This window comes from Pleurodeles waltl, chromosome 10 (genome assembly GCF_031143425.1).
Source record: "Pleurodeles waltl isolate 20211129_DDA chromosome 10, aPleWal1.hap1.20221129, whole genome shotgun sequence".
Classification (NCBI taxonomy): domain Eukaryota; kingdom Metazoa; phylum Chordata; class Amphibia; order Caudata; family Salamandridae; genus Pleurodeles; species Pleurodeles waltl.
In genome coordinates, this window is record NC_090449.1 from 321,878,724 (window position 1) to 322,022,902 (window position 144,179).

Consider the following 144,179-nt stretch of genomic DNA (forward strand, 5'->3'; position numbering starts at 1 on the left):
TGCTAGAGTCTGTACCGTCACTTGCACATTATCTTGCAGTCATGAGGCCTGCAGGTCTGCTTGCACTTTTCTGTTTCCAGGCACACCTGCTGACACACCCTGTGTCACTTACCGGCACTGAAAAAGGGAGTACAAGCAACAAATCTTCATTCTGTGTTTCTTCAGTCTCCTACTCTTTTGGTGTTTTTTTAAATCTGCGGGTACTTATATGGAGGAGTCAGAGCAGTAGAAGTGCAAGCCTTAACCATGTCCGTCAAGTGATTCATCTGATAGTCTAATCTTTGCTCAGTCACCCATCTGCAGCGAGTTTGAGATTAATGATTCCTCTCATCTGCTTCATCAAACCAGTGTCAAGAGGCTGGCCATTCTTCGGCTTCGATTCTGCTTTAAGGATTCTTCACTTTTTCCTTAAATTGGTTAAACATTCAAGATCATAGGTACCATTTGTTGGAAAATGCATAACATTATCACTAGTGAGTTCAACCCTTTTTTTTCCAAGAAATTGTAAGTGCTTTCGCCATACCGTTGATACATAGTGTAGGCAGGAGTCCCTTTGGACGGGGCCCTTGAGATTTAGACTTCTCTGACCCCATGATATCTGTGGTTCACTCACATACGAGACCACAGGGTAAAGGGGTCTGATGACATCATGTTGCAGCTCATGCCCGTAGAGGGAGGAAAGGAAGCAGAACACAGGGAAGGATTCTTCAGTTACTGTTCTAATTGGTAACCATGAAGGGAGTTTAGAGGGTATCTTACGCTCACACTCTAAGACCCCATTGCTTTCGACCATCATGGCGTACCCAGAGGCGATCAGTGCAGCTGAGTCAAAAAGCTTTATTCTTGCACTCACTTTCATCTTTCAATAGTATGTGCTCAGGGTCCTAATATTCTTGCCTGTCTTCTCCTTCCTGTATTGTTTCTAGAGTCTGAACTGCTCCAAACCATTGAGAACATAAACTAAACCTCCTGACCTACCCAACCAGTACTGATCTTGCTATCTCCTTCCCAGACAACGATCTTTGTGCACTACGTTAGGACATCACATGTACTTTTGTTAATAGCATATCAACAATGAGCTTGAGCATACTGCAATGATTGTTCAAGCCACTAGCAAAGTGCTAAGACAGAGCTTAAAAATTACACAGACTTCACAATTTAGGCCTCAGCCCTAAAATCAACCTTGCCTCCTTTTACCTATACCCACTAAAATTAAAATCACCCTTAGCTCTCCTCCCCTCTACCGATCCAAGAACCCTAAAATTATGCTTACCTCCATTTACTTTTACCCACCCCTGAAATCACCTTTGCCTCCCTTTACCTCAACCCTCCTCAAACCCTAAGATTACTTTTACATCCCTTTACATCTACTCACCTTCAACTCTAAAATCACATTACCTCCCTTTACTTCTACTCATGCCCAAACCCTAACATAACTCAAACCTCCCTTTATCTCCACTCAGTACTTTCACACAAGTTTTATAGGTTTTTATTACATTGAAGTCAATGAAAGGAAAACATGTGATCAAATCAATGCAGTTATGCGTATCTTTGATACGGAGCAGCTCTCTCGTGAGAACTTAGCTGTGAGTTTTTGAGATGTTTCAAAACATGGGGCAGTAAGTGCTAGTTTCATAAATATAATGAGGTACCGCTCAAGTCAGTCAAGTTTGAAAACAAAGGGCCTCATTATGACTTTGGCAGTCCTTTTCCAGGACCACCGAAGCCACTGCAACCAACAGACCGCCAGGGCCGGCGTTCTGTTGGCCGCCATATTAGGAGTCCTTGGAGGACCTCTGCCCATTTATGGGCAGAAGTCCGACTCCGAAGTGGCGGTTGCATCGCCAGCATCGCAATGGCAGCAGGACTCTGCCCACTGTAATACAAGTCATAATACGGCATGACAGAGTCCTGCTGGCCTGGTGGTGCTAGTGGTGCAAGAATGCCAGGACCCATCCCCCTCCCAGATGTCCTCCTCAATGGAGAAGGTAAGTGGACATCCGAAAGGGGGGTGTGGAGAGGGAGTCTATGTGTGTGGGTACATGTCTATGGAGGGGGTGGTGAATGCATGCGTGTATGAAAGTGAATGTGAATGTGTGTGTGCATGTATGTGCGTGTGCATGGGAGTGTCTGAGTGCATGTTTGTGAGTGAGTGGAGGTGTCTATGTGCATGTTTGCGAGTGAGTGGTGGTGTCTGTGTGGATGTATGCATATGCTGAGGAGTGTGTATGTGAATGCATGCGTGCATGAAGGGGTGGGGGTTTTTGTGGGTGTGTGGACCGGTGGGTGTGTTTGTGCATGTGTGGAGACATGTGTGCATGTGTGTGCCGATGACAGGAATAGAGATTCCTGTCACCGGTTGCGTGACCTCCCGGGTTTTCGTGGTGGGGTGACCACCACAGAAGGCCTGGTGGTTTGTAGTTTTGAAATCCAGCCGGCAGGCTGAAGCCTGCTGTCGGGTTGGAGGTGCTAACCACCGGCCACAGTGGTGTGAACGCACCAGCGGGCCAGGCAGCGTTGTGGAGGCTTGGCATCTGCCAAGCCCCACAACTCGTCATGTGGCAGTCCTTACCGCCAGGGCCGCGGTGGAAGGACTGCCATGGCGAGGCTGGCGGTCTCATGACAGCCATTCTCGTAATGAGGCCCAAAGTCTTGCTTCTGAACCATGAGACCTAAAGTGCAATACAAAGAAATGGAAGACGAATCAGCATGCACAATTTAAATCTGTGTGAGTTGCAAGTTAGAATGTGCTTTTACGGGAGTTTAAGTTAAAAATAATGATATTTTACTTGTCCTTATTCAGACTCTGACTGGCTTGAGATAGGCTGACAATGAGCAGAAATGTGAACATTCTTACTGCCATTTCCCGGTCTGGTTGGAAACAAAGGATTAGGAAGTCTAGATAAGTCAATGAATTACTTCACATTCAAATCTGCAGTGATTTATAAAATAGAACCCTCACTTTCAAGCCTATAGATCAATTTATTCAACTTGAATTACACTTTTTCTGTTGACATGGAAAAATTGGTTTGCAGTTCACTTGCACTTTTCAAAAAGCACATTTTTGTATTTTATTCCTTCTTTGTGATTTTGGTACACGCCGACCTCTCTACCTTTTCCAATAGTATCTAGTGAATGCCACTTAATCAATAGCACCAATATATACTGGCTATATTAGAGTATCTAATTCATGTTAAATAATGCTGATCATTTGTTTGATACTAAGTTGCTGATTTAAGAAAAATGGTGCAGCACCGCTTTCCTTGCACCCCTTAGTGCACTCCTACCGCCACCATGCGTGCGCCGTATTTAAAATACGGCGCATCATGGCGTAGGGTAGGGGGCAATACCGTCAGAATTACTGACGCTATTGATGTATTCCGCAAGATATTGGTGCTACTCCTGCAGAGTACATAGGTGCCCATTGTATTCAATTGCATGCCCCCTTTTAATGCTTGCTCTGAGCAGGTGTTAAAAGTGCTGAAAAAAATGGTGCAAGGAAATCTTTTAGATTTACTTGCGCCATTTTTTTGTTACTCCTTACAGGTGAATGAACCGCATGCATACATTATGCCTGGCACAGGCACGCATTGTGCCACTTTGTAAATATGGCACGTCTAAAAGGCCACTTTAGCGCAAAAAAAATGATGCTATGGTCGCGCTTATGTGGCACTAGGGCCTCTTAAATCAGGCCCTAAGTAGTGCAGGCACCTGCAGTAACTTATTATATCCAGCAAATATGAGAGCCCTAACGAACGACCACAAGTCTATTTTTCAGTTCAAAGAGAACTGCATTCAGTCTCTTAGTTCCCATGCACGCTTTTAAAAATAAGGATACACTTAGGGAGGTTTTCAAATCCAAATAAATGTCTGTTTCAATTTTAAATAAGTAGCCTGTCTTCAATGTCTTATAAGAAGGTGACTGAGTTACTGTTACAGACTTGGACAATCTGTTCAGCAAATACCCTTGATCTTTGGTGAACTTTTACTGGACTGATACCCAGGAGCTGCGCTTGGTTGGCTCCCCTGATCCTGCTGCAGCGGTCTTCAGGGTCAGTGGCCCAAGAGCAATAGCCTATCTTTAGTGTACTGGGCCCTTACTCAACATCAACACCACCTTTTGGTAGAAAGTGGAGACTCTAACGGGAACTGAAATGCCTTCTCTGGTTGCATAACTACTGCCCTTATTTCCTGTGCAACTCAGCTGCTAGGGAAATACCACAAAAATAATGGTTAGAGTATGGGTCTACCTGGCAAGCGATGACTCAGTCGGGAAGAATGTGCACCTGAGCAACTCAGTGGGGAGCCACCACCATCACAAGTGAATTAATGGGCCATTTATGCAACATAGGACTCATTTGGGAAAGGCCTAGTTCACAATTAGTCATCAATGAGCTGCTTCAGCCACAACTGAATATGTATAGAAGTACCAGTGAACAGCCTCCCAGGATTCGGCAGTAGAATGTGCTAAAGTGCATGAAGATTCTCAGAATGTCCTCACCTAAGTATCAGATAATGTGATGGTGGCGGCAGTGGAGATATTTAAATCTGACTCTTGACTTTCACCTCTATCTCAAACACCCTATGTACAAGCCTCCTTGTCTATTTGAGACTTTAAGGTGTATGCTGTTCCTTTGCTTACAGAACTATCTTCTGTGGCATATCATCTTCCATGTCATTTTCTAGTGAATCGTCCTGTGTGTCCACTACAGTAAATGAGGTCTTGCTTTATGGCAGTGGATGAGCTGTGTATTTGCTGATGGCAACATGGCATCCTTATACACCTCCATGACACTTACTCTACATTCTTACTGCCGGGCTTCTCTGGTGATGAGGATGATTTGATAACAAGACCTCAGGGTGCTAAGAAAGGACAAGCAGTATTATTACCTAAAGGTCATAAGAACAGTGAGTCCCCTCCAGGACACCTTATTGTTTCAGGGTGTGGCTTTATACTTGAACCTTCAGGCCGTTATGTAGAGTTTGTTTATCAAAGAATTTGTTCAAATTACACAGTATTACGTCAGAGACTCTATTAACATGATTAATCAGATGGAACGTCTGCCTTTGACACTAGTATTCTTTGTACCATGGATGTGGAATCTTTATATAATAATATTCCACAGGAAGAGGGGATTAAGATCATCATGGATTTCCTTGAACACATAACACACCCACATCCTGTCCCCACATGGTTTCTAATTCATGGTTATAAATTCAACTTCTGGAAGTGTTCCTCACTCGTAACTTTTTCTTCTTTGACAGCACATTTAGCAACAAATTAAAGGAACATCGAAGGTGGCAGTTTTTGGCCCCAATTTTGCGATTCTGTTCATGGAGAATCTGGAGACACGTCAAATTCTCACTCACAATAACCCATATCAGGAAGATATTGGTGTTTTGAAACTGTATTTTGATGGTGTCTTTCTGATTTGGCATGATTCAGGAGAAACTCTTTTGGAATTTTACCAGTGGATTAATGACAATTATAAAGGGCTAAGATTTACACTGACACACAGCAGATTGGAAATTGTCTTCTTAGATTTGAAAATAAAATGTGTGGAGGGTGGGCTGGTTACACCTTTACATCACCAATCTGCTGAAAGGAATACCCTACTGGCATATGAAAGCAATCACCCCAGGGCTCTGAGAGATTCCTTACCATACTCACAATTCCTTCATATTTGTAGGAAATGTTTTTCAAGCATGATTTCTTTTCAGAGGCTATATTCCTGGCAAATAGATTGCATGCTAGGGGATATCCCTGTAAATTAGTAAAACAGGCCCTGAAGAGGACATGGTGTTGCCAAAGCGATGAACTTTTGATCCCTAAGAATAGGGCAAGAAATGACCGCCTAACATGTGCCACTAGCTTCTCTACAGTCTCCACTCAAATTAGGAAAAATAGCCTGAAATATTGGCCAGTGCTCAATGCGGGTGAATTGAATTTGGAATCTCCTTTGTTTGCATTCTGCAGGATTCAAAAATAATAAAGATCATTAGAACCAGTAGGCCATCTAAAACCACTAACTCTAGTCTCACTGACCTTTGGGGTCTACCTCCCTTGGTGGGACACTTTAAGTGTGGGAATTGTGTTGTATGTCATTTCACTATAGAGTCTATAGAATCTGCATATGGTAATATTAAAATTGAGATGAAGCAGTCTCTAATTGTAACTCTAAAAATTTTGATTATGCTAATTCTTGTCCATGCAACAAAAGCTACATTGGCCAAACAACGCAAAAGGTGCGCATTCGTATTTGTCAGCACCGCAGCGGTCTACGATGTCAGGTTGCTAATGCATCACTAGTGAACCACTTTATGGAGAAAGGGCATACTGAAAATGACATTCGCTGGCAGCTAATCGCCGCTGTCAGACCACCACAGAGGGGTGCGGATATAAGTGCGCTAATCAACAAGGAGGAACTGAAGTGAATACTACACACCAATAGCCTACTCTGGTTTGAATAAAATAGAGGACTAGACTGCACTCATTTGAGGCCTTTGAACTTGCCAGATAAAGAGATTCTGTGTCTTTCTGTTTCAGCAGCTCCTTGGTTTCGACTTACTTTGTTATAATGTACCACTCCAAGGGAGGGTATCTTCTAAATTGAACACTATGGATATGATATGGGTCTGTGTGTTTACATATCCTTGGGACTTGTTAGTTGGCTGCCCGCAGTGGCTACAGGACTATAAACAGTTTAAAAAATATATTTTTTCACATTTCATGAACAATGATCAGTATGAAATGTGATATGCTTTAGGGTCATTATACAAGTTTAACGGAACTCACAGTGATTATATTTTTGTGACAGTCATATGCACTAGTTTTAGATATAGAAGGAACTACTTTTACTACCCCTCTAAGATGGTCACCACGATTTTTACCTTCTTCTTTTCTAACCAGATATGCTGTTTCACTTTTCGCCACGCTTTTTCAGATGTACTCCCTGTTTTATATGCATCGAGTGCGATTTGAAAGCGAGACTATGAAATTGTGCTGTAATATTATGAAACATGTTATGGATTGAGCCATCTTATATGGTTATTTTCTAATTCAGGTTTTGTTATTTCGACACTCATCTATACATATGTAGCTTTTGATAGGGAGTTCCCTTTACTTCTTCGCCAAAATGTCCGCCACAGTTTCTTAAAACTTCCTACCTTATCCTCTTCAACATGGCCACCATACTATTCCATGAGCACTTTCTGTTTATAAATAACAGACACATAACACACCGCTGTTTGGGTGCCAGGCATTCTTTGCACAATTACTCTCTTGAATGCTGGGATATACAAACACCTTTATGTTGTTGCGGTGAGTGACAGAATTGATTTTACTTTGTTACAAAAAGCCATTTTTATCGTAATTATTAACTGGCATGCCCTGCCAATTTCTAGACTCCGTTGCTCTTGGTTGGGGACTACCGATACTCCATTACATCCTGTATCATGTTCTGCTTAAGGTCAGTTAGGATTTCACATGTTGCACAATTGACTCCATTTCTGGTATTGGCAATAATTGGATATTTGATTTTCAGCTATTATGGATATGTGCCTAGTGTGGGCCATGTTTGAGGATCAAGATGACCTCTTGAGGAAATCCGGTTGGATAGATGTCCAGATAAAGATTATTTCTGTTGGGCTGTACCACTAAACAACTCTTGTATGAGTAATGTTGTAATGCTTTGTCACCCAGTGAGTGGTTAGTTTGTTGAAGCATGGAATTAATTCACTGCTGTATGGCACATACTTTTGTATTGCTTGCCCACGGAACAAAAGCAATTAGTTTGTGCAGTCATGGAATGGGTTGACTTATTTGTGACACTGGGCAGCATGTGTATTGTTCCTGCTTTTTATTGCACCAGGACACACCTACGGAATGACTAGCTTCAATTATCATCCGGACCTATTTGATGGTAATAGCATGATGCCTTGCATGTCAAATTACTCTCACATGTGGTGCATGGTGTGGCAGGATATTATAATTGATATTTTTGACAGATAACGGTACCTAATTAGTTCTTTACATACTTCCTCTATTCTTCTTTTGCCCTCTCTCGTTCTTCCTGCCTCGCTTTTAACAGGTCTTGGTTACATAGCCGGTAACTACTTACGTGCATCTCAGGCTTAATTTTTATGTCCTAATGATGATCCCACTATTTAAATTAGGGATTGAAACATTGGCGACATTTAGTAGTTGGACTTTGAATGATAATATATAATAATTCGATATGAGCAAGAGTACTGTAAAATTTGTACTTTATCTGTATATATACTTTTTGTCACATGGGATATGCCTGAGCAGATCGAATTTGTTCTTGTTTATGAAGACATCTTTGCTTCCCCACTACATTGTTCTCTTAGTTTCACTTGGAATAAACATATTAATTTATTGAATATTTTCCCACAGATTTCATTGCAATTTCATGGTGTACTTAATCTACAGTCTCTTTATCTAGGGGACCCTTGTTCCTTTATAAAATCTTTTTCTTTTACTGCATAAACACAGCAGCCAGTAACACCAGTAAAAAACAAACACTACATTTCCATTGAGTCCAGTCCACCCTTTCTATGGCCCTCCAATCAGGTCCTAGCCACCTGTATATAGTCCTGCTAATACAAAGTCCTTCCTCTTTGCAAATATAAGAGACATCAATCAGGAAATAGTTGAAAACAAACTGAACTAATATCATCCACTTCAACTTGCAACTATGGATGATCCTGTATTTGCTCACATCCAATGAAGAACTGTGTGACTGGCACCACTCTGATCGACTTCCGAATCGAACGCCTTTCTGCTTACTCAAGGGTTTCAGCCAAAGGATCTCCAACATCTAAGAAGGTTTTGCATCTGAAAAAAGAAAGAATCATCAAAATATCTCAGTCCTTTTTGACTGACGTTCAACGGCATAATGAGTGGGAAACAAAGTAGTGACATATGTTAAATAAACAAGACAATATACATATATACTTATCAAGTATCTTTGGGTGGAATAATCCTATCCTCCGTGTCTTTAACAGAACTGAGAATTCTTGATGCGAATGCTAGAAAGTGTTTTATTCTATGTCAGGAACGGAGGCTTCAGATTAAGCTTGCTTAAAGCTGTGCTACCACTCCAGATGCCACATCAACAATGGGTTTAGATTGAACAACTTGAATGTAGAGTCTGATGGCCAATCAGCCACCTCCATAATGTCCTCCAATCTGGAGTCTGTAGTAAAGGCTTTAGAAGCTATGGCTTTCCTCACTGAATGAGCTCAAAACATAGAAACATCAATCCCAGCTTCTCCTAAAAGCCATCTGACCCAGTGAGTTAAAGGTCGCCAAAGACACTGGGACAAACATCTTCTGGTGAGACACTAATAATTGGCCAGCCTTGTCTCTACGCAATTCATGTGAAACATCCTCATACACTTTAATACATTAGACAACACAGAATTTTGAATTGTTTGGAAAACTTGGATAACTTATGCATTTCAAATGAGTCTTAGTACATTTGGAAATATGGAAGAAAACTCCAGTGGGACTGAATACTCTACTGGTTATATCCAGTGCCTTGACATCTGATACTCTCTGACAAGAAACTAACCAAACTAAGAGCGTCAACTTGGCAGACAATTGTTTTCTGGAGAGATCTTCATTAGAAGTCTGGGCCTGTACAAATTTTAATACCACATCAAAATCCCAAAGAACTGAGTATTTGGGAGTTGGAGGATGAACCATGCATACACCACGTAATAATTAACAAATCATGGGATGTTCACCGAATGGTTAACCATCTATCTGAGGATGGGCCGCAGAAATGGCTGATTGAAAATTGTTGACTGTTCTATAGGAGAAACCCTAGTTGGCTAAGTGGGACAAAAAATTTACAATCATTTGAATGGTGGTCCCCAAGGGATCCACACTCCATTGATGGCACTAACCAGCCCATCTTTTCCAGGCAGATGCCTCATGAGGCAAAGATATCTGTTCCACATAGGAAAGACCCTTGTGTAGATGAAGAATTTTTAGGCGCTAAAGGGCACGATAATGGAGTGGACCAGGAAAGATAGCTTGAATAGGTGAAGCTAAGAGTCGGGCAAGAACCCTCAAGGAAATCGAAGAAGCAGACAATGCCTTCTACAACTCTTTCTTGATGGCCAACCTCTTTGCAAAGAGAAGCTTGAGCTAAGCCGACACTGAGCCTATCTAAAAACCCAAGAAATCCATGTTTTGGGTTGGATTTAGATTGGACCTTTCATTGTTTATTACAAAACCCAAATCCTGAAGGAGGTGGACTGTCCAAGAGAGGTGCAGAAGAACCATTTGACGTAGTTGAGCCATGATGAGAATATTGTCTAAATAGATGATCAGATGAACAACTTTCTCCTTGTAGCACAAGAAACCCCTTCAAGGGCCCGACCAGATTTAATACCACCACTTGGCAGGACAGGGCTCTTTAGCAGAGGAGCCCAGGTTCTGGCAGATGAAGTCTTTGATGTCCCTGAGACTTCTTAACAGGAGGCAAGCTCAACTCAAGCCCTTGAAGAACCTTGGAAAGCAGGATGTAGAAAGCAAAGTCTAGTCCTTTCAGTCCCAGGGCAGAAGAAGCAGCAGCAGCAGGTCACCACGAAAAAGCAACAGGCAGAGTGGCAGTCCCTCCTACAGCATCTAGCTCTTCTTCCTGTGAGAATGTCCTCAGTCCAGACGTGTTCTAACTTTGTGGGGTCAGAGGTCCAGTACGTATACCCATTTCTGTCTTTGAAGTAGGGAAACGTCAAAGAAAAGTCTTTGTAGTGCACAAGACCCTGCCTTTAATGCCCTGGCTCTAGACATTTTCCAGGGGGTTGGAGACTGTTTTGTGTAAGGACAGACACAGTCCTATTGAGGTGCAAGTGTCAGCTCATCCCACCACACTACCTCAGGAAGACCCATCAGGATATGCAGGGCACACTTCAGCTCCCTTTGTGTGACTGTCTAGAGTGAATTCACAAACAGCCCAACTGTCATCCTGACCCAGACGTGTAATCCACAGATAGGCAGAGACACAGAATGAGTAAGCAAGAAACTGCCCACTTTCTAAAAGTGGCATTTTCAAACTTACGATGTAAAAAACAACTTCACCAAAAGATGTATTTTGAAATTGTGAGTTTGGAGACCCTAAACTCCTCATCTCTATCTGCTCCCAATAGGAAATTACACTTAAAATATATTTAAAGGCAATCCCCATGATACCCTTTGGGAGAGGTAGGTCTTAAAATAGTGAAAACAGTATTTAGCAGTATTTCACTATCAGGACATGCAAAACTCACAAGTGCATGTCTTAACTTTTAAATACACTGCCCATGGGGCTGCCTTGGACTTACCTTAGGGGTGATCTTGCCAGGTCAAAATGGCAGTTTAAAACTGCCCACAAAGACACTGCAGTGGCAGGTCTGAGACATGTTTACAGGGCTACTCATGTGGGTGGCACAATCATTTCATATAAAAGCCTGGGCACACATGATGCACTATGCTAGGGACTTACTAGCAAAGTAAATATGGCAATCATGGATAAACCAACCACCAATACCATTTAGACAGACAGCACTTGTACTTTAGCACTGGTCAGCAGTGGTAAAGGGCCAAGAGTCCTAGGGCCACATGTACAAAGCATGTTTCTAGTCGAAAATGGGCCGATTCACAGAATCGGCCTATTTGCGACTAGAAAAATGCTTTTTGGGATGTACCAAGCCCAAACTGCGATTCGGTACCTTGTTACCAAATCGCAATTTTGGTTTGGCGATACGGTATTAGGAAGGGGCGTGTCCAGGGCGACCTTTCCTAATACTGGATCTAAATGGTATATGATTTTTTTGTGAACGTGAATTCGGTCGCAAAACAATCGCAGTGAGCACCAATTTCAACTTGGTGATCACCCACTTGCAAAGGGGAAGGGGTCCGCAAGGGACCGGTTCCCCTTTGTGAATGTTTGCAAAAACATTTTTGAAGAGCAGGCAGTGGTTTCACGGACCACTGCCTATTCTTCAAAAATGAAACTGAAACGTTTAATTTTCTTTCTTTTTAAACACAGCCTGTTTTCCTTTTAGGAAAATGGGCTGCGTTTTTAAAAAAAACAGTGCTCTATTTAAAAGCAGTCACAGACATGGTGGTCTGCTGACACTAGCTGGCCACCATCCCTCTGATTTTTGAGAATTCCCAGTGGGTCGCAAATTGTGACCTACCTCATTAATATTAATAAGGCAGGTCTGTTTGCGACCCACCAGGAATGGCAAAATAAACTCAATGGAGTTTGTTACATTTGGAATAGCGGTTACCTAATTGTGATTCGCATGGAATTGCAATTAGGAAATCGCAAATCTAAATATTTGTACATGTGGCCCCTAAAGTCAGCAAAAACGTAATTCTCCACAGGATCAAAAATAGGTCAGAAGCAAAAAGGCAGGGGAATCCTCACCAAGAGCTGAAGAGGTCTAACAGACTCCAAGTTAACAATGAATGGCCAAGTAGACAAATTAGCAAGATCATGCTTTATCACCATGAAATAGGTGATAGGGAGTCTTTTTGAAAATATTTCTAAATATGTAGATTTTTTCTTACGTCCTTTTGTAGAAACACTACCTTCATACATTAAGGATACAAGAGATTTTTTGAGGATAATTGATGGAATCATGTGGGAAGAAGATTATCTTCTAATGAGTTTAGATGTTACCAGTTTATACACATGTATACCCCATGATAATGGCATAAAAGCATTAAGGTATTTTTTTAGAGCAAGGTCTCTATCGTATCTCTTACACACAGAGATGTTGTTGGAAATGGTGTATATGTGTCTAACAAATAATTTTTTTATTTTTGAGAATACACAGTGCCAAGGGACTGCGATGGGCACCTGTTTTGCCCCCAGCTATGCAGGTTTGTACCTGGGTTGGTGGAAGGAATGGGTGGTCAGAGTTATCAAAGGTTTTGAAGATCAGGCAGTTCTCTGGGTGAGATACATAGATGACATTTTCTGTATCTGGAAAGTGAGTAAAGAATCTGCCACGAAATTTGTGACAACACTGAATGATAATTCTCTAAATTTGAAATTCAGTATGAAATACATCATTTGGAGTAGATATTTCTGGATGTGAAAGTAAGTGTGATAAATAAAAAATTGGAATGTGAATTATTTAGAAAGGATACAGCTGGTAATAGTTTACTTCACGCCACTAGTAATCACCCAAAGAATTTAATCCAGAGTATTCCGTATTGTGAACTACTTAGGGCTAGAAGAAATTGTAGTGTGGATACTACTTTTGACAAAGAAGCTAGTCTTATGATTAAAAGATTTAGGGACAGAGGATATTCGGGTAGCAGTATAGAAAAGGCATTGAAGAAAGTTAAACAAGTGAAAAGGGAAGACTTATTAGTAACTACATCAAAGACTGATAAGCAAGATGAAAAACAAATGAGATTTATTATAACATATCATAATAAAACAGGAGAAATAAGAAGGATGTTTAATAAATATTGGCCAGCATTAAAAACGGATGAGAACTTAGAAAAGGTGATCAAAGACTACCTCACATTCACATTTAGAAGAAGTAGATCTTTAAAAGATACCTTAAGTCAATGTCTAATACCAGCAATGGAAAAGACAAAGCCTATTCACGGCTTCTTTATTTGCGGAAAATGTAAAGCCTTGAAACATAGTGCAAATTGTAAAGAATTCAAGTTTTCAGGGAATACAAGACTGTTTAAAATTAGGAAACATGTAACATGTCTTTCAGATTATTGTATATATGCTCTGAAATGCCCCATTAATAAATGTTATATAGGGAGCACTATACATATGGCAAAAAAAAGAGTATTAGAACATATGAGAGCAATAAGAAATGAGGATAAGTCATTTCCAGTAGCCAGACATTTTAAAGAATATCATAGTATTAATGTGAATGAACTAAAATTTGTGGTGCTGGATAGAATTATGATGAACATACGAGGAGGAAATAGAATATTGGAGTTGAGAAAATTGGAATTCCGTTTAATTATTGACTGTAACACCATGGAACTCGAAGGATTAAATAAGGATGAAGAATTACCTGTACATTTGATATATTGATTGACATTAAGTGAAAATTAAGTAATGCTGTTGGAAAAGTTTGCACAATGCAATGGAAAAGAGTTGGACTAATGTTCATAGTAGATAATGAAATAGATTTTAAGTTGTTTTTTTCACAGTTGGGTTTTTAACATAAAGTGTTTATTTTTATTTTTACTTTATAGATAAGAAGAAATAAATGTAAGTGGTCAAAGGAAAGCAAAGGAGCTAATCTATCGAATAGAGATCATGTGGTGATGTAAAGGTTGAACATTGTATCCCATTTTCTGCATGAATTAAGTTGGATTAATATGAATATGAATATAGTTAAAGAGATGAAGCAAGGATGAAAGAATAACAATAATAAAGTTAAAGATTTATGCCCACTTGGATAAAGCCAACGAGTACTAAATAGTAGGTTTGTAAAATAGACGGTAATGCTATATGAATGTGAAAATTGATAAATGAATTTAAAATTCATGTGTAGATATAAAAGGATTTAATATAACTTGAAATGGTGACAGAGAGCCATCGAGAAAATAGAGAGAATATTGGATAATATTTTGGAACTGTTTGATAACAGTTGAAATTCGTCTTTGCTAAAATTGAAATGATTGATAAATATCAATATTAGATGATTATAAGTGTTTTGAGATAGTGATAAAGTAGACTGACTGAAAGAGCGGATTATATGAGATATATATTTTTTTTTAAATCATAGAATAAAGGTATTATAGAATGAATGGTTTAAAGGTAATAGAAAACATGTTTAAAGATGGCCGCTGTATTGGATATGAGTTTTTAGACTGTTATTTTTGTTTGTGAAATGGTGAAGGGAACATATAGCAGTGGAAGTATGGACTAAAATTTCTCGTGATCAAGGGAGCTTTGACTCCCGAAACGCGTTGGGCGATATGTGGATTTGCCAAAATAAATTGATTATGTAAGACGACATTCAGTGACAGAGACGTTTTTTCCACAGGAAGAAACACGAGGACTTATATATATATATATATATATATATATATATATGTTTATGTATGTATGTATAAAAGCTGATGCCTAATATGTTCATAGGTCATTGAATACTTTCTATATAAGTTATAAGTTGCTCTTTTTAAATGCTTAAGAGTCTATTTTAGTTATCTATCACAATAGGTAAACATTATCTTAACTATTTATCTACAAGCATTTCACTATTGAAATATTGCGGAGAAGAAAAAAAATATTGTTATAAAAGTACACAAATAAATTACTGCAACACTTGAAAGACTGTGTTTATACAACTTTAAATCTCAATATGTTATCTTCCTTATACATATATTCCCATTCTATGTAATCATGAATCTATATATTTATTACTTCAACCCTACTGTACAAGAGAACAAAATGATTCTGCAGTGTTCAACTCTATCTCACCCTAAACATCTATCTCCACTCTCTGACTCACCACAAACCTCGTTCTACTACTATGATCTTCAACAATACCCTTCCTAGACTCTTCCCTCCTCTATCCCTCCTGGCTCACCCCAAACTTTAGTTTACTGCTGTGATCTCCCAAACAACCATACTAAATTTTTCCTCATCTACCTCTCCTTTGACTCACACCAAACCACATTTTACTACTATGATCTCCCTAAACCCTTTCTAAAGACTCTTCCCTCCTCCATCTCTCCTTTACTCATCCCAAACCTAAGCTTACTACTATGATCTCCCAATTAACACTTTCGGAATTCTTTCTTCTTCTATCCCTCTGTTATTCTATTCAATCCAACTAACAGACTCACATGTCCACCGCTCGAATTAAGTCATAGTTCTGTATGCTCAAACTAATACTATACTTATATTTCCCTATACTAATCCACCACTAAGTCTTTTGGGCTCAGGAGTAGCGTGCCACTCACGAAAAGCAGTTCAATGCCTGATCAGGGGTAGTAAGCGCCATATAAATACAATTGCAATTTTGACTGCCACCATATTTTTAAGGTATAACCGGATGTGGAATTAAGCATTGTAAATCTATACTTCCTGGTGTACGCAGTGGTGGCTGCCACTTAATGGGGGTGGTGAGGCGGGACGGGGTGGTGGGTGAAAAAAAAAAAAAAGTTTAAAGAACGCTTACCTTCGGGGGAGACGCGTTCATCTCCCCTCTGTCCTCATCCTCTTCCCCTTCTCAGCTGCATACAGGCTCCCAGCCAATCACAATGCTGCTGTCACCAGCATGACAGCAGCATTGTGACTGATCTGGTCTGAGCAGCCTGCTTCACCACTCAGACTGGGAATGGGAACCTAGCCATGTTCTCCACTTGGTTGTGCAACACAGCCGGTAGAGAACATAAAAAATGTGCATGTCTGTTTGGCCGGTCCAACACGGCCGGACAAGCAGACGTGCACACTTTGTGCTGTAAAATCCCTTGTACAGTCCTCCTCTGTACCCCTCCCTCAAGCCCTGCCCCGCCCCACCCCTTACTCTCAGGAAAATTAAAATGACAATAACATTGCATTATTATCATTTTATTTTTCCTTTCCCCACAAGCCAGTGGGGTGACACTCCTCTGCCTTAGCAGAGGAGCCGCTCCTGGGTGTACGCTTATCTTTACAACTTGTCAGTAGTTGTAAGTGAAGTTGATACATGTGCAGCAGTGTTGGATTGGGATGCAAAATAGGAAAGGGCACCATAAAAAAGTGGCCCACATTTGTGGATTGTGCCTTTATACAAAACACGGCTTCAGTGTTTCAAGTATTATGAAAAGATTGGAGGTGGGTTGTCTAAAAGAGGCATATCTTCTTAACTTCATTGAGCTAAAATAAAATGCAAATGCTGCCAGAACTGGGTGCACGGATAAGTTCACACTGGTGAACGACACCTGAATATAAGTAAGACTACTTCTGCTCAGGCCCTTTGCCCCTGCTTGTTCAATCTGTATACATTGATGAGCTGGCCCAGCAAGAGACTGGGAATGATACTTCTGCCCCCTTGGTAAAAGGGAGGCAATAGAGGCCAATCTGACTCCAACAAGTCAGCTCAGGCCCCCACTGGGCCGCTTGTGGCATCTAAAAAGCACAAGCACAGCCCAAATCGGCCTCCACGCTGCCCAGAAAGAGGCCCAAAGCTGCAATTTAGATACCAGCCCATTGCCCACTTTACCAATCGGACCCTGACGTGAAGGTCGATATATCTGACCGTGGTGTGAGGATATCCACCTACAATGTCTCATCCAAAGCTTAATGTAATGACTCTGACCCACATGAAATCACTGACCTACACTAAATCTCTCTAATGGTTTTAATTCTTATCTCATAACATTGTTGGGGTGTTGTTCACAAAGGTTAACAGTTGAATAAATGTCTTCGGGACATAATAGTCGACACTCACTTATTAGTGTAAAAGGCCATTTATTAGGACAGGATTGCAAACATAACATAACATTGATATCCACTGTAACTTCAACTTATCGACCTTTCAACCTCCCCCTTTGAACTCTCCCCATTCTTCCTTTTTACTTCATTCCTCCAATCTTGCCTCCGTTCCAGCATCCACATGCATTCCCCCACAAATCCCTCTTTTCCTTCCGTCCCCTGCCTGTCTCGGGCATCCCCCACTCTGTCATCCTTCACCTGTTTCTTCTTCTCCCCGTGGAAGGGTGGCCAGGCCCGCATCTGGCTCTCCACCCTCCCCCATCTACTGCTACCACTGTGCAAACCTGCCCCAACTCTGGCATGCTCCCCCCTTTGCTCTTGCCCCATCACCCTAGCCCCCATTCACTTTACCTTATTCCCTATGTAGGGCGGGTGGGTGGCCAACTTCATGACAGCGCGGCAGGCTGTCGCGGAAGAGGCCGTCCCCCTAATCCCATTCCTCCTATATACTCCCACCATTAGACCCTCCCCCCACCTAGCCCCAGCCAATCCCTGTCCTGGTGTGTCACTTCCTCTGTCCCGAATGCCCCCGTGGAGAGACTAGACTGCGTCTGCTCTCCACGGGTCCCTACATAATCTTCACAGCTCCCAGAACACCAGGCTGAAGCCATATCAAAATATCTCTCCTTCTCTGCAGCCAGTACTCCATGCTTCTCCATGCCTTTGCCACATTTCACCATGGTACTTATTGCTAAATATTCCTCTGCCTGCAGTCAGCACAGTATATTGACAGCTCGAATTTCGCCTACATCAAGCTGCTTCACCGTTCACTCCTGACTCCAGTGGCAAGCCTTGCAAGATTATTCTACAGTAATTTACAAAAGTGTACCTAATGCGGTTAGAACTGGTTGCCTTAGACCTCTTCTAGACGGCCATGACTTTCGGTTTGCTTCAAAGGCTGACAACTCCTGGATTTCTTCCTGTATTCATAGCTTTCAGATGTTTGCTGAGTGCAAAAACCAGGACTATACGGGGAATTCGATTTATATGGAAAAGCTCCAATTTTGCATGTTTCTCCACTGAATTGCAAAAACTCTGCCGACCTCTGCTGATGAGTGTGCGTGACGTTGATGTCAATAATAAGAAAAATATGACTTGCCTTTAGTCGAGAAGGAGGCATGCACGGGCTGCGGAGGCCTGGTTCCGTTTGACTCTTCATAGGGCATACTCGGGGGATGAAGCTGCTCTGCAGATGTGGTTAAAAATGGAGGCGGAGAGGAGGGGGGCAACAGGGATGGGCTGGTGGGTGTCATAGGCGAAGACGTTGTATTACGTTTTGCATCATGGCAAAACAATTCTATTTTCCGGACAGCTTGGCGGAATCTCCTTCAATTAGGAGGCATTAAAATGGATCAAACACAGAGGCATGTTGCGCGTTCCATAGGGAAGCTAGTGGGGGGTGACACGCTAAGCTAGTACAGAGTCTTTTGTGTGGGGCAGATGGAGGAGATGAAATGTGTTCACGAGTGAATCATTTTTTGCCAGACAAAACAAGGCCAACGAAACATGCTCGTTTGTTTTCCATTAATTTCTCCTTCTTTTTCTGGTTCGGGTTCAGCGCTCCGTGATCCTGCGAAGCACGATGGGAACTTTCTTTAACCACAAAACATGGTGTGCATAGACCTCCGGATTCGCGTGCGCATTTCATTGATTCAATTTGTTGAACTATGCAGTCGCCTGTTAACCAGCATGCTTTGCTTCTTGCTCCTCCGCATTGCCTTTGCCGCTCTTGAGGAACGACCGCCTCTTTCCTTCTGCAACATTTTTGGATTAGGGACCGCGCTCACCGCCCCTGTTTCAGGTTTTCATGAAAGTTCTGACCTTTCTTATTCATTCACTTGCGTTAGTTCCATATGAAGATTTTTTGATGCACTAAACGTGTAAACAGTCATTTTTTCTACGAAGCATCTGCAGCGCTTCAATGGACAATGTCACCTTGAGGCATTAAATCAATATCGTATTATTCAAATCCATGTTGTTGCTATTAATTTCCCAAGGTTCTTAAATTACATCAGATACTCATTGTCCAAAGAAATGCTATTCTTTATTTACTGAATAGGATTCATACACTGATGTCAATATTTTCGAGACAGTGAAAAATCACAGATTATTCAAACACCAAAATATGAAATTTGATTATTTTTTCCCTTGAAATGCGGATATTTTTTGCAACAATATGCGTATTCCACAAAAATAATACAGGATACTCACAGGATACTGGTTTAACTGTCTCCGCGATGAGAAAATGTAACTGGCGAAGACAAGTTCTACTTGAACCAGTTTCCAGGTGGAAAAAAACACACACAATGTTGCGTTATGCGAAATGGCGCACATTTTACATATTTTAGAGGACACAAAACGGGATGATTTAATAAAAGTGATGCTGCATCCAATACAGCTCCACTTTTCTTGTGCCCCTTAGCACCCCACTAACGCCACCATGTGTGCACTGTATTTAAGATACGGTGCACCATGGCGGTAGTTAGGGAAATAGCGTCAAAATATTTAACACTAGTTTGGCGCGTTGCAGGATTAGCGTAAAAAAATTTTGATGCTAATCCTGTAAAGCACATGGAGGCCCATTATAAATAATGGTGTGCCTCCTTTCAATGCCTGCTCTGTGCAGGCATTAAAAATGCAGTTAAAAATGGCGCAAAGAAATCTTTCAGATTTCTTTGTGCTATTTTTTTCCCTCCTCCCCCCCCCCCCATGGGGGAATGCCCCGTTTGCATACATTATGCCTGGCTCAAGCATAAAGTGGTGCAAGGGGTTACAAAGTGGCACAATGCATGCGTTGCACCATTTTGTAAATCTGGCGCGGCAATTGTGGCCTCGTTGGGCCACACTAGCATAAAAAAATTACACTAATGTGGAGCAAGGAGGCACTAGGCCCTCTTAAATCTGGGCTATAATGTTGGAATAACATGAGACTAGGTCTTTGTAAGAAAAAAATTGACTGCCCTATATCCTGTCTTGGTATATTTGTAATTATATTTCCCCTTTAAAGCAAACTAAAGTTGTACATTTTCATACTTTTTACATTGTTCCACTTGTTCAAACCATATACTCCCCACTTCTGGCCTTTAACGTCTTCATAATCTTAATAGCCATAAGCTTTAGAATGTGTATTTAGTGTAAGCAGAGGCCACCCTTTTGACTTCAACTCTATAATGGGTTAGGCTTTCCTTTGGCACCCAGCACCCACAATCATCCAGGGCAAAATAATAACTAAGAGGACTGTGATGCCAACTATAAAACTGACGCTAATAGAGAAGCAACTAAGAGCACACCTTCTGTAGCATTGGGGAGTATCTCTTAGGCAACATAAACTGTACTGCTTCTGGAAAAGGTTGCATGGATGGGAATAGCTCAATAGTTTTTTTTACTGAGATAATTTCACTACATTTCATAACTGTTTACACAATTTCAATATTTTTCTCTTTGAAGTCAAAACTTATTAGGGCATATGTACAAACACATTTTCCCATAGACACAGAATGAGTAAAACACTTCGATACATCTTGCCCATTGTTTTTTGTTTTACAGTTCCACTTCATATTGTTTCCCTTATGTTCCTGATGAGCAAAGAGGCATCCAAACTAAACAGTTTTTAGTCATCCCTGATCTGTCCTAGTAACCTCTCTTGTCCTTTCTCAGAGCGCTACAGAACACATCTTTTTTGTTCCATTCTGACTATTGCATACAGGGCTTCCATATTTGATTGTTCATTAGATTCTCCAAAATGCATCTGTCTGCTATACTTCTAGAGAACTCTGCTTCAGTGCCATTGATAACAGCCTTAGAGAATTTCTTCTCAAATGTGCCAATCAAAAATAGGAAAAGTCCTGGAAAAAAGGAGGTGAACTGAAATTAGACCTTGACAATGGGGAATGGTGTGAAACAGAGGTGCGGTGTTGATACATGGATGGGCTTATGATTAATGATTACTCTTAGGGTACATGTGTCTACAGCAGACTCTTATCCATGAGCACTGAAACTTCCCATCAATATGCAGTTTAGAATAAAGCCCTCCCATTGCTTGCCATTGGTTAGCTTTACCATCACTATCAGTAGGTTGCTTCTTATTCAATGTTGTGTCTTGTACTCTGTCTTTGCACTGGAGCAATGCTGCTTTACAATCCTTTTGTCTGCCTGACTGGTAGTCATCCACCCATCTTTTAGGTAAATTCTTTTTTTTTCTTTCAGCACTTGTAGGAGGCTGGCCTGGCTTATAGTAGGCACCTGTGGGTACTTACACCTTGTGCCAGGTCCAGTTATCCCTTATTAGTAGATTAGTAGTGTTCTAGCAGTTTAGGCTGATAGAGGTAGCTATAGCAGAGCAGCTTAGGCTGAACTAGGAGACCTGCAAAGCTCCTACTATACCATTTATATCATATAGAACTATATCATAAGAATCACAATACTCAGAGTTACTAAAAATAAAGGTACTTTATTTTAGTGACAATGTGCCAAAAATATCTCAGAGGATATTCTCCCTTAGGAAGTAAGTAAAATACACAAAATATACACACAAACTAAAATCAGGTAAGTAAACAGTTAGAAAAGTAGAGGAACACTGTAGATTACAATAGGATGCAATAGGCCTAGGGGCAACACAAACCATATACTAAGAACGTTGAATGCGAACCACTTAGGGACCCCTGGCCTAGTGTAGTGTGTAGAGGGTCACTGGGAGTGTAAGAAAACACTAAGGGTGTCCAAGATACCCCAACCCAAGACCCTGAAATGTAAGAGTAAAGTGACCCTACTTCCCAACAAACACACTAAAGTCGTGATAGGAGATTCTGCAAAGACCACAACATACTGCAAAGCACTGAAGACGGATTCCTGGACCTGAGGACCTGTAAAGGAAGAGGACCACATCCAAGAGTCACAAAAGTGTCCGGCGGGGGCAGGAGCCCATTAAACCCCAGATGAAGGTGCAAAATGGCTGCCTCTGGGTGGAAGAAGCTGAAGATTCTGCAACAACAAAAGGTGCCAGGGACTTCTCCTCTGCACAGAGGATGTCCTACGGAGTGCTGGAGGATGCAGAGTTGTTTTTTTGGAGAAAAACTGCAAACAAGCCTTGCTAGCTGCAAAGGTCACGGTTGAAGAAAAAGGGTGCTGCTTGGGCCCAGGAAGGACCAGGAGGTCGCCACTCGGGAGAGGAGACAGAAGGGGCCCTCAGCAATACAGAGAGGCCACGCACAAGAAGGCAGCATCCCCAGAAGCACTTGAACATGGGTTCAAGAAAACTGAGCACGGTGGTCATCTCAACACTACAAAAGAGGGTGCCACGAAGCCGGTGGTCAACTCAGCGAATTGAGCAATGCAGGACAGAGTGGTGGGGACCTGGGCTATGCTGTGCACAAAGGATTCCTTGCAAAAGTGCACAGAAGCCCTAGCAGCTGCAGTTCACACAGGACACAGGATTACTGTCTAGCAAGGGAAGGCAAGGACTTACCTTCTCCAAATTTGGACAGTTGGACCACTGGACAGTCTGGGTCACTTGGGTCCACCACCTGTGTTCCAGGGGCCAAACTCGTCAGGATGAGAGAGGTCCCAGAGTACCGGTGAGGTTGAATTTTGGTGCCTGCTGGAGCACGGGGAAGATTCCATCGACCAAAGGGAGATTTCCTCTTGGCTTCCAGTGCAGGGTGAAGGCAGATAGCCCTCAGAGCATGCACCACCAGGAAACAGTCGAGAAAGCTGGCAGGATTAGGCGCTACAATGTCACTGGTAGTCTTCTTGCTACTTTGTTGCAGTTTTGCAGGCGTCCTGGAGCAGTCAGCGGTTGATCCTTGGCAGAAGTCGAAGAGGGAGATGCAGAGGAACTCTGGTGAATTCTTGCAAATCATTATCTGAGGAAAAGCCCACAGGAGAGACCCTAAATAGCCCTTCGACGAGGATTGGCCACCTAGTGAGTTAAGCACCTATCAGGAGGGGTCTCTGACGTCACCTGCTGTCACTGGCCACTCAGAGGCCTCCATTGTGCCCTCACACCTCTGGATTCAAGATGGCAGAGGTCTGGGACACACTGGAGGAGCTCTGGGCACAACCCCTGGGGTGGTGATGGACAGGGGAGTCGTCACTCCCCTTTCCTTTGTCCAGTTTTGCTCCAGAGCAGGGCTGGGGGTTCCCTGAACCGGTGTAGACTGGTTTATGAAAGGAGAGCACCATCTGTGCCCTTCAAAGCATTTCCAGAGGCCTGGAGAGGCTACTCCTCTCAGGCCCTTAACACCTATTTCCAAAGGGAGAGGGAATAACACCCTCTCTCAGAGGAAATCCTTTGTTCTGCCTTCCTGGGTCTAGGCTGCCCAGACCCCAGGAGGGCAGAAGCCTGTCTGTGGGTTGGCAGCAACGGAAGCTGCAGTGAAAACCCCAGAGAGCTGGTTTGGCAGTACCCGGGGTCCATGCTGGAGCCCTGGGGATGCATGGGATTGGCACCCCAATGCCAGATATGGCATGGGGGACAATTCCATGATCTTAGACATGTTACATGGCCATATTCGGAGTTACCATTGTGAAGCTACATATAGGTATTGACCTATTTGTAGTGCATTCGTGTAATTGTATCCCCACACTCACAAAGTCCGGGGAAGGTGCCCTGAACTATGTGGGGGCACCTTGGCTAGTGCCATGGTGCCCTCACACTTAGTAATTTTGTACCTAACATTCACCAAGTGAGGGTTAGACATATAGGTGACTTATAAGTTACTTAAGTGCAGTGTAAAATGGCTGTGAAATAATGTGGACGTTATTTCACTCAGGCTGCAGTGGCAGTCCTGTGTAAGAATTGTCTGAGCTCCCTATGGGTGGCAAAAGAAATGCTGCAGCCCATAGGGATTTCCTGGAACCCCAATACTGGGTACCTAGGTACCATATACTAGGGAATTATAAGAGTGTTCCAGTGTCCCAATTAGAATTGGTGAAAACGGTCACTTGCCTATAGTGACAATTTTAAAGACAGAGAGAACATAGGCACTGAGGTTCTGATTAGCAGAGCCTCAGTGACACAGTTAGTCACTGCACAGGGACACACATTCAGGCCATAAACTATGAGCACTGTGGTCCTGGCTAGCAGGATCCCAGTGAGACAGGCAAAAACAAACTGACAAACATGTAAAAATGGGGGTAACATGCCAGCCAAGATGGTACTTTCCTACAGCACTCCATGAGAGTGCCTCTTATTTGTAGCTCTCTTTGAGCATTGTGTTGCTCCCCCAAACACCTGACCACCCTGCGCGCTCTGTATTCTCTACTTCCTTTGTGCTTCTTCCTCTGTGTGCTCTGTGTTGCTCTTCCATTGTGTGCTGCTTTTTCCTTCCTCCCCCACTGACTTTTATTTTTATTTTCTGTGCCCTCCCCATTGGTTCCCCCCACCCGTTCTTCCATTGCTCCCCTGCTGTTGGCGGATAGTTGTGTCTCTTTTCCATTTTTTTGAGAACGCAGCTGCAGCCATTTACTGGCAGGCATATTGCTATAAAAAGTCCTTTTTGCGTACTTTACATTTATTTAAATTTAGCATTCTATGTGTCTGTCATCTTAGAATGGTCAATTGAAATAAAACAGGTAGGCACTTTACAAAAAACAGCTGTTTTCTGTGATGTGTCCACGTTGTGTTTTGGGGCATATCCTGTCGCGGGCGCTAGGTCTACCCACACAAGTGAGGTACCATTTTTATCGGGAGACTTGGCGGAACGCTGAGTGGAAGGAAATTTGTGGCTCTTCTCAGATTCCAGAACTTTCTGTCACCGAAATGTGAGGAAAATGTGTTTTTTTAGCCAAATTTTGAGGTTTGCAAAGGATTCTAGGTAACAGAACCTGGTCAGAGCCCCACAAGTCACCCCATCTTGGATTCCCCTAGGTCTCTAGTTTTCAAAAATGCACAGGTTTGGTAGGTTTCCCTAGGTGCCGGCTGAGCTAGAGGACAAAATCTACAGGTAGGCACTTTGCAAAAAACAGCTCTGTTTTCTGTGATGTGCCCACGTTGTGTTTTGGGGCATATCCTGTTGCGGGCGCTAGGCCTACTCACACAAGTGAGGTACCATTTTTATCGGGATACTTTGGGGAACGCTGGGTGGAAGGAAATTTGTGGCTCCTCTCAGATTCCAGAACTTGCTGTCACTGAAATGTGAGGAAAATTTGTTTTTTTAGCCAAATATTTAGGTTTGCAAAGGGTTCTGGATAACAGAACCTGGTCAGAGCCCCACAAGTCACCCCATCTTGGATTCCCCTAGGTCTCTAGTTTTCAAAAATGCACAGGTTTGGTAGGTTTCCCTAGGTGCTGGCTGAGGTAGAGGCCAAAATCTACAGGTAGGCACTTTGCAAAAAACAGCTCTGTTTTCTGTGATGTGTCCACGTTGTGTTTTGGGGCATATTCTGTCGCGGGCGCTAGGTCTACCCACACAAGTGAGGTACCATTTTTATCGGGAGACTTGGGGGAACGCTGAGTGGAAGGAAATTTGTGGCTCCTCTCAGATTCCAGAGCTTTCTGTCACCGAAATGTGAGGAAAATGTGTTTTTTTAGCCAAATTGTGAGGTTTGCAAAGGATTCTGGGTAACAGAACCTGGTCAGAGCCCCACAAGTCACCCCATCTTGGATTTCCCTAGGTCTCTAGTTTTCAAAAATGCACAGGTTTGGTAGGTTTCCCTAGGTGCCGGCTGAGCTAGAGGCCAAAATCTACAGGTAGGCACTGTGCAAAAAAGAGCTCTGTTTTCTGTCAAAAAATGGGATGTGTCCACTTTGTGTTTTGGGACATTTCCTGTCGCGGGCGCTAGGACTACCCACACAAGTGAGGTATCATTTTTATCAGGAGACTTGGGGGAACGCTGGGTGGAAGGAAATTTGTGGCTCCTCTGAGATTCCAGAACTTTTTTTCACCGAAATGTGAGGAAAATGTGTTTTTTTAGCCAAATTTTGAGGTTTGCAAAGGATTCTAGGTAACAGAACCTGGTCAGAGCCCCACAAGTCACCCCATCTTGGATTCCCCTAGGTCTCTAGTTTTCAAAAATGCACAGGTTTGGTAGGTTTCCCTAGGTGCCGGCTGAGCTAGAGAACAAAATCTACAGGTAGGCACTTTGCAAAAAACAGCTCTGTTTTCTGTGATGTGCCCACGTTGTGTTTTGGGGCATATCCTGTCGCGTGCGCTAGGCCTACTCACACAAGTGAGGTACCATTTTTATCGGGAGACTTGGGGGAACGCTGGGTGGAAGGAAATTTGTGGCTCCTCTCAGATTCCAGAACTTGCTGTCACCGAAATGTGAGGAAAATTAGTTTTTTTAGCCAAATTTTACGTTTGCAAAGGATTCTGGGTAACAGAACCTGGTCAGAGCCCCACAAGTCACCTCAAATGGGATGTGTCCACTTTGTGTTTTGGGACATTTCCTGTCGCGGGCTCTAGGACTACCCACACAAGTGAGGTATCATTTTTATCGGGAGACTTGGGGGAACGCTGGTTGTAAGGAAATTTGTGCCTCCTCTCAGATTTCAGAACTTGCTGGGTGGAAGCGCAAGGAGGTCACTGGAGGCGTGTCGAGGGCAGGAGCCCTTTAAATTTCTAATCGCGCTCCCGCCGTCGCGGGAAGCGCAAGGAGGTCACTGGAGGCGTGTCGAGGGCAGGAGCCCTTTAAATTTCTAATCGCGCTCCCGCCGTCGCGGGAAGCGCAAGGAGGTCACTGGAGGCGTGTCGAGGGCAGGAGCCCTTTAAATTTCTAATCGCGCTCCCGCCGTCGCGTGACGCGCGCGTGACGCGCCCGGGCGAAGCCCGGGCCAAGGGCGGGCCCGTCCTTGCCCGTCCGTGCCAGGAAGAGGCAGGGCAGGGCCACCCCCCTGACATTCATCCAAAGTTGCATGGACATGCCAATCTACACGTATGGCTGCCTGAAGGTACTGTGTTGATACTTACTCCTAAATAGGTCCTTTTATAGAGGGCCTTTGGACCGTATTCTCCACCTATTGTTGCGACGCTTTTTCCATTACCCGATAAATACTGGAGTGGGGACAGGCTGGGCCTCTGCCTTTTTTTTTTCTTTTTCTCTAACTGGCAATAGGTCTGCTTAGTTCTATAGTGGCAGCTCAATCCATGGGAAAACGCAAGGCATCAGAACCCCCAAGGGGAAAGATGAATTCTGTAAAAAAACTTAGGAATGCGGGTGAGAACTGCATGATAGCTGAAATAGACGATCTTATTGAGGAGGTAGAGTCACTACTATGCAGTAGGACCACTATTCGGGAGGGCCCCGACAAAAAGATTACCTCCTATTACGTGAAGAAAATCAAACCAGTGGAAGATAAAGCGATAGAGATCGTTTCCCAGCAAGAGGGGGAGGCACCATCTGATGTCAGGACTGTTAGCCCTAGGGTTGCTGCAACTAGACTCTTGCACCTATGCACCATTGATAATGGTAGGAAGAAGAGCCATATCCAGGAGTGCGAAGTTAGGTGCTCCAATAAATATACAGTCTTGGCAGAACTTGATAGTAGTAACATACAGAATGCACAAGAGGGGGAACCCGTGGATGGATTACACCCATATATCCCAACTGTACAGCTAGATAGTGAAAGGATCACTCCTTTCAATTCAGAACCAGGGAACCCTCTAAAAAATAAAACAAGATCTATAGCAGATCTTTATGATCTAATCACCGGATTAATCCAGGAAGTTAGGGATTTGAAACTTGAAGTCAGAACCTTAACAGATATTGTGGAAAAGGAGGGGGGTAGGGGCACCAATAGAGGCCAATGCGAAAGGGAGTCCCCCCCCATATCACCCCATCTACAAGGTAGATCCACATATCCTCAAAATTCGATTACTAACCCTAACCTTACCCCAGCTACAGCCAAGATTGTACAACAACCACAGGGATGCACAATAGGGGTCAATGTGGAACATATTGGTTCACGCAATTCCCAGAGAAGAAATTATAGTAACTTATGCCAAGGAACAGGGAAACCACAAAGAGATCCCCGCTTGGTAAAAGGACCCCAAAAAGGAATTTTGGAACTTACTTTGAACTCCTATCCCCAAGCATCTAATGATTATAACAAAAACACCATATGGAACCCATACTCTGAGGAGGATAGGTCTCCTACTAGGATCAATGTTGTTCATCTGTTAAATGTTCCAAAATTACCCTTAAATAGCAGAGAAGATGAGGACTCCTTAAAAAATAAGCTTATACATTGGATCAGGGCTAAAAGACACTGTTTATCCATAATTCGATCAGATATTAGGGGGGCAGAAAGAATCCCTGGAGAGAGGGGGCAACCTGACGTTATTGCATTAACACTCAAGGATGGAAGATTAATCAGAGGTTTGATTGACATGGAACAGAGAACCCCCGCCCCTAATTCCAATGCCATGAGGTTTAGCTTGGATCCATTAACTACCAAACTTCGAGCACAAAGGCATAAACTTAACCACAATGAGGGACTGCAAAAGAGAAACTATGATCCAAACCTTGAGAGAGTAGATTGACTAATCCAGATAGATCAGGCACAAGTGGAACCCAATGGGGACCAAATAGTAGGGGAGCCCCATGAAGGGATTGATCTCCATGCTATAGGGGCAGGGAGCGCAGTGGAGCCTTTGTATGGTAGGAAAAATTTAACAACTCACCTGAGCCATACTCTCAATGCCACAAGCCTAAACGGAAGGGGTCCTATCACCATGATTTCATGGAATGTAGCTGGCTTAAAAAACAAGCTTATAGACCCCGAATGGCAGGACTATATTGATCGACACCATGTCTGTCTCTTCCAGGAGACGTGGCTTAAAGATCCACCGTATAAAGTAGGATATAAAACCTACTTTATCAGTGCAACTTCAGCTGCCAGAGGGAGACCGTCTGGGGGGTTGGTTGTATGGGCGAAGATCTCATTAAATGTTGAGATACGCATGCAAGCCACTGAGTCGGAGGACATTCTATGGTTGACAATGGGAAAAAAAAATAAGATAATAACCCACTTGTTTAATGTATATATAAGACCTAGAAAGTCAAACGTGGAGTCTCCTGAAATAACTCTACTAGACGAGCTGCTCAAAAAAATTCCAATAGGTGAGACAATTATGATAGGGGGTGACCTTAATTGTAACTATGAACCTATAATTGGATTCGAACATTTAGCAGAAGAGGAAGACCGAATGAGAACAATTCCTTACCTAACAATAGAAAAAACTGTCCCAGGCACAGCGGCCGCACTGCAAATCATGAGCCTTACATTAAACCATGGACTGAGGGCATGCAATGGCAGAGTGGGTGAAGTCGGCCTTAATCTGGTTACTTTCCAGAGAGGCAACTCAACTTCAAAAATAGATTACATTCTGCATAGTATAAGCACATGGGAAAGACTAGCGACCTTTAAAATTGATAAAAGAAGGGATAGCGATCACTTCCCGCTAATAATTGAATTCAAGGCACACTTCTTAGATTTGGACTCGAAATATATAGAACATGATAAAGTGAAGTTACAACCCACCCTCAGTAACAACAGAAGGGTTGTAAAATGGCCAGTAATACTTGGCAATCAGGTCACTTTGATAAACATTTACAACATATTTTCTGATCTCTTGGAGCCTTATGCAGAAAATAAACCTAGTGACATTCCTATTACGGCCATCCACCAGTCATTGAGCACTATGTTAAGACCTGTCCTGACTAAACAGTTACAGAATAAGCACATAAAGGAGAAGGCCCAAACCACCCCTAACAGTCCATGGTATACTATCAAATGTAGAGAGAGGAAAAGAGTACTGGTAGAGGCACTAAAGCAAAAAAATCAATTAGCCATACAGCAGGCAAGGGCCAGTTATAAGAAAACGCTGGCTATTGCCCAACGCAACTGGGAGGACCAAAAATGGCAAGACCTGCTGGTAGCAGCGAAAAGCAATGATGCAAGAACCTTTTGGAAAATAGTTACCCATGGTAGCAAAGAGGGGATATTTACTACAGACCATCACATAGACCCCGAAACATGGGTTAACTATTTTACATATCTTTACTCTGACCCTCCCACCTTCGATCTCTATCCCTCAAGACACAAAACCCCAGTGGCTTGGGGTATTTTACCCGAGTTACAGTTTAGTCTGGAGGAGACGGTGATTGCCATTGAAGCAATCAAGCCAGGAAAAGCCCCCGGTTTGGATAAGATCCCGGGGGATCTATTCAAACATAGCATAGAAATCTGGGCACCTTATCTAAACCTTTTAAGTAATGCTATAGCAAGGGGAGGCCCAATGCCCGAGACATGGACAGGGGCAGAAATAATCCCAATCCACAAAAAAGGATCCAGGGAAGACCCAGGGAACTATAGACCAATTAGCCTCATAGACGTCACACAAAAAATTTATGCTAGACAGATCCTGAATAGAATCAATATCTGGATAGAAGAGAACAGCATAATGTCTATATACCAAGCAGGCTTTAGACAACAGACCAGTACAGTTGACCAGGCCTTTAGGCTATTGACAATAATGTGGAAATACACTAGACTAAAGAAAGGCCACCTGTATATCGCGTTTGTGGACCTGCGCGCAGCCTTTGATCTGGTGCCGAGAGACTCCTTATGGGCAGCATTAGGAAAACAGGGCATGCCGGGGAACCTCCTGGGCCAGCTGGAGAGGCTACATGAAAATACATTTGCAAAGGTCCGGTGGGGGCCAAAAGGAGAGTTGACAGACCCAATACCTATCAAGAGGGGGGTGAGACAGGGCTGTGTGCTTGCCCCAACTCTTTTCTCTTTATACATCAATGATCTGGTTCATCATCTGAAACAAAGTAACCACGACTCACCAAGATTGAATGATGATCCAGTCCCCGCCCTCCTTTTTGCAGATGACACCATCCTATTGTCTCAAACTCCAATGGGCCTGCAAACTCTACTAGATAAATTCAGTGAGTATTGCAGCTTGAAGGGGTTAGAAATAAATGCAAACAAGACTAAATACTTAACTGTTAACCCTCACAAAGCACTCAAGAGAAACATTTGTATTAGAGGGCAGGCACTGGAACGAGTTAAAAATTTCAACTACCTAGGGATACTGCTTGATGCCAAATTGTCATGGGCGCCGCACATCAACAAAGCTGCTATCTCCTTAACTCATAGCTCTATGGCAATCAGTAAAAATTACAAATGTTCAAGGTCGAGTACTGTGTCACCAGTATTCAAGATCTACAGGTGCAAAGCACAGGCCGCTGCTCTGTATGGCGCAGAACTCTGGGGATTCACAAAACTAACTCCATTGGCCACTCAGGAAAATAATTTCATGAGGGGGATATTGGACCTCCCTCCATCGACTCCGCTGATTCCCTTAGCCCATGACACTAATATGAAACAAATAGGCAAATTGGCAGCCCTGAGGCCCCTGCTCTACTGGTGTAGACTTTGGACAACCCCTGAACTGATCCAATACAGGCAAGCCTTAATTGAGATCATGGGCTTGGACAAGACTATTTCCCTCCCGTGGCTTTATTATATCAGGCAAAGCTTTTACAATTTAGGGCTGAAAATCTACTGGGATGAACCGCATATACTCACAACCCAATCAAAGATCCGACTAAAGCAAGTATTTTGGGACTTCATCTTTAATAGCCCTCTTCATAGCAAGGATTCAGGTAGACTAACCTTAAGTTTTCTGGATTTTAAACCACTACCGAGCGCTGAGGAATGGATTGATACCATTCAACCTAGACGAGCAAAAGCTTTATTTATGAAGTATCGATATGGGATTCTCCAGGTCAAGGCTTTTACCTTCAAATGGGGTCTCCTGAATGGGAGTAATCATGAGGCGACCTGCGAGCTATGTAATATGGAGACTCCAGAAACGACGGATCATGTCCTTTTAAATTGCATTGCCTACGATAAACTAAGGAAGAAATGGATCCGACCCATCTGCAGGAACGTTGGAATCAGGAACTACAATGAAGCTGCCAGATTTTTTAGATCCAGCTCGATACCATATGTTGTTTTTGGTCTAAGCCGGTTCTTAATAGCAATTTCATTCATCAGAGACAAGGCGGGCCTGAGGTTGTAGGCGCTCTAATTCAGGCAAAACTCCCAAAGTCAACCTATGGGTCCTGAAATCGATAACTGGGAGTCACCCTCTGCAATTCAATGGCCTTGGGACCTATAATCGGCCAAGGATATATCTAGCTCAGGGGACACTGTCTATGCCCGGGAGGACCGTAGCTACTGGGAGGTTGATTAAGTTACCTAGAATGGTCATTGTCACCTATGAAACTTGTTCCTGGATTCTGATATTTATTTATCTTTTATCCCAAAAAATCTCCTCCTAGTTAGGCAAACAAGTGCCTGATGGCACGGGAGGTAAATTTTATGGGTTTTACAAATGAAATACTGTAATCGATTTTTACCTACTGTTTTTAAGATCAATATCAGATAACTTGTTTCTAGTAGATAAGTGAATATTTGCTGCTGCTAGAACAATGTGCCTTTTTGCATCACTCAATCGTATATGACCTCTAAGCAATATAGGCACGTAAGAAAGAAAGGAATCGTTGGGCCCTAGGGATTGTTAATCACTTTCTAAAAATTAGTCAAATAACCCCTCACGTGATGATGGTATCTATATTGCTAAGATTGTAGAGGCAACTTGAACCTACTGGAGGCAAATAGTCATTCAAAAGCATATATCCTACTTTCATAATGGTTACTTTTTGAGCTAGTCTATAGTTAATGATACTACTAGCAAGATAGCAATTTTAACTGTTTTTGTATTAAGGCTTATACTTTAGGGGTATTTTATAAAATTTTATAATATTTATATGGCGATCTGCATGATGATGTGTACTGTATATTTTATAGTGTTTTAGTGATTAATTGTTGATTTTTTAATAACATTTATACCCATAACTCGCCTATTTGTATTGTATGGCCCTGAGGGAGCTTTGGTCTCGATCAGTTTTTAGTGTTTCTTTGTCTTTTTTCTTTTAAAAAAGTGTCTTTGTTTCTTCTAGAAATGTAAGAATTTTGTCAGTATGCTTTTATGGTATTGTTTTACCGAAATAAAGCTGTAAAAAAAAAAGAAAGTGCCTGCCCCATTCACTAGGCATGCATAAGGGTAGAGATGCATGAAAGCACCTACCGAATGATGCAACCACCAACACAGCCATGTCATCACTCCTTTGTCTTTTTTGCTGATGCTGCACAACATTGGCCAGCAATCTTGTCAAAGCCAATCGTCCCAAAAGGCAAAACCTACTGTCTTTGTCACATCTTGTTTATTTACATCTATAAGCACACCGAATAAAATACAAATATGTTCTATTCAGTTTAAGCAGGTTATTTCGAGCAAGCGTTGTTTAGTCTATTATGTACGGATCATCTTCATATTTACTGACTTCCTCTGAAGACTGACCCACTATCTTGACCTGTCACAAACATCATTAACCTTTTCCACTGCTGTGCCTTCAGATCATCACGATTTCGAGGGATACGGTGCCTATCAGTTTGATGAATGTGAGTTTATTCACATTTTGCGGAGGCAGACTGGGCCTTTTGACCATGATGTATACCCCTGCTGCACTGAAAATTTACTTGCTGTATAAACTAGCTCAGTGATAGATATGTTATTGCCAGCCAGACACGTTCTGGCCACTGTTTCATTTTCCTATGGCAAAAGGTCAATGGTTCTTGATCTACTAGGAATTTGGTTTGGCTATCCAGGAACTCCTGTAACATCATATAGATGGTTATAGTTGACAATTTCTGCTCCTGTGTTTCCAGTAATTGTGCATGATGTAAATCGTGGGATTTCTGAAAACCACCTAAGTGCAGAGGGTGTTTCTAATAATTCCACTGGTGTTTATTTGGTTCTTTGACAGAATATTTAGAACAATATTGTGACACCATATTAGTGTGCCAGAAATATGTTCCACAAAAATACTGAATTTACTTCCTTTCCAGTAAACTACCAAAATATTGAGTCAAAAATATTGCGAAATAAAACTTTGTAAAAAAAAAAGTTAACATAAATATTCATATACATACCATTGTATGTAATGTATATAAAATATAAAAACACAAAATAGTAATATCTTTTAAAATAAATACTTTTAATTTGTATATAAAGTTTATAAATGTGTATATATATGTATATACATATATATACATATATATATATATATATATATATATATATCAATCAATCAATCAAGGATTTATAGAGCGCACTAATCACCCGTTAGGGTCTCAAGGCGCTGGAGGTGGAGCTATTGGTCGTAGAGCCATGTCTTGAATGTCAAGAGGTCTTGGGTCTGGCGAAGGTGGAGCGGTAGGGAGTTCCAGGTCATGGCGGCTAGGTGAGAAAAGGATCTTCCTCCGGCGGTGGTGCGGCGGATGCGGGGGATGGGGGCGAGGGCGAGGCTGGCGGAGCGAAGATTGCGGGTGGGGGTGTGGAAGGTGAGTCTGTCGTTGAGGTAGGCTGGGCATGTGTCGTGGAAGGCCTTGTGTGCATGGATGAGGAGTTTGAAGGTGATCCTCTTTGATACTGGTAGCCAGTGAAGGTCTCTGAGGTGGGGGGAAATGTGGTCGCGGTGTGGGATGTCCAGAATGAGGCGGGCAGATGCGTTCTGGATTCTTTACAGCTTTGTTAGGAGTTTGGTTGTTATTCCTGCATATAGGGCGTTTCCGTAGTCCAATCAGCTGCTGACCAGCGCGTGGGTGACAGTTTTCCTGGTTTCGACGGGAATCCACTTGAAGATTTTGCGGAGCATGCGGAGAGTGTTGTAGCAGGAAGAGGAGATGGCATTGACCTGCTGAGTCATGCTGAGTGTGGAGTCCAAGATGAAGCCTAGGTTGCGTGCATGGGTGGTGGGTGAGAGCGCGGTTCCTAGGGAGGTGGGCCACCAGGAGTCATTCCAAGCTGAGGGGTTGGTGCCAAAGATGAGGATTTCTGCCTTGTCTGTGTTTAACTTGAGGTGGCTTGATTCCATCCAGCTGGCGATGGCGTGAAGTGCGTTGTGGAGGTTGTTCTTTGCAGTTGTAGGGTCTTTTGTGAGAGAGAGGATGAGCAGGGTGTCGTCTGCGTAGGAAACTATGTTGATGTGGTGGGTTCGTGCGATGTTGGCGAGTGGAGCCATGTAAACATTGAAGTGCGTGGGGCTGAGCGAAGATCCTTGGGGGACGCCACAGATGATTATTAAGGCTTCTGACAGGAACGGTGGGAGGCGGACTCTCTGGGTTCTCCCTGAGAGAAATGACGAGATCCAGTCGAGTGGCCTGTCGTGGATTCCAGCTTCGTGGAGGCGTGTGTGGAGAGTGTGATGACATACCGTGTCGAAAGCTGCGGAGAGGTCCAGGAGGATGAGTGCTGCTATTTCTCCTATGTCGAGCATGGTCCTAATGTCGTCTGTGGCAGCAATGAGTGCAGTCTCGGTGCTATGGTTTCTGCGGAAACCGGATTGGGAGGTGTCGAGTACCTTGCTGTCTTCCAGGAACTGGGATATTTGGCTCTTTAGATTTTTTTGATGACCTTGGCTGGGAAGGGGAGGAGGGAGATTGGCCGGTAGTTCTTGGGGTCGTCTAGGTCTGCCTTTGGTTTCTTCAGCAGGGTGTTGATTTCTGCGTGCTTCCATCTTTCTGGGAAGGTGGCTGACTCGAAGGAGCTGTTGATGGTTTTGCAGAGGTGGGGGGCGATGATGATGTTTGCCTTATTGAAGATATGGTGTGGGCAGGGGTCGATGGTGATCCGGAGTGGATGGAGGCCATGGTGGTGTTGGTGTCCTCTATGTTGACGGGGGTCCAGGTGTGGAGGAGGTGGGTGTTGCTTGGAGCGTTGGGTTCTTCTGTGTTTGTAGTCAGCTGGTGGGTCTGGGGTTTGAAGCTATTGTAGATTTCTTCTATCTTTCGACGGAAGTGGGTTGCCAGTGAGTTGCAGAACTCCTGTGATGGCGGGGTTCGTTGGAGCAGGTCCTGGGGGTGGAGAGCTCATTGATGATGCCGAAGAGCTCTTTACTGCTGTGAGCATTGGCGTTGATGCGGTTTTTGAAGTGGGTCCTTTTTGTGGTGCGGATCAGTTGGTGATGTTTGCGTAGGGCATCCTTGAAAGTGATGTGGTTGGAGTTGGTAGGGTCAAGGTGCCAGTTTTTTTCCATTCTGCAACATAGCCGTTTGGATTCCTGTAGTTCTGGGGTGAACCAGCTGGCCTTGATTCTGTGGGAGGTGTTTTTTTTTTTTTTGAGCGGTGCAAGGGTGTTGGCGCAATCTTCTATCCAGCGATGCAGGTTGGTGGTGGCTGTGTTGGGGTCCAGGGTCCCAGGGGGTGGGGCCCGGGTGAGAGTGGAGATCAGTTGATCCGTTGATATTTTGCTCCAGTTGCGTCGGGGGGGTTGTGTGCAGTGGTGGTGAGTGACTGGTTTCTGGAAGGAGAAGTGGATGCAGCAGTGGTCTGTCCAGCTGACTTTGGCGGTGTGGCTGAAAGAGATGTGGTTACTGACTGAGAAGATGGGGTCGAGTGTGTGACCTGCGGAGTGGGTGGGTGAAGTGACGAGTTGCTTGAGGCTGAAGTTGGCGAGGTTGTCAATTAGGTTGGTGGTGTTGATATTGTTGTTATTTTCTAGGTTTAAGTCACCGAGGAGGATGTAGTCTGTTGAGGCGAGGGCTTGGGAGCTGATGGCGTCGGCGATGTCGTCGCAGAACTGCGGTCTGGGTCCAGGGGGTCTGTAGACTAGTGTTCCTCTGAGTGTGCTGTTGGTGTTGATGTGGATTTTGAAGTGGAGGTGCTCGGCGGAGTTGATGGTGTCGTGGGAGTTGGTGGAGACTCATATGATGTTTTTGTTGACTATAGCGATTCCTCATCCTGGTCTGTTGATTTGGTCTCTTCTGGTGATCTTGTAGTTTTACATATTTTATATATCTTACACACTTCTCTCCCGTAGATAAGGGAAAAAGGCAGCACTCCACGGACATAACGAGTTTAAATCATGTTTATTCGCCTACAGGGACGCGTTTCGGTGTTGCCGCCTTCCTCAACCTGTGAACCGCCATTTTGGCTCAGTTTATATACACTAATCACAATGTGCTCAATTACCATATTTCATGTAAGAACTGTTTTAGTTACAAATATTTGCTACATAAATCATATACATAATAGTTAAATACTTCATCTTAATAATAATGATATACATTTATTTTTCAAGTGTCAATTCTTAAATATTTGTGATTTAAGATCTTTAACCCAACGCAATGTGTTATACTATCCCTCACCAATAGTCCATAATGGCACCTCACACTATTTAATTAATCCAATAATATTGTAGCACGCGTAAACCAAACGAGATAAATTTAGAATAAATACTCACCCCCAACTACCCATAAAAACAAAAAAAACTTTAAACTATCATGCAAGTAAAACAATAAGAACATTACATGATAATCAAATTAAATCAAATTTGATTAAAACAAATAATAAATATATTATTAATTTAAAATGATTATTATTAAATTAACTTATCAACAAATAACAAATAGATGTGATCTTGGTTTCCCTCTTGGCCAATTTGAACCAATTAAAATTTTAATATGCCCACGTGATGAACCTCCCCACCAGAGCCTGCTTTATTTTACCTTTTTGTCAATTTTATTCTGTCTTCTCTAAAAGGTTCAATTACAATCATTAGGGAACAGGGAATTAGAAGATGCAGTGCAGCCCTGGTCTATTTGTAACAACTTAAACTCAGATTTACAAGAATCTGGTACCCCCCCTCTCAGCCACCACCTAACGACACCATGGGTGTGCTGTATTTAAAATATGGCGCACTATGGCGCATGTTAGGCCAATAGCGTCAACATTTTTGACACTATTGTGGCACTTTGCTCCACTAACGTCAAATATTTTGACGCTATTGGAGCAAAGAGCAAGGAGGCCCATTGATTTCAATGGGTGCGTTCTTTTAATGCTTGCTTTGAGCAGGCATTAAATATGACGCCAAAAATGGTGCAATAAAATCTTGTAGTTTTAATTGCACCATTTTTGCAGGCCTCCTAACACCAGAGCGCCCCCCGTTGAATACATCATGCCTGGTGCAGGCATAGTGTAACGCAAGGGGTTGCAAAGTGGCACCATGCATACATTTTGTAAATATGGCACAGTGACTTTTTCCTTGTTGAGATAACATTACCGTAAATAAAAATGATGCTAATGTGGCAGAAGGAGGCGCTAGGGCCTTGTAAATTTGGCCCTTAATTCCCTATCTAACTGTGTTAATATTTGTTCCTTTATAAAATGTGCTATTAACAAAAGACAATCCTGTTCTCATTAGTGGGACTTTTCTGCCGGGTGGGCACCCGTACTTTTGACATTCTGTGGAAGGATTTCTGTCTATGAAATGATTTTATGTAGGTTTTATGAATTTTTATGTCCTTGTTTTGTGTATACTCACAATTGCTCTTGGGGTCTTGTGTAATTTTGTGCTACCCACACTTTACTTGTTTCTATTTTAGTTGAACGTAGGAAGAAGTTAGGACTTGATAAGGTCTGGCTTGGCCTAAGCCAGATATGTTGTTGTTATTACAAGGTCTTCCATAATTACTTTGCTACTGAGCCCAAGTTTTGCATTATCTCAGTATTTTTAAATGCTGTATTTTGTACAATGGAATGTTATAAGTATATTATTGATGTGATTTTGATGTACTTTTATGGTTACTGGTGTAACCAAAATAACATTTATTGACTGACTGACATAACAAATAATCAAATACATATTTTATATAATAAATTTCCAATTAAATATCTACTTAAAATAAATAATAAAAACACAAATGTATAATTTAAATAACTTCCTGTCATACGCTCCCACAAACCCCACATCTTGCTTCTAAATGGTCAGTTAGTAATTGTAGTTGAATTACAGATTAAAATGTACAAACTATGCATAAATATTAAAATAATACTAATTCATAAAATTAATATAACAACTATATATTATATTATTACCAAGCAATATTTAATAGAACTATAATAAAATAAACCATGTTATATGCAACTATATTTAAAAATAATTATACTATATATGTACAAAACAATATTCTTATCTTGTTACTTAATATTATATTTTTGACTTTGCGATATTTTTGACACAACAGTCTTGCAGCTCAGTACTTTTGAAACAATATTTGTATCATTCACCAGTGCTTTTTTAGATGTGACTTAGAATGGTACCCGTAATATTGCTGTTGCTGCATCCCATGGGGGCCACCACCATGCTGTGCAACGGTTGTTGAAGACAGCATATCACTTCTTATTTACCCTAGAAGTAACAATCTTTCATCTAAAAATTTCTCAACTATCCAGATCTTATAAATTGAGTCAACCTCTTTTATATAGGTAGTGGCATCCCATGTTTGGACCACATACCTAGTATTGCGGCACAGATGTACTCTTCAGGGAGCACAATCTCTTGTTGTACCAATGGGGTAGCTTGACTCATTGTGCAATGTTCATTGCTGACTTCCTGTGTTGTCAAAATTGCAAAAGGGTGCAAGCATTGTGATCAGGCATTTTATTAGCTCTTATTTTGTCGCATCTACTGTATTCACACTGCTTTGACAATTGCATCTATTTTTTATTGTACAAAATAATCATTTATCAAATAGTAATTCTCAACAAATCATGTGTTTGTGTAGGCTGGAGGTCCAGTAGCTAGAACCGACTGAATTAGGGATTTTAAACAGCCTTCATAAACTCACTGAATGACCTCATGCTTTTACAGACTCTAAAAGTAATGACTAAAATATGTGCACATTCAAAGACAGGTGACCAATGTGCTGAGGACTACTTCTTCTTTTTTGAGGAAGTGATACACAATCATGTTGATGTGATCGACTAAAGAGAGTACAAATAAGTTTCTTCCATCTCATGGCTTTGCAAATTTACTGCCATTGTCAGTGACCACAAATCCAAACTTGAGAACCCTGGGTTTGTGTGGGGGCAAGGCTGTGTGTTCAGCACCACAGAATGAGTGGGATAACCACAGGCTTCAGGGGTGGTTGGTGTGCAGCAATGGTCCATGCTTGGTCCTCAGTGCAAGTGTAGTCTTTTTTTACTGACTTGTTTCAGGATATTTGCACTTGTGTGTGCTTTCTCCATTAAGGACATTGCAACTGTTGCATCCATGAAAAGCATTAGTGGTGGTGGCACTTAGTGATAGCCTTTTTCTCAACTCCCTTGAAGAGACCCAATCTACAGAGATACCTATACAGTCTGAGGCTTGATAAATGGTCCGCATGCAGCTGTGGACAGTGACAGTGTGAAAGTTGCCAAATAGATCTAGTTTGGAACCCCCCAGTTTAGACACTGGGTCAGCCCAAATTCCAGACACCACCCTGTTTCCCGAATAAAAAATGGGTGGTGAAGCACTAGTTGAAGTAGGCTGCAACCTAAATGCAATTTGAGGCTGCCCGCAATAGAGCGCAGGTCTGATACACCAACCATGTTCCTCCTAGTCAAAGATGTTACCTTCTGACTTAAGGCCTGACTTAGAGTTTGGTGGAGGAGTTACTCCATCACAGCGGTTACAGATATCCCGTCGGCTGAAATCTAAATCCCATAGGATATAACGGCATTTAGATTTTGGTGAACAGAATATCCATCACTGTTGTGACTGAGTAACTCCTCTGCCAAACTCCAAATCAGGCCCTTAGTGTAGGAAGGTAGTCTCTTTCTAGCCTTGTTACCCCCACTTTTGGCCTGTTTGTGAGTAGATGTCAGGGTGTTTTTACTGTCTCACTGGGATCCTGCTAGCCAGGGCCCAGTGCTCACAGTGAAAACTCTATGTTGTCCGTGTGTTTGATATGTGTCACTGGGATCCTGTTAGTCAGAACCCCAGTGCTCATAAGTTTGTGGCCTGTATCTGTTCCCTGTGTGGTGCCTAACTGTATCACGGAGGCTCTGCTAACCAGAACCTCAGTGTTTATGCTCTCTCTGCTTTTAAAATAGTCACTACAGGCTAGGGACTAATATTACCAATTCTCATTGGCACACTGGAACACCCTTATAATTCCCTCGTATATGGTGCCTAGGTGCCCAGGGTATTAGGGTTCCAGGAGGTCCCTATGGGCTGCAGCATTTCTTTGGCCACCCATAGGGAGCTCAGACAATTCTTACACATGACTGACACTGCAGCCTGAGTGAAATAACGTCCATGTTATTTCACAGCCATTTTTCACTGCACATAAGTAACTTATAAGTCACCTATATGCCTAACCCTCACTTGGTGAAGGTGAGGTGTCAAGTTACTTAGGCCCGTATTTATACTCCGTTTGCGCCGAATTTGCGTCGTTTTTTTCGACGCAAATTCGGCGCAAAACTAACGCCATATTTATACTTTGGCGTTAGACGCGTCTAGCGCCAAAGTATTGGCAAAGAGCGTCATTTTTTAGCGTGAACGCCTTCCTTGCGTTAATGAGATGCAAGGAAGGCGTTCCCGTCTAAAAAAATGACGGCGACGCAAATGCGTCGTATTTATACTCCCGGGCAAAAATCACGCCCGGGAGGTGGCGGGTCAAAAAACCCCGCATTTGCGCCACATTTTAACGCCTGGGTCAGGGTAGGCGTTAAGGGGCCTGTGGGCTCAAAATGAGCCCACAGGTGCCCTCCCCTGCCCCCAGGGACCCCCCCTGCCACCCCTGCCCACCCCAGGAGGACACCCAAGGATGGAGGGACCCACCCCAGGGACATTCAGGTAAGTTCACGTAAGTATAATTTTTTATATTTTTCAATTTTTTTTGGGTGGCATAGGGGGGCCTTATTTGTGCCCCCCTACATGCCACTATGCCCAATGACCATGCCCAGGGGACATAAGTCCCCTGGGCATGGCCATTGGGCAAGGGGGCATGACTCCTGTCTTTACTAAGACAGGAGTCATTTAAATGGCGTCTGGGCGTCGAAAAAATGGCGCAAATCGGGTTAAGACGATTTTTTAGCGTCAACCCGACTTGCGCCATTTTAAGACGCCCTAGCGCCATTTTCCCCCTACGCCGGCGCTGCCTGGTCTACGTGGTTTTTTTCCACGCACACCAGGCAGCGCCGGTCTGCTTGCGCCGGCTAACGCCATTCCATAAATACGGCGCCCGCATGGCGCTTCGGAATGGCGTTAGACGGCGCTAAATTTTTTGACGCTAAACTGCGTTAGCGCAGTTTAGCGTCAAAAAGTATAAATATGGGCCTTAGTGTGTGGGCACCCTGGCACTAGCCAAGGTGCCCCCACATTGTTCAGGGCAAACTCCCCGGACTTTGTAAGTGCGGGGACACCATTACACGCGTGCACTACATATAGGTCACTACCTATATGTAGCGTCACAATGGTAACTCCGAACATGGCCATGTAACATGTCTAGGATCATGGAATTGTCACCACAATACCATTCTGGTATTGGGGGGACAATTCCATGCATCCCTGGGTCTCTAGCACAGAACCCGAGTACTGCCAAACTGCCTTTCCGGGGTCTCCACTGCAGCTGCTGCAGCTGTCAACCCCTCACACAGGATTTTGCCCCCCTGGGGCCTGGACAGCCTGGTCCCAGGAAGGCAGAACAAAGGATTTCCTATGAGAGAGGGTGTTACACCCTCTCCCTTTGGAAATAGGTGTGAAGGGCTGGGGAGGAGTAGCCTTACCCAGCCTCTGGAAATGCTTTGAAGGGCACAGATAGTGCCCATCTCTGCATAAGCCAGTCTACACCGGTTCCGGGATCCCCCAGCCCTGCTCTGGCGTGAAGCTGGACAAAAGAAAGGGGAGTGACCCCTCCCCTGACCTGCCCTGCTCCTCCAGTGTGTCCCAGACCTCTGCCATCTTGGATTCAGAGGTGTTGGGGCATAATGGACAGCTCTGAGTGGCCAGTGCCAGCAGGTGACGTCAGAGACGCCTCCTGATAGGTACTTATCTCTTTCAGTAGCCAAGCCTCCTTTCTCAGTAGCCAAACCTCCTTTTCTGGCTATTTAGGGTGACAAATGCAAAAACAACAAGTGATGGACGGAATGCTGAACATTGTCAAACATTCACCCCCAGTCACAGATCTGGGTTTAATCCATCGTTTTTTTGCTGCCCATGCCATTCCAGTTTGGACCCAGCCATATGCAAATCAGTCTTGACCCTGTTCCCCATGGGAACAGTCCAGCCCGAACTGCTAGGCCAAGTCTTCCCTGGACTGGAAACAAGCATCCTGGGACCGGTTTCGGGGTTTCACCCCTCATCAGCCAGGCTAGCTTGAATCCAGTGGCATGGGAAGCACGGGACCCACGTCTGGGCATACCCTTCCCACTTAGGGCGACAAATGCAAAAACAACAAGTGATGGATGGAATGCTGAACATTGTCAAACATTCACCCCCAGTCACAGATCTGGGTTTAATCCATCGTTTTTTTGCTGTCCATGCCATTCCAGTTTGGGCCCAGCCATATGCAAATCAGTCTTGACCCTGTTCCACATGGGAACAGTCCAGCCCGAACTGCTAGGCCAGGTCTTCCCTGGACTGGAAACAAGCATCTTGGGACCGGTTTCGGGGTTTCACCCCTCATCAGCCAGGCTAGCTTGAATCCAGTGGCATGGGAAGCACGGGACCCACGTCTGGGCATACCCTTCCCACTTAGGGCGACAAATGCAAAAACAACAAGTGATGGACGGAATGCTGAACATTGTCAAACATTCACCCCCAGTCACAGATCTGGGTTTAATCCATCGTTTTTTTGCTGCCCATGCCATTCCAGTTTGGACCCAGCCATATGCAAATCAGTTTTGACCCTGTTCCCCATGGGAACAGTCCAGCCCGAACTGCTAGGCCAGGTCTTCCCTGGACTGGAAACAAGCATCCTGCGACCGGTTTCGGGGTTTCACCCCCCATCAGCCAGGCTAGCTTGAATCCAGTGGCATGGGAAGCACGGGACCCACGTCTGGGCATACCCTTCCCACTTAGGGCGACAAATGCAAAAACAACAAGTGATGGACGGAATGCTGAACATTGTCAAACATTCACCCCCAGTCACAGATCTGGGTTTAATCCATCGTTTTTTTGCTGCCCATGCCATTCCAGTTTGGACCCAGCCATATGCAAATCAGTCTTGACCCTGTTCCCCATTGGAACAGTCCAGCCCGAACTGCTAGGCCAGGTCTTCCCTGGACTGGAAACAAGCATCCTGGGACCGGTTTCGGGGTTTCACCCCTCATCAGCCAGGCTAGCTTGAATCCAGTGGCATGGGAAGCACAGGACCCACGTCTGGGCATACTCTTCCCACTTAGGGCGACAAATGCAAAAACAACAAGTGATGGATTCCTAAGATAACAAATGCAAGAGCTCACCAGAGTTCCTCTGCACTTCCCTCTTCGACTTCTGCCAAGGATCGACCGCTGACTGCTCCAGGACGCCTGCAAAACTGCAACAAAGTAGCAAGACGACTACCAGCAACATTGTAGTGCCTCATCCTGCCGGCTTTCTCGACTGTTTCCTGGTGGTGCATGCTCTGAGGGCTGTCTGCCTTCACCCTGCACTGGAAGCCAAGAAGAAATCTCCCGTGGGTCAACGGAATCTTCCCCCTGGCAACGCAGGCACCAAATTATTGCATCACCGGTCCTCTGGGTCCCCTCTCATCCTGACGAGCCTGGTCCCTGGAACACAGGAGCTGTGTCCAAGTGTCTCCCACAGTCCAGTGGCCCTTCTGTCCAAATTTGGTGAAGGTAAGTCCTTGCTTCCCCTCGCCAGGCAGTAATCCTGTGTACTGTGTGATCTGCAGCTGCTCCGGCTTCTGTGCACTTTTCCAAGGATTCCTTTGTGCACAGCTTAGCCTGGGTCCCCAGCACTCTGTCCTGCATTGCCCAACTTGCTGAGTTGAAATCCGACATCGTGGGACCCTCCTTTGTGACTCTGAGTCAACCACTGTACTCAGATCTTCTAAGTGCCTGTTCTGGTACTTCTATGGGTGCTGCCTGCTTCTGTGGGGGCTCTCTGAGTTGCTGAGCGCCCCCTCTGTCTCCTCCTCCAAGGGCCGACATCCTGGTCCTTTCTGGTCCCCAGCAGCACCCAAAATCCTCAACCGTGACTTTTGCAGCTAGCAAGGCTTGTTTCTGGTATTTCTGCGTGAAAACACCCCTGCAACCTCCAGCACGCCGTGGGACATCTTCTCACTAAAGGGTAAGTTCCTGGCAACTTCTGTTGTTGCAGAATCTTTGGCTTCTTCCACCTGGAGGCAGCCCTTCTGCACCTTCATCCGGGGTTCAGTGGGCTCCTGCCCCCGCCTGGACACTTGCGTGACTCTTGGACTTGGTCCCCTTCTTTTACAGATCCTCAGGTCCAGGATTCCATTTTCAGTGCTTTGGTAGCAGTTGTGGTTCTTGCAGAATCCCCTATCACGACTATACTGTCTTTCTGGGGTAGTGAGGTAACTCTACTCCTACTTTTCAGGGTCTTGGGGTGGGGTATTTTGGACCCCCTTACTGTTTTCTCACAGTCCAAGCGACCCTCTACAACCTCCCATAGGCCTGGGGTCCATTCGTGATTCGCATTCCACTTTTGGAGTATATGGTTTGTGTTGCCCCTAGGCGTATGCCCACCTATTGCATCATATTGTGATTCTACATTGTTTACACTACTGTTCTTACTGTTACTTACCTGTTTTGGATTTGTGTACATATAATTTGTGTGTATTACTTACCTCCTAAGTGAGGGTATCCTCTGAGATATTTTTGGCATATTTTCACCAAAATAAAGTACCTTTATTTTTAGTAACTCTGAGTATTGTGTTTTCTTGTGATATAGTGCTATATGATATAAGTGGTATAGTAGGAGCTTTGCATGTCTCCTAGTTCAGCCTAAGCTGCTTTGCCATAGCTACTTCTAACAGCCTAAGCTGCTAGAAACACCTCTATTCTACTAATAAGGGATAAATGGACCTGGCACAAGGTGTAAGTACCACAAGGTACCCGCTATAAGCCAGGCCAGCCTCCTACACTTAGGGCCAGATGTAGGAAACGTTTTGCATGGCGCAAACAGCGATTTTCGCTGTTTGCGCCATGCAAAACGTGCATAGCGATGCTCATTCCCATTTTGCGAGTCAGTAACTTGGTTACCGACACGCAATATGGGAATGCAACTCGCAAATAGAAAGGGGTGATCCCCTTCCTATTTGCGATTCGAATCGCGATGCAGAATTGCTTTGTGACCGCGAACGCGGTCGCAAAGCAATTCGTAGTTAGCACCCATGTGAAGTGGGTGTTAACCCATTTGCAAAAGGGAAGGGGTCCCATTGGGACACCTTCCGCTTTGTGAATGGCTCTAAAAATATTTTTTCAGAGCAGGCAGTGGTCCTATGGGCCACTGCCTACTCTGAAAAAAAGAAATCAAATGGTTTAATTTTCTTGAGTGTATTGCAACTCGTTTTTCTTTAAGGAAAACGGGCTGTAATGCCAAAAAAAAAAAAATGCTTTATTAACAAAGCAGTCACAGACATGGAGGTCTGCTGTCTCCAGCAGGCCACCATCCCTGTGAGTGCAGGGAATCGCAGGGGGGTCGCAAATTGCAACCCACCTCATTAATATTAATGAGATGGGTCTTTGCGACCCCCTTGCAATTCGCAGATGGTGTCAGGGACACCATTCTGCATATGGGATTGCGACTCGCAAATTGCGAGTCTCTCCGACTCGCAATTTGCGAGCCGCAATCCCATGTCTTCCTACATCTGGCCCTTAGTCCTTTAAGTTCCAATCCACCACAAGAGTATACTTCTAGAGCAAGCGAGAACTTAAGGGAAGCCACTTAGCAACTCACAGGGTGTCAGGCAGAGGCCAGCAGCAAGGTCGAGTCCAGGTCCAATTGCCAAGCGTCAGCTGGGCACTTCCAGGAACAGGCTTTTTACAGCGTGTTAATGCCCAGTAGCTTAAATAGAAGCTCAGCCAGCTGACTCTTGGAGTTCATGTAGTTGTACTGAGCACAAGGGGGAATAGGGCCTCTCTATCTGGGCTCCTCTCAGGACACAGACAGCAGGTCCAGTCCTCTTCTGTTCTTCCGCCAGTCCAGAAAGAGCTATGAAGTGGGTGCCTGGAAATGCAAAATTTATGCCTGGCATGAGGTAGTTGGTGAGGCGACTCCTCAATCAATGCAGTAAAGATTCCTGAAGCCAACCTCACCCTTGTTGGCAATTTTAAAGATGGCAAAAGCTTTCAGCCACACTAAACTTGGTCTTTGAGGCCTGGGTGTGTGTGGTAGGAGTGAACTATGGTAACCCTAGTGTCCTTCCTCATCTAACACGAAAATCCAGTTTAAGGCAGCAACTTTACCAACAGTAAACCCAAAGACAGATGTCTGCTAGGCCTAATGCAGAGTCAACAGCTATTTAGTGGATCCACATGAATTGTCCTTGCATCCTGTTCTCTCCCCTTTTAAGTGTTCGCCAAGGGTAATATGTAAACCCTGAAAAAGTATTTGGGTAGGGCAAAGGTGGAGTTCTTCAGCAACCAAACAGTGGAGCCACAAGAATTGTCTTGGCATTCTGTTCTCTCCTCTTTAAATGTGCCCAAAGTGTTATGTATGAACCTAGCAAATCTGTGAAGCAGGATTTGACACTCAAGCAGGATTTGAAACTGTAGTTTAAAAATGATGCCCACAGCCTCAAAATATATATTCTGTGCACTTCAGAGAAATAAATTCTGCTGACTCTGGTCACTTATTGCTTGCTCCTAGGAGGCATGTCATACATATTCACACCTATTCAAGGCTAATTGCTGTCTGGGGAAACTGGAAAACCATTGCAAATTAGATTTCAGGAACGTCAGCTGGAGAAAAGGTAACTTTTTAAAACGTAACTTTCCTTAATGTGTATTAAAAATCGAATTTCACAATTGAATTGGGATTCAATAATAACTGCTAAAAATAAATTGTGTAAATATTTTTCTAGCTGCCTCCATTCCAAGTTACAGGATTAGTATTTTAATCTACATTTTGGTTTTCTACACAGGAGAGCTAGGCCTACCAAAATGAAACTGACTTTGAAGAGCTAGTCACTGAAAGCACATGATAACATTAAACTTCTTCATGTTCTACTGTTAAATACCATGCACCCTGCCTTGTGGGATACAAAGTCCACATAGGGGTGACTTATTCATATTTAAAAAGAAGGTTTTTTTATGTGTCAAAAAGTTTATTTTGACAGTTGAATTGCAGTTTTTACACTGCTACATTCAGGCTGCAATAGTACGCCGGAGCCATGTTTGTACTGCCACTGTAATCGGTGGCACACTAGTTGCTTCAGTCATGGGTCCTAGGTTTGGTAGTGGCATTATCCAGGGGTAAACTCATTGTCTTCCTTCCCAGAAGAGGTTACAACAGGCACATCTCATTACACACCTTTGTGGAAAATAAAAGGGCTTAGTGCCAGTGCTCCATCCAGTTGTGACAGACTTCTTCTCCTCTCCATCTGCTTCAATTCTCATTAGTTAGCACTTAGCAGAGGGGTGCCTGGTCTCTGGTGGCAGCTAATTCACAGTCTTGCTTCCATCTCAGTCTTGTTCACCTGAAGGTAAAACAAAATAGGAAGGGAGAGTTACTGATATTTACATTGTAGTAATGCAGTACAAGGAATCATAATATATAGCAATAACACCCATATGCAAACTAATTATTAGACCAGGCCCTGAGTTAGATAAAAAAACACTTAATGGAATTCTGATATTTTAGAAATGTAAACAAATCAACACTAATAATGGTTTTGAAAATGGGGGCAAGACGGTGTGTTCAGCACCACAAAATGAGTGGCATCACCACAGGCTGCAGGGCTGGTTGGTGTGCAGCAATGGTCCATGCTTGGCCCTCAACTCAAGTAGAGGAGAGGATTGCTTCTGACAGAGGGTTTAATACACAATCTTTACACCCGGATTATGATTAAAAAGAAATACAGTCTGGGAAAAGAAAGCATATGTATGACATGGTGAAGGTATGGCATCAAGGGTGTCTCATACGCTCCTAGTGTATGACATGGTTAAGGTATGGCATCCTGGGTGTCTCATACGCTCCTAGTGTAAAGTGGGGTGACGGGTGGCCTGGCATTACCCAACATCTCCTTGTATTACGCAGCTTCCCAACTGAAAACGGCAGTGGAGTGGTCCATGGGGTAATCTGAAAAGAATTAGAGCCACATGGAGCATGCCATTGTCCAAATACACTTTTGGGGTCTGGGCTGGTGGACAACAAATTAAGGCCACCAAGTGCATACTTAAGCACTACAGAGGGCACAATATCTCGGGTTTAGGATACCTTCTAGAGGCTCAAGGGCTGGTGACTTGTCCTTCACCTTACACTCCCATTCACTATAGTAACGATTTTACCCCATCAGGAGCCTGGTCTAAGCTGCGCTGAACTTGAAACTTGAACTTGAAATAATGCTAAAAAATTACTTGTACATGGTGCTCCATCAGACAAATTAGGGATAGCTTTCCACCCGAATTGAGAAAACACTCCGCCATTCACCTAATGGTACCCCGGGCTTTGTACTATTCTAGCTCTCAAGAACTGGCCAATAATATGAACGGTATCTCGTGTTACTTTGAAACTAACTTGGAAGCCGGTACAAAAGATTATGTGTAAGGGTCTTCCAAGCACTTTGCTTCCTCCAATTAGGAAGCTTTAAATGTCCTTTATTGATGGTCCTGAAGCGAATGCGACCTCCTCACTTGGGGGCGGGGGAGAGGGGAGTGCACATTCCAGAGAATATGGCTGGGTAGGCCATCTTTTGCTTTGTGTTTTTTACTGATGTCGGAGAATATATACTGACTTCTTCAGTAAACAATTTTTTAAGTAGAAGTCTTTTTTAACTGGTCATTCAAAATGTGTTTATTCAAATTGCTAAAACCATTGAATTATTCACACATATTTTAAAAAAATGCATATAACAAATTACAAAAATACCAGTCTTATATTTAAAACTCAATACAATTAAAATATCAATTATCGTACTAAACATTCGGCATTTGCTTTGTATCCAAAATATCACACACAATAATTATATTATACTGTTCTTAGTCTGTTCTGTGTATTTTACTGCTATGTCGTGTAAATTTATATTATTTTACATTATAAACGTTATTTAGTTTTGGCGTAGAGTCCTTACAAGTACTATATGAACTGTGCTTTGCAGATAATGGCCATCTGTGAGGAATGAATCTAGCCATGACTAAGGCTTTAGTACCTGAAGTTAATCATCTGGCCAACCATGGGCATTATGGGATTCTGAAAACTAAAATGAGAATATGTCAAAAGCTATTGTTTCTTGAAATTGAATCTCGCATGGAGCAAACTGGGACTTCCTGTCTTTCATACCCAGCAATGTGACCACCTGACCCTCCAGTCCTGATCATTTCAGAAGAGTTACTCAAGGGCCTTTGGCTCCATGTCACCATGGATTTTGCCAGAATACTGGATGGACAGTCCCTGCTGATCACTTCAAATTAATTTAGCAAATATCCATAGTTGGGGTTTGTGCAATCAACCTCTACTGAAGCTGCCATACTAAAAATAGAAAAAATGTTTCCAACACATGGGGTTCCCTTCAAAATTAGCAACAATAACAGGCCTCTGTTTCAAGGTCTGGAATTCAGCAATACTTCAAATCAAGGGATGTCTTTGGAAAATAATGTCACAATGGCATAAAACTAATGGAGAGGTCATCCGTACAGTAAACAAAGTAATCTGCATACCAAAGCTAGAAAAAGATACCCTCTATACAAGTTTGTGAGAAAATACTGTACCATGGCACACATCATCACAAGATAAACACCTGTGCACCTGCTGCTTGTAAGGCAGGCCAAGAATGCTCTACCGTGCAATCTACATGGACCCCATTTGTTTTTGATGTGGCTGGTGTCAAGTTGATAAGAAAAGAAACAAACTGAGGATTAAGCCTCAGGAAAAGGGCAAAATACAAGGACATCAAGGTAGGGGAAGTGTTAAGCAGAGACAAACATGGGGAAGCAAGTCTCCGTTGGACCCCATACAATGGAGAGTAACTCTGTGAGAAGAACTTTGGTGTCAGAACTTCAGAGAAGAGACTGAGATAACTTGTAAAGTGTCTTAGTATAAGAAGCTTTGAGGAAACCCACTGACCACAAGACATAAACAGTGAGACAGTCTGGTGACTCAACAGTTGGAGTCACAAGCGTCATCCCCATTAGTCAGATCAATGAACGTTCAACTGACACCCAAGAAGGTGCCTTACCTCAGTACCCTGTGATCATGTAAGTAGTGACCCAAAAACCATCCGGACTGAAACCAGGCAGGGCAGCCAGTACTATGTGATGAGATCCAACCCTCCCTAATCTCAACAGTACTGTGACTTTATAGCCAAACAGATCGAAGACTGCTCGAGTGCTGGATTTAGTGACCCACCAACATCAGCAATGGTCGGATGTCATCATGTCTGTTTTTGAGATTGTTTTGCTTTAAAGTTTTTGAGAAATGTTGTGTACACAGACAAATCATTTGCTGCCGCTCAACGAGGCACTCCTGATACACTTCTCTGTGGTTGTCTTGCCCAGTGGTGCATCAGCAAAGTTTCTAAATAAAGTTGGGTCTGTGACATGGGTTCCGTCCCGTGTGGCCTGAGTAATCCACCATCGTGTGAGTGTGTACATCCTTGCCAGGGCCTTTCACCACACAGCTGGAGAACACAACAGTAATTTGTTGACCAGATGTACAAATTGCTCGTAATTCCTCTACACACCTTGGAAATGTAGCTTATATGCTAATAGTTTATGTTTTTCCCATTCAATTTGCACCAGGTTTGATCTGGTGTACAGTGGCAGGGTAAAAACACCCAATGTGTGCAATTTGCACCAGGGGTGAGGTACAAATAGAGTATATTGTCCTTGTTTCCTCTGCGTCACACCATGAAATTGGCACCCCAGGCACAAAGAGACACAGTGCACCCTATTAGTAATAATGATCTGCCCTCAGGGCAGATGCAAAACCTCACATTTCCTAGCGGCAGAGAATTAGTGATATGCGACGTGTATGCATGGAGCAGATTGAAGCTACCACGCCATATTTTGCAGTGAAAGTGCCATCTGTCTACACTTCAAAATTTGGGGGTCAGAGATCGCCCTGCAGGCGGTGTAGTGAGGGACTGAATGGGAACGTTTGGGGAGTCCATGGCACCCCTTTCCTCTCCCAAAGTGCTGTCCTCAGGGGGCGCATTAATTGTGCATCACTTCTTCATGGTGTACAATCAGTGTGCCTCCTGACAGTCTCTTTGCCTCTGCACCCGTATGCATAATATGGCAGGGTGCAGAGGCAAATTGTTCCCTGATTTGCATGGGGCCACTCTTTACGTCCCTGGATCATTTTCTGTAATGCAGCCCAAGGATTGCAAAACCTAGTTGTGCACAAATCTGTTATCTTCAGTGCTTACAAATAGAAATAAATGTGATATAAAAATATTAATAATGAACAGCACTCCCCATGAGCTATTTTGAAACAAATTAATGTTCTGATGGTTTCGCTCACTGTACATAGTTAGGCCCAGATTTAAGAGGACCTAGCGCCATTTTAACGACACATTAGTATCATTTTTTTAACGTTATTGTGGCGTTAAATGGCCAAAAACGCAGCATCATATTTACAAAGTAGTGCAATGTATGCATTGCGCCACTTTGTAACCTTTTGTGCTATATTATTTCTGACCAGGCATAATGGGGGTCATTCCAGCATTGGCGGAAGCGGGAACCGCCAGAAGACCGTACCGCGGTCTTTGTTTCCCACTGGGCTGGCGGGCGATCGCCAAAGGCCGCCCGCCAGCCCAGTGGGAAACACCCTTCCACGATGAAGCCGGCTCCGAATGGAGCCGGCGGAGTGGAAGGGGTGCGACGGGTGCAGTAGCACCCGTCGCAAATTTCAGTGTCCCCACGACACCCCATACCGCCATCCTGTTCCTGGCGGCCGAAACCGACAGGAACAGGATGGCGGTATGGGGGTCGGAATCCCCATGGCGGCGCAGCAAGCTGCGCCGCCATGGAGGATTCCCATAGGCAGCGGAAAGTCGGCGGTACACCGCCGACTTTCCGTTTCTGGCCACGGCTGTACCGCCGCGGTCAGAATGCCCAAAGGAGCACCGCCAGCCTGTTGGCGGTGCTCCCGCGGACCCCGGCCCTGGCGGTTTTTACCGCCAGGGTCGGAATCACCCCCAATGTGTGCAAAGGGCGCGTTCCCCCGTTGGGGTGGGAACTGGAAAAATGGCGCTAAGAAAATCTATGAGTTTTCTGTGCATCATTTTTTGGGGCACTTTTAATGCCTGCTCTGAGCAGGCATTATAAGGAGGCTCCCATTGTTTACAATGGGCCTTTAGGTGCTTTGCAGGATTAGTGTCAAAATGTTGGACGCTAATCCTGCAAAGCACCGAACTAGTGTCAAAAATTCTGATGCTAGTTCCCTAACTACCGCCATGGTGCGCCATATATTAAATGCTGCGCCCAACTGGTGGCGTTGAGGGGGGGCGCTAAGGGGGCGCAAGAAAAGTGGCGATGCCCTAGGTGCAGCGCCACTTTTCATTAATATGCGCCTTAAAACTTTTGTGCTCATGTTCTTCTTGTTACCTACCAGAACTGAAATATGTGGCATAAACTTGAAAATGAAAATATTTTCAAAAATTGGCGCTGGGCCTCATCTTTGTCTGAAGATGAAATTAGGAAACGACCACCGAATTAAAATGAAAAGCCCATCGACGTGCTGTCCATTCATGCATACAGGAGGCCATGCGAACGGAAAAAGGCAGTGAGGGTGTTGAATGAAGGGAGAGCGTCTCTTGGAGATGGGGCGTGAGGCAATACAAAGCGCAGGAAATATTTACAGACAATGGAGAGAGATTAGCTGCGGACTGAGGGGCCGCCCGGGAAGAGTACACATACTCGGCCAGTTGTTTAGAGAGGAAGAGAGAGGAACGTGGTCCAGTCAGAGGGGACGTCAGTCAGGAGGTGACGCAGGCAAGTAAATCAGTAGGCATTTTCAGCGAGCAGGGTACATTGTCTTAGTACCTCAGCAAACAAAACATTCGCCAGCCCTATCAGAAGTACCTGTTTTAGGGCATAGAGATAGCTTTAGTTGTCTCGTTAGCCTCACGTTTTCGAAAAAAATAGTGATGAAAACTCGTGCTGTATAGAGACGCACATGGGACTTCTGTCAGCATTCATCATTCTCTTTTTAATTCAAGTATCGTCCACATTTTCTTTCCACTCACCAGAGCCTACAGCATGGGGCAATGGGTCAACCCAGTTCAGACACTGACTCTGTTCACTGTGAGTGATGGTATAGTGCTCTTGGGCTTTTTCACATCTGCCCAGAAATAAGTCTACTTCAGAACAGAATTAGGGCAGATAGGTAACTCACTGCTTTCATGTCTGCTTTCACTTTTTATGTATCTGAAATAGGTCATTTTTTAACTGATCGTTTTTGTAGGCATATGCACGCTACCTATACATACTGGCATTTTAATGAATGTTTATCATCTCTTATTATTACATGTTTCCAAGTATATGATATATCGCGGCCCAAGTTCCAGGGAACAGCAAGACGCTGTAGAGACAGCCATGCGTGATTCACAGAAAAAGTAGTAAATCTGCACCTGTAAAAGTACTTAAACTACTGGGGCAGATTTACTGCCTTTTGAAATTCAGAAACATTTCCAGCGGTATGGCACAAAACCTGCTACTGCTCCTGCTCTGCTACGGGCGCCTTTGCTCTGGTGATTTTCCCCACGCCCACCCCTTGTTCCATGTTGGGGTGCTGTCCATTTTTCCACTTTGCGGAACTCCCCTGGCCCCTCACTCATCATTATATCTGCCCATTTTACGTTTCATAGCAAAGTGATGCATCAACGGTACTCATCATTGTCTTTCTCCTTCTGTGTTAGTTGCCACAAATTGGTAAACTTGCGCTATATCAGGTCAACATTCATTCACTCTAAAGAGATTACCCGGCCTTGTCTCAGTATCAGAATTCACAGAGCACTTACTAGTTAAATTAGTTATCACACTGAAATGTCTCTGGGCTATGGCAGAATGATAGCCATGGACGCCAATTCACCAAAATGCCAGGGGTGGCGGAAGTGACATCACGTGACATTTCATCTTTCTTTCGCTCACACACATATGCTTACACAAACACACATTCACACACTCTCTTTTACATAAGCACACTCTCACCTGCAAGCATGCGCACAACATACATGTAAAAGTGTTTTTTACTTACCGCAGCTACTGGGAAGGGTCATAGGCCAGCTAACTGTAGCCCATTTTTTATTAAGATATTATCCACTATTAGTGTTATTAAAACAAACTGATTGAAAACAAGGAAGTGGAGCCCCAACCAACGTACATAAGGACGAACTGCCCCTGTGCTCCTGGCACTGACTTTGCCACCGCTGAGGCCAGAGTCGCAGAAGTAGTGCAGGGGTAATCTGGTGGTCGCAGCTGCGACACCTGGTGACCCCTAAATGACGTCCATGATGACAGCTTTTTTTCCTCGTGTCGATCACCTGTTCTGATACCATCATACACTAAGTAGTATAACTAAGCAATGTAGAGCAGGGCTGAATCCGCTGAGTGTCAGGGAGCCACAGTGGAGGGCTCCACATCAGCTTCCACGAAAGAACGCCTCTGTTTGGCTCGGCCACAGTAATGTGGACTGTCTGTGGCGTATTCCCAAAATCTAATAGATGATTTATGTGTGTCATGTTAGGACCTTCTTGGGTCCCCTGTGAGATTAGTGTGCAGTTTAAGGCCCAGGACAGAATCCCGTGACGCACACAGCACGTCTCGTACCTTCAACCCACCACAGATGCTCCGTTTCAACCTGTCACTAAAGTTCAGCTGTGCTGGGGTAGAAACATTCAGATATCAAGTCTTTGGTAAGACCAAGGACAGCAGAAGAGCATTGAATTATGCAGCAAAGTTGAATTCATCAGACGGCAAGAAAAGGCAAAATATGCAACTCAATTGACCACTTTTTTTATAGTATTACTTCATTATTTTGTTATTTTTACACATGTAAAGCTGAGCAAAGATTTCACCTCATTAGTACCAGTTTAACAACCAAATACAGAAAAAAATAACTGAAAGATGACCAGTTAATCTTTGCAAAAGTCCTTCCACTCCGCACGAAGCCACATCGCCATGTTTTTAGTAACTTTTGATTCGTGTGAACTAGAAACAGCTCTTTAAATTAAAATCTCCAGATTATGGAGCTGGCATGGATTATATGGCAAATGTGGTCAATTCTTAACGAAAAAAAGCTACGAACTCACATAACTCTAGTAGCCCTGGGTAAGGCGTTGACTAACATATAACTGGCTCTTTCACCTTCCTCGTTAGCTTTTCTTAAACCAGATGCCACTTCTGCTACGAGGAATTTATAGGCCACTTAGCCTCAGTGGAAGAAGAGTGGAAATCGGAGGATTTAGCGCCGTGTGGTTGGAAGTGAAAGGGCAAATGAGAGGTATACAGCCCAGGAGGAGAGAACAGTGTTGGAGACACTGGAAAGAAAGTGAATAAGATGAGGATGGAGATAGCTGAGGACAGGAAAAGAAAACAAGATAAAACGGGGAGAGCATATGTAATGTAAAGAATAGAAAGTTAGGTAAATCAAGGGATTGAAAAAGATGAGGGGAAGGTAAAAGGGAAGAAGAAAAGGGGTTAAAAGTTAGTTGTAGAGAGAGAAGAAGAAAAGCCAGAAAAAAGCAGTGGAGAGAATTAAAAAGAGAGGCAAAGACCCATAAGAGAAGGGAATGGTAATGGCCTAGATATAAGTGGTGGACAGGGTTTACCGAAGGAAGGAAATAAGCCCAGGCACCAAAATAAAAGTGGTACCCATTAGTGAATCAAATATCTAAAAATGTTGCCCACATTGCCACAGTTTTAAAATTGTAAAGACACACTGTATAAGAGATTTTGCTATGTATTTATTCATAACTGTAAATGTTTGTGAAACTGCATACATTAGTGCTCACTGCAGGCAATGTTTGTGACACTATCACAGAAATCAACAGTACAAGCCACCCCCAGACCGTAAAATAGACCCACAAAAAGCCCCAAAAACTGGACCATACACTGGCCTATCAGACCAACCCATCAGGCACTGCAGGACTGGCCTATGAGCCAGTCCGATACTGGTGGAGGGGGAAGAAGAGGGATCTGATTCTGAGGGGATGAGAAGGAGGGACTGAGAAAGAAGACTCAGGTGATTAAACAGTAAGAGATCCTGAGGTAGACTGGCCTATGGGCTCCTTTTGAGGTTTTAGATTATATAAAAAGCAAGCAACATCATTACTGTTCTCCTTTTTTAGCTCAACATCTCTTTTAGGAATAGGCCTTTGCTTATGGCTGATTTTGTCCTATTAGCTTGTCAGACCAAGCACTGGCAAAGCCAATAAGTCTTGGAAATGAGCAACCTATTGCCTTTGGAAATGGGGGTGGGGGATGGTGAATGGTAGAGCAGTGGGAGTGGTGAACAGGAAGGCCGGTGGAGTGGTGAACGGGAGGGCGGCCAAAGTGGATTGTAAATGGAATACAATTTTACCAGCTTTAAACGTGTGCATGAAATTTAGAGTTTGACTTGGCTGAGAAAAATAAAAGGTGAGGGGCAGAGAAGAGGCAGGAAAACAGCCAAGATAAATGAACTCAAGACCGTGTCCCAGTTATTTTTGCGTCTTTTTTTAAAAGACATGCATGTTCGTGAAGAGCGCTCTTAAAGTGGAATAGCCACTGGGAACTGTGCAAGCAAAAACAGGGGAGCTTGTGAAAGACACTCTTCAAGAAATGAAAAAGTAGTCCCGAAACAATGCCATAAAATGGCCACTGCATAGATTTAGGAGTAGTTGGGCAGTGCACTGGGGGAGAGCTAAACCCTTTAGACCTATGACATATGCATGTCATGGACAAATGGGGAGAATGCATAATGGAGCGATGAGGGAGTCAGCAAATGGAAAGTCAATAAGTGGGCTGAAGCCCCCAAAGTAGATACAACATGTCTTGGTTTGAGACAGTTCACATGGCCGTCTACAGCAGAGACCTACAATAGGGCCTTGGTAGCTTTCCTATTGAGTGACATTAATGTAATGCATACATACTTAATGGAACAATTGAATATGGTTACTCACTTTATAAAACTGAGATGTGCAAGCAGAAGTGGCCACAGAGCAAGGACCATGTATTGAGATGATCAGAGAAAACCCTTTTTTGCTTTGAGAAAAACATCCTGGCCATATTTATGTAGGACAGCACAGTTTGAAATAATTATTATCATCATAGAAATGGAGTATGCATTGCATACTTACAGTGCAACTCAGGTTTTTTTGGAATGCTTTTTGCATCTCTAAATCTGTAATCTGAAAAAACATTCAGTATGCTCCTGATGAACTTTCATATCAACTTTCCCAGACCACATACTCTTGCACCTTGTACAAACGAAAAGCCAAAGTCAAAATTATTGAACAATCAGCTTCCCTACCAAAAAGCAATGCTGGCTTTGATGCAGCCCTGAAGCCATGCCAGAGTCGTCTCTGTCATGTCCCTGTGGCACACTTTGGAGAGATGTGCCTTGACAACCAGGCCATGACTTTGCCCCTTGGTGCAGGGAGATCTCCACCCTTCCATGAACAATAAGACAGAGTACCCACAAAGGGCTACAACCTCCCTATTGGCAACTGCCAGCCACCTGGCACCCAAGAACCTCCAATTGTGGACACCTGGGGTAAAGACAACCATTTTCTATTGAATTTGATGTGGGATGCAAAAGGTGCCTATCTGTATCTATGATAGTCACGAGCACATGCTTAAAGACTGGCCATGGTTCCCCTACGATTTGGGTAGATGTTGCATTTGTTGTTGCTTGGCAATAACTCATTGCCAAGTTGGGCCAAATAAACACTGTCAAAATGCAAAAACTGTTCTCTCTCAGGCAATCATGGGGATGGACTTTAGACATTGTATATTGAGATGTTTTGAAATATTACGGTCAAACCTTTGGCAGAATTGTCCAGGCCTCTCACAGAAGACACTCCAGACACTCAATGGTATAATATGTGACCAAGTGATAACTGTGCCAGGAACCTTCTGTGTTATAAAATGTCTGCCTTTAAGAGTTCCCTCCCTCCATGTTGGGCCATGTCATTCCATCCAGAGTATAAAAGCATTAGCACAGGCAGTGTAGCTGCCAGCTCAGCGTTCCCTTCTAAACATGCCTCTCCTGACCAATTCGTAGATCTCCAATGCTTAACCACAGGGTTCTGAGACCTGCTTCCAGCACTCGCCACTTCAGGCACCAGCATAGAATGTAGTAGCTGCCCACCTTACAGAAGAATGAGCAAATACACAGGTCTAGGAAAGAAAACACATGATTGCCACAAGATATGGCAAAAACTGGTCCTATGGTGTTCAAGACAAAAAGCTTAAATCACGTTTGGGCATATGTACGCTTATAACAATCAGACATCCTCTGGCCCTGATCTGATTACAGCCTCACTTTGTCATAGAGGTGACAGCCCCTGCCGTTAATATATGTGAAATTAAATTATCATCATCACTAACCCGGCATCTGAAGGGCCATCGACAATTTCTTGCTGAACAGGAACTTGGGCAGAGAGACAATGTTGGAGTGCACAAATGATGAAGTGATCCGGCACACCCACTACACACAAATAAATTCTGACAACACTGCCACTGAGCAGCAAGTGGGAGCTATTGTTTTGCCCAGGACTATATGGTCTCCTTTCCCTCTTCGTCAGTCATAGAAAATAGGATGAAGATTATTACAGAATTTCCAAACGACCGCACCTGGAAAGCTGCAACCTGCTAATCAAGTCAGATTTGGAACTGGCCACAAGCTCATAAAACCTAAGAGCCCTGTAAAAGTCTAGGCAGAAGACGGCCTTAAATAGGAGTGCCTCAAATGCAGAAGTGCTGATAGTCAAAAGATAGCGCACATTTTGTCTAATATTTCCATGTTGATGGGTCTCCTTGGATCCTGCATACTGTCCTTGAGTCTCTCCCATCCCATTAAATCCTTCTAAAAGAGTTGGTGTAAAACTGTGCCCAAACCACGTTGGCAAACAATCTGTGGCTGTAATATCTTTCCTAGCATAGGATGCAGACCTCTCTCGCCAAAGGTACATCAGGAAGATAACCCATAACAAAAGTTACAATTAGCTTCGCCTGTGCACCCAGAAACTCAAATAGCGCTAGAGAGCCCCCTCATAGGCTGACTCGTCCTGGGGCCTAGACTGGCTGAGATGAGTTCAGGCTGTGGGGTACGGAATAGCTATTCAAAAAATAGGATCATATTACCAGGTCTTTTCTCACTTTAGCTGAAAGTCTGGTTCTATGACATTTGTCCTTCAGACCTCGGCAATTGATCTTGAACAGGGGCAACTCCATGGTATGATATAGAGAATGTGGTCGATATCCAATCAAAACCTGAAGTTGATGTAAGGTAATATTGCGCGCATTTAACAATGATTGATGCCTTGAAAGCAGAGACCCTATGAAGTGGCAAATGGCTGACTTAATTTCTAGTGTCAATCTCAATACAGAAGAAAACCAAGGTGGTGGCTGGGCTAGTGGTTCTGCCCAGAGTAAAACTAGCTCTCCCCATCAGGCCAATAAAAATGGACTAAGAGGTCTTACACTTAGGAGCAGGGCCTGCTTTTGGGCGGTTCGAGCGGTGCAACCGCACCAGGCGCTGACTTCAGGGGGGTATTTAGCAATAACTTCCGAAACTTGCCATTTAAAAGCACCTGCTGAAAAGCTTCTTGTGCGTTTAGCTTTCAAGAAACAATTAAAATGTCAAGATACCTCTTTTGATTAATGTTCCTGCTAGAGAGAGGGAGATGGGAGTTTTGCCTAGTGGCAGCTTTGACTCAATATAAAGTAGCATAGAGGGTTTAAATGCCTGCTGCAAAAAGCAAAACTATAGGGCATATTTAAGAAAAGTGTCGCTGCACACAGTGCAGTGTCACTTTTCTTGCACCTCTGAGCACCTCCCTTATGCCACTATGTGTGCGCCATATTCAAAATACGGTGCACCATGGCAGTAGTAAGGGGACTAGCGTCAGAATTTTTTACGCTAGTCTGGCGCTTTGCAAAGCACCCAGAAACCCATTGTAACCAATGGAACCGTCCTTTTAATGCCTGCTCTGAGGAGGCGTTAAAATTGCCATAAAGGAATGATGCAAAGAAATCTATCAGATTTCTTTGCGTCATTTTTTTGGCCCCCCTAACGGGGGTATGCCCCCTTTGCATACATTATGCCTGGTGCAGGCATAATGTAGCGCAAAGGGTTACAAAGTGGCACAATGCAAGTATTGCGCCTCTTTGTAAATATGGCACAGTGTTTTTGGCCTTCTAACGCCACATTAGCGTAAAAAAAATGACGCTAATGTGGTGTTAGAATGGCGCTAGGGGCTCTTAAATATGCCCCTATATTTCATGTGGCTAGCTGAGTGGGTTAGTAAAGCTAGCCTTTACACGTGCTTTAAAACACACAAATGTATGTGAATGGGGAGCGATGGAGAGATGAGATGCACATTTGCAGGTGAAACCGAGGAGGAGGTCATGGGGTGGGTGTATGCCACAATAAACTGCCGCACAGTGCGCCACCAGTCCTAAAGCCGGCCCTGCTTAGGAGAACACTTGGACTAAGAAATAAGCAATCATCAGATAATGAATCACTAAGGCCCTCATTACGAACCTGGCGGTTGGCGGAGAAGTGGCGGTCTTACCGCCAACAGGCTGGCGGTATAAAAATTGGAATTATGACCATGGCGGTTACCGCCATGGTCATCCGCCACTTCTCCGATCCGACCGCCAGGGCGGAGATGACCGCTGGACTGGAGACTTGGGTCTCCAGCCCGGCGGCCGTCACAAGACCGCCGCCGGTATCACGACCCGGCTGACCGCCACGGATTTCATGGGGTTGGGAACCGCCATGAAATTCATGGCGGTAAGCAGCATCAGTACCAGGGAATTCCTTCCCTGGCACTGATAGGGGTCACCGCCACCCCCCACCCCCACCCCCGCTTCCCTCCCCCCACACCCTCCTCCTCCCTGCCACCCCCAAAGGTGGCAGGACCCCCCTCCCCACCCCTACCCCCAACATCGCAACCCAGACACACACCGTACACGCATGCATACACCAACACACATACCCGTACACATACCACCAAACATGCCAACAGCCACACACAGTAATTCACGCACACCCACATACAGACATACACGCCTACATCCATTTAGAGATACAGTCAGACACGCACACATTTCCAAACACAACACCCCCCCGCATGCATACACACACTCACACACCCCCTCTACATACTCACACGCACACCCCCATGCAAGCACAAAACACACAACACCTCCCCACCCCGTCCCCTAACGGACGATCAACTAACCTGGCCCATTGATCCTCCGGGAGGGGACGGGATCCATGGGGGCTGCTCTGCCGCCAGCATCCCGTCAACAGAACACTGCCACGCCGAATCACGGAATGTGATTTGGTGGGCGGTGTTCTGTTGACAGGGCAGTGGAGGTGGAGCAACCTCCATTTCCCCCCGACCGCCAGTATGGCTGCTGGCGGCTCTCCGTCCGGAAAAGGACGGAGGGCTGCCAGCAGTGATAATTCGCCGAGCGGAAAACCGCCTGCACTGGCGGTCTTCAGCACTGCGGTCCCTCGGCGGTCTTGCAAAAAGACCGCAGAGGTTGTAATGACCACCTAAGTATGTCTTTTGTGAAGACTCATTCAAGAAAAGTGCTGAACAGCTCAAAATAAACCCAAGACACCACACAAGTCATGGGTGTGCATTTATTTAGAAAGTATGAACTCAAATTGACAACCTAAGAGGCGAACGTTCTCCTGGAGGTGGAAGGCTGACTCAATATCAGCCTTCACTAGAAGCGCTTAAAATGGAAACATAGAAGCAAAGGTTCTTGCTATCCCAGAATACCTCCTTAAGACTGAGACATACCAGTATGCTTTATTTAAAATATTGCTCACCTGCAGAAAAGTCCTGCACTCTCCCTTTCAAAATAAAGAAGTGCAAATACTCGTTACTTGAAAGTATCTGCCCAATTAAAGCACTGACATTAGTAAATGAAGCAAGGTGCATAAAAGAGTGGCACTACAAATACACAACTTTTGCTTGAGGAGAGGATAGAGAACCATATGGAAAACAGTGCTAAATTTCTGGAAGTAGTTGCAGGTTGTCAGCACTGGCACTCATTTTGTAGACTCTATCTTACTTTTCATCATCAGACTTTGACCTTGAACAAGAATGAGAAGGGCTGAAAAAAGGAGGAAGAAAAATATAGGAATACAGTGAAAAAGTGAGAAAACAAGGATGAAAATGGACCTGCGAAAGCAACAAGGGCTGACATAAGTCTTACTAGGGTACCAATTAGTAATGTGAATTCATACATAACCCTGCTGGTGCTTATTGATACCATAACACCCCGTAGCCTGTGTGTCAATTCTACTTGAAACAGGTTACATAATAATTCTCTTATTGTGCTTTACCCTTTCACACTAATATAAACAGAACCCATACCAGTCATGTCCATCACCCAGTTCTGCACTAGTCTGCAGCAGTAAGGCTCCCATCACCAACTAAATAAATGAAGATATTTGCCACGTACAGCTGCCAAAGAAGGATTTTTATTTAGTCCACCACTGCAGGACCCAATTAACTATATACTGTAACTACTTGCTGATGTCTTACAATGGCAATCGTGTAAGGGATGATTCTAATAAAACCCACCCTACTAGATCTCCAGACCATCTATCCCTCAAACCTATGTCTGCTCAGGATCATAAAATTAAACAAAAATCTCGGAATGGACAGCCATATGCAATAACCAGCTCAGTGGACTGTAATCATACGAAATACAGTAAAAGGACCTACAGAGATGCTCAAAGCTGCCAGCTGACTGAAAACCATAAACTTCATGCCTGTCTCTCACACTTCTTCATCCATCACACTGCTAAGCCCTGTGTTCCATAACATGATAAGTGATCATCAAGCACAATATGAAAACACTTCTCAATTACCATAAAAACTGAGAGAATAACCTTTCAAGCATACACCCTACACAGTGTAGCATGCTACCCATGTAGGCCAGCGCTTCAGTGTCACACATGGGGTAGTAAGTGCTATATAAATAAAAATTTTCTGTGGCGCCAACAATCCTAATAGTTTGTGACTATGAAGATGTAAAATCTGCTTATTAGAAAAACAGTATATTCATAAAGATTAGAGTACTTAAGGTGAAGTAATCACAATAACAAGGGAGGTTTAAGGCAAACATTTTTTTAACAGGTTTGCGAATATAAGCAGTGAGATATAAAGAGTGTGATGTGCGGTTATGATTACATTTGCGGAACAAGTTGTATCTGTTTTTGTTTCATGCTCTATATTACATATGCTAGATATTCTTGTAAACTAACATGATGAGATTCGTGTGACTAGGCAGAGCAAGCACAAAGCCCTTTAAGAGCAACTCTAAGGACTTTATTTCTGGCACTTAATAATGATTCATGGAGGTTCTGGCTGTTGTCTAAAGTTGGCTATAAGTGATGGTGCGCCATCGTCAGCTTGAGATTACTTTACTCTGGGCCATGACATTTTTTTGGACTATGAATGCTTTAAAGGACACCAAAAGCAAACACAACATGGTCTGGAGAAAGGTCAATGGTGGAGCCGGAAGCTTAGGGGGAGTCTCAGGAAACCATATTGTAGCTGTGTAGATGAAAGCTTTAACTTAATAGTGTCAATGCCCACGCAGTGCAATACTGGGCACAGCAGCAGATAATTCTTGCTGCACGGCAGCACAGCATACAAGGGACACGCTTGTCAGGGACTATTGCCTTGTGTGTGCCAAGTTTCCAAGTTGATTCAGTCCTGATTTTTTTCTTGGAATTCTAGGACTTACAGTCTTATTTAGCGTAGTATAAAACCAGTACAACAAGTCATTGGCAGGGCTATTTTAAGGCACACCCAAGGGCAGTATTTGAATGACTGAAAAAGCAGCACTGTGGTTCTAGCAGGGCAGCATGAGATCACACTGACATGCAGCGGCAGCTCCTCCGCTAAGGCAGAGGTGCATCGCCCCACTGCTTTATGCAGTGGACGAAAGGGAAAAAATAAATGATAATAACGTATCATTATTAACATTTTATTTTTCCTCGGGGGCAGGGTTAGGGTGGAGTGGGGCTGGGCTGGGCTGGAGGAGTGCTATGTACACATAAGTGCACATTACATATCACATTCATCAGTCATGCGCACATTGCATATCTCCACCTGGCTCTATTGAACAGCTTGGAGAAGAAAGTGCACAGGGCCCTACTCCCTGTCTGAGAGCTGAAGCAGGGTGCATAGACCAATCATGATGCTGCTGTCATGCTGTTGACAGCAGCGTCATGATTGGATGAAAGTCTGGAAGCCTTGTGCTTCTGAGAGTCTGAGGAGGAAGGAGAGACTGAACCATCTTTCCCAACATAAAGGCAAGTTTTTTTCCTTTTATTATTTTTTTATACCCCCTGCCCCGCCTCCTCTGTTGACAAGTGGCCGCCACTGCTGACATGGCATCTTTGGGCACTCTTTCATGGCAGCTGTGGGGGCACACCAAAACAAAACGGTCGCATTACAGCACTGGAAGATACTTTCAGAGCAGCAGTAGAAACTGAAAATAATGCATCAACATTGGGAAAATGACAGGGCAATATGGAGACCCATTGGCAGGGCAGCATGGGGACACATTACCAATGAAGAATTTGGCACATTGTCATGGAAACATTGGATACAATGCCAAGTGATCAACTGGTTATTTGGGGCTGTATTAAACATAAACGACACTTTCCTTGTTTGCACCATGGTGCACCTTTCTAAAGGTACGCCTTGGACAAACAAGAAAAGTGCAATGTATTAGAATGAATGCACTGCCCTCAGGGCAGACGTCAACTCATGCTACCCTTGGAGCAGCATATTTAAGAGCAATACGAGCAGCTGTTTAAAAGCTGTTCCATATGTCTCTGTGCAGGCAGCACTCTGCCTGCACTTTTAAGGGTGATTAGAGATCCCCTTGCAGGCACGTGCAGTGAGTGACTGCATACACCTCTAAGGGGATGTCTTAGGGATCCATGGGATCCCATTCCTCCCCCCCCAGTGGGCTGCATTTAAAAGGTGCACAGAAAGTGCACCACCTTTTTGTGGCACAATTTCAGTACGCCTCCTAAAGATATGTTTGCCTCTGTGCCCACATTGGTAATACGGCACAAGCACAGAGGCAAAGTAATTCCCTCATTTGATTGGCACCAACACCCCGCTTGCAAATGATGCAATGATAGCGCTGATGCTATATTTGCGCCAGAGCTATGTGTATTACAGAAGGGGCCACACAAGCATTTGCGGCCCCTTCAGTAATACTAAAGTGTCCCAGGGGTGTGCAAATCAGGCGCAAACATCCATTGCGCCCCTGGGGCACTTCTGTAGGGCAGAGCACCACCTGTGGTGTGGCGTTTAGGACCCGTGTCACAGTGGCCCAGTCCTGGGTGCCATTGTGGCATAATGCTTGCCAAACTGCCTTTGTCCCCTCGCCTCAGGAGATGAAGGGGCAGAAGGAAGTAGATAGTCACATGAAGGTGTGTCACTTTTGACTGTGCTGGTGGGGGCATTTGGGTGCCCCATTCCCTGGCATCTGGCTTTTCTTGCGGCGTTTGCAACGATGGCGGGGGAGGAGATTGGCGTAGAAAGAAAAAATTTGGAAGGGGGAATTTGTGGATATATTTTCATTGATTAGGGTGAAGAGACGGGACTGTGAACAGAAAAATAAAAATAGTCACAGAAACCGCAGCACTCAAAGAGTTCGTACACAAACCAGGTCCTTCAATACAGTTCAAAGGTAGTAGGTTCTTTTATGTGGAGACATCAGCATCAAGTCCATCCAGTGATCATCAAGTCATAGCACAGCCATCGTATTCAAAATAGGAGAGCATCCTTGTAGAGGCATGGCAACACGTGTTTCATCACAAGGTGTCTTTCTCAAGGCTTAGTATAAGTAAGCAAAAGCTGAAAGGTAACTGGCGTCTATCCAAAGTAGACAGGTGCATCAAAGGGATGCAAGAGGAATCTTGTTAGTAGTAATAAAGTGTTAGGAGACCATGTTAAGTCTTCTATCTCGGAAATATGTGCCGAGGGAACTTCAAGTGTCTGAGCGTATGAAAAACTGAATATAAAAATGGTAAGGAAACATCAACAAGGGACACGAAACACAGGGTTGACGAGAACATAACACATTGGTTATTCAGGTTTAATCTGTATATGTCTGTGGTGTTAGAGAAGAAGCCGGAGTTGGCAACGTCCATAATATTTTATTCTAATAAGAAATTAAAAGAGCATCATGGTTATGGGGGTACTGCCTGGTTGGATCATGATCGTGATTTCAGGTGGCCAAAGTTGGAGGATCCTGACATATGCCGGAATCGAGCTGAGGTTAATGAATGGCTGGAGAGCGTTAATAAAAAAACACCTGTGAAGCAGCCTTTTCGTCAACAACAGGCAGGGGACAAGAGAGGTTCTTGCTGGGGCTTTAATAGGAAGGTCTGCAGACACCCAGAAGGGTCCTGCAAGTATCGGCATGCTTGCTCCTTTTGCGTCCATCCATCTCACCCGAGTTCAAGTGCAAAAAAAGTCCAAAGACAAAAGTAAAGAAGGAATTAAGACCCCCAGGTAATCATGACTTGTCCACCCCAGTTGATAATGTCTTGCCCTCTCCAGTCCAAACTGATCCAGTGGGTGCACGCATACCCCGCAAAATTATTGAATCTAGGTTTTAGGATCCCTGAATCTGGAGTGGCTCCCATTTGTGATTGTAGCAATTTATTGTCTGCTTGCAGGCATCAGGAGCTGGTCTCCTTCCCCACCCCTCCTCTGAGAAACTTTGTGTGTTACCCTCTGGGGGTGGTTCCCAAAAAGGATCTGGGGCAAGTTAGGCTTATTCATAGTCTCTCTGCAGCCAAAGGCTCATCAGTGAATAAGGCGATCGACCCACAGCTATGCTCTGTGCAGTATGCATCTGTAGACCAGGTGCTCGCGAAGCTAATTAAACTCGGGCAGGGGCACTCGTGGAGAAGACTGACAGAGGCTGCCTTCCCTTTACTGCTGGTGCAACCTGATGATTATCGCCTTTTGGGGTTCCAATTGGCAGGCTCCTATTATTACGATAAATGCATGCCGATGGGGTGTAGTGTGTTATGTACTTACTTTGAGCAATTTAGCTCCCTGCTGCTATGGATACTTACCATATGCACAGGGCATAAAGAAGTTATTCACTACCTTGATGATTTTCAGTGTTGGGCCCTCCGGATTCGGGGACATGCTCCTGGGCATTGACCGCTTCGACCTCCATGTTTAATTATCTGGGGGTTCTCTTGGCCCCAGACAAGACAGTAGGCCCTCAACTTGCCTTAAACTTCTTGGTATTGAAATTTATACAGTTGCTGGCAAATGCCACCTTCCTTTGATAAGGTCTGGGCTTTGAGGCAATCAGTTGACACAGTGTTAGCACAGAAGAAAATCACTTTGCACCAACTACACGTTCTAGTGGGTCAGCTGAACTTCACCCTCAGGATTATCCCTATGGCTCGCCCCTTTTCTTGGTCCATTGCTAAGGCACTGGCAGGCCTCAAAGCAAAACATCACCATACCCGCCTGTCTTGGGAGGTTAGAGAGGTCTTGAAGGTTTGGTCAATCTTTTTACAGCAATTTAATGGTGCTGTTTTGTGGCCTTCCCATCTGGTCTCTAGTTCAGCCATGGGTCTTATCAGTGATGCAGCAGGCAGCATAGGGTTTGGAGAAATATTGGGCCCTGAATGGTGCCGGGGAAACTGTCCGGCAGCCTGGCACGGTAGCGGCATTACCAGGAATAGTGCTTTCTTGGAATTGTTCCCCATTGTAGTGACAATAACTGAATGGTACAGGTGCTGAGGGACAGCTGTGTTATTTTCTGGTCAGACAATATGTCTGTGGTGGAAGACATCAACAAGCAAGGTGCATCATTCAGGTTTGTTTTTAGGCTACTAAAGCATTTGGTCCTATTGTGTATACATTTTAATATTCTGTTTCGAGCTAAACACGTTCCTGGCATTCATAATAATGCTGCTGATGCCTTATTTCCCTCCATGCAGGAGTTTTCAGGAATATCATCCATGGGCAGCAGCGGAAATGACAGAGTTTCCATCACATCTGTAACGGATTGGAGTCCCTCCTTACCGGATTTAGTGACAGCACCACTGGTGATGCGCACACAAGTGTCTTATGAAAAGTAATTCACCCAATATAGATCTTTTCTGCAGGCGTGAAGGGTGGCGGATGCTTTCTCTGCGCAGGACATTTGCATGTTTTTGGGTAACATTAGAGAGCAAGGCAAGCCAGCATCATGTGCAAGGGCTTACCTCGTTGTGATCAGATTATTTTGTAATCAAAATTACAAGGCATGGAGGGCAGGATTAATTCCTTCGTAATCAATAGAACAGTAGCTGGCTGGGCAAGACTCAATAGCAGTGGAAAAAGACAGCAGACGTCCAATTAATCCACATATTTTGGGTCTCTTTCCCTCCAACCTACAAGTGGCTTACTCCTCTTCATACGAGGTTACCTTAGTCGCCGTAGCATTTTGCCATGGCCTTTTATGACGCCTTCCGGGTTAGTGAGCTGGTGGGGGTCTTTAAAGACTGATTTCACAGGGGGCTTATAGTGGGCAGATGTTCGTTTAGGTGTGAACTGGCTGTTGATTTGGTTGAGAAGGTCCAAGACCAACCAGGTGAGAAAGGGGACAGCAATTACCCTCAGGGAGGCACCGGGCTCCCCACTTTGTTCAGTTGATCGCTTGGGGTCCTACATAGCGGTTCGGCCGGATACACAATCCCCAACCTTATTTATCCATTTGAATGGGGACTGCTTATCATGCTATTCGTTCTCAGCAGTCTTGTCCACCACACTTCGGGCAGCCGAGGTCAATCGGACTGGCTACTCTTCACATTCTTTCAGAATATGTGTTGCCACTGTGGCTGCGGGTGCAGGCATGTCAACTGAGGAGGTCCAAAAACTAGGCCGCTGGTCATCAATGTCTTACAAACTATACATATACCCTGACTTGCAATGACTGTACAATCTCACCTCATTATTTTGTACTCATGCTTGTGTCTTTTCTGTGTTAGTTGAATGCCGTCTCATGTAGTCTGGGTTCTTGGTCACTCCTTTGTCTGGCGCATGGCCTACAGGTTCCAACTGCTCAGTAAGCCCACGCCGGCGCCTCTACGTGATGTGTCCTTCCGGTGATGTGGAATCAGATGCCTGCACATCACACAGTTACAGAGGCTGATCAAGGTAGCAAAGAGTTGTGAGGGACTTTAGTTCCCAGACCTTATCATTGTGCATCTTGGTGGAAATGACCTAGTAAACCTGGGCCATCTTGAAGGAACCTGCCCAGCTTGCAAAACGCTTCCCAGAGGCGGCTATTGCATGCTCGCACATGGTCCCCCACCGCAACTGGGGCAGAGACATTAGGTCCCGTACAATCAATGTATCTGTGCGGTGATTGAACTCTGAGTTGGCTTAGCTGTGCCCTGGAATATCCCACACAAATTGTTGAAGGGTGACGACATGTTTCACAAGGATGGCATACACCTATCTGATGCTGGTACAGATATGTTTAATGCAGACATTTGTCCTTTGCTAAGAGCATCTTTGGGGGTGGGTAGGGCGAAGGACTTCTTGGCCCCCGGTTGCCCTTGTGGCGGGATCTCAACTACTAACTTTATCCCTAGGCAGCAGTGGGACCCCCAAACCAGGATCCCCTGGACAACACTAAGGGTAGGGTCATCAGTCCTGAACCAACCAGTTTATCTACACACCAGCTTGAGGGCTAGGGTACCCAGATCACGGAGGTGGGCACTGGGCTTCAGCTCCTGGCCCCCTCATCACAGCCCCTATGGGAGCTTGGTGTTTGGGGGAACGGAGCCTCTGGCATGAGGACAATGGACAGATAGGTGGGGACCACCCCCAAAAGATGCAGGTGGGTGGTTTCACCTGTGTGGTCCAATGGCATTTAAGAATGCAGGCAGTGCCTTGGTGCTGTTAGGGGTATGGTATGTTCAGTCTGATTTATTCACCTGTCTGATGTTGCTCTCACTTTTTTATTTACCTGTCTGTTTTAATGATGGTTCCATGACATTTCATTTATAGTTGACTGAATAGCCTCACACATGATAATGTTTATTTTGTTTGTTTAATAAAATGTTCCACTCACAATCACGGTATAATTTGTCAGTGTTTTGTTTGGGTTGTGCTGGAACTGGGGCTAAAGTGGCGGCATCCGGGTCCTAAATACAGCCCGAGGGCACATATTATAGATAGGGTGCACTTTCCATGTTTGCGCCATGGCACACCTTAAAGCAGGTCGCTAAGGGCAGCCTCAAACTCGCACTTCACCCAGGGCAGTGCATTCAAGAGAAATACGGAGCAGCTGTTTAAAAGCTGCTCCGTGTTTCCCCGTTGGCACTTTTAAAAGGGATTAGAGATCCCCTTACAGGCGGGTGGAGTGAGTGCCTGCACCTGCCGGCAAGGGGATGTTTGGGGAGTTCATGGGACCCCCTTATATCCCTTTAGAGGGCTGCATTTAGTAGGCTCACTGAAAGTGCACCAGCTTTTTATGGCACACCACAATTTGTCTCCTAAAGGCATGTTTGCCTCTGCGCCTGCATCAGTAATACAGCGCAGATACAGAGGCAAAGTGATTGCCTTATTTGCATGTGACTACGTCCCCATGCAAATGAGTGAACCCACTCTAATGAAAGCGCTGACACTATATGTGTGCCAGCACCATCATTATCACAGAAAGGGCTGCACAAGCACTTGCATCCCCTTCTGTAATACCAAAGTGCACCGGGGGCACACATAGGCCCTCATTCTGACCCTGGCGGTCTTTGACCGCCAGGGCGGAGGACCGCGGGAGCACCGCCGACAAGCCGGCGGTGCTTCAATGGGGATTCCGACCGCGGCGGTAAAGCCGCGGTCGGACCGGCACCACTGGCGGGGTCCCGCCAGTGTACCGCGGCCCCATTGAATCCTCCGCGGCGGCGCAGCTTGCTGCACCGCCGCGGGGATTCTGACCCCCCCTACCGCCATCCAGATCCCGGCGGTCGGACCGCCGAGATCCGGATGGCGGTAGGGGGGGTCGCGGGGCCCCTGGGGGCCCCTGCAGTGCCCATGCCACTGGCATGGGCATTGCAGGGGCCCCCGTAAGAGGGCCCCTAAATGTATTTCACTGTCTGCTGCGCAGACAGTGAAATACGCGACGGGTGCAACTGCACCCGTCGCACAGCTTCCACTCCGCCGGCTCGATTCCGAGCCGGCTTCATCGTGGAAGCCTCTTTCCCGCTGGGCTGGCTGGCAGTCTGAAGGAGACCGCCCGCCAGCCCAGCGGGAAAGTCAGAATTACCGCCGCGGTCTTTCGACCGCGGAACGGTAACCTGACGGCGGGACTTTGGCGGGCGGCCTCCGCCGCCCGCCAAGGTCAGAATGAGGGCCATAGTGTGTGCAAACGCCTGTTGCACCCCCAGGGCACTTGTGTAATACAACCTGAGGATGGCACAGTTCCAAGCACCCTGTCAGGGAAGAGTTGAGATACACTACTTAACTACATAGCAGGGCCACACTGGGCACATTGAAAGGGGTATAATTCCAGGGTGGATAGGAGAGCATTTGAGTGCATATGCGTTGACCTTTGTGGCTCACTGACAGGGTTCGCTTTAGAATGAATGGGGCGTGAAGCATTCAGGCAAACTGTTAAGAAAATATTAGAATAAACTCTTGGGGAAGGTGTGATGCTTAGAATTGCCTACATGGTTTTTGGCATATATAGACTGGACTGCCAACCTTCACTGGCATAGCAGCATTGGGCACATCATTGCAGAATATTAATGTGGAACAAACTGCTCCAGTCCAGGATTTTTTTCTCATTGCATTCTGAGATTTGTAGCCCTGCTTTTATAATGGCATAAGCAAGACTATGAGTATCACAATGCAAATTAAAAGCTGGACTGGAGAAGATAGTGAAGGCATACGGGTGTCACTGTGGGACTGGGGCAGTGTCCCTCCCTTCACCTTCCCCATTCTCCATGCAGATTATACAGCGCATGTGTGGAGAACTTCAATTTCCAACCAAGACGTCCTCCTTAAAAGAAACATGAGCTGCTTTAAAGTTTACAAGTGTTCCCAGTCGTTTGGTACTGGCTCTTGCAGGCAGTCAGTCTCAAGGAAGAGTACATTCCAACGCAGGCCTAGACAGTGACAGGCAATAAATGTGCTGTGGGTGGACAGCAGGAAGTCATCGAGATAAATGCAGCAGTTACTCGCACTTTCACAGCAATTGGCTAATTGTGGGGTGTGCACTTGAGATAAACCGACCCTGGTCTCCTAACCCCTGACACCCGTTCCAGGGCGGCGAAGCTGTGTTAACGTGATCCAGAAGGCGATAACAGTCCTCCTGAAGCCTGACTCCGCTTCAGGCCAAGCCGGAATTAGTTTCTGTTCCGAAGTCTTTTTCCAGATGAGATGGGCTCTTTCTGTTGCTGGCCCAAGAGCAACCTGTATGAGGCGGCCAACTCGCAGCGATCAAGTTAAACACAAAGACAGATTCACACAAAAATGTATATAAATGCACTGTAGAGTTTTGTCTCTACATTGCTAGAGATTTATGACTTTGTCATATTCTAACACAAAACGTCGAAAAACTGTACCTTTTGCAGCCTTCCAGACTAACTACTTTAGAAGTCATGTGGCATGCGTATCGCAGCTAGACGCTTTAGTGTTTAGAAAAGGGCTCGGAGCCCTGTCGACGTCACGTCAGTGTTTTTCATTGGTTCGTGGGCTTGCTTAATAAAATCTGCTTGCTTTCATTAGTCGAAGGCATGCATACGTCATGCCTTTTCCGGTGGCTAACCCTCCTCGAGCGCAGCGACCAAGTACAGAAAACATGCGAGGCTCGCTGTTTTCCATCGGGCACGTGGACTACTTTTTCTCTAATTTACTAGTGCGATCTCGCTTGGCAGAAGTCGAGCGCTTTACATAGTTAATTGCACTTTTTCGGGTTACGTATATAAATACACTTTTGCCGATAGGTGAAAAGTCGGGTTAGGAGTTTACAACGCTATCAGATCTTACATGAGCAAACGCGAGACCCGTTGCATTGCTAATGCTTGTTACATTTGCCACACATGCACCACCTAGTTGCACTTAGAGGCGAATGGACTGTGATTGTGCTCCCGGAATGACTCCTCAAGTGTCCTAGCACATTGTTGCTATGCAGGGTGAAGACATCTTCCACAGGAAAGCAAAAGGTGAACACGCATTTGAAATGTAATAGGTCTCTCCTTTGTGAGAGTTAGAGCTATTGGCATTGTAAATGACAATGTCTTTGACCTATTTGTTTTGGTTTGTAATGTAGTGGATGTATGCCACGTGCCACAGCAACCTTCCCAGGCCTGTCGCTGCAGGAGAGAGAACAAGACAAGGCCGGCATCTTGGGAGTGTTTTTGCCTCATTCCTACAGACTGGCTGTGATACCATAGAGATGCAACCCTTTCTAGTGTGTTTACCTAAACTTTTATAACACCAAACAAGCCACAAAGAGACACCTTCATGGCATATAACCCAGAGAATGAGGGGTTCAAAAGAATTAGGAGCAAAAAAAAGGGGGCAGCCATATATTTCTGTGTTAAACTTTTAAAGGAATTATTTGTCTCTAATGGCAATACCAGCCTAACTTTTAAAAACATTGACTGTATGCAAAGGGAATATCAGAGAGTGAGCTTAACCGAACAGGAGGCTTCAAGTGTGTGCAGATTGGTGAAATAGAGCTTCAGTGGCAGATGGGATGACAGAATAGGTTCCAGAGGTGCAACAGCTGTGACCTTGGGCCAGTGTTTTAAATGGAAATACCGAAGGGCTGGTACTCTGTATTCATTTAAAGAACTGCCTTTGGTTAATACTCTTATGACAGCCCTTGGCTCAAGACTGGACTATGTAGAACAGATATATGTACCTGAATCTCCTGGGCCATGACGGTGCCTTCTCAGTGCATACATTTGTTCACTGGCTGATGGTTCTGAAGTCAGAATTATCTCTGTTGGGGTGACTACTCAAAAGTTGAATTATTAGCCTTGCCATCTGGACCACTCAGAGTAGAGTGGGAAGCCTGGGTTGGGACGATAGAGTGTTTGCCTAGACCAGTGGTGCCCAGTCAGGCTCCTACAGGGCTGGTTCATTGGCATTTTTTCAGGCTATGAAAAGGGTTCAAATGTAAGGTTTTTTTGGAGGGTCCAAGGTAAGTCCAGAACCATGTCAGGGTTTCTTGATACCACATAAGATAAATTATGTCAAAATAATTTATATGAAACTTATATACACAATGGTTACCCTGCAAGCCTGAATGGATCCTGCCTGTATGTTGTCTCATACAAAAAATGACTTCAGTCCAACAACACATTTGGGTTACATAAGTACAAGCAGTGGCTGGTCCTGGTGGCCACAATTTGTGAAACAATAGTTCTCCTGTCTCCTGCCCATGAAGTCTTTACTGTTACTGTACAGGATTGACTTTGAGATGTAGTCCTTGAGGATTGTACCCATATAAACAAACACATGTATATTCCTGGTGAAGCATTGAGAGGAACAGTAGAAGCAGGAGTGAGAAAATGGCAAATTGATAGGGTCAGAAAGATATTTTCTTGACATTGATTTTCTATGTATTTGCTAACCACGGCACTCAGAAATAATGCATAGAGTTTACATCAAATGAGGCATTGGAACTGAGTGGAGTGGTTACATGAAGCCTGGGGTTAAAAAAGAGGATAGCAGGCTAAACATTAATGGACTGTGACAGATGGTGTGTAGATCACAATACACAGGAGTCCAGAGGGTGATGGGAAAGCACTCTGCCCCTGTGACAGCAACTGACGCGGGTATTCAAGGTGGTGCCTCAAACAAATAGGAAGCAGTGCTATTCAAGCGCTGTTTTAGACAGCACTTCCGGAAGTGGCATCTGGAAGGTCGCAGTAGCTGTGAGGGGACTGTCATCAAAGCCATGACACTAGTGAATTCTGAGAGGAGGAAGTGATGATGACATTTGCTCAATTTGTGCCCTAAGATACGCTGCTCCTCTCACTGTGGCACCCTTTGCACTTCTTTGCACTACAGGGTTAGGAAAATGGCTGCCTCTACGACCTAAACTATATTTGAACAGGCCCAATTTGCATCCAAAGGCCAGATGTTTTTTGCTATCAAGGTTGAGGCTTGAAGTGCTTGGGCCTGGAGTCATGACTCCTTTTCCACAATTTTGGAGACAACATCCTTTGCCATCTTCTTGCCTAGAACAAACCTATGCACTTGGTTGGTGACCCACCAGAGGTTATCAAGAGCATGTGCTATTGCCTAGTGTTAAGCTCTACTCAAGTCAGTTGGTTAATGCACCCACTGCAGAGGTCTTGACAGAACGAGAATGTCACAGATTACAATTCTGACATAGCTTTTTCGAATCTTCATCTCTGCAAGGTTGATGCAAAGGAATTGTAGTGATTTTGTTAAGAATGGCACCTAGTTTGCAACGCTATGAAATGTAAGAACCTGTATTACCAGGCACTATATTTAAAAAAAAGTTACTCCCAGACTGCCCCAACAAGCTCCAGATAAAGAACCCTACGGGACAGGATGTGGTATAAGGGCTGGAGCTGCCGACTTTGGAGCTAAGGAACATGGCTTGAGTCTTGGTAGCAGCTAAACATCCTGTGATTCTGGGCAAATCACATAATTTCCACTTTCTAACCAAAAATTAATGTGCTCTTGTGTAATGCAACCAGTGCTTACGTAAAGCGCTGTAATACCTTTGTATTAAGTTTGCGCTATATAAAACTGCAAAAAAATGCTCCAATACCTTAGTGTCAAGTTCATGCTACATAAAGCTGTAAAAAATAAAAAATAAAACAGACCCCACAGAAATCGCAAAGACACAGCAAGATGCCCGAAAACAAGGAAGAGGAAGAAAAAACATACCACCATAAGTGCGAAACGGCGAGGCAAAAAAACCAAGGTGGTACACGGCAAGTGACCATGGTGGCACAGGAATTATAAAGGGGAGGAGGGTGATTGAGTGGCGGGAAAAGCAAGAGTACGGCGTGGAGGAGTACAATTTAAGCACTATGGACAAAGCAGTAGGGTGCGTGTACATTGCCACCGAGCTCAGCATTGGAAGCACACATTGACTCACCAAGAAAACAACAGCCCCAAAGAACAGATAAACACGACAAAGCGTAATTATACAATAGTTAGACCCTGTTCCCAAAGAGAAAAAGGAGGAACAACGAGGCTTGACTGACCACTAGCAAGTAAGGATTTTTAAATGACCCTGGAACAAACAAATGAAATGGCTTTAAGGTCACAGAAGTAAGTATACTAAAAATATACAAGAGGCCGTACATATACACTCGTCCTAAAAATTAAGTTCTCCTTGTTAGCCTTTCTAGCAAGGATGAAAAAAGGAAACATGCATTGGCATTGCCAAACGGTCTTCATGTAAAGAAATGTTGTGTTGTAATTTGTAGAATTACAATTACATACCATGGGAATAAATATGTATTTGTGTTGAAGCAAAGAACTGTAGAATAAAATTAGTGTAGGTTAAAATGTTAGGTGACAGTTGTACTGTCAAGCCAGACCTAAAAATCATTGGTTAATGACTGGTCTCCCCTCTGTGCAACATAAATTATCTAGTTACATAAGACACTTAAGTAGCATTACAATGTCATGTGTGTGCCTCTGAAAGTTCAACCACGGGCAGCTGCACAAATAACCAAAATCATCACAGCTGTGTGAAAGGAAAGCACTTTTTTTGTAGATGCACACAACTTTTATCCAATTAAAACATGTACTTCTGCCTCCTGGCTCCCAACATGTGGGCGGAATCAAAGCTCCTCTCTAGTGATGCTCACATAATTATTTGGTGACAGCTGTGCTGTCAAGCCAGACCATAACACAGAAACAATTCTATTCCAAACCTTCTCCCACCGGAAGGAAGCATCCTCCAAAAGCTGCCCATGCCAGCCTCTACCACATACCCGCAGTCTCCGCCATGGTAATCTTTACCATTTGACCTCTCCTCCTTCTCCCTCAAGATGCTTCCATTTGCTCCCTTCCACCAAAGATTCCTGCTTCCTTCTGGACACAGGGTCACTCCATTTGCCTCTCCATTCTCCTAAAATTGCCATTGAAGAGCAAGGACGGGCATTATGAAGTGGGGATTGGGGAATCGGCAGCCTGGAGCACCAAAAGAAGATTGAATTGAGTTGTTGTTAGGAAGGCTTTAATCAGTGGTGTTTTATGACTAATACACCAGTTTTGGGTGCACAGAATGTTATACAGTGTCTATTGTTATTTGTAAGCAAATTTACCCTTCTGTGTTGCAGATGATTTGGGTAAACACCAAGTAGGTGTATGGTTTGTATTTGGCATCCTGAGTGCATGATTTTATAGCATGTTGTGCACACTATAAAGCAAAGTAAGGAGTGATCTCAGGGAGTGAGATTCACGAGCCTCACAAAAGCCACAGCGAAGGGTGGCAGATGCATGTAGACCAAGTTCAGAAAGGGAAGCAGGGTCAATACACCAGAGCAAACTTGACAATTCTATTTTTCCATATTTTAACCATGCTGACTGGGGGATTAAATAAAACACAGTTTCCTATCAGGCAGGTATTTGTTAAACCTAAAGGAACCCCTCCAACTCATATTCTCCATTATTCTGTAGTTTGATACTATACAGTACTCCCCTGTAATACACAGGTAAGTAGCATGCCCCATTCCGCAGTGGTAGAGGAAGAATCCAGTGAAGAAGCTTGCAACCAAAGAGTAACCCTGTTGGGTGAGGCTTGGACTACAAAAAGCTTTTTGCTTTTTTCAAAGGGAGGATTAGCCCATACATTTGAGTAGGGCTCCCAATGTTATGTTGTATTATTCATAGTAAGAAGGATGAGCATCTTTTGCCACCCCTCTCTTTTTTGATGTCAGCTGTTTGTTTGTACCCAAGTACATGTGTGTGTGTATGTGAGTGTGTGTGTGTGCATGCATTCTTACCAAAGAGTTCATTGTCTGTGTGCAGCTGCGTATCTGTTTATGAGTATGTGTGAGGAATGTACAGGTACTGTATGCACTGTCCATTCTGATAAAATGCTGCCCCTGGGGCAATTAGGGTAATTCCTGGCAATTTGATTGTGACTGTGGGATTGTATCCATTGCGCTTCACTGGTAAAATGTGGACCCTTACACTGGCAACGTGTGGGCATCCTTGAGATGATGCCCATTGCCCATACTGGAAAAAGCTAGTATATGGCACAATAATGGTAATTCTTGGTTCATATTGAAATGGTTGGCAGCTTGAGAATATTTATAGTACGATGTCTAACTCTGGTGAATACTGGCCATAGCACAGTAATAGTAATTCTTAGCCACTTGTGAAAATTCATGTCATGTTGTTAGTTGCCACCCTTTTAAAATGATGTTCCTGGCACATCTGTAACTCTTGGTGACTTGTGGCATCCAAGGGTGGATACCTATCGTTCACTTTGTGTAAAATGTTAGCTCTTGCATAATGGGTGTTTTTTTGGCAACTAGAATGCATCTTTTAGGCATCCTTGGCATAATACCCACCCTGGTATAACTCTTGACCTGCACAAAGGTTGTAATTAATGGCAACTAGTTGACATCAGTGGCTTGGTGCTCACCACTGGTAAAAAGCTGAGCTGGCATAATCATGGTAATTCCTGGCACATTTGGGAATCCATAGTGTAATGGCATCTATCTGTGGCGTGTTGCTGTATTAATATATGGGAGTGTTGGAAATGGTCTTTTCTGGTTATCCCCAAACTTTTTGACTTTCTCCTCCTCTTTTTCTTACCCTCTTTTTTTTGGTGTTAGGACTCTGGGCACTTTGCCACTGCTAATCAGTGCTAAAGTGCATGTACTGTCGCCCCTAAAACTTGGTATGATTGCCTTACACCTATTTGTCTTATTTAATTTACCTGTGAGTCCCTTGTAAACTGGTATCCCATATACCTAGAGCCTGCAAATGAAATGCTAATAGTGGGCCTGCAGTGCAGATTGCGCCATCCTCAGAAGTAGCCTTTCAATCTTGTCTCAGGCCTTCCACTGCAGTGCCTGTGTGCACAATTTACTGCCACATTGACTTGGCAAGTGAAACTATCTGCTATGGCCTGAACTCTCTTTTACTACACCTAAGTCACCCCAAAGGTAGGCCCTCGATAGCCCTTGTGGCAGGGTGCTGTGTATGTAAAAGGTAGGACATATATTTGTATGTGTTGTATTTCCTAGTAGTGAAAAGCAGTCTAATTCGTTTTTCACTACAGTGGGTGCTGTTCCTCCCATAGGTTTGAACTGTGAATTTCCTTTATATGTCTAAGTGGTAATTTCTGATCTATGAGGAGTCGCATGGGCATGTTTGGAATGTTTGAAATGGTAGTGAAAAATTGTGCTTACTGGTGTAGATGGATTTTACGTTACTATTTCAGAAATGCCACTTTTAGAAAGTACGCATCTCTCTGTGCTTATAACTCCGGTGCTTTGCAGCAGGACTCCAATACACGTCAGGGCAGAGTGACAGCTCCACTATGTGCATACTCCCCAGACAGCCATCCATCAGGGAGGGTTAGGCGTGCCAGGGTGAAATGGTCTTCCTGGGCTGCGAGAGAGGGAGACCGGGCACACTTTACACTTGAATAGGCTGGGTCCTGCCCTCACACAAAGGGCTTGTTTACCCCCTACTGATGTCTGGATCCAGGGTGGAGGAGAAGCAAAACTCATGGAACTGGTCGGATCTCGCTGGAAGCTTCTCCCACCTTCTAGAAGCTGGGCATTTTGAGGATAAGTAGAGGGGCTTGAGCCTCCTGATTTTTAGAGCACTTTTTTAGGACTCTGCTGGGACAAGGACACTCTGCCAGGAAGAGAGCTACTGGGCTGTCAGGAGGTCCTGCCACTCTGCACTACATCGTCGTGTTGGCCTACTGCTGCTGTGTGCTGATTGGTAGGAAGGACTGGCACAGTGTTGCTGCTCCCTACTGTGCCTACCCTGCAAGGAGAAGGACGGGATCCTTGTAACTGACTTTGGCCCCAAGAGTCTCCCAGGGCTTGGTGGCCTGCCCTGTGCTTTCATCAATGCGTGGAGAACGCTGTTTATGGCGCCTTGCCTACCTCGCTGGCACGTGATGAGTGCTTAGCAATTATTTCTTAAGCCACCCCTGCTTTTTGCCAGGTCGGGTTGAGCGCTTCATTTTTTCCTTCTGCCGCCTCAGTGCAAGGAGGCCAGATGAGGTCACCTCATCATCAAAAAGGGGTTTGCTGAGTGCCGCACTGACTGAGGGGGACCAGCGTGGGCTGAAAGCTTTCCAGGAATCTACCCCAGTGCTCGTTTTTCCATAAACCATTGCAGGAGCGGGACATCACCATCCCTGTCAGAGCCTGAATCTGGGACTGGAGAGCGGCCCAGCACTGTGAACATCCTTCCCCAATGGAGCACCAACCTAGATGGCGCAGGCCCACTGCAGAGGACCGCTGACCGGGTAAAAGGTAGTTTGGGATCCCCAAGATGCCCAGACCCACGCTAAGGGAACCAGCCAAGGCCACTGTATAATGTTGAATAGGTGCGTGGAGGACAATGGGCCCCCCGTTGTTGTGCGAATAGCACACATGAAAAAAGGGGAATCTCTGCATTTACCGTACAAATACAAATCGGGGCACCAGTACACTGGGCCCTAGGGTGGCATGATATATGTGCTGGGTTTCTGAATACTCATTACCAATAAGCTTACAGCCATTTACTTACCTTTGGAATTCAAGTCAACAACTGGTAAATTACGCACATTTTCGTATCCAGATTTGCATACTCATCCTCATGCAATGAATTGAATAACTTGCAGATCATGGTCCAAGGGCCTACAGGTGTTCACTAATGTGGTGATATTATGTGCCTCCGTAACTATATCTGGCTGCATTTCATGATGTAACGTGTCTTTTTGGCATGCATTAGTAGGATATTAGTGACTGTTTTGTAACTGCACAAACTGCGTCATAATCATGACCTATGAGTTTTTATAACCTAGGTTTTTATAACCTAATAATACAATTGAAACATAAGGCATATATTTTTATAAACCTGTGTGGAGTTTCTTTTGTGGTGTACATATTTTGTCACTGGTGTGAGTGTAGTACGCAAACACTTTACACAAGACGTCTGTAGTTAGGCCTGACTGCTCTGTGCTAAGCTACCAGGGGTGAGCACAGGTTATCTTTGGTGTGTAACTTACTTGACCTGACTACAGTAGTGGGTTCTGCCTGGCTGAGGTGCATACGCTACCCAACCAGAAACCCCATTTCTAACAGGGAGTAAAAGGATTAAAGTCTGTGTTAGTTTTGTTTTTTACTGTACCATTAGTACCCATTAAAAATGGATCCACAATCCCTTAGAATGTTATCACGAGTACCTAGCCCAGCTTACTGATGATCACACTAGGGAATGTGGATGAGGGAGACAGCAAAGAGATATCCTCTTACAGTTAGTGTTTGTTTACATTTCTGTTCCAATAGTCAATGCCTATAATAAAAGAAATGGGAAGAAATTGTTTTATCTTAGTATGCTTATGATGAAGTTAAGTGGATAATTAAGCTGAGTTGCTATTGAGGGTCTAGTTAGGCTTACTATAGACACAACATCAGTTCTCACACAGCAGGAGCTGAGTGTCAATTGACACCAACATAATACAACACTTCCACTGTTCCATGACGCAGCATGATGTGTGCTCAGTATCGCGGAACGCGAAACACGATAACTCCTCCTCAACAGAAAAGATAATTCAACAATTAACTGATCAAGAATTGTAACAAAACGAAAAAGTATGAATATTCAACAATAATTAGAGTGAATGTGAACAAATTAACCATAAAACTGCAAGAATTGGAGAAAACAGCAAACCTCAACATATGTTTTGAAATGAGACGAGAATAGATCCTCAGAAAACCTATAGGGCCTGATTTAGATCTTTGCGGAATCGGTTCCGCCGTCGGTTTTCTGTTGGACAAACCGTACGCCGACTAGGCTGTCCGCATACTCGATTTGGATGCTGGCAGGACCATAGACGAACGTCCATTGGCAAACCAACATCACCACCAGGATTTCCCACCTGCATTGTCCATGCCATAGGCATAAGCGGCAGTGCATTAATCAGTTTTTCCGCCGGGCCAATCAAGATGTGCCTTTCTGCTAACGTAACTGTGGCAGCTAAACCTCCGCACCTGAGATGGCGAAATGGATGGAATAAAAGCATGAAATTTACATTTTCTTCTTCTTTTCACTTCCTTAGTCACCATGGACCCAATCGCACAAGTCCTGCCTTTGCTGCTGATACTGGACCATAATACATATCTACCCATCGTCACCGGAACCAAAGATAAGTGACTGTCAGATATGAAAAAAAGTTAATGTGACACACATTTGTATTAATTACTGTCATCATTGAATTACTAATAATTTAAAAATAATTCCAGGACAAAGTTACTGAAAATAAATGAAAATGTATTCAAATAATGAGATACATCTCTCTTCATGAAATAGAAAAAAAAGGTAATTGTCCATTGAGTCCAGAAATGAAAAGGACTTGCCTCCGAAGTGCACTGCCAAGTACAACCTCCTCAGGACGTGGCATCTAGGGGGCAGAGCAGGCCCCTCAATGATCTTTCCTGGGAGGGGTGAGTTTGGATTTATTTAGGTACAGGGCTAGGTAAACAGGAAACGTAGGTGAAGGAGAAGGGGTAGAAGGGATGGGAGAGGATGGGGTTTGGAAAGGAGCAGGAGCTGGGGTGGGTGTTGTGTGTGTGCCTGTCTGTTTTGCAGGTGCATGTGGGTCTGGTGTATGTGGTGCATGTTTGGGTGTGTGTGTCTAGGATGGTGTGTAGTGTTTGGGTAAGTGTGTGGGTAAGCTTTTGGTGGATGTTGGGGTGTGTGCCTTTCTGTGAGTATGTATGTTTGAATGTGTGTGGTTTTGTAGGTGTTTTGTGAGAATGTTCGTATTGTGGATGTTGCCTTGCATGTAGGTGTGTGTGGGACTGTATGTCTTTTGGATGAGTGAGATAGAGAGATTGATGTTGTGGTTGTGGTGCTTGTGGATATGCTGCTGATTGTTGGTGTGGTGACGGTTGTTTTTTTTTTGATGGTGGTGTTGTGCATGTGTCTGTGGTGGTGGGTGGTGGAGTTGTAGGTGTGGTTGTTGTGTCTGTGGTGGTGGGTGTAGTGGCTGTGGGTGTGGTGGTTGTGTCTGTGGTCGTGGGTGTTGTGGTGGCAGTTGTGGTTGTGTCTGTGGTGGTGGGTGTTGTGGTGCCTGTGTGTGGAGTGTCAGTAGTGTGTCTGTTGGATGGGTGTATGTTTGTATGTATTGGTGTGTTTGTGTTTATGTGTGGGTGTACCGCTTTTCTCTGTTGGAGTGGGTGTGTGTAAAGAAGTGAGTGTGCTTGGGATTTGGATGGGATGTGGGATGAGCAAGGGACCGGAGTAGGGTCACAAGGGAGGACCCGCTGGGGGGGATGCCGTCAGTGCAGAGGCTATCTTTTCAAGCAATCTCTGCATCAGGACATCAAAGTATGAATGGCATCCAGGAATGCAACCATCTGTTGCATATGGTAACTAAGCCCCTGGATGCCATTAATAATCACTGTCTGGCTTACAGAGATGCTGCGTAGGAGGTCAATAGCCTCTTCACTTAGCACAGCTCAGGCGACAGGGGCAGCAGTTGAGGTGCCTACGGCCAAGGAGACCGTTTTAGGGGGGTGTGAATGGCCAACTGGAGTGGAGAGCAAAAGGGAGGGTGGCGATGAGACTATGGTTGGCAGACAAGGATGCTGATGGAACAGAACCTTTCAGGTCGGCCCCACTAGGGATTAGTCTTCTGTGGAGGCCTCTGAAGAAGATGTAGAGCTGTTGGCCTCCATGCTAGTCCCCTCACCCTCCATGCTGCTGTATCTATCAGTGTGTGATATTTCTCCATCCAACACTTAGTGGTCAGCTGCTTCCCCACCTTCATGGCCAACATCTCCTTCACCCACTGCTAAGGATGCTAAAAAGACACAGACAACATTTTAATCACATCTTTGCGAATCACACCTCCCTGATTCCTTAATTGGGCCTGTTGGTACAATTGTTCCTCATCACAGACAAAATCCAGGCACCTCTTATTCTCTTATGCAGGCATGTGTCTGCTCTAAACAGTCCTTGGGTTGTGGTAAGTAATCAAGTGGCAACCTTTAATCAAAAATCAATACAGAAAATACATCATCATATACCTTGTGCAAAACATACACCTTCCAGAAATCCTCTTGTGCTTTGAATGCACGCTAACCTTATATAGATGCCATAAATCACTAATGTAACAAAAAAAAGTTAACTAACAATAAGAACTCAAAAAAAGCAACTCAGCCCCTTGATGCTGTAGTTGGGCTTTCAACTGCCCATCAAGGTCTGGATAGGCCATCACAAGTATGCGGGCCATTGGGGGGGTCAGGGTGAGGCGCACACGTTTCCCACTTTGGGAGGGCTGGCTGAGCTGGACTTTGGATGATTTGCAAGTCCAGCATCATAGGTCCTACCACCTTTTGCGACAATGGATGCTGTGCCACATATAGACCCCTACGGTCCACACCTTCTTGGCGATGGTCTTCCATATCGCCTTCTTCTGATGGGCTTTGACCTGTATGGATAAGATTAATATATATATATATATATATATATATATATATATATATATATATATATATATATATATGTGTTTTTTGGAGGTTTTGTTTGTCTTTATTGCTGTGACACAATTGTTTTATATCGCTCGCATTTCTAAAAAGTTAGCACAAATTATTTACCAACATGTTATTTTTCCTAGGAAATACTAATTTGTAGTGACCTGTTGAGTACTCAGTACTTTCAATGCTCTCATGTTATAAAACCAAGCTACAAACATCATCTAGGCCAGGGGTCTGAAAAATTCCTGTAGTGAAACCCACTTCTGAGCAATACAAATCATTGTGAGCTACTAAAGCCTAAACAACTTGTACATTATTAGCGCAAAGCCCCATGCACAGCTACACTGGCTTAAAACCTAATGTCTTTAGAGCTAGATAACATAGTTTGAAACTCATACAATGACTAAGGGCAGTATGCAAGGACTGTCATGTGTGTCAGTGAGAGCATTGTTTTGGTGATGTATGAGCAAGTGTGTGTAGGATTGGAATATTCTTATATGGGTGATAGAGGGCCTGTGTCCTATGTTCTTGCAGCACAGGATATACCTTTTCCCATATGTGGCACCATTACATGGGTAGAACATATAGATTCTCATTCATCTGAAAATGGGCTATATTTAAAGTGAAATAAATTCAGACAAGCCTTGAAAGTTTTTTCTTGCGTTTTACATTTTTTTCATTTTTAAACCTGGCTGTATTTTTCACTTATGCTTATGTCTACTAGCCACTAGAAGTAAGGGACATGCAGTTTGTAAATTGGAATGTTGTTTTGTGAGTAAATTGAAATTACAACTCACCTTATTCATTCAGATGACTTTTCATTTACATTTACAGACATTTCAAAATCGCTAAACATCGTTATGTCTTCTGCCAAATCATTGAGTTGACTACACTCCAATCACAACACTTTACTCAGGAGCTAAAGGGGCAAATTAGCCTGTGTATTAAAAAGTTAAAAGTTACGTAGAAATACATTTTCCATGTAAACATGTATCAGTTCCTCTGGGTACCCATACAGCTGGCTGTACAGGGATAGGACCTCCATGGTGTGCAGTTACAGCTACTGACTGGAAAAGTTAGAGACCATGTCACCTGCTTTGCGTGGCATCGTGGCTCCCAAAGGTGGATAACAGCAGCAAAACTGGAGGAGGTGTTGTTGGCTGCAATGTTAGGAGGCAAGTGAGATTTTTTCCTGAAGCTGTTTACATGTGCAGGAAGTACACGATCCATGATGGAGACAGATACAGACATTGGGTTTTGCGCATAGATGTCACACATGTTAGCCTAAGACTGTCTCCGTCATGGAGTATTACACCTACTACACGGTCAAGATCCGCCAATGGCCATCGGATTGCCAGTGTCCTGCTGGCAAGGTTAGATGGACACCTTTTTAGGATGTGACCCAATTTATTTTTAAATGTTAAGTGTGTCACCACCTCTCAAAATGGTGGCTTGTTTGTTTACCAATGTACAATACGTACAACAATGTTGTTTGATAAATTTGACACTTTATAATGTAATGCATTACTGGGTTTTATATCAATAGTGACACAGTGTATTTTACACTTCCGTTGACCACATTTTAGAAAAAGAGTTAAAAAAAAAAAAAGAATGTGGAAATAATACATTTCAAATGCATTATTTAAACATTATTTTAAAACAAATATCGGACATGTAAAAAAAGTTATTCTAAGTTGCAACATGAATGAAAAATGATGTGTACATATGTGTCACAAAAACATATGTAATTTAACAAAGACATGAGATGTGTGTTGATTATCAAAGAATAGCTTGATCATTTTAAATGATGATTTATTTTTCTTAAATGCAGACATAAGAACCCAGGGAGAGGTAGAACATCTCAGTCTCAAGTGTTCAGACTTTTTTCAGACTTTGACACTGTGGAAGAAAGGGACATTATGAAAAATTCCGATTGAATAGGCAAACTATTCTGAATTTATGTCATCAGCTGGAGCCAGATCTACTGCTTCACAATAGTAATCGGACAGCAATAACACCAATAGTGAAAATCAAGGCAGTACTCCATTTTATGGCCACAGGAGCCTTCCAATTCACTGTGGCAGTATCTGGAGGCATGTCATAACCAACTTTCAGTGGTATGCTGCAAGAACTCCTTTCTTCAATGATGAGATACATCAACAGCTTCATCCAGTTTCCACGACATGAGGATTTTGCAAATGTGAAGGGAGATTTTTAAGCATTGGGTGACATATCACATGTGGTTGGAGCAATTAATGGCACACCTTTTGCCTTTGTGCTACCACACACCAGGGAACAGGCCTATCACAATCTGAAGAACTTTCCTTGTATCAATGTACAAGTTGTCTACTTACCTAATTTGTACATCTCACATGTGTGTGCCAGTTTTCAAGGGTCAACACATGATTCCTTTGTACTACGGAACAGGAGCATAACCCTCCAATTGTCACAACTTGGACTTGAGAGGGCCTGGCTTGTTGGTAAGTATAATATGACAATAGGATAATTTGCTTTATTTATAGTTTAGGAATGCACTACATAGCCCTGCAATGGAACATCCCATAGATTGCAGTGGATGGAGACCATGAAGAGCCACTGGGTGAGTATGCTGAAATGTCAAATGAAGATGTTAGTGGTGAAGAGGAAGGAACTGATGTACCTCAGAGTTTTATTGACAACTTCTTTACATGGGTATAAGTTTAACTTTATATGTTGATAAATTAAATGTAAAAACAACTTGTGACATAATGAGCATGTCAGTCTGTGCTGGAATTTTTAGGAATGGTTAGTTCAGGAAATTCCAGGGCAATGATGTTTGTTATTAAACGTTTTGACACATTGACTATTGTGTTTCTTGACATTGATTATCTCTGATTGTTCTAAGTAAATGTGTCGACATAACTTATCATTTGAGTCTATTTTGCCATGTCAAATAAATATATTCTTCTTGATTTTCTTTTTTGGGATCCTTCACCATGCCTTCTGCATATGGACATTAAAAAGTTGTGACATTTGCAGTTATATGCCGCTGTTGAAACGCACAAGGGTACATGGGTTGATCCTGAAGAAGACACATACTTTGGCTGTACATATCTTGTACAAAGACAACTTGCACAGTAATTGAATTGATGCCCTTGAGATTGCATTAGACCTGTTTTCTGTTGAATGTTGCCAAAAAGGCAATATGTGCTGCTTAACTTGCGCTAACCACATGTGTTTGTCGACCCAAAGAATACTAATCCTCCTTTACATTGGCAAACTCTTCATTTTGGGTTAAATGTATGAAGCTGTTGATATGTCTCATCATTGTATAAATAACGTTTTGTAGCACACAACTTAAAGGTGTTTGTGACATTCCACCAGATACTGCCAGAGTGCATTTAAATGATCTGTGGCCACAGATTGTAGTCGTATCATGATTTTCACTATTGGTGTTATTGATGTGGGTTTCCTATAGTGAGACCGGATATCTGGGTCCAGCTGATGACATGAATCAATAATAGTTTGCTTATTGAGTATATTTATTAGGGTTATGTCTCGTTCTTCTATGGTGTAAAGGTTTGGAATAGTAAAAATGCAACTTACACAGACTATTTTTGTTGTGCATTGGTTGTGAGTATTTTCAGATTTATTACAGATGTATGTAATCAATACATTGAGATTTGTGTATGGCTTTCCCAGAAATGGGATAAACATTGCTTAACTGTAACTTGTTTTAATGATTTTTTTTTTATTGTTTGCTTTTTTAACATAATGATGGAAGGAAGAACTAAAGAAAGGAACTAACAAAATAAATACAATCCAGTGACATTGTGTTATTTGGATGTATTAATCGAACAGAAATAAAATTAAGCATGTTGAAAACCAAAAGAAAAATGAAAGACCCAAACAAAACAGACAGTCATGGTGGATAAAACTGTTTTTGTAGAGGCTAAATTGTTTGAAGTTCAATGAACAAAATATAACTGTCCTCAACAAAAGGTAAATGAGTCCAGAAAATAGTCCACAGAGTGAATGCTAGTCACACACTGAAGGAACTTTGGTTCTGCATTCCTTGCTGGTGGAGGTCTTGCCATCCTCTCCTGGTGGTCCGGATGAATGTCCCGTCAGTGGCATGGAGGGGGAGTAACAGATCCACAGTTGCAGGGACTATGGTGGTTGGAGCTGTTTACTGTTGTGGCTGGCTCTCCCTGTCGGTGGCTGAGACGGATGTATTTTGTCGAGAGATTGAAGAACCACAGACGGGGGAAGATGTTACTGGAAAAGCACTGCAAATATAGTGATAAATGTCAAACATTATCCCAGTCAGGGAGCACAAATTTGAGTTGTGAGTCTGCATCTCTAAATTGTGCTCTCTCTGCTCCTGCTTAAGATCCCAGAGCTCTGAAAGGACCTGGTCAATCATGTCTTGGGACAGATGTAAGGCTTCCAAGACTTGGTTGATGGTGGTTTGGGTGGCAGTGTACTCAGTGTCATCACTTTGCTGGCTAACAGGTTCCCTCCCACAACCCCTATCCCCACTACCCTGTGCCGTTGAGGCAGTGTGCCCCATCCTGCTGGATCCAGGCTGAACTAGAGGTGGACATGGTGTTGGCGCACCAGCAACCAGGACTGAGGACACAAGATGGGTGTTATTTTCCTTTTAAGACAGTAATGGAGGTATCCTGAGGCTGAATGTTGTTACAGCTGGGGTAGGGGGCGTAGGTGTGGGCTGAGAATGACTCACTAGAGCTGTCCATCGAGAAAGACTGAGACAGACTGCCTTCAGTGGCAGACAGTGGTCCGCTGGCTCCAAGTGTGGGACCTAATGATTAAACAATCATAAATTGAAAGTCTGGATTGTACATCATATTTGTTATTAGGTACAATGAAGCAACCTAACAGTTACAAAATGATTAAAGGAATGATTAGACCTTTCTGTGTTTTATTCTGAAATACACACACAAGTTAATTTACACACATGTAAACTTCAGGAATCCCGGTGAAGAGATGTCCTGAAAAGAAAAAGGTTGTTTAGATTGTGTACAGTACATATACCAAACATCCAATCCTATAACCTAGAGAGAAAAATGCAGATCTAAAGAAGGCTAAGGCCTAGCAGGCTCAAAATCAGACTATTCTACACCTTAGCAGAATTAATGGTCATCATACGAACATTACAAAGTAAATTGTTTATCAATACCACATATATTCAGCATGCAACAGGACATGATTGGCAATTTGTAAGTCAGCATACTATGATTTGCAAAACCAATTACACCAATTCGATCATCAAATGACAAGAAGGTGACAATATACTAGATATAATAAAAAAATGGCATTTTCATTGATAGCATAAAGTGGTGATTGTCAAATGCATGGCGCTTTGACATATTTTTTCAAATTGATGAAAAGAGAGAATGAGCAACATCACATTGCAATATTATTTTCCAGGGACAAAAACAGGACATCCTCATAGTTGTAGCCATTTCTATTCACCAATAAAAACACTTATAAAAATGCGAGTTAAACAAACCTAGTAAAATATCTACAGTGAAAATGAACACAGATATATAAAATGTAAACACATATGTGAATTATGTAAATAGGTGGAATGGACACTTAAGTGCACTATTCATTAATGTGGAAACAGATGGAATTTGGAACCTGTTTTTTGAGGACATCACCATACAATGAAACAAACTAGGCAAACGTAAGGGATGGTTCATGGAGAACAGCACACATTATGACAACACATATTGATCGTTGATAAAAAGAGAAAAGCAGCCATAATGCTTTAAACTTGAAGATTACAATAGATTTGTGATTTTTAAAATTGTACTTCTCCGTTTTACAAAGGTGAAAAACGCATTGTCAACAGCTAACGTAAAGGCAAAAATGACATTTATGTTTAGTGAGACAAACATAAGTGTGACTTATCAGTCTCCACTCCACCAGGGATTCCTGTCAAGCCTTCAGGATGTAGAATCTGCAAAACTTTCTCCTCCCAGGGAAAAACTTGTAAATGGGGTGGGGGGGTGGGCTGGAAGAACCACCACCAGTCCTCTGGGCCTCCAGGTGACACTTGGAGGCCAAGGGATGCACTCTCCCCCACAGGTTGTTTCTCTTCCTAATTTCCTCCATTGTTCGCATGTTGTTTGCTACAGCATTCACTCTGTCAACTATTCCAGCCCACATTTGCCTTTTCTGCGATAAGGTAGTATTTTGTACTTGGGCGCCAAACAATTGTGGTTATACTATGATGATTTCATCCACATGACTGACAATTCTCCCTCTGTAAAATGTGGATTCCTCCTTACTCCCATTTTTGGAAAATAGAAATCAATGAAATAGTGGCTCACAAGTTGATCAAAACTTTAAAAATGGAACAAATGAAAAATGGACAGAGGGTGAAAAAAAAAAATAACCTTCCTCCTGAGCTGCAACTTCAGAAGCAAAATGGTGTTCTGCAGTGGAATGGCAAAGGGTCATGGTCTGAAATGGAGTGTTCTATAGTATGGTTTGCAGGTGTTTGCAATTGGCCAAAGTACATCAGGTGAGTGCTGCCAGCATCCATCTAATAACCACAGCCATTGCACAGTGTTGAGCGGATGCAGCGATGGACTCTCGCCATCATGAATCTGCTGCCAGAACAACACCAGAATGGCTGTGAGACCTACATATGCTTGGCGCAATTTTATCGCCCTAATGGTAACAGCAGCAGTATACCGCTGACATGGAAGACTCCACTCTGTTGATGCAGACGAAGGTTCAGCAGCCATGCATCTAAATACAGAAGTAAGAACTCCGTCACCTTGACAAAGTACTTGGAAACGTCGTCACAGCAGGATTGCAGAACTCCAGTCAAGATCTAAATCAGGCCCCTAGTCCCAGAAGTTTCATGGTTTCCTTTTGTTATATGAACTCTCTCTAACTTATTTCTATCTCTCAAAGGGTAGAAAACCAATATCCAGTCTCAAAATGTTCTCCCCCTGTGCAAACTGCACAAGCCCAATGCTGCCACATTGCACACAAATTGGGGCAGTACAATTTCTACATTCTTCCCAGTATCTAATTTCATGGGCGAAACATTCCACCAACAACTTTCTTACAACTTTGCAGTTTCCTCAAACCTTTTTTGATCAACACAGTATTCTTTACCCTTATCCAGTCACCAACGTTCATTCTGCAATCCCTGTCACGCATCACATTGCACCCCAACCTCTTCCTGGTCACTATATGTTTCTTCGCCTTAGCAACTTTCCAGAGACTGCTGCCCCCTCCTCTCTCGTAAACATCTTCATTACCTGAGATAGCCACAACTCATATATAAGTCTTTCGGCATGTATCAACTAAAAATGGATCTTGTCAGTAGCAGTTTGAGGAGTGGTGCAGTACAAGTACACCAGGGGGCATATTTCTAATCCCCTAGCACCACCTTGCACCACATTAGCGTCATTATTTTGATCTTAATGTGGCCCAACGAGGCTGAAATCGCACGCAGTATATACAGAGTGGCCACTCTGAAACCCTTTGCGCTACATTATGCCTGTGGCAGGCATAACGTGTGCAGAGGGGGCATTCCCCCGTTAGAGGGGTTGAAAAAATGGCACAAGGAAATCGATGATGTTTCCTTGTGCCATTTTTTACGACACTTTTAACGCCTGCTCAGAGCAGGCATTAAAAGGGGGCTTCCATTTTTAGGGTTGAGTCTGCGTTGCAAGCGCTCGTGCATGCCTATCGCAGCGAGACTCTTTAGTTATTAGAAAAGGGCTCGGAGCCCTGTTGACGTCACGTCAGTGTGTTTCATTGGTTCGTGGGCTTGCCTAGTAAAATCTGCTTGCTTTCATTAGTGGAAGGCATGCACACGTCATTCCTTTTCCGGTGGTTAGCCCTCCTCGAGCGCAGTGACCAAGTACAGAAAACATGCGAGGCTCGCTGTTTTCTGTCAGATCGTGGACTACTTTTTCTCTATTTTCCTAACGCGATTTCGCTTGGCAGAAGTCGAGCGCTTTAAACAGTTAATTTCACTTTTTCGGGTTAAGTACATAAATGCACTTTTGCCGATAGATGAAAAGTCGGGTTAAGAGTTTACAACGCGATCAGCTCTAACATGAGCAAACGCGAGACCCGTTGCATTGCAAATGCTTGTTTAGAATGGGCTTCTATGAACTCTGCAGGAGTAGCACCAACATTTTGACACTAGTCCTGCAGAGTACATCAAAAGCATCACATTGAATGACGTTCTTGCCCCCCTCGCGCCATGGGGCGCCGTATTTTAAATACGGTGCACACATGGTGGCGGTACGGGGGTGCTAAGGGGCACAGGGAAAGTGGCGCTGCACTCGCGCAGCACCACTTTCCATAAATTTACCCTAAAGTCTTTTATATACATCCATTCTGCCATGGTGTGCAGCATGGATACACTCCACGGACATCTTGTTGAAAAGCTCCACCTTCTATTGTTTGGAGGGTGATATAGTGCAGTCTTGGTTTGTTTGACCCAGTTATCCAGGAATTTTCTCATCTCAGGTGACACAAACGGCACCACATTATCCACAATCATTTCTTCTTAAATACCTCCCTCATAAATACCTCCAGGAATACCTCAACTATGCCTCCTGTCATAGGTACCATGAAAGACTTGGCTTGTACTCACCTAGTTAATTGGTCAGTGATCGCCATGAAATACCACACCTGTGATGGCAGACTCTGGTAATGTCCCTAAAAATCAACTTGTTATTATCAGATGGGAAAGACAGGAGTGGTCAGTCTCGGGATTCTATCCTCTGTCACGGTAGGTAACCAAAATGAACAATCTGGGTAGAAGAATGTTTACCTAATCCTTTAACAGTTTATAAATATTCTTAATGAGGAAGTATGGATTCCTTGTCTCTATTTGTTTGAGGAATCCACACCTCATTGAGAATAGTTGCAAACTGTGAAAAGATTAGGTAGGCATTCTTCTGTCTGGATTGTTCATTTGGATTTGTGGTTATTCCAAAAAAACAACACCACTTACATCCCACAGTGTTGCTGGGCACAGAACCACAATCTTCACAGTCATGTGAGTTACTACCCTTTTGTCGCTAACACTGTGTCCAACTTCTGACCATCCAGTTTATGTCATCATCCAAGCCTAGCCACAGTACAGCATTTCGGACCATTGTTTTGGTAACAGTAGAGCCAATATGTCCACTGTGCGCAACCTCTATTATCTCCATTATCCTGGAAACAGACAGAAGGTACCAGTTAGGGGGTTATTCTAACTTTGGAGGAGTGTTAATCCGTCCCAAAAGTGACGGTAAAGTGACGGATATACCACCAGCCGTATTACGAGTTCCATAGGATATAATGGACTCGTAATACGGCTGGTGGTAAATCCGTCACTTTTCCGTCACTTTTGGGACGGATTAACACCTCCTCCAAAGTTAGAATAACCCCCTTAGTGTACATGCACTACTTTATTGTTCTTGAGGGACAGTTTCTCTTCCAACTTTCAATAAGTCTATAACTCCCTTTTCAGGTCCCTTTCTCTAGGCCACCAACCTGTTACACATTTTATAATTTCATAAAAAATACAACCTTGTTCAATTCGTGCTCCCACTTACTCTGCTTCTCAAAACCCAACATGTCTCCTACCAGGGGTGAGTCACGGGAGGGAAAAGGAACGAGGTGGCATGGCGCGTGTCATGGGGAGGGGATGAGAAGAAAAAAAAGTATATTTTGTTTTAAAATGTACCTTCTGCGGCGCTCCGATCCGCTCCTCGGTTCTCCACTGCAGGTACAGGCTCCCTTGCCTCCCCTGCATCCAATCCTAAACCTGCTTTCATGCTGCTGGCAGCATGAAAGCAGCATTAGGCTTGGGCAGAGCACCCAGCCAGGGCGCTTTGAGGCAGAGGGTGAGTCTCTGCCTACTGTCTCCAAACCAGCAACACAGTGCCGGGTTGGAGAGAGCTTAGTGTGCATGTGTGTTTGGCCGGCCAGAGACGGTCGGCCATACATACATGTGCACTGAGGGGGAGTGCTGTACACTCCCCCTGTCCATATCATCTCCTGTGGCCGGGCCCTTTTTACATGAAAACGATAATAAACCATGTGTCCGTGAAACTTGTTGCCAAATCATTTTTTCACATTATGGGGAACATAAATAACTGAATTTACCCACTGCTCAACTTAATAGTGTGCACAAACATTTTGACCTTCCCTAGTTTGATCTCGAATATGTTAAAGAACCTATCTACCAAGTTTCTAGAAGTTTTTACACTTGGGGCACTTAGGCCTAGATTTAAGAGGGTTTTGCGCCTTCTTGCGCACATTTGCATCACTTTTCTTATGCTAATATGGCCCGAGGCCAAAATCACCACACTAGATTTACAAAGTGGCACCTTTTGTAACCCCTCCGCCACATTATCCCCGTGTCAGGCATAATGAATGCAAGGGGGCGTTCCCCATTAGGGGTTCTGAACAATGGCGCAAAGAAATCTACAAGATTTCTTTGCGCCATTTTTTGCAGCATTTTTAACGTCTTCTCAAAGCAGGCATTAAAAGGGGGCAAACCATTGGGGGCAAATGGGCCCCTAAGTACTGTTCAGGGTTAGTGCTAAAGGTTTGCTGCTCACCCTGTATAGTACATCAATAGCATCAAAAATGTTGACACTATTGCCCCTTACCCGGAGCCATGGTGCACCGTATTCTAAATGTGGCGCACACATAGTGGCGGTAGGGGGGCGCTAAGGGGCGCAGAGAAAGTGACTCTGCACAAGGTTCAGCGCCACATTTTTATAAAATCTGCCCCTTATTGCGGCATTTAGAATCTTGTTTCCTTCAATGAAGGTAGGATTTACAAGCCCAGGTTTAATAGTAATGCTAAACATATCATGGTGCCACCAACCCAAAACATTGATTCAATTTCCGGTCACCTACACCTTGCCCTTGATTTTGTTGCTGAGTATCTCTATCTTCGCCTACAGAGTATCTTGGCTGGGCTGCCTGACAGGATGTGAGATACCCTTTTTTTAATTCTGTGTATTCCTAAATCCAGCCATGTGCTCTCTGAATCCGATGTGCGAATGCAAGTGGCTTTCCGAATCTAACCACGTATCTTCGATCTGCCATAACATTTGCAAGCTATCAAATATTTTAGTTCATTTTCTGAGTTTTGAATTTTGTCCTTAGGTCTGCAAAATCATATGAAACTGCTCAATCCCATCCACTGACCCAAGCCTATCTTAGGGTCGAGGTAACGTGAAAAATACTCAAGTGTTTTCATTGTTAGGCTAAGAGTTACAAGGCACAACAATACAACAGCTTCAAACTATAAATAGTAAAGAATAGGAAAGAATTGAGGAATAAGACAACATGCAGGTGGAATTTGTCCAATGCATGATGTGCTTGTGAAAAGTTTAGGCTATTGGGGTGATTCTAACATTGGCGGGCGGCGGAGCCCGCCCGCCAATGTTCCCCCGTCAAAATACCGCTCCGCGGTCACAAGACCGCTGAGGGTATTTTGAGATTTGCCCTGGGCTGGCGGGCGGCCGCCAAAAGGCCGCCCGCCAGCCCAGGGCAAATCTACCTTCCCACGAGGACGCCGGCTCCGAATGGAGCCGGCGTAGTGGGAAGGTGCGACAGGTGCAGTTGCACCTGTCGCGTATTTCAGTGTCTGCTTTGCAGACACTGAAATACTTTGTGGGGCCCTCTTACGGGGGCCCCTGCAGTGCCCATGCCATTGGCATGGGCACTGCAGGGGCCCCCAGGGGCCCCGCGGCACCCCCTACCGCCATCCTGTTCCTGGCAGGAGACCCGCCAGGAACAGGATGGCGGTAGGGGGTGTCAGAATCCCCATGGCGGCGGAGCGCGCTCCGCCGCCATGGAGGATTCTCAAGGGCAGTGGTAAACCGGCGGGAGACCGCCGGTTTACCCTTTCTGGCCGCGGCTGAACCGCAGCGGTCAGAATGCCCTTGGGAGCACCGCCAGCCTGTTGGCGGTGCTCCCGTGGTCGGTGACCCTGGCGGTCACCGGCCGCCAGGGTCAGAATGACCCCCTATGTGTGTCTGAAAAGTGCCTCTACATATAACATGCTGTACACAAGTTTAAATCCTTCTTATACTGCTAAAATGAGGATCACTTAGGTGACTAAGTTAATATACTCTTTGTTACTGAAAATGTCGTGATTGAGAGGGAGTTTTTCAAAAATTGTCTGTGTGGGCACTCAAAATGGGAAGCCAAACTGTTGTAAAATTCAATTGAAGTTCCCAAACTGCCCCTGATAAAAGAGGTATCCTTAATTCATGTGCAGGCCTATTGCTCTGAAAGAAAAATTAAATAATGCCACCAAGCCAAATCTGAGATGTGGAAAAATTCAAACCTCTGTCATGTCAGATGGCAGCAGTGTTCGGATCCAAGGTCAGCTGGCACCCAGTGGACCATACTAAACTCAGGTCTTTTTTAGAACTAAAGACTCTGCGGTATCCAGAGTGGTGTAGCATATGTGGATATGTTAGCGCGTCTGTCCTTATTTGGGGGGTTATTCTAACTTTGGAGGAGTGTTAATCCGTCCCAAAAGTGACGGTAAAGTGACGGATATACCACCAGCCGTATTACGAGTTCCATAGGATATAATGGACTCGTAATACGGCTGGTGGTAAATCCGTCACTTTTCCGTCACTTTTGGGACGGATTAACACCTCCTCCAAAGTTAGAATAACCCCCTTGGTCTTTTATTATTAATTTATGAGGGGCGTCTTAGAGGTTCGATGGCCCTTTTGACGGCGCTTAGAGTGATTCTGCAGTAAATCTCAAATACAACGTAACTACACCAACAACATCAATAAACAACATCACATACCTTTGGAGTCAGAAATCTTCATGCACCATGACGTACTTGGCCACAAATAACAATACCTTTATGTAATGTTAGAATGTTTATTTCCCTAGATTAACAATGCTAATATCACGTAAAGTAGTCTCAAAATCAACTGGTAAACATATAAGAACAACACTGGTTGATCAAATCTTCTAAAGAATCTCAATTTAACTAGGGCATTGATTACTAGACATTTGAGAATCACAGTACATATCAAAAGTAAGAACAATTGTGTAATGGAAACAGCATACATCTAGGTTCAGCAAGTGAACAATTTCAATCCTTGGTTAATAGCAATTTGTTAACAGCTCTGGGTTTCCCTAACTAACCTTCCGATTAGAATCGCATGTTTTGACTTCTTGCAAAACAATTTAGTCAAAGATAATTTGGAAAACATCTAGCTATGGCTCTTTCAAAATAGTGGTTCGTATCTAGAACAAAGAACATATCCTACAACTATAACAAAAGCATTTTGTTATACCTCTCCTCTTATGGATCAGCAGGCTGCGATTATCTTCTTCAGTTGGACATCAGTTTGGTCAGCATCAGCAACAGACCATGGAAGGGAATGGTTCAGAAACAGGGGCTCTAAGCTTACCAAACCATTAAAAAGGAATATCAAAGGGATCAGCATTCAGCATTAAAAGTTTGGCAATATAGTTAAAGATAGAAATATATCACCAGGAACTGTTCAGCTCCTCAGACAGAATAGAATGAGCACGCTTCTCCTCTGTGCAGTCGGGATAAGTTAAAATCGCCTAAAGAACTTCCCACGTTGTCATTGGTCAAAGAATCACACGTTTACTATTAGTCCAATAAGGATAAAACTTCAAATCTAAGATACAACTAAACTGTCTTTCACATGTTGATGATAGGCTCCTCTTCTCCTGTTCCCATCACCAGGCTTGTCAGGTAACATTTTTGCTATCCATCTCTACACCAGTCAGTGCATCCATTGTTAACTCCTGAGAACATGGCTGTCTCACGCATCAAACTATACAATGTAGCAATTACTAATACAAGATTTTCTAGCAGGCAGTTCTCATGAGAAAGTTAAAGACATCTGCTAACGTGTGGTCAACACAGTGAAAAACAATACATGAACTGATTTCTCTAGACATACATTCCCACGATTTTATTAAACAGTGCAGCTTAATTTTAACGTGAGACTGTGCAAACTAGGCCCAAACTTCGCTAACTTAAGGCCTATAATTCATAAAGCAAATACATAATGCAAATCATTAATACAACACATTACTATGATAACCTAAATGCAGACACTTCAATTAATATTAATATGCATTTATTATTGACACTTCGCACTTTAATGACGGCCACTCAATTGGGCACATTTTCAAATTGCACATTGTTTTCTAAGTTAATCAAATTCTACTCAGATTCATAATCCAAAATACATGAAAATCATTAGTAATAAATTGAGTGTTCACAGATCCCATCTTGTTACCCTATCCAGAACGTGTGCTCAAGGATACCATAGATTCCAGGAAAATGTATCTATTCTGGAGGTGCACCAACAGTTTTATGATAGGCTTCTTGACCAGTAAATGAGGTTCTACTACAATTGCAGAGCAGGATTTTTAAGAGGGGTATCATTTGAAAAGTGAAGCGTATTGGGGCTATTACTTTGTGATCCATCGCATTGAGACACCAGGAATTACTCTGGGTCGAGTGAAAACTAAAATTGGAAGAAAACATGGTTTCCTGTTGCACTCTGACTGCAGTACACTCACCATTTGCATTTCAGCTGCTGATTCCAGGGGTGTTACTCCAGATCTGCCTGTCTTGGGGGACCTTAAACGCCTCATGGGGACTAGGGCTCATTTATGGTCAGGTGACAAAATATAAATGGAGTGGGGAGCTGGGATTTTTGGCAATCCAACTTGCCTGTCTTTGGTTTTTATCCACCATCTTGTGTTCATATTCCCTATTGTAGCAGTTGAGAGTTGTTATTTTCCCACCTGCCTCCATGAGGACACGAAATGCCCGAACTCATATATGCTGAAAGAAAAAAATAGAACCGAGTGGAAGGAAGAGCTTTCAGACACACAAGATGCCTCTCCCGTTAGCCTTCACCTGCATTTCAGCTCCCTTAAAGGAACATGTGGGAGTGTTTTCAAAGATTTCCCCCACAGAAGACCCGAAATACCCTATGCACAATGGGTCGTTTTTAAGTCTATTTAAAAAATAAAAAACGGAGTGGAGAGCTGGTCTTCCGTCACAAGGCATGCCACTCTCTGGCTACACCCACTACCCGAGTTACAACACTGCTGGGGTGTAGATGTGGGATTGTTACCTATATTCTCCACCCCTCAAGCAGGTGAAATAACTCCTGTGCAGAAGGGATCATTTCTGGTCAAGGAAAAAATAGAACAGCTAAGGTTCTTGGTTCAAGACGTGCTTTTCTCTGGCCTCTACACACAATCTGCATTTAGGCTTCATCAGCAGCACAGAAGGAGGTATTGCCCTCCATCTGCCTTTATGCAGAAGGCCTAAAATGCCCGCTGGGTATCAGGTATCATGTCGTGCTGTTCCATAATATAGAAACTGAGTGAAGAGCTTGGCTTCCTGGCACAAGGCGTACTTTCCCCCAGCCTCTGTTCACCATCCCCCAGGCTTTTTTTTAGTTCCAGGTAAGAAAATCTAGGGGAAATCGTCCAATCCGCCCCACCCCTCTTTTAAGTGATAGACTCCCAGGGCCTTATGGGGAGTTTGGGTGAAGACATGCCTGTGCCCTAGTAAGTTGAAAGCTATCGAGTTATGCTGTGCCATGAGGAGTCATGTCCTATGCGAGGGGCTGCTCCCACATTTCATTCTTCTTTTGTGTCTGGTTGTCTGTTGCCGTTGACGTAGGCATCACCCTGAGTGGGACACCCCACTGACTGGAAACTCTGAGAGTGACTGTGCACCATTGTAAGTCAGACTTGCTGTGCCTAGGTCTAACTTCCCTAGAGTCCAGTGTGTTTTTTCTGCCTTTAGGGGGAATGTCAAGGGAGGTAATAATTTCCAGATCCCGCCCAGGGGGCATAAATGTCTAAGGATGATTAGGGGAATTCAGACACTATCCCCTGGGGAAGGTCTCACACAATATCTATAACCTGTGATGTATAGCTGTCTCTTCTGTCCCCTTTTGGGTTGTCTGGTGGCTAATTCCCAATAAGCCCAGGAAGGGCACATGTGCACTCAGTCCATTTCCATTCCTTGAAAAGTCCTGTTGATGAAAATAACCTGAATTCATTCAGGAGAGGCACCATTGAAAAGTGGAGAGCCTTCCCTCTTCAATAATGATTCACCCATTGAGATCAGTATTCAGGAGGCATAGCTACAATCTATGGATCTGCCATTGTATGATCATGCTTTCACAATCATCAGCCGTATCTTCAGATTTCCTGGCTGGGGATGGTGTTGTATGTAAGAAGCACATCTTTTCTATAAGCTTGATAATGTTACTTTAGTCACTATACACAACTCCTCTCTACACCATTCCACTGTATGCCACTCTCCTATACACTATACACTATTCCTTTGTACACCACTCCACTGTATGACACTCCACTCTACTCCATTCTAGACTACCACATTCCACTGTACACTACTCTGCTCTATGCCACTCCAGTCCATATGCTATTACAGTATACACTGCTCCACTCTATGCTATTCTACGGTATGCCTCTACACTGTACCTCACTACACTGTGCACCACTCAACTCTATGCCACTGCACTCTATGGTACTCCACTGTACAGTATTTCACAGATACACACTGCAAGCTACACCACTCCACTCTTCATCACTCCACTGTATGGTATTCTACCCTATCAATCAATTAATCAATCAATCAGGGTTTATAAAGTGCGGCTATTCACCTGAAAGGGTATCCAGGCACTCGCAGGTCACAGAGGCTCATTCGAACAGCCAGGTCTTCAGGGCCCTTTGGAATACTGAAAGTGAGGCAACAGTCTGGAGTTGCGTGGGGAGACTGTTCCAGGTGTTTGCTGCAATGTGAGAGAAGGAGAGCCCTTCACTTCTGCTTAGTTAGATGTGGGGAGTATGGGCAAGTGAAAGGGAAGCAGAGTGTAGTCTTCTTGACGGTTGATGGAAGTTCAGGTGGTGGTTAATGTAGATGGGCCCATGGTTGTAAAAAGCCTTGTATGTGTGGGTCAGCAGCTTAAATTGGCATCTCTTCTGTACACGGAACCAGTGGAGTTGCCTAAAGTAGGGTGTGATATGGGTTTGTCAGGGAAGGTCAAAGATGAGTCTGGCTGCAGCATTCTGTGTACTCTGAAGTCTCTGTAGAAGGTGTGCAGCAATTCCTATGTAGACGTGCCGGAGTCCAGTTGGCTGGGTATGAGGGCCTGTGTCACGGTGTGTCTTGTGTAGAGGGGTAGCCACTTAAAGATTTTAAGTAGCATGTGCTGAGTGAGGAAGCAGGTGGAGGAGGCAGTCTTGATCTGTGATTCATTGGTGAGCTTGCTGTCAATGACGATTCTGAGGTTTCTGGCGTGGTCAGAGGTAGTGGGTGCGGGTCCTAGGTCTGATGGCCACCAGGAGTCATTCCAAGTGTTGCAGTTGTTACAGATCAGTACTTCTGTCTTGTCTGTGTTCAGCTGCAAGCAGTTGCGCTTGGTATGGATGGTGCTGTCTGCGCAATTGGTGATCCAGGCGTTGAAGTTCTTCATTCCCTGTTTGAGGTTGGTGGTGGTAGTGGGATTGGAGGTATTGAGGGCATCAGTCCAGCTGGTCTCTGAATTTTTTTTCCACCCCAGTTGGAGGGTACTGGTCATCTTGGAAGTGGAGGTGCGGCGGCTGAAGATGCTGAAGTGGACTTGGAGTGGTCGGTCCATGTGAGCTCTGAGACGTGGCAGTATTTGATGAAGTTGTTGGAGGTGAAGATGGGGGTCTGGCATGTGTTTTGCAGTGTCTGTAGGGTTGTGTATGCCCTGGGTCAGTCTGAGGCTGCTCATACTGTCGAGGAGGTGTGCGGTTTAGTTGTCATTGAGGCCGTCAAGACATCTGCAATGGTGTTGCTGAAGCTGGAGTGCCGGCCTGGAGGTTGGTATGCAAGGGTGTCTCTGATGGTTGTCCTGTCATCCCTGTGGAGCTTGAAGTTGAGATGTTCCAGGGTGGTGGTGATGTTGTCGGTGGTAGTGGTGCACTGTAGGTCTCTTTGTGGATGATGGCTGTTCCTCCTCCTGGCTTGTTGGTGCAGTCCTAGTGAGTAATTTTATATCTGTCGGGGATTGTTGTGGCAATATCTGGGGCGGGTGAAGGGTTCAGCCAGGTCTTGGTGAGGAAGACGATGTCGGGTGCCAGGGTGGCAATGAGGTCCCATAATTCAGTGCAGTACTCACACATTGATGCCACTCCACTCTACTGCACTACACTCTACAACACTCCACTGTACGCTACTCCACTGTATGCCACTTCACTCTATGCCGCTCCACTCTACCCCACTCGTCTGTACGTCACTACACTCTACGCTATTCAACTCTATGCCACTACATGCTACCCCCCTCCACTGTACACTATTACACTCTATGCTACTCCACTGTACCCCACTCAACTCTATGCAACAGCATTGTACTCTATTCCATTGTACATCACTTCATTCTATCACAATCCACTGTACCCTACTACACTGTCCCCTATTTCACTATACCACACTCCATTCTATGTCACTGTACTGTACACTGTTCCACTATATGCCACTCCACTCTACGTTACTACACTGTACACCAGTAATACTCAATGTTATTGCACTCTACACCACTCCAGTGTACCCTACTCCACTGTACACCACTCTGCTCTATACCACTACACTCTATGCTATTACACTGTATGCCACTCCAATGTACAACACTACACTCTGTGCCACTCCACAGTATGCTATTACACTGCATACCACTACACTCTACCCTGCTTCACTCTAAAACACTTCACTCTACAGTATTCCCCACTGTAGCACTCCACTGTATACATCTACACTGTACACCACTCTACTCTATGCCACTCCAATCTACTCTGTTCCACTGTGCACCACTACGCTGTACCTCATTCCACTCTATGCCACTCTACTGTACTCTACTCCACTGTAAGCAACTCCACTCTATGACACTACTCTCTATGCTATTCTACTGTACACTACTCCAGTCTACAATACTACACTCTGGGGGTCATTCTGACCCTGGCGGCCGGTGACCGCCAGGGTCACCGACCACGGGAGCACCGCCAACAGGCTGGCGGTGCTCCCAAGGGCATTCTGACCGCGGCGGTTCAGCCGCGGCCAGAAAGGGTAAACCGGCAGTCTCCCGCCGGTTTACCACTGCCCTACAGAATCCTCCATGGCGGCGGAGCGCGCTCCGCCGCCATGGGGATTCTGACACCCCCTACCGCCATCCTGTTCCTGGCGGGTCTCCCGCCAGGAACAGGATGGCGGTAGGGGGTGCCGCGGGGCCCCCGTAAGAGGGCCCCACAAAGTATTTCAGTGTCTGCAATGCAGACACTGAAATACGCGACGGGTGCCACTGCACCCGTCGCACCCCTGCAACTCCGCCGGCTCCATTCGGAGCCGGCATCCTCGTTGCAGGGGCATTTCCGCTGGGCCGGCGGGCGCTCTTTTGGAGAGCGCCCGCCGGCCCAGCGGAAATGTAAGAATGGCCGCTGCGGTCTTTTGACCGCGGTGCGGTCATTTGTCGGCGGGACTTTGGCGGGCGGCCTCCGCCGCCCGCCAAAGTCGGAATCAGGCCCTCTGTCACTCCACAGTATCCTGTTACACTCTATGCTACTACACTCTATACTGCTCCACTCTACAACATTCCACTCTACGATATTCCACTCTACAACACTCCACTATACATCACTACATTGTACCTCACTCCACTCCGTGCCACTATACAGTACCCCACCCCACTGTACGCCACACCCTCTACCCCACTCTAGTATGCACTATTCCACTTTATGCCACCCCAGTATACGTCACTTCACCCTATACCACTCCACTCTGCACTATTCAATTGTATGCCACTCCATTCTAGCACACTCCAGAGTACACCACTATACTGTATGCCAATCCATTTTACACTATGCCACTGTACAGCATTCCACTCTGTTATTCCACTCTATGCAACTCCATTGTATGTCACTCAACTGTACATTACTGTAATATATGGTATCCCACTGTATGCCACTCCACTGTACGCCACTGTAGTCTACCACACAACACTCTATGCCACTTTATTCTTTGCCACTCCAGTATATGCCAGTGCACTCTATTTCCCTGTACGCACCTCTACTCTCCCCACTGCACTCTGCTATTCCGCTGTAAGCCACGCCATTGTACGCCACTGCACTGTATGCCACTCCACTATACGCTTATCCACTTAACACCAGTACACTCTATGACACTTCACTGTACTACACTCCACTACACACTATTCCACTCTACATCACTCCACTCTAAGTTATTATACTGTATGCCCCTACACTGTAACTGACTCCACTCCACTCTATGCCACTGCACTCTACGTTACTCCAATGTATGCTAATATGCTAAACCACACTAAACTTTAAGCCACTTCACTCTTCATCCCTCCACAGTATGCTATTCTACTGTGCAAACCTCCACTCTTGACATTCCACTCTACAATACTCCACTCTATGCCACTGCAATTTACACCAATCCACTATACTCTGCTCCACTGTACTGCACTCCTCTGTACAACACTCCACTCTACACCACTCCAGTCCACACCACTACACTGTACCCTAATCCACTGTACGCCACTCCACTGTACCACATTCTACTCTGCTGCACTCCATTCTATGACACTATACTCTCCGACAGTACACTTTATAACACTTTCCTCTATTCTTCTGTACCACACTCTACTTAATTGACACACCACTTGACAACAGTAAACTTTACAATTTCCAAAACATTTTTATTAAAAATAAAAAAATAAAAATTCAGTGAAAGACACCAAGGATAAACCTTTGTTATAGTAAGGAACAAGTTTTTCTTTCTATACAAATCAAACTTAAACTATACAAACATTAGAAATTCTAAAGTTATAGTTATAATTTGCATTTAGAATTAAAGCAATACTGTCCCATTACTACAAAGTCTTCTTGCTTCACTCTCTACACTATATTAACTACAACTCACCCCTTCTCCATGCACTAGTAATATTCAGGCGTATTGCATCACTTATACAACGTGATTTATAAGAACACAGTGCATGGTACAATGGTGAGAAAAGGGACTAAAATGCAAGAACATTTGTTTTTAAAGTTTTTAAGTTTTGTGGAGATTTACCTAGTAGCACCAAAGTTATAAGCAGATCAAAAAATGCTTTATTCAAACAGAACCATAACTGCACCAATGTATTTCGACCCTCGTGCTCTTTTTCACAGTAGGTGAGTCCTTTTACTATGTTGCCCTGCATGCACATGTCAAGATAGTTTATAATTAGGTATGTTGGATCTGGTAGTGCATATCAAAGAAGATGCATGAATATAACTGGAAACTTAAAAATACCTCTGAAAAATCAAATAAAACAACATATGGTACCAGATTGTCCGCATTATCAAAATAAAATATCAACAAGTTATTCTTATTTGGTCATTTTGAAACACAATTTAAAAAAATATGTTCACGATTGCCTGTCAAAGGTATTTAGCCATTGCTCCTCAAATTTAAATTTGAATCACCTCCACCACAATAATCATTCAACAAACTTAAACAATTCTTGAATAATGTGATAGTTCAAGACTAGTACTCTTCACAATTGTCCCATATTTCTCTTATTCATGAATATAGCGGTATAGTAGCCAATGACTTCTGCAATACTAAAGACATGCAAATATCAGTTATGTCAACAAGGCAATATGATCAACATAATATCAAAACTATTGCACTAGTTCCATATTGTGAAATTATGTTAGGTCAATCATCTCTAATCATCAAGACCAGAAAAAGCAAAAATACAATTCATAAATGAACATGCAACTCCTTGTCATTATTCAGCCCAAAAGGAGTTCTAGTTCGTAGTTGTAGAATGTACTTGGATTCCAGCTGATGTCAGTTTTTTTACTCAATCCCCTACACTTTATGTTCTGGAACATGGTCAATCCCATGCTAATGTAAGGATTCCCAGTAAATGTCTCCATGCAGTTGTATGTGTTTTGCTACAGCATATGTTTGATCGTTATTTTTCACTGCCTTGATGTGTTCCAAAATGTTCTTTTTGAGCATACATGTTGTGCTTCCGATGTATTTCATACCACATTGGCACTGGATGTATACTATGTATCTAGAGTTACAGGCATCTTACGCCTGATTAGAACTGGTTGATTGTCAATGTTCATAAAAGTTTTAGTAGTTCTGCCAATGTTGCATGCTTTACAACTGGAACATTTGATTAAATCTTGATGGTTTACTTAATCAGTTCTCATCCTTCTTCCCTGAGAAATGAATTCTCACTAATTTGTATTTTAACAATGGAGCTTTTCGAAAAGATAAGCAAGGTTTCTCACCAAGAAGTGAGCCGATGTCAGGATCAATAGATATCAAGTCCCAATGTTTGTGTAAGACTCTACAGATGGTTTCACTTTCATTGCTGTATCTAGTAATAAATCTCAATTGATGTGCATTATTCTGTTTCACGTTTGATCTATTATCTGTGATTAAAGCCTCATTACATGATTTCAACTTCTCCTTTTTCAAGTTATTCACCAAGACATTGTGTTAGTAGCCTCTTGCTTTGAATCTTTGTACAGTCTCATTATACTTGGAGTGAGCATCTTTATCATTAGAGCAGTTTCTCTGCATGCATAACAGTTCCCCACATGGTATGCTATTTAACAGAGCCTTGGGGTGGAAGCTGCTTCTGTGTAGTACGCTATCAGTAGCTGTTTCCTTGCAGAAAAGAGTTGTTTCTATTTGCCATTTTCCACGTAAACTGTGAGATCTAGGAAGTACACTCTACTCTGACTCATGTTACAAGTGAATTGAAGCACCACATTGTTTGTCTTTAGGAATGCGAAATAGGTCATAAATTCCTCACTGGCTCTGTGCCAGATTGTGAAGAGATTGTCTGTATCTCACTCATAGGATAATCTTTTCTGGGAATTTATCATTCTGATGGCTGCATGCAACTTCCCTCTCCCACCAATGTTCCATTGCTTGAGAAAGTATTTGCATGCTGAAAGGCCCATCTCATGTCTTATGCACGTAAGCAAGGGGACTACATTAATTTTCACAAATAAGTATTCTTCTTTCAAACTTGTATTTGCCAATATTCTTAAGAAATCTCCCGTCTTTATTGTAAGAGCTAAGCATTTTGACGATGGGGACAAGATAATAATCTACGTCCTCCCCGCAGCCCAAGGACCGCCAACCTCCCCGAGGCTAAATATGCAATTCATGCAGGGGGCACCTGGAACTCCTCCCCCCTCTCCCTCCCCTACAGCCCTCGAGACGTCCACTTCCCTGGGGCTGAAATAAAATAAGGTAGGGGGTTATCATGAAACCCTGGCCCGGGGACCACCACCTCCCTGGGGCTAAGTTAAAAATTGGAGGAGGGCCCCACAGCCCCCCTCAAGGAGCTGGCTCCTGCTATGTCCTGGGGTGCCCACCCCCAGGACATAGCTGTTTGCTCTGACTTTGCAGGAGCTTTCACAGCTTCCACCAAGTCATAGCAAACACACTGCTTTCAGTGGGCGAGAGCTGTCAAAGTGCTCTTGCCGCCTGGAAGTGGTGGTTTCATCTATTTCCCTGGCCGCAGAGAGCTGGGTAGGGTAAGAGATGAAACTATTGCTCTGGCACACATGGAGCTGCATGTTTAGCAGCTCCCTGTGTGCAAGAGCAATGACAAGTCCCACAGGAGGCAGGAGACGGGTGGGACTGTGGAGGCCTTAGGCCTCCCCGTGATCCCATTGCACACTAGGTGCCCTGTGGGCACCCAGGAGATATGGCTAGGCCCAGGTGTCAAAATCAGTCCAGGCAAGGTGGCTTCCTCCCCTATTGAACGAAGGCATGGCCCTAGGGGATGGGGTAACCGGGCCAAACTCGTCCCAGGGAGGGATGCCGCATGGTCCAACTCCTCCATTTGTTTATGGCCAGGCACTGCGGGATGAAGTCCCCGGGCCACATGGCCCCTGTCCTAGAGTCCATGGTTCTCCCTTTAAATTGCTACAAGTATGCAAATGTGCAAATTAGCTGGAAGCTCCACCTGCTTGTCCCGCACTGTCCACCTTTGTAGAATGCAAAGGTCTTCCCACATTTTGCCAGGATGATGGACAGCTTACCAAAGGGCCCCCAAGCGCATTTGCCATTCATTTGGGTGGCGCTTTCTTGATACTGAGGAACATGAGGTCATCTCCACAAAACAGAAAAGCACTTACCTCATATAGTAAAAGGAAGGACCCTTGTTTGGTGGAGATTTACGTCTTTATAGTCTTGTTGGCCTCTCTATGAGAGGATTCATGTTATCACAAAATTCTAGAGAAAAACGAAACAGGAAGAAACATTGCCAAAAAGCACACAAGGTCACTTGTGATATTTTCTTGTGCTACTTTACAAAGGTGTAGTGTAGAATACATACTGGGTATTTAACCAAGGAGGCAGAAAGAACTCTACTTGGGTAGATATTTTGTACAAAGCTAAGGATAAAGGGCAGGTGAGGTTCCTTTGTGGCTGAGTCACTCACACAGCTACTGACACACACACACAGACGCTCACACACCCACTCACAGGGGCACTTAGACACTCTCTCAGACACTCATGCACCCACTCACAGACTCATGCACCCACTCACAGACCGACTCAGACACTCACACACCCACTCACAGACCCATGTAGACACTCATGCACCCACTCACAGATCCACTCAGAAATTCGCATACCCACTCACAGACCCTCTCAAACATTCATGCACCCACTCACAGATGTACTCAGGCTCAGGCTCCCACTCACAGACCCACTCAGAGACTCAGGCACTCACTCATAGACCTACTCAGAATCTCATGCACTCACTCACAGCTGCACTCAGAGTCTCATGTACCCACTCACAGATCTACTCAGACGTTCAGGCACCCACTTACAGACCCACTTAGACACTCACGCACCCACTCACAAAGATACTCACACACCTGCTCACAGACCCACTCAGAGACTCACGCACCCACTCACAGACCTACTGAGAGACTCATGCACTCACTCACAGACCCACTCAGAGACTCACAGACCCACTCAGACATACACATTTACTCCCAAACCCACTTAGACACTGATACAACCACTCACAGACCCACTCAAACATTCACGCACCCACTTACAGACCCACTCAGACTCATACACACACACTCAAAGTACCCACACAGATACTCACACACCCACTCACAGAGACCCTCTCACACCCACTCTCACACTCAGACAGACTCACACCCGCTCTCACACCAAGAGACACCCTCTCACACCTATGCTCACTCCCAGAGAACCAGGACCTGCTGCCAACCCCCACGACGCACCACCAGGGGCCGTGCGCGGTTGTGGTTGGATTAAAATATAGTAATTAAAATATGTTTATGTTTACAAATCCATAGAAATTCCCTCTGAAAAACAAAGGTGACAGGTAGGAAATAGATTTTTTTTTAAAACATAGAAATTTACTGAAAAAAAACAGCGGTTACAGGGACGGTATAGTTAGGTTCTGAATTTACTGGCACAAAACAATAGAAATTCAACAGTTATAGTTTGAGTTATTTCAAGTAACTATAACTCGTGCCCTAAGGTAACTGTAACTTGCGTCCTTGAACTGCACTGCTAATTACCCTAGATATTACAGAATTCATGACAAATTTCATATCTTCAATAAAAATATCATTGAAACATTTGCAGTCAAATTAATGAAGAAAACTGTGCATGGCGGGGGCCTGAGTTATAGTTACATGAAATAACTCTGAATGCTGTAATATCTCCAATTTCAAAGCCAGGGACCCATTTTGATTGTATATGGGTCTGTGGTTTTGAAATTGGAGAATTAACCATTACTGAGCGCTCAAGAGATAAAATTAGATTTGGACAAATCTTGCATTATATGAAATGCCAATTGGAGGGCCATGACTGCAATAATTTTAGCCCACTGGGGTAAGAATGGTACTATGAGCCTCAGCATGCCCTGGTATTACTAACTCACTTGAGATGCAATTCACAGTGCTTATGAACAGCTGTGAGGGCTTGTTTTATTTACCTGTGAACAAGGACGTCAGTCTGAAACGCGTCAGGAAAGGAGATTGCAATGAGGATTTGTTCCTGTTCTTATGAATAAAATGGCTGAACCCTTTGGGCAAACTTTGGAGTGATATACGTGTGTGTGTGTTTATGTATACATATATGTATATATTCACTTAAAAAACAAAGGGTACAGGGATGTTATAGTTAGGTTCTAAATTTACTGCACAAAACCAATTAGAGTTATTTCAAGTAACTATAACTCACACCCTAAGGTAACTCACTTGAGACGCAATTCACAGTGCTTATGAACAGCTGTAAGGGCTCGTTTTATTTACCTGTGAACAAGGACGTCAGTCCAAAACGCGTCAGGAAAGGAGATTGCAATGAGGATTTGTTCCTGTTGTTATGAAAATAATGCCTGAACCCTTTGGGCAAACTTTGGAGTGATATATATATGTGTGTGTGTGTGTGTGTGTGTGCGCGCACATGTCTATGTATACATATATATGTATATATTCACCTAAAAAACAAAGGTTACAGGGATGTTATAGTTAGGTTCTGAATTTACTGCACAATATCAGTTAGAGTTAGAGTTATTTCAAGTACCTATAACTCGCACCCTAAGGTAAGTATAACACACAGACACACACACACTGACAGTTACGAGCAGTGATGAGATTTTATGGACATATTTGTATATGTGGAAAAATGCAAACTGTTAACAACATTATTCTGAAAGGCAACATAATTTAATAATGTTCTCCATGCCAAGGGCCATCATCACTGGAGAAATAGAGTATACCATATGGAGAGATGTTAGGGCTTAAGAGAATTTGCTCCAGAGAGAATGAGTGGGAAAAAACCTCCAAAATATGGAAAGAAGATTCCTGTCTAGGGGATATCATAATAACATTCCAGAAAAGGCTGAAGCATCCACTAAGTCAATGACAAAAATTTAACTTTCGAGTACAAACAAAAGAAAGGAGCTACAGGATCATGACAACATTATGTTGATTGCATCCTACAATAAATAAGTCAATTTGATAGGAGGAATCTTGAGAAAGCATTGCCATCATAATGATGTAAAGGACAGAATGGGCCCATTTTCCCAGACTGGCTTTTAAAAAAGCCCCTTCACTAGCCAGGGATCTGACAGCAATATTTATTGTGAAGTAGAAGCCAAGGAAAAATTGTGTTTGGTACTAGAACGAAGAAAGGGCTTCTGGAAATGTGCCACATGTAAAGCTTGCAAACACAGGATCTCTTTTACGTAACACACAGTAAATAGAAGCATGTTTTCAATCAATAAGATGATTATCTGCAAGAGCTCCTTTGTTGTATCTGTTCTTGAGTGTCCATGGGGAATGCTGTACATACGCAGCACAGCGTGTCAATTGCAGAAAACGGATATTGGAACACATATGAGCGATTAACAACAAGGAGGGCAATTATCCCGTGGCGAGACATTACAAACAAAAGCATGCTGCGGAGTGTGGGGCATAGATCAAGAACAAAAACCAATACCTGGAGGAGAAAGAGTATGCAACTAGAGACAATATGAATTGAAAAACATCCTCAGATATAAGACAAAGACCCCATGGGGGCATGAGAAGAATGAAGAACTTCATGTCTATCTGTGAACTATTAATGTCTAAGACGGTACATTTTATTTGTCAGAGAGGGGGGAAGCCTGAGCTCGGAATATAAGCAATATAAGGATATTTGGGACTGCATAGTTGAGGATAACACAACTAATAAAGAATCGTATGATTTGATATATATATTTTTTTATCTTTTATTTTTCGTTCCAATGTATTTTTCTCTGGCTTTAAAAGGTTTACACGCAAACAATGCAAAATAGTAGACAGTCCTTTAAAGGGTAGGATTGAGAGGCACATCATATCTCCACTAGAGGGCGGGATTTGTGAGTGAAATTATGAGTGTGCAGTGTAGATTAATTGAAAATAACAGAATTGATGAGATCCTCTCCATTTTACTATTTGTCACAATGCAGACATATTTTTTGTGTATGACAAATGGCTAGGAAATGAGGAAATCTATTTTCTTTGGCAATCAAATGATGTTGGGACATGATCTTTGTGCGCTACAAATACCATAATGCTATGCTCGTTGTTGGACATGGAAAAGGGACACTATATATATAGTGAAAAGAAAATGGCTTTCTGTAGAAGTTATCAAGACTGTCAGTACACAACAGAATCCACTTTAATGTCCTATGTTTAAGTGCCTACCTAATAAGGCCGAAAGTATATCACACGTTAGGGAAGATGGTTCTTTAAACTCCACACAAAAAACTCGTCGGTCCCAGGATTCGTAACAGGCAGCATGTATACTCTAAACAGAGTAGTTCTTTAGTGCTGTGAATAAACGCCATAGGACTCAACCCATACCCTACAGAACATGCCTAAATAGGCCGAAACCACTCAGGAGTTGCGTTGGTGGCCTTTGAAGAGAGCTTTGTGGTGGCCTCTGGAGAGTGCCTCGCCTGGCAGTACTGGTTGGACTGTTCACATGAGTCACAATGCTATTGTTGATCTAAATAAAGTGGGGTTTTGTCTAGAGTGGCAGGGCTAGGAAAATACGAAAGTCTAGAACAAGAATGATTACCAGTGACTGAAATAAGTCAAGCATTATATTAATTAGTTTTTTGCAGTCGTTTATTCATAAAATTCACCCATGCCAGCCTAAAATAGGTATTGTACACTCCTGGCAATACTGCCAGGGACGGAGGTGGTTTCTGTCCCTATGGCGAAAGAGAGAAGAAATGTCTAACCAGTGCATGTGAGCTTCAAGGGCTTGAGTGTTCGAGGTGCTTTCTGACTTATTGCAAATTTCCCCAAGTGAGTGTAGATATACCTGGCGTTTCGAAAGTTCACCATTGTATATATTTGGGATTTTACCACGCTATAGCAACGGCTTGTACATGAACGTCGGGAGTAAGCCACCCACCTAGCAATTTGTAATGTGTGTTTTTCATGTCTGTGGCGCTTTCTTTGAACCCATTATCAAGATGAAGGCACTGCATATATTATTCTATGATAACGCCTTATCTCCTTATCATACATAAATCTGAACGAACCAGGACATGAACCCACACTCGAACAAGTGCGCGCCAAGCCGTTTAAAAGAGGGGTGCGGCCTAAGCGGGATGGGGGGGGGGGGGGAAACTGGTGGGGTCATATTGCCCTTGAAAGTAAACCAGCGCTATATAATAATGGGCACAGACACTTTAACGTCACGATAAGGGTAAACAAAAGCACTCTCAGATCTCCTCAAAGTGACGACTGTGTTTGTGTACCTCTTCAGTAAACTCAGCATATGATAGAATATATGTCAAGAATTTACATTCCTCTATGGTCACACTCATCTAGTTTCGAGCCCTAATCAGCGCGATCAGAGCACCTCACTATCAGTCATGGAAGCCTGCTTTTAAACTCTGTACCTCAGCAGAGCCTCCACTGTGTGATGTGTCCCTTTCACCTCCGTGGCTCACCTAGCACTACCTGTAGGTGGCCACATGGTTAAAAGCCAAGAGATATGGATCTGCAGCGAAAACAAAAGACAGATATCTAACTCATTCACTGAAGTGAGAAAAGGCACTCTGGGCTCTTCTGTTACGAAATCTAAGCAATCACAGAAGAAGTAATTTACTAGGATGAAAGTACCTCTTGTTTTTAGTCCCTTGCACAATATGAACCTGGAATTATCACTCTTACGTCATGTGGGACTAGAAACTAGGGGCCAGATTTACAAGGCCCTAGTACCTCCTTGCGCCACACTAGCGTCATTTTTTTTATGCTAATGTGGCTCAAGGAGGCATTTTCCGCAGCACCATATTTACAAAGTGCGCAATGCATGCATTGCACCACTTTGCGACCCCTTGCGCAACATTATGCCTGCTTCTGGCATAATGTATGCAGGGGTGTACCAGTGTTAGGAGGCCCACAAAAATGGTGCAGTGAAATCTACAAGATTTCACTACATCATTTTTGGCATCATTTTTAACGCCTGGTCAAAGCAGGCATCAAAGTGACGCACCCATTGTAATCAATGGGCCTCCTTGCTCTCTGCTGCACTAGTGTTGAAATGTTTGATGTTAGTGCAGCAAAGTGCCACAATAGCATAAAAAATGTTGACACTATTGGCCTAACGTGCACCACGGTGCGCCGTATTGTAAATACAGCACACACATGGTGTCGTTAAGTGGGGTAGGGATGAGGGAAGAAAACTGGCACATCAGCACTGATGCGCCAGTTTCTTCTAAATATGCCCCTAATTATAAAGCTTATCTAGAGCACCTAAAATACCTGGGCCAAAAAAGCCTTTTTATGTGTTAAGCTCTCACATATCCCAATGTTGCAGTTTGAGAAGTGTTAGAATAAGACAGGGACTAATAACAGGCAAGGCAGCTTGTGTAAGCTATTTCCTGACAATATAGAAGATGTTTATTGCCTATGTCCTTGTGTACAGGACATGAGAAATAGATTTCTAAAATTACTCTCTCAATAAGCGGATATTAGGACACCTAAAGATGATGTGCAGTTCTATTTTGCCAGGACTTGTAACAAATCCATTGGCTGTTTAACTTGGGTCCAGGTGGACAAAGCTATTTTGCGGTCACAAAGTGAGAAATTTGCCTCTGGCAACCACAAAATGGCCTTGTTGCATGTACTATCCCTGTTTTGCGAGTCGATATCCTGTTGCCTACTCGCAAAATAGGGATTGCAAGTCGCAATTAGGAAGTGGCGTTCCAAGGGCGTCCCTTCCTAATTGTGACTCGCAGGCACATGTATGACTGTTTTGTGACCATGAATGTGTTCCCAAAACAATCACAGTTACCATCAATTTCAAATTGCTGGTAACCCATGCGCAAATGGGAAGGGGTCCTTTAAGTCTTTAGTTGCATGATGCAACTCCTCCACGTTCGTCGGCGAACGAAGAAAGATGCTGGTGCTTGAAACAGCTGGTGCCAGAGTTGCACAGTCCTTGCTAATGACCAACCTTTGCACCTGACATTTGCCCTATCTACAAGACTGAGTAAAACTAAACAGTGAGTACTCATGCTACGCAAAAACCACACTTTCCTGTTTTTGGATAGATTTCCTATTGTAAACCTGCTCCACTTCAGGGGAGAAACAATTAGCATGAGCAGAAGAAAGATGCAATTTGCTATTCCCTGGTTACTACATATATAAATTCTTATCTCATTTAGAAAACTAAGGGCCAGATGTAGCAAAATCCGAAATGGGATGCAAAAATCACATTTCCGAAGTGCAAATTGCGATGCGAGCCATTTGTGACTCGCAAAAATAGCGACCTGATTTTGCGACCCACAAAGAGGAAGTCTCAATTTGCGAGTCGCAAACCATAAGGAAAAGGCAGTCGCAAATTGCGACTAGTCGCAAAAGCCCATTTTGCACACCCAAATTACCACTAAGTCAGAGCAGGTGGTAACCAGAACCAAAGTATAAAAGGAGACCCAAAAAGCATCTGGGTTACTCAAAATGGCTGAACTGTATGTGATAGCATGGAGGAGGAGAGTCCACGCCGCCCAGCAGAGGAGGAGGAGGAGCCAGAGACAGGAGAGGATATATCGAACCAGGCAGACACTTTTCCAACAAACTGAGGAGGAGATTTATGACAAATATAGAGTGAGCAGTGCAGCAATATTAGAATTAATTGAAATACTCAATCCGCAGCTTCAACGACAGACAATGTGCGGCAGCGCCATCCCCACACATGTGCAAGTGCTATGCTCACTGCACCTTTTGGCCTCGGGTAGCTATCGGGGGTGATTGCTGTGGCAGGTGGGGTATCCCAAAGTGCACTCTCACGATTCTTCCGATGTTTCCTAGATGCCATACTCACAATCATGTCCAGATACATATACCTACCCAGGAATGAGGCAGAAATTAACAGCACCAAGTTGGAGGGGGACCGGCCCAGGGAACCCACTCTCCAAGAGGCCCTCACCACCATCATGGGAGCATACCACCACTCCCAGGAGACGATGGCGACGGTACTGGCCAGGTTCCAGGAGATCCAGGCACAGCAGGAGGAACGGTACATGGGGTTCAGAGACGAACTCAGGAACATCGGTTCCGCAATGGGGACCATCGTCATGACCCTCAACCAGATAGTGACCACATTGCGGGACCATGTGGCACCCCAAAGGGCCCCTGTCACTAGCCCGGACCACAAACAGCCTGCCACCTCCGCCGGCGCTAGTGGACAGGAGGCCCCCACACAACGACAGGCCACTAGAACCCCACCTCCTGCTGAAGATCAACCACCCCGCAAGCGGTACCTGAGATCACACAAGAAGACAGAGTAGGATGCCAAGACCCCCGCCAGCATAAGATACCCCCTGATGTCATCCCACTGTCCCACCTTGTCACCCTGTCAAACCTTAAACAGCCCCTGCTCCATCCTTCCACAGGCATATGGACAATGCACCTGTGAGACTGAGAACTGGACTCTGCCATGGACATTACTCCACCCCCACCCATCACCGTTTTACTATCATGGACCTATATGCAGCACTTAAAATAAATCACCAATTGCACTTCAAAAATCAGGAGTCTGCTTGTATTCTTAACAAATGTATTACACATAACGGTGCAATAACGTTCAGTTACATTGTGATGACAACATACCAATGTCAATAAGCATTAGTCCATGGGCAAACAAAGCAGAAGTCACGCTGTGGGTCATACAGCTCTGAAAAGGGAAGGGAAAGTCAAAAATCAGTTAAAAGGAACTGGGGGGAAACACAGAAAGTAGAGATGCAGGAGGCCAGAAGTAAATGTAAAATGGCGTGGGGGATTCTTACCTGTGTGCTACTGAAAATACTGTTGTATAACTGTGTCCCTGTTGTCCGTGTCGTCCCCGTCGTCTTCCTCCTCTTCACTCTCCACAGGCTCCACAGCTGCTACAACACCACCATCTGGACCATCCTCCTGCAGGAAAGGCACCTGGCGTCGCAATGCAAGATTGTGAAGCATACAGCAGGCCACAATGATATGACACACCTTCTTTGGTGAGTACATTAGGGATCCACCTGTCATATGCAGGCACCTAAACCTGGCCTTCAGGACCCCGAAGGTCCGTTCTATAATCCTCCTAGTTCGCCCATGTGCCTCATTGTACCGTTCCTCTGCCCTGGTCCGGGGATTCCTCACTGGGGTCAATAGCCAAGGCAGGTTGGGGTAACCAGAGTCACCAATTAGCCACACACGGTGTCTCTGTAGCTGTTCCACCACATAAGGGATGCTGCTATTTCGCATGACATACGCGTCATACACTGACCCAGGGAACTTGGCATTTAGATGGGAGATGTACTGGTCAGCCAAACAGACCACCTGGACATTCATCGAATGGTAATTTTTTCTATTTCTGTACACCTGCTCATTGTCTTTTGGGGGTACTAAAGCCACATGGGTCCCATCAATGGCACCAATGATGCTGGGGATATGTCCAAGGGCATAGAAATCACCCTTCACAGTGGCCAAATCACCCTCCTCAGGGAAAACAATGTAGCTCTGCATGTATTTCATCAGGGCAGACAACACTCTGGACAAAACCTTAGAAAACATAGGCTGAGACATCCCTGATGACATGGCCACTGTTGTCTGAAAAGACCCACTTGCCAAAAAATGGAGTACTGACAGAAGCTGCACCAGAGGGGGAATTCCTGTGGGTTGGCGGATGGGGGACATCAGGTCTGGCTCCAGCTGGGCACACCGTTCATGTATAGTGGCTCGGTCAAGTCGGTATCGAAGTATAATATGTCGTTCTTCCATTGTCGACAGGTCCACCAGCGGTCGGTACACGGGAGGATTCATCCTTCTCCTCGCAAGTCCCAGCGGGCGGTGCCTAGGAAGGACAACATGGAGTACAGAGTCAAGCAACCCACAGGTACGTTCACCCAGCTTGCACAGTACACGAATCGCTATGCATTGAAAGGCTTGTATGAGTGGCACTGCAAGGCCTAGGCCTGTGTGACGCAGTAGTAATTAAGCCATGTGGGCCCTTGTAATGGCGGCTGCCTGACCTGAGAAGTGTGACAGTGGGATGTGAGGTCAACGCGCTGGCGTGGCACACCGTGGCGGTAGGCTGTCGAAGACCGCTGCGCGAAGGCGCATTGGTTAACATTGCACTCTATGGGTCTCAGGAGCCAATGACGATGTGCGCCGGCGGTTGCGGTACGCACCGCGGCGGTACGCACAGCCGCGGGCGTGACCGCCATTTTCTATCTGCTTAATCACTCGAGACCTGATCATCCACAGGAGAGGACCTATACTGCAAGTGCTGCTGTGACCTCGGTCTGGAAGAGACAATGGCTGCTGCGACTGGGGAAAGGGCCCCTGCCTTCACTTCAGAAGAGTTGGAGAAACTTGTGGATGGGGTCCTGCCCCAGTATGCGCTACTCTACGGTCCTCCAGACCAACAGGTAAGTACACTGGGTGGACGTTGAATGGGATATGCCTGTGTGGAGTGGGGTGGATGTAAGTTGGTGGGGTGGGGAGCGAATGAGGAGTGCAAGGCACGACAGATGAGAGCATGTGCCACATGGCAAGGTTGGGGAGGGGGGGGGCAATCACATCTAACATGCAGAAAAATGTTGAAATTTCCTTTCCCACCCTGTACATGTCAAATAGGTCAGCGCCCATCAGAAAGTCGACATTTGGCGTGCCATCGCCAAGGAAGTCCGGGCCCTGGGGGTCCACAACAGACGGGGCACCCACTGCCGAAAGAGGTGGGAGGACATCCGCCGCGGGACCAGGAAGACCGCCGAGTCACTGCTGGGGATGGCCTCCCAACGTAGGAGGGGTGCCAGTCGTACCTTGACCCCCCTGATGTCCCGGATCCTGGTGGTGGCCTACCCCGATTTGGATGGGCGCGTGAGGACATCACAGCAGACACAAGGGGGTGAGTACCAGCACATTCTGCTATCTTTACGCGCAGTGGAGGTGTCTGGGTGTGGGAGGAGGGCTGTGGGTGACATTAGGCCAGGGCGCTTTCTGTAGTGTAGTCCCCTCCTTTAGGCATGGCCCTGTGCCCCCGCCCCCCACCTCTGTAGGGTGCCAAGTACAGCAATCCATGGTCCAGCATCACCCATGTGTGCATTTGTTGTCCATAGACCTGTAGGCCTAGTCACAAGTACTGAGTAGTGTACCCCGATTGCGCGGCGTAGTGCTGGAGGCTCCTGTGTCTGTCCTCTCCGACAACGGTGTTGACAATGCATGCACTCAACCTGTCTTTATTTCTCCCCCCACCCTTTTTCTTTATCTTCTTGTGCATGTGTGCATTAGCATCATCAGGCGGAGGAGAATTGGCATCGGAGCACGAGGGAGCTGCAACTCACAAGGCCCCGGTGGGCCATGCTACAGACACCGAGTTCACCAGTGATACGGAGGGCGAGGGGAGCTCCACAACGGGGACCCGTGGTGACACCAGCGACACTGACACATCCTCGGAAGGGAGCTCCCTAGCGGTGGCGGCAACATCCGTGCCCCCCGCCTCAACAGGTACAGCCGCCACCCAGCGCACCAGCTCCGCCCTCCCAGCAGCCCCTCAGCCTTCGCTCCGTGCCCGCTCGCCCAAGAAGGCGGGCATCTCCTTCGCCCCAGGCCCTGCCCCAGTTATCCCTGCTGCCCTCAGTGAGGAGGTCATTGACCTCCTACAGACCATCATTGTTGGGCAGTCTACCCTTTTGAATGCCATCCAGAGGGTAGAGAGGGAGGTGCATCGGAGCAATGCATACCTGGAGGGCATTCATTCGGGTCAGGCTGCCCATCAACGATCGTTCAATGCTCTGGCCTCAGCACTGACGGCAGCCATTGTCCCTGTTTCCAGCCTCCCTCTTCTAACTGCCTCCACCGTCTCCCAGTCTCCTGTTCCTCAGCCTATCCCATCCACACCATCAGACCAGCCTGCACACACCTCAACACCCAAGGGCAGCTCATCCAGACATAAGCACCACAGATCCCACAAGCATTCACCCAAGCAACATCCAGATGCAGCCATGGCAACAGTCACTATCACCTCTGTGTCCCCCTCCTCCTCGTCTCCCTCCTCCCTCCCTGTGACGTCTCCACTCACACCTGCATGCACACCACCATCAGCCAGTACTTCCATCACCACCACACCCTCCAGTACAGTCCGCACACGTGCAGTCACCACCCCCACTGCCATTTACACGTCCCCTGTGTCCTCTCCCACTGTGTCTGTCAACCCCTCTTCCAAAACACACAAACGCAGGCAGCCACCCACACAACAGCCAACCACCACACGACAGCCTACGTCACAAGCACCTGCACCCATAGACAGCACACCTGACTCTCCTACAACCACATCCTCTCCCTCCACTCCCATACCCACTGCACCTACCCTTCCCATTGCTCCTAAAAAACTTTTCCTCTCCAAAGTTGACCTCTTTGCACCACCTGACCCGCCCCCTCCATCTGGTAAGAGTCCGAAGAGCACCTCAGCCACCACCAGCCCTGCATCAAGTCTGACCATTGTGCACGGGTTTTGGAGTCCACCCTTTCCCAGCACAGATACATCGGCCAGCAGCAAGGGGACAGCCAGCCCCCCCCCCTGGAAAGAGAACCCGTAAAACCAAGGCCCGCCGTGAGAAGGCTGACACGGCTGCCCCCAAGGAGCAAAGTCGTGGCCCGTCACCTGCCACAACATCAAGGGGAGGCAAGGGCCAGAGAGCCTCATCGAAGGAGGGCAAGGGCAGCAGGGCGGAGAAGTCAGCCAGCAGGGGCGCGGACCAGGAGGGCCCCACAAGCCCCATCCCAGGTGTGACGGAGGACACCCACGGGCCCAGGACTCCGTCACAGGAGGGTCCAGCAACTGCACGGTCGGAGGGCGACTAAGCAGGGAGTCCTGGCCAGGTCTGGCTCCCTTGATAGACAAGAAAGGCACCGCTGAACAGGGCCCCGCCGTGAAGACAGGCACCGCTGAACAGGGCCCTGCCGTGAAGACAGGCACCGCTGAACAGGGCCCCGCCGAGAAGAAAGGCACTGCTGAACAGGGCCCCGCCGTGAAGACAGGCATCGCTGAACAGGGCCCCGCCGTGAAGACAGGCACCGCTGAACAGGGCCCCGCCGTGAAGACAGGCACCGCTGAACAGGGCCCCGCCGTGAAGACAGGCACCGCTGAACAGGGCCCCGCCGAGAAGAAAGGCACCGCTGAACAGGCCCCGCCGTGAAGACAGGCACCGCTGAACAGGGCCCCGCCGTGAAGACAGGCACCGCTGAACAGGGCCCCGCCGTCTCAAGCACCGCTCCGCTGGGCTCTTTCTGTCAAGCACCGCTCCGCTGGGCCCCGCCGTCTCAAGCACCGCTCCGCTGGGCCCTTCCTGTCAAGCACCGCTCCGCTGGGCCCTTCCTGTCAAGCACCGCTCCGCTGGGCCCTTCCTGTCAAGCACCGCTCCGCTGGGCCCCGCCGTCTCAAGCACCGCTCTGCTGGGCCCTTCCTGTCAAGCACCGCTCCGCTGGGCCCTTCCTGTCAAGCACCGCTCCGCTGGGATCCGCCGTCTCAAGCACCGCTCCGCTGGGCCCTTCCTGTCAAGCACCGATCCGCTGGGCCCTTCCTGTCAAGCACCGCTCCGCTGGGCCCCGCCGTCTCAAGCACCGCTCCGCTGGGCCCTTCCTGTCAAGCACCGCTCCGCTGGGCCCCGCCGTCTCAAGCACCGCTCCGCTGGGCCCTTCCTGTTAAGCACCGCTCCGCTGGGCTCTTTCTGTCAAGCACCGCTCCGCTGGGCCCCGCCGTCTCAAGCACCGCTCCGCTGGGCCCTTCCTGTCAAGCACCGCTCTGCTGGGCCCTTCCTGTCAAGCACCGCTCCGCTGGGCCCCGCCGTCTCAAGCACCGCTCCGCTGGGCCCTTCCTGTCAAGCACCGCTCCGCTGGGCCCTTCCTGTCAAGCACCGCTCCGCTGGGCCCCGCCGTCTCAAGCACCGCTCCGCTGGGCCCTTCCTGTCAAGCACCGATCCGCTGGGCCCTTCCTGTCAAGCACCGCTCCGCTGGGCCCCGCCGTCTCAAGCACCGCTCCGCTGGGCCCTTCCTGTAAAGCACCGCTCCGCTGTGCCCTTCCTGTCATGCACCGCTCCGCTGGGCCCTTCCTGTCAAGCACCGCTCCGCTGGGCCCCGCCGTCTCAAGCACCGCTCCGCTGGGCCCTTCCTGTCAAGCACCGCTCCGCTGGGCCCCGCCGTCTCAAGCACCGCTCCGCTGGGCCCTTCCTGTCAAGCACCGCTACGCTGGGCCCTTCCTGTCAAGCACCGCTCCGCTGGGCCCCGCCGTCTCAAGCACCGCTCCGCTGGGCCCTTCCTGTCAAGCACCGCTACGCTGGGCCCTTCCTGTCAAGCACCGCTCCGCTGGGCCCCGCCGTCTCAAGCACCGCTCCGCTGGGCCCTTCCTGTCAAGCACCGCTCCGCTGGGCTCTTCCTGTCAAGCACCGCTCTGCTGGGCCCTTCCTGTCAAGCACCGCACCGCTCCGCTGGGCTCTTCCTGTCAAGCACCGCTCCGCTGGGCCCCGCCGTCTCAAGCACCGCTCCGCTGGGCCCTTCCTGTCAGGCACCGCTCCGCTGGGCCCTTCCTGTCAAGCACCGCTCCGCTGGGCCCTTCCTGTCATGCACCGCTCCGCTGGGCCCTTCCCGTCAAGCACCGCTCCGCTGGGCCCCACCGTCTCAAGCACCGCTCCGCTGGGCCCTTCCTGTCACGCTCCGCTGGCCCATTGACAGTGCCGGTTCTGTGTTGAGCTAGTGTTCACGCTGCACTCTGAGCACCCTGCCTCCTCCATGACCAGTGGAGTCTGTAATCCACCTGATGGACTGTGGCTTTGCACTCCCCAGGATGGCACAGTGGGCAACCCACCCACTGTAGAGACTTGAGAGACTGTGGCTTTGCACTCCCCAGGATGGCAGAGTGGGCATGGTGGCCCCTTCGTGGTTCTGGCGTCGTGGACTCCTGTGGCTGAGGTGCCCCCCCTTCCCTTCCCCCTGAGGTGCCTGTAGTTTTGTGATCTGATTCCCCAGCAGTGTTCTCTCCAACGGACTCAGGTCTCCTGTGTGGGCTTTTCCCATGTGTTTGGTAGACATTAGCCCACGGACTGTGGATATTTGACACACTGAGCAGGACTTATTGACTATGTACATAGCTTTCGCACTGTTCATTATTTTTGCTTTGATATTTCATAACGATAATTTTCCATGACTTCAATGAACCTAATTTATACATAAATTTAAATTAACATTTTTATTATGTCTTTGTATTTTTCAGGGGGCTTTGGGGGGTGTCACTCAGTTGTTGCTCTGCATTGGTATGTTGATAGTTGGGGGGGGGGCGTATGTGTGTGCCCGTAACCTTTCGTCCTCCCCCCTCCCCTGTGTCGTAGGTGCAGTACTCACCGTTGTCTTCTGCGCCGGAGTTCGTACTCGTGGTAGATGAGTAGGTAGACAAGAGCTGGTAGGATGTTTAATTCGGGTTCCATGCTGTCCTCCGTCCTCGTGGAGTGTATAGAGGTGAGCGTTTTCCCATTCGTAGTCTGTTTCCGCCGTGTTTTTATCGGCGGGGCTCCCGCCCCGGAAAAGGTGGCGGATTGGTGAGTTGTGATACTGTGGGCGGTACATTGTCTGCCGCCTGCCTGTTGGCGGTGACCGCCGCGCTGTTTGTCTGTCCCGCCGTGGCGGTCGGAGTGTTAAAGTGGCGGGCTGTGTTGGCGGTTCCCGCCAGGGTCAGAATTCCATTTTTTTGACCGCCTGCCTGTTGGCGGGTTGGCCGCCGCTTTATCACCGACTGCCAGGGTCGGAATGACCCCCTTAATCTTACTATTTTCCCCTTCAAATTTTGAGCCCGTAGAGATGCTTCTGGGGCACGCTCTTGTGCTCCTGTCTTCTGGAGGGTTGATGAATTAAAAGTGACCTGGTGATGAGAAGACCCTTGAAGGGAACACAAGAATTATATGCTTTCTGTCTCCCCACCTCATACAATGTAGTAGTAGGGTTGCCATTGTCCCACTGGAAGGAGAATGCATTTTGTATCTTCTGCTGAAGACAGACACTGACTAACTTCAGTTGAGAATGGGGATCTGGAGCCCGTGCAAGAGATTCTGATTGTTTAAATAAAGTAAGAGGCATTATGGTAACTGTCTTGGATTTATTCTTTATATATACACTAATTAAATTTTGGAAGCTATGCTTTACTAATTTTTTTTATGTAATTTTTGTTTGTGTAATGGCCATATTTGTAAATAAAAGTAAGGACGTGGACACGTGAACAAGGAAAGCTTTGCTTGAAGTTTTTTATGCCTTCTGTTTTCTGGCACTGTCAAGGGCATCTTGGGCTGAATTCCCTCAATGTGTATTTAATGCAAAAAGGTTTTTGGTGTTGTTTGCGCCTCGTAGCTTGTAGGATGCGAAAACACACCCAGAAGAAGCACTACTCTTCACCTCCTTCTCCTGTGAGGGCCTGGACACATCGTAGTAGAAGATGACATTCTTCAAGAGATTACTAGTCTTCTGCTCCTCCCACGTCTCATCAGCAGTCACAGACCTCGATGAGGTCCTTACCTGATCCTTTTAGCAGACAGGTGTGAGAAAGTAGCCTCTTTCTAGCCTTGTTACCCCCACTTTTCGCCTGTTTGTGAGTGTATGTCAGGGTGTTTTCACTGTCTCACTGGGATCCTGCTAGCCAGGGCCCAGTGCTCATAGTGAAATCCCTGTTTTCAGTATGTTTGTTATGTGTCACTGGGACCCTGCTAGCCAGGACCCCAGTGCTCATAAGTTTGTGGCCTATATGTATGTGTTCCCTGTGTGATGCCTAACTGTGTCACTGAGGCTCTGCTAACCAGAACCTCAGTGGTTATGCTCTCTCTGTACAAATTGTCACTAACAGGCTAGTGACCAATTTCACCAATTTACATTGGCATACTGGAACACCCTTATAATTCCCTAGTATATGGTACTGAGGTACCCAGGGTATTGGGGTTCCAGGAGATCCCTGTGGGCTGCAGCATTTCTTTTGCCACCCACAGGGAGCTCTGACAATTCTTACACAGGCCTGCCACTGCAGCCTGAGTGAAATAATGTCCACGTTATTTCACGGCCATTTACCACACCACTTAAGTAACTTATAAGTCACCTATATGTCTAACCTTTACCTGGTAAAGGTTGGGTGCTAAGTTACTTAGTGTGGGCACCCTGGCACTAGCCAAGGTGCCCCCACATTGTTCAGGGCAAATTCCCCGGACTTTGTGAGTGCGGGGACACCATTACACGCGTGCACTACACATAGGTGACTACCTATGTGTAGCTTCACAATGGTAACTCCGAACATGGCCATGTTACATGTCTAAGATCATGGAATTGCCCCCCCAATGCCATCCTGGTATTGGGGAGACAATCCCATGATTCCCCGGGTCTCCAGCACAGACCCGGGTACTGCCAAACTGCCTTTTCTGGGGTTTCACTGCAGCTGCTGCCAACCCCTCAGACAGGTTTCTGCCCTCCTGGGGTCCAGCCAGGCTTGGCCCAGGAAGGCAGAACAAAGGACTTCCTCAGAGAGAGGGTGTTACACCCTCTCCCTTTGGAAAAAGGTGTTAAGGCAGGGGAGGAGTAGCCTCCCCCAGCCTCTGGAAATGCTTTGATGGGCACAGATGGTGCCCATCTTTGCATAAGCCAGTCTACACCGGTTCAGGGATCCCCCTGCCCTGCTCTGGCGCGAAACTGGACAAAGGAAAGGGGAGTGACCACTCCCCTGACCTGCACCTCCCCTGGGAGGTGCCCAGAGCTCCTCCAGTGTGTTCCAGACCTCTGCCATCTTGGAAACAGAGGTGCTGCTGGCACACTGGACTGCTCTGAGTGGCCAGGGCCAGCAGGTGACGTCAGAGACCTCTTCTGATAGGCTCCTCCAGGTGTTGCTAGCCTACCCTCTCTCCTAAGTAGCCAAACCTCCTTTTCTGGCTATTTAGGGTCTCTGCTTTGGGGAATTCTTTAGATAACGAATGCAAGAGCTCATCAGAGTTCCTCTGCATCTCTCTCTTCACCTTCTGCCAAGGAATCGACTGCTGACCGCGCTGGAAGCCTGCAAAACTGCAACAAAGTAGCAAAGAAGACTACATCGACCTTGTAACGCTGATCCTGCCGCCTTCTCGACTGTTTTCCTGGTGGTGCATGCTGTGGGGGTAGTCTGCCTCCTCTCTGCACTAGAAGCTCCGAAGAAATCTCCTGTGGGTCGACGGAATCTTCCCCCTGCAACCGCAGGCACCAAAGAACTGCTTCACCGGTCCTCTGGGTCTCCTCTTAGCACGACGAGCGAGGTCCCTTGAACTCAGCAACTCTGTCCAAGTGACTCCCACCGTCCAGTGACTCTTCAGTCCAAGTTTGGTGGAGGTAAGTCCTTGCCTCCCCACGCCAGACTGCATTGCGGGGAACCGCGTGTTTTGCAGCTAATCCGGCTCCTGTGCACTCTTCCAGGATTTCCTTTGTGCACAGCCAAGCCTGAGTCCCCGGCACTCTAACCTGCAGTGCACGACCTCCTGAGTTGTCCTCCGGCATCGTGGGACCCTCTTTCGTGACTTCGGGTGAGCTCCGGTTCACTCCACTTCGTAGTGCCTGTTCTGGCACTTCTGCGGGTGCTGCTTGCTTCTGAGAGGGCTCCTTGTCTTGCTGGGCGCCCCCTCTGTCCCCTCACGCAATTGGCGACATCCTGGTCCCTCCTGGGCCACAGCAGCATCCAAAAACCCTAACCGCGACCCTTGCAGCTAGCAAGGCTTGTTTGCAGTCTTTCTAAACGGAAAAACATCTGCATGACTCTTCACGACGTGGGACATCCATCCTCCAAAGGGGAAGTTTCTAGCCCTTGTCGTTCTTGCAGAATCCACAGCTTCTACCATCTGGTGGCAGCTTCTTTGCACCCACAGCTGGCATTTCCTGGGCATCTGCCCACTCCCGACTTCATCGTGACTCTTGGACTTGGTCCCCTTGTTCCACAGGTACTCTCGTCAGGAAATCCATCGTTGTTGCATTGCTGGTGTTGTTGTTTCTGGCAGAATTCCCCTATCACGACTTCTGTGCTCTTTGGGGAACTTAGGTGCACTTTGCACCCACTTTTCAGGGTCTTGGGGTGGGCTATTTTTCTAACCCTCACTGTTTTCTTACAAGGTCACATAGGTTTGGGGTCCATTTGTGGTTCGCATTCCACTTCTAGAGTATATGGTTTGTGTTGCCCCTATCCCTATGTGCTCCCATTGCATTCTATTGTGACTATACATTGTTTGCACTGTTTTCTATTGCTATTACTGCATATTTTGGTATTGTGTACATATATCTTGTGTATATTTGATATCCTCATACTGAGGGTACTCACTGAGATACTTTTGGCATATTGTCATAAAAATAAAGTACCTTTATTTTTAGTGTATCTGTGTATTGTGTTTTCTTATGATATTGTGCAAGTGACACTAGTGGTACTGTAGGAGCTTCACTCGTCTCCTAGTTCAGCCTAAGCTGCTCTGCTAAGCTACCATTTTCTATCAGCCTAAGCTGCTAGACACCCCTCTACACTAATAAGGGATACCTGGGCCTGGTGCAAGGTGTAAGTACCCCTTGGTACCCACTACAAGCCAGTCCAGCCTCCTACATTGGTTGTGCAGCGGTGGGATAAGTACTTCCAACTACTTACCACTTTGTCATATTGTACTTTTCATAAGAGAAAAATATACAAAACAAGTTCAGTGTATGTACACCTAACCAAAAAGTTTTGCTTTTCTTCTCTTACTCTACTTGCTAAGTGCTGAAAAGTACCTCTAAACTTTCAAAAAATTATTAAAAAGTTTTAAAAGTTTTTTTCTGTTCCTTAAAAAGTTCTGAAAACTTTTTATTTCTTTTTCTGTCCCTTAAACCTTTTCTATCATGTCTGGTACAGGCCAAACTCTTGATTTGGCCAGCATAGCTTATGACAACCTTAGCTGGAAAGAAGCAAGGAGTCTCTGTGTAGATAGAGGTTTAGGGGAAGGGAAGAATCCCTCAAGACAACTGTTAGTTAATATGCTCATTGATCAAGATAAGACCTTAGTTGGCACTTCTGGTGAGAAATTAGCTGATGGTTCCCACTCGGATTCTGGGGCACCCCTAGGAAAAGGGTTAGAAGGAAACCTTCCCAACCTGCCCCTTAGCAGGCCACCTAGCATGGCTGGTACTTATGTGAGATCCCATCACAGTAGGAGTGTTACTTCTGTAGGCCAGAATGTTAGAGTGCCATCTGTTAGGGACATGTCTCCCTCTGTTCATTCACACCATTCTTCTGTGTCAAGGCATGCCCAACCCACCCTCCCTGAAGACAGATTGTTAGAAAGGGAACTCAATAGATTGAGAGTTGAAGAGTCCAGGCTGAAGCTTAAAAAGCAACAGCTGGATCTAGACAGGAAAGCATTTGATTTAGAAAAAGAAAGACAGAGGTTGGGGTTTGGACCCCATGGTGGCAGCAGCAGTATTCCAAATAGTCATCCTGTAAAAGAGCATGATTCTAGGAATCTGCACAAAATAGTTCCCCCTTACAAGGAGGGGGATGACATTAACAAGTGGTTTGCTGCACTTGAGAGGGCCTGTGTTGTACAGGAGGTCCCTCAAAGGCAGTGGGCTGCTATCCTATGGCTATCTTTCAGTGGAAAGGGTAGGGATAGGCTCCTTACTGTAAAGGAAAGTGATGCCAATATTTTTACAGTTCTTAAGAATGCACTCCTAGATGGTTATGGCTTAACCACTGAACAGTACAGGATCAAGTTCAGAGATACCAAAAAGGAGTCTTCACAAGACTGGGTACACTTTGTTGACCATTCAGTGAAGGCCTTGGAGGGGTGGTTACATGGCAGTAAAGTTTCTGACTATGAAAGCCTGTATAACTTAATCCTGAGAGAGCATATACTTAATAATTGTGTGTCTGATTTGTTGCACCAGTACCTGGTAGACTCTGATCTGACCTCTCCCCAAGAATTGGGAAAGAAGGCAGACAAATGGGTCAGAACAAGGGTGAACAGAAAAGTTCATACAGGGGGTGACAAGGATGACAAGAAGAAAGATGGTGAGAAATCTCAAGATAAGCATGGGGATAAGGGTAAAACCAAAGATCCCACTTCAAATCTTAAACACTCTTCAGGGGGTGGGGATAAAACAAATTCTTCCTCTTCTTCTCAAACCACACACATTAAAAAGCCTTGGTGCTTTGTGTGTAAAAACAGAGGCCATAGGCCAGGGGATAAGTCCTGTCCAGGTAAACCCCCTGAGCCTACCACCACTAATACATCAAGCTCTAGTGCCCCTAGCAGTAGTGGTACTAGTGGTGGGACTGCTGGCAACAGTAAAGTTAAGGGTGTAGTTGGGTTCACTTATGGGTCCATCATAGAAACTGGGGTAGTCAGTCCCAAGACAGTTTCTGTCACACCTAGTGGCATTGGCCTTGCCACACTGGCTGCTTGTCCCCTTACAATGAATAAGTACAGGCAGAAAGTTTCAATAAATGGTGTTGAGGCCTTGGCCTACAGGGACACAGGTGCCAGTATCCCTTTGGTGACTGAAAACCTAGTGCATCCTGAACAACACATCATTGGACAACAGTATAAGATTATTGATGTCCATAACTCCACTAAGTTTCTTCCCTTAGCTATAATTCAGTTTAGTTGGGGTGGAGTTACTGGCCCTAAGCAGGTGGTGGTATCACCTAGCTTACCTGTAGACTGTCTCTTAGGTAATGACCTAGAGGCCTCAGGTTGGGCTGAGGTAGAGTTTTATGCCCATGCAGCCATGCTGGGCATCCCAGAGGAATTGTTCCCTCTCATTTCTACTGAAATGAAAAAGCAAAGGAGAGAAGGCCTGAAAACTCAGGATCCCTCTCCATCAGCAGGTAAAACGGGTATCACAGTATCCCCTAACCACCCTGCCATTCAGGATACCATTCCTGTGGTGGGAGAAACCTCTCCTGGGGTGGCACCTGTTCCAAGGGAATCATCAGCTGGCATAGCTGTACTCCCTGAGGTGGAAGTACCTCTCTGTGAGATAACTAACATTGGTGAGGAAAAGAGCACCATTTTAGTTAACATGGAGCATCCCTCCAACCCTCCCAGAGAAACTTTAGTGCAGAAACCCTGCACTGCCTCAAAACACTTAGGACAGCATTCCTGCCCTAGTGTGGAGCTAATAGGACAGCATTCCTGCCCTGCTCCAAATCAAGAGAAACAGCATCCCTGTTCTCTCTTCCAGCCATATGGATAAAGTTTTTGCCCAGCTATGGCTTTACTGAGACAGCATCCCTGTCTGGCATTTTCATCACTACAAATAGATTCAGTGGACAATTCCCACTGCTCTAAACTAAACCTTACTGATAGAAACTCTGAAAACACATCTTCACATTGTTGCTTAGCTAAAAAACTTCAAACAGGGTGGTTTACATTCCCAAAGGGAAGTAACCATATAGTGGATGATAAAGGGAGTAACCAGTCTATTGCAGAGCTACTCTCTACTTATCACCACTTAGACAATAAAGTCTCAACTGGCCAAGGTTAGCCTTATTGTCCTTCGTTTGGGGGGGGGGGGGGGGGTTGTGTGAGAAAGTAGCCTCTTTCTAGCCTTGTTACCCCCACTTTTGGCCTGTTTGTGAGTGTATGTCAGGGTGTTTTCACTGTCTCACTGGGATCCTGCTAGCCAGGGCCCAGTGCTCATAGTGAAAACTCTATGTTTTCAGTATGTTTGTTATGTGTCACTGGGACCCTGCTAGCCAGGACCCCAGTGCTCATAAGTTTGTGGCCTATATGTATGTGTTCCCTGTGTGATGCCTAACTGTCTCACTGAGGCTCTGCTAACCAGAACCTCAGTGGTTATGCTCTCTCTGTACAAATTGTCACTAACAGGCTAGTGACCAATTTCACCAATTTACATTTGCATACTGGAACACCCTTATAATTCCCTAGTATATGGTACTGAAGTACCCAGGGTATTGGGGTTCCAGGAGATCCCTGTGGGCTGCAGCATTTCTTTTGCCACCCACAGGGAGCTCTGACAATTCTTACACAGGCCTGCCACTGCAGCCTGAGTGAAATAACGTCCACGTTATTTCACAGCCATTTACCACTGCACTTAAGTAACTTATAAGTCACCTATATGTCTAACCTTTACCTGGTAAAGGTTGGGTGCTAAGTTACTTAGTGTGTGGGCACCCTGGCACTAGCCAAGGTGCCCCCACATTGTTCAGGGCAAATTCCCCGGACTTTGTGAGTGCGGGGACACCATTACACGCGTGCACTACCCCTAGGTCACTACCTATGTGTAGCTTCACAATGGTAACTCCGAACATGGCCATGTAACATGTCTAAGATCATGGAATTGCCCCCCAATGCCATCCTGGTATTGGGGAGACAATCCCATGATTCCCCGGGTCTCTAGCACAGACCCGGGTACTGCCAAACTGCCTTTTCTGGGGTTTCACTGCAGCTGCTGCTGCTGCCAACCCCTCAGACAGGTTTCTGCCCTCCTGGGGTCCAGCCAGGCTTGGCCCAGGAAGGCAGAACAAAGGACTTCCTCAGAGAGAGGGTGTTACACCCTCTCCCTTTGGAAAAAGGTGTTAAGGCAGGGGAGGAGTAGCCTCCCCCAGCCTCTGGAAATGCTTTGATGGGCACAGATGGTGCCCATCTCTGCATAAGCCAGTCTACACCGGTTCAGGGATCCTCCAGCCCTGCTCTGGCGCGAAACTGGACAAAGGAAAGGGGAGTGACCACTCCCCTGACCTGCACCTCCCCTGGGAGGTGCCCAGAGCTCCTCCAGTGTGCTCCAGACCTCTGCCATCTTGGAAACAAAGGTGCTGCTGGCACACTAGACTGCTCTGAGTGGCCAGGGCCAGCAGGTGACGTCAGAGACTCCTTCTGATAGGCTCCTCCAGGTGTTGCTAGCTTATCCTCTCTCCTAAGTAGCCAAACCTCCTTTTCTGGCTATTTAGGGTCTCTGCTTTGGGGAATTCTTTAGATAACGAATGCAAGAGCTCATCAGAGTTCCTCTGCATTTCTCTCTTCACCTTCTGCCAAGGAATCGACTGCTGACCGCGCTGGAAGCCTGCAAAACTGCAACAAAGTAGCAAAGACGGCTACTGCGACCTTGTAACGCTGATCCTGCCGCCTTCTCAACTGTTTTCCTGGTGGTGCATGCTGTGGGGGTAGTCTGCCTCCTATCTGCACTAGAAGCTCTGAAGAAATCTCCCGTGGGTCGACGGAATCTTCCCCCTGCAACCGCAGGCACCAAAGAACTGCTTCACCGGTCCTCTGGGTCTCCTCTCAGCACGACGAGCGAGGTCCCTTGAACTCAGCAACTCTGTCCAAGTGACTCCCACTGTCCAGTGACTCCTCAGTCCAAGTTTGGTGGAGGTAAGTCCTTGCCTCCCCACGCCAGACTGCATTGCTGGGAACCGCGTGTTTTGCAGCTACTCCGGCTCCTGTGCACTCTTCCAGGATTTCCTTTGTGCACAGCCAATCCTGGGTCCCCGGCACTCTCACCTGCAGTGCACGACCTCCTGAGTTGTCCTCCGGCGTCGTGGGACCCTCTTTCGTGACTTCGGGTGAGCTCCGGTTCACTCCACTTCGTAGTGCCTGTTCCGGCACTTCTGTGGGTGCTGCTTGCTTCTGAGAGGGCTCCTTGTCTTGCTGGGCGCCCCCTCTGTCCCCTCACGCAATTGGCGACATCCTGGTCCCTCCTGGGCCACAGCAGCATCCAAAAACCCTAACCGCGACCCTTGCAGCTAGCAAGGCTTGTTTGCGGTCTTTCTGCACGGAAACACTTCTGCACGACTCTTCACGACGTGGGACATCCATCCTCCAAAGGGGAAGTTTCTAGCCCCTGTCGTTCTTGCAGAATCCACAGCTTCTACCATCCAGTGGCAGCTTCTTTGCACCCACAGCTGGCCTTTCCTGGGCATCTGCCCACTGCCGACTTCATCGTGACTCTTGGACTTGGTCCCCTTGTTCCACAGGTACTCTCGTCAGGAAATCCATTGTTGTTGCATTGCTAGTGTTGTTGTTTCTGGCAGAATTCCCCTATCACGACTTCTGTTCTCTTTGGGGAACTTAGGTGCACTTTGCACCCACTTTTCAGGGTCTTGGGGTGGGCTATTTTTCTAACCCTCACTGTTTTCTTACAGTCCCAGCGACCCTCTACAAGGTCACATAGGTTTGGGGTCCATTTGTGGTTCGCATTCCACTTTTAGAGTATATGGTTTATGTTGCCCCTATCCCTATGTGCTCCCAATGCATTCTATTGTGACTATACATTGTTTGCACTGTTTTCTATTGCTATTACTGCATATTTTGGTATTGTGTACATATATCTTGTGTATATTTGCTATCCTCATACTGAGGGTACTCACTGAGATACTTTAGGCATATTGTCATAAAAATAAAGTACCTTTATTTTTAGTATATCTGTGTATTGTGTTTACTTATGATATTGTGCAAGTGACACTAGTGGTACTGTAGGAGCTTCACTCGTCTCCTAGTTCAGCCTAAGCTGCTCTGCTAAGCTACCATTTTCTATCAGCCTAAGCTGCTAGACACCCCTCTACACTAATAAGGGATACCTGGGCCTGGTGCAAGGTGTAAGTACCACTTGGTACCCACTACAAGCCAGTCCAGCCTCCTACAACAGGGATTGTAGGAAAGTACCATCTTGCCTGGCATGTTACCCCCATATTTCACTGTATATATGTTGTTTTAGTCTGTGTCACTGGGACCCTGCCAGGCAGGGTCCCAGTGCTCATAAGTATGTGCCCTGTATGTGTTCCCTGTGTGATGCCTAACTGTCTCACTGTGGCTCTGCTAACCAGAACCTCAGTGGTTATGCTCTCTCTGCTCTCCAAATTTGTCACTAACAGGCTAGTGACTAAATTTACCAATTCACAGGGGCATACTGGTACACCCATATAATTCCGTAGTATATGGTACTGAGGTACCCAGGGTATTGGGGTTCCAGGAGATCCCTATTGGCTGCAGCATTTCTTTTGCCACCCATGGGGAGCTCTGACAATTCTTACACAGGCCTGCCAGTGCAGCCTGAGTGAAATAACGTGGCCCCCCCAGCCTCTGGAAATGCTTTGATGGGCACAGATGGTGCCCATCTCTGCATAAGCCAGTCTACACCGGTTTAGGGATCCCCCAACCCTGCTCTGGCACGAAACTGGACAAAGGAAAGGGGAGTGACCACTCCCCTGACCTGCACCTCCCAGGGGAGGTGCCCAGAGCTCCTCCAGTGTGTCCCAGACCTCTGCCATCTTGGAAACAGAGGTGTCTGTGGCACACTGGACTGCTCTGAGTGGCCAGTGCCAGCAGGTGACGTCAGAGGCTCCTTCTGATAGGCTCTTACCTCTCTTGGTAGCCAATCCTCCTTCTTAGGTAGCCAAACCTCTTTTTCTGGCTATTTAGGGTCTCTGCTTTGGGGATCTCACCAGATAACGAATGCAAGAGCTCACCAGAGTTCCTCTGCATTTCCTTCTTCACCTTCTGCCAAAGGATTGACTGCTGACTGCTCAGGACGCCTGCAAAACTGCAACAAAGTAGCAAGACGACTACTAGCAACCTTGTATCGCTTCATCCTGCCGGCTTTCTCGACTGTTTCCAGGTGGTGCATGCTCTGGAGGTAGCCTGCCTCCTCTCTGCACCAGGAGCTCTGAAGAAATCTCCCGTGCGTCGACGGAATCTTCCCCCTGCAACCGCAGGCAACAAAAGACTGCATCACCGGTCCTCTGGGTCCCCTCTCAGCATGACGAGCGTGGCCCCTGGAACTCAGCAACTCAGCCCAAGTGACTCGCATAGTCCAGTGACTCTTCAGTCCAAGTTTGGTGGAGGTAAGTCCTTGCCTCCCCACGCTAGACTGCATTGCTGGGTACTGCGTGATTTGCAACTGCTCCGGCTCCTGTGCACTCTTCCAGGATTTCCTTCATGCACAGCCAAGCCTGGGTCCCCGACACTCTAACCTGCAGTGCACAACCTTCTGAGTTGTCCTCCGGCGTTGTGGGACTCCCTTTTGTGACTTCGGGTGGACTCCGGTTCACTTTTCTTCTAAGTGCCTGTTCAGGTACTTCTGCGGGTGCTGCCTGGTTCTGTGATTGCTCCCTGACTTGCTGGGTGCCCCCTCTGTCTCCTCATCCAAGCGGCGACATCCTGGTCCCTCCTAGGCCACAGCAGCATCCAAAAACCCTAACCGCGACCCTTGCAGCTAGCAAGGCTTGTTTGCGGTCTTCCTGCGTGGGAACACCTCTGCAAGCTTCTTCACGACGTGGGACATCCATCCTCCAAAGGGGAACTTCGTAGTCCTCTTCGTTCTTGCAGAACACTAAGCTTCTTCCAACAGGTGGCAGCTTCCTTGCACCCTCAGCTGGCATTTCTTGGGCTCCTGCCCACTCTCGACACTGTCGCGACTCTTGGACTTGGTCCCCTTGTCTTACAGGTACTCAGGTCCGGAAATCCACTGTTGTTGCATTGCTGGTGTTTGTTCTCCTTGCAGAATCCCCCTATCACGACTTCTGTGCTCTCTGGGGGTAGTAGGTGCACTTTACACCTACCTTTCAGGGTCTTGGGGTGGGCTATTTTTCTAACCCTCACTGTTTTCTTACAGTCCCAGCGACCCTCTACAAGCCCACATAGGTTTGGGGTCCATTTGTGGTTCGCATTCCATTTTTGGAGTATATGGTTTGTGTTGTCCCTATACCTATGTGCTCCTATTGCAATCTACTGTAACTTTACATTGCTTGCATTACTTCCTTTTGCTATTATCTGCATAATTTTGGTTTGTGTACATATATCTTGTGTATATTTCTTATCCTCATACTGAGGGTACTCACTGAGATACTTTTGGCATATTGTCATAAAAATAAAGTACCTTTATTTTTAGTATATCTGTGTATTGTGTTTTCCTATGATATTGTGCATATGACACCAGTGGTATAGTAGGAGCTTTACATGTCTCCTAGTTCAGCCTAAGCTACTTTGCCATAGCTACCTTCTATCAGTCTAAGCTGCTAGGAACACCTCTTCTACACTAATAAGGGATAACTGGACCTGGCACAAGGTGTAAGTACCTCTGGTACCCACTACAAGCCAGGCCAGCCTCCTACAGGGATGAATTGCTTCTTCTCCTTATTGCACTCATGATTACTCAGCTATTTTGCAACTTTCTGTACCATCTTTTATTTATCTACTGATCATGAAAAGGAGGCGGTGGAATACATGGGGATTGTTTCTACACCTAATGGAAAATATACAGAAAAAAAGAATTGCATGGAGTTGACTCATACCTGTCTTCCAATCTAAAATTGCCCCTTGAGGAAGAGCAGTTTGTTAAAAATGGTGAGTGATTTTGCCGATTCCACAGACCTGTGGTTCTGGAACTGCTTATAAATGCTGCAGTCTAGGGTTTTAAAAGAGAGAGTAGAACGACCTAGACAGATCTTCAGCTCATTTTTGTGGGTAGGCATTATCCCTCAGCAAAAGGGAATTTAGACTAGCCTCAGTCTTTGATAGTGGATTTAGTGCTTGCAAGGTTGACATACTAAATGGCCATATTAAAAAGGGATATGGTATTTTCAGATACATTGGACAGGAAGGCTGTAAGCTCGTTAATGAGGGCTTTTGCTGGTTTCATTTTGTTTAAAAGGATTGAATGTACGCAGTGTATATTTCATAGTCTCTGGTTAAAGAGTTTAAGTTACTGGGTACATTCCCTCAAGAAGGTGAAGACTCTTCCCTGTTATTGGCACCAATGGAAAGTCAAGTAAATTCTAACTGGGTGATACCTTTTATAACCTAAGACGTCAGAAATTCCATCAGGAGGGGTTGTGCAGCATTTCATAATTTGCACCTTAGAGGATAGAAATGAACTTAGGTTAAATGGCTAGTCCCTTGGAAATTCTTGTAGCCAATAGGCTTTTTAGAGAAGATCAAGAATCTGTAGACATAAACTATTTAAGAATCAAAAACATGCTCAGTCTATTTTTGCCAGATCCAAAATCTTTGAAAAGAGCAGAAAGCAATACGAACGATGTACTTATAAAAGATTTCATCCAATCAATCTATCTATTTTTTTTGACCGGTGTCTTTCAAGACGTTTTCCCTCCGTCTCATTTTGAAGAATATGCCAGAATCTTATGGAAGTTAGGCCTGGTAGGAGGATGCCTAGCTCTGTTTCAGGAGGCATGGACAATCATTTTCAGGCAAAGGAGTTTTCCAAATAAATTTCAAAAGCGTACTTGTAAAACTTGTTTTCAGTTCTTCCAGTTTTGGTTGTATTCCAGCTCTCTGACCCTAGAACTTATTGAAGAGAAAGGTGTTCCAAGATAATATAAACTCATGATAATTTAAAAAAAGCTGTCATTCCAGTATGAAACCAGGAGCTAGGACAGTGGTAGTATTCTATATTATTCCTAGTAAGAAAGTCATCTCAGGAATACAGAATGGCGATAGATTGAAGATCAGCAAGTTTGAATTTGAAAACTTTTTTACGTTATTCTTTAATAAGATATTATCATTTAAGAGACAAATGTATAAACAGAAAGGTTATCACCCTCCTTTCGCCCCTTCATACCCACTGGAGGAACAAGGTGCAGGGTAACTGATCTAGAATTGTTCACAAAGAAGTCCAGCAACATTCCCCACATCAAGTCCCTGTCAACAATTAACTTCAAGACATATTCTTTTCAACAGTTTCTAACATTCCAGTACTAGGGGGTCCTGCTGACAGCCATAGACTTACCAAACACTTAAATTCATGTTCGAATTGGAGAATGCCATCAAAATGATATCATATTTTGTGTGGGGAGGAATCACTAGCCATTTCAAAGTATCCCCTTTGGTCTAAAGTCTACTGACCCAGTATACATAAAGGGGGTCATTCTAACCCTGGCGGTCCGAGACCGCCAGGGCTAAAATGACGAAAGCACCGCCAACAGGCTGGCGGTGCTTCCTGGGCCATTCTGACCGGTCAGAAAACCGGGTCCGGCGGTTTCCCGCCTGATTTCCCCCGGTTGCCCAAATCCGCCATGGCGGCGCTGCAAGGAGCACCGCCATGGGGATTCTGACCCCCTTCCCGCCAGCCTGTTTCTGGCGGTTTTTACCACCAGGAACAGGCTGGCGGGAACAGCAGACAGTGAAAAGCACGACGGGTGCAACTGCACCCGTCGCACACCTGAACACCATCGGCTCCATTCGGAGCCGGCTTCAGTGTTGCAGGCCCCTTTCCCGCTGGGCCGGCGGGCGCTATATTGGCTAGCGCCCGCTGGCCCAGCAGGAAAGTCAGAATGGCCCCAGCGGTCTTTCGACCGCAGAGCTGCCATATGGCGGTTCCCGCCAGGCGGGTGGCGACCGCCGCCCGCCAATGTTAGAATGAGGGCCAAAGTCTTTACTTATATGATGGCAATGGGAAACGGTCTGTTGTACACGACCGGAGCAACGCGAAGCGTAGCCACCCAAGCGTTACCAGGCGTGCCTGAACCACGCATGTGCATGAACCATGCAAATGTGTAGTTAAGGCACCATGCATATGCGCGGTTCAGGCCCACAGCAGAAGCAACCGCGAGAGGAACACGGCGGCCGAGTAAGTGGGGCTGGGGCGGGTGGGAGAATATTTAATGACAGGGTGGGGTAGGTTTTAGACTTATAGTTTTTAGGACAGGGTGGGGTAGGTTTTAGGGTTCAGGGTGGGGTTGGGGTAGTTTTTAGGACAGAGTGTGGTAGGTTTTAGGGTTCAGGGCAGGGACAGGGGGCCAGGGTCGTTTTTATGGTTCAGGGCAGGGACAGGGGGCCGGGGTAGTTTTTAGGAATGGGTGGGGTAGGTTTTAGGGATTAAGGCAGGGGCGAGAGGTAGTTTTTGGGACAGGTGGGGTAGGTTTTAGGGTTTAGGGCGGGGGTGGTGGGTCCGGGTAATTTTTAGGACGGGGCAGGGTAGGTATTAGGGTTTAGGGCTGGGGTAGTTTATAGGAGAGGGTGGGGTTGGTTTTAGGGTTTAGGGCAGGGACGGGGTCAGGGTCGTTTTTAGGACAGAGCAGGGTAGGTTTTAGGGTGGGGGCTGGTGGTCAGGGTGGCTTTTAGGACAGGGTGGGGTAGTTTTTAGGACAGGACAGGTTTAAGAGTTTAGGGTGCGAACGAGGGGGACAAATAGTTTTTAGGAGAGGGCAGGGTAGGTTTTAGGGTTTAGGGTGGGGGTCTGGGTAGTTTTTAGGACAGGCGGGGTAGGTTTTAGGGTTTAGGGTGAGGGTGGGGGTCTGGGTAGTTTGTAGGACAGGCAGGGTAAGTTTTAGGGTTGAGGATGGGGCGGGCATTGTAGATTTTAGGACAGGGCAGGGTAGTTTTTAGAACACTAGGTTTTATGGGTCAGATTGGGGGCAGGAGGTCTGGGTGGTTTTCAGGACAGGGCAGTGTAGGCTTTTGGGTTCAGGGCAGGAGAGGGGGGTCGGGGTAGTTTTTAGGACAGAGCAGGGTAGTTTTTAGGTCAGGGTAGATTTTAGGGTTCAGGGCGGGGAGCCAGGGTAGTTTTTAGGGCAGGGCAGGGCGGGGTAAGTTTTAGGGTTCAGGGCGGGGTCGGGATAGTGTTTAGGACCGGGTTTGGGTCAGGTTTAGGACAGAGTAGGTTTTATTGCGAGGGGGGCTGTATCACACAATCATGCATGGCGTTACCACATATACCTTGACTAAGCATGCTTTTACAACGAAATTCGTTGTAAAAGCATGCTTGGTAAAGACGCGGTCATGGTTCTGACGACGTTGTTAAGCCATGCGTGGTTCTGCCATGCGTGGTTCTTTCATACAACCGTCAGACTTCTGAAATCTTTCATTGTATAGTTCAGATTGACCAACAGGTCGAAATCCCATTTTCAACTATCTCAGAGTCTAGGGTAAATGGGAGCTTGACTCAGAACTGATTTGGTAAAGGCCTTTTTTCTAAAATCTAGACAGACCAGTTTGTCTCACCCTTTATGTAAATTACTATTGGAGGATCAAGCCAACGAATTCCTTTGAGTTCAAGAGGACATGGTAAGTACTTCTGTTGCGGATGTAAAAAGTTATTTTTTTCCCCTTCTTTTTGAAGAAATTGCTGTAAGATCTTTTCTGTTGTTCTCTTTCTGTTCTAGTTAGGCTACATCCCTTTGTGTATTCCATTTTGGCTCAATTGCATCTTCATTTCCTGGTTCTTCATATCCTTCATCATTGATCACCAGCATCTGAAGACTAGAAAGCCCTTAATCCAGTAAGTGTGGTTATTCAGGGGCAACTTCGGTGGTGGTTACTTCTGTCCAGCCTGGATTCAGGCCTATCCTTGTTCTCCTCAGATCAGTGATCCTTACAGCAGATTCCAGCAGTTTGGGATAGGGAGCAACATTGGATTCTGGATGAACTCAATTTGGTGGTCCATTTAGAAAAGAAGCATTGAGGGCAGGACGTAGCTCCCAGGAAATTAGCAGCCCTCCCTTTGAGCTCAGTTTTAGCCACACACTCAACAACCTCATGCAGCACCCTCTGGACAAGAAGTGAGGATCCTACCAGGTGAAAGGCAGAGGGGAGTGAGTGGCCCCTGCCAATGCCCCCAGAACAGGAAGGACGGCTTTGTGGTTAAGAGCTGGGAATACCATGCAGAGTGGACCTGCCTGTCCCTATCAGAGGCATGACTGGGGCAGATTGGGGCAGATTGGGGCTCCTGATGAGTAGGCACACTGAGCCAAAACCAGTGAGTACCAGATGGAGATCCTGGCCTCGAGAGGCACTCGGACAAAAGAAGTGTGGTTGGTGGGCTCTGCAGAACACCTACAGACAGCCAGGAGAGAGACATCATAGAATGAAGACTGGTGTTGGCCATCATCCGTAGGCCAGGCAATGGAAGAGAAAACCTAGGACAGCAGATCAAGTGCTCCCCCAACAGAACAGAGACAGTGGAAGAGCGAAATCCTTTCAGTAAAGCCACAGAATTGTCAATGAGGCAGAAGTGTGGTCAAAGCAATAGGGGCACAGATTATTATAATTGACCACATTGTGCTCCTATCGACACCTTTTTCAGCAGATACAACTCCACCTCGCCAGCACATCACCTTCAAGACATACCACAGAAAAGGGTCCATTACAACAGGGATGCTCCCCTTTAAAAAGAACCCAGGTGACTCTTCATAAATGGTTCAGTGACCCCCAACTGCTTGCATGAAAAGCGAAGGCCTGCCTCTTGCAGTAGACCAGTATACGAATCCTCCCAGAAAAACAACAGCACGCATTCAGACTAACTCTCTCGGCTGACAAATACCCTAATCTGCTCTGTATCTACCCAGTCGCACGCTGAATGATGCAGACTAAAGAGGCAACAGTAACAACACTTAATGTAACGATTTCTGCTAAACCAACCACAATGCCCAAACCAGCAAGACAACATCTATTAAAATTAATCCATGTCTGGAAAGGTTTTCAGAACTAACACCAAACAATGAGCTATGCCACAAGACACTACCTTACAATCTACCCTAAAGGAATTGACAGCCCTGAGGACATCAATGGCCACAGTTAAAGACAGTGCAATAAAAACGTCAGCAGATATCTTCTCTGAACATTTGGATATTGCCTCCTGCAATACACA

General features: G+C 45.3%; 1 long non-coding RNA gene across 1 annotated transcript; it reads right to left on the bottom strand.

The window, feature by feature from the left end:
• Nucleotides 1-8,287: 8,287 nt before the first annotated feature.
• Nucleotides 8,288-110,774, bottom strand: LOC138260757 (uncharacterized). The gene is made up of 3 exons (XR_011198966.1): nt 110,685-110,774; nt 48,840-49,005; nt 8,288-8,857 (listed from the first exon to the last, which is right to left on the bottom strand). It is a non-coding gene; the product is annotated as an uncharacterized lncRNA (long non-coding RNA).
• Nucleotides 110,775-144,179: the final 33,405 nt, after the last annotated feature.